The 144,179-nt window shown below is 47.6% G+C and overlaps 3 protein-coding genes and 1 long non-coding RNA gene across 5 annotated transcripts; 3 read left to right on the top strand and 1 right to left on the bottom strand.

Annotated features, from left to right (window-relative positions):
- The first annotated feature begins 3,005 nt into the window (after positions 1–3,005).
- LOC149362514 (uncharacterized) lies at positions 3,006–8,686 on the top strand. 2 transcript variants are annotated; one of them, XM_089569728.1, is made up of 6 exons: positions 3,057–3,228; positions 4,789–4,892; positions 6,024–6,086; positions 7,607–7,669; positions 7,762–7,815; positions 8,485–8,686. In XM_089569728.1, the coding sequence occupies exons 1-6, from the start codon at positions 3,150–3,152 to the stop codon at positions 8,572–8,574; spliced, it is 453 nt and encodes a 150-aa protein (XP_089425854.1). In that variant the 5' UTR covers positions 3,057–3,149; the 3' UTR covers positions 8,575–8,686. The 2 variants fall into 2 exon arrangements, with proteins under 2 accessions (XP_089425855.1, XP_089425854.1); XM_089569729.1 differs by lacking the exon at positions 7,762–7,815 and having other exon boundaries at positions 3,006–3,228.
- A 40,649-nt stretch (positions 8,687–49,335) lies between these two features.
- On the top strand, positions 49,336–116,030 carry LOC149362513 (phospholipid-transporting ATPase ABCA3-like). Its single transcript, XM_089568320.1, has 17 exons — positions 49,336–49,522; positions 50,694–50,872; positions 55,989–56,117; positions 57,469–57,586; positions 58,752–58,906; positions 61,874–62,029; positions 71,086–71,296; positions 83,920–84,172; positions 85,098–85,150; positions 88,172–88,437; positions 92,040–92,227; positions 95,134–95,294; positions 102,315–102,611; positions 107,942–108,220; positions 110,464–110,761; positions 113,130–113,313; positions 115,803–116,030. Exons 1-17 carry the CDS (start codon positions 49,336–49,338, stop codon positions 116,028–116,030), a joined length of 3,342 nt encoding a protein of 1,113 aa, XP_089424446.1.
- Positions 116,031–119,369: 3,339 nt separating this feature from the next.
- Positions 119,370–123,416, top strand: LOC149362512 (ATP-binding cassette sub-family A member 17-like). Its single transcript, XM_089569727.1, has 3 exons — positions 119,370–119,535; positions 120,254–120,467; positions 122,899–123,416. The coding sequence occupies exons 1-3, from the start codon at positions 119,456–119,458 to the stop codon at positions 123,187–123,189; spliced, it is 585 nt and encodes a 194-aa protein (XP_089425853.1). The 5' UTR covers positions 119,370–119,455; the 3' UTR covers positions 123,190–123,416.
- Positions 123,417–134,056: 10,640 nt separating this feature from the next.
- Positions 134,057–137,647, bottom strand: LOC149362511 (uncharacterized). Its single transcript, XR_016288511.1, has 3 exons — positions 137,386–137,647; positions 136,283–136,373; positions 134,057–134,195 (listed from the first exon to the last, which is right to left on the bottom strand). It is a non-coding gene; the product is annotated as an uncharacterized LOC149362511 (long non-coding RNA).
- Positions 137,648–144,179: the final 6,532 nt, after the last annotated feature.

Below are 144,179 nucleotides of genomic sequence, written 5' to 3'. Positions count from 1 at the left end.
GTTATTGAATTCTTACCCACGGTCCAGCGCTTCTTCCCGTCTTTTATTGTTGTCTTGTTTTTTTTCTTTTCTATTCTAAAGCATTGGAGCGTTTTCCATTTCGATTTTCGGAGCTGTCTGCCTGTTTCATTTGTATTTTGATCCTTGATGTTGGCATTCTACAGAATATATTCGTTATTTGTTGATACTTCTGTACAACCAACCCCTCATGTACTGCCTCTTGTTTGGGGTCTTTAAGGTACTAAAATAAATAAATAAATAAATAAACCTGTAGAACGTAGAATTGCGTAGAATAAGGCACCGGATAACACGGTGAACGTACAAAGTATGGGCCTACTTGATGCATCACAGACGAAAAAGCTTTTCATTTCTACGTCAAAATACACATCTCGCCCTATGAGAGCCCGAAAACGGACGTTCGAGGAAATGTGCAAAGAATTTTGGGGGAAGGGGAGGGAAGAGGGACTGCCCTTCCTCCTTAGGACCGACATTGTTCCCAGCGGTCTGTACAATCACTTAGTACCCACCCGTTGATTAGGCTGCTTACGCTTTGAGCAGCGTGCTTCAACATACTTTATTAATCCCTGCTCATGCCGTTGCTGCCTGAGAAAGGTTCTGATATCCGAACAGCTGCAAAACAGAAAGGTGTGTCCCACTAAAAGCCAATCCTGAGTCAATAATTTGTAATTAATATTTGATTGTTTCCATGGACGTTTAAATTGCTGATATCATAACTTTCACGTTTCGGATTTTAATGCTGTGGACGCATGCCGTTCCTAACGTGGTCACATTTGTGCAACATAACATGAAAATCGTAAAGTGCAGTTGAAAGTGTGTGTTTATTTTAAAATGAACTCGGCAATTAAACGTGTTCTCAAACGTGATAAATATCAGAAAGTGATTATGCATCCGGTTAGATATGCTCGTATTCAATTGACTAAAACGCCAGAATTGAAAGAAATGAAAGTCTTTGAAAGCAAGGCACTAAGCCAGGTCCCTCTCTCCAATTGATTAATTTGATTGCAATGCTCGCGTGTGCTACAGCTATGAATTAATTTGTTTTAACGTATTAAATGTGTTCTAATGGTTTTCAGCAAATCGTGCAGCCCAAGCATAACAGTGCTTTGTTTTCATTCTGTTGCAGAATAAGCTTCCTCTTGCTACATAAGTGCGCCAGTTCTTGCTTATACAAATAAAAACACACCAGGCAAGGCGACCGAAGCGGTGTCCGCTGCAGAAAGGGGGGAAATGACAGCATCCTAATCGTTGTTCTTCTCTCGCCAGTGAGTGATCAGCAATGTCAGCTCGAAGCCTGATGATTATTTTTCTCTAGCATTGGCCGATCATTCGAGTTGGCTAGTATCGTAAAAAGCGATAACTTCAAGTAGAACTTTTGGCTAGACTAGTTGATCAATTCGAGCATAAGGAGCACAGCGCCAATGAAGATGCCCGAAGGCGAAACGAATATGAGGCAGGAAAGTTATAACCTCGCTTTTTTGTTTTTGTTTTTTTGGGAGGAGAGGATGATCCGGGAAGTGCAGTAGACTGTTCAAAGTACTGCGAAAGAAAGTCTAGAGACCTTTGATTTGGCATGTACTGTTCGTGAGGCCTGAGAGTTTTTGCCATTCTTGCAACTATGGTAGCATGATGGCTAGCTCGCAAACAACGGTAGCCAGAAGAGCAAGAGGCGGCTTCAGTTGGCTTTTTTGGGTTCCCATTAAATGCGGCTGTCGATTGTTCAGGCACATGTAACATCTTCGTTTTTTTTCCTTTTGTTTTTTTCCCATCCCGTTGGTTCTGCCTCAGTGTAGCAATCCAAGTGCTGATCCCCCATACCTTCTTAGTATTGTTATATTCTCACGCCTATCGCAATGAGGTGGCGCAGCAAGAGCTTAAGGTACCGCAATGGAACGTGGTAAACAGCTAATACTGGCTGCTGGACTCGGCGCTTATGGTATGGTTATAGGCGCGCACAACCTTTGCTCAAGGTCATTTCACAGCAGGCTTCTTAGGCGTACCATGTCAGTTCCCGATAGCGGTCAACCAACCCAACTTCCACCTCATTCGCACTTCTACTTCTTCGTCTTCACCCGTCCGTCGAAGTATGTATTATTGTGCACGTATAGCTCCCCACACATTATGGAACGCAAATTGCAGCTTCGCGTCAGACCCAACTGTGGGGATGGTGCAGCGACCAGTCCAGTCAAGAATAGTATGTATGGGAGGTTGACTTCGCGCTCTTGCGGTAATTCGAATGGCCAAATAAATATCGTGCAAGCGTCTCTAAGAAGTCGTAAGATCTGACCCACGTAAGAAAATGTCACTAGCTCGCGCAGTCGCCTTGCAAAGGGGTCGCCCGAAGCGGCTCATTATTTTAATGGCTATTCTTCGGGCACTTGTGGGGGTAAAGACAAAAAAAAAGTCAATCTTTTTCTATTTAGGTACTTCTATCATCCATCTTTTGTGAAACAGGAATCTTCTAGAAGAAAATGGTCATTTTTAATGGGAAAAATATTTCACTGTGGGGGAAAAAATGGCCTTCAGACCAAATTCAGGACGCGCATCCCCTCTTTGAAATGCTGCGCCACCTCCTGGGTCTATCTGGAGAGAAATTTTTCCACTCCTGCTTAATGACTTACACCTCTCACAGAAGACAAATGAGCTCGAAAAATCACGCTGTCGGCGTCTATAGAAAGGACTTCAAGGACACAACCTGAAAATAAAAAAGTCAAGCGACAACTTCTAGGCTCAGCGCTTTGTGTACCTTGATGAGAACGGCCCTGGTTTTCCTGTGATGACCCGTCGGCCCCAGCTTTGGACCTATTGACAGAGCTGCCTAGAGACGGGCGCCCCGTCGACGGCCGTGAAAACTTATCCGAAAGCACATTTGTCATAAGGATAGCATGTGCACTTTATGTCTATATGCTACCCGAGGCATGCAGAGTACTATGCACGGGATCTCCACGAGCCGACTTTTGGCGGCTTCGCGTGGCGTGGTGATTAATTCCCCGGCTGTCCGCCGTACCACCTTGCTTATCGAGTGCGCAGAAGCGACCAGCATATATGGTGCAGCTAGTCGCTTCCCGACTCCAGTCTCGCAGGACACTCATTAAGACATCCACTACGACAGATCAGAGAAGACAGCAGCGATGATGCGGGCTCTGGTCACTCTACTCCTCCTGGGCACACTCGGGGTGTTCGCGGATCCGGAATGCCTCAAGCCCCAAAGTGAGCGGCTCTGCACTCTCTTCGTCTGCTAATACGAGTTACCACGGAAATTATTTTTCAGTTTCATCTGTTTTTACGACACTATGCCGTAAATGCTTTCGTAACGAGCATTATTGGATAACCACGCCCAAATATTATGGGTTCATGACGCCCAGGCCGCGCTGAAATTTAGAAAACGCTATTACACAGCTTCTGGCAGAATACTCAAGTGCAGCCACAATGCGCTTTCCCGATTAAAGATAAATTATCACAGAATTACAATTTCCCCGCCGCAGTAGCCCATCCGCTTCGGCGTTAGGTCGGTGAGCACAAGGTTGCCGGATTGAATCCATGGTTTTGAACGACCTATGGTTTTGAACAACAGCTGCAAACTTAGAACAAACTTGTGAATGGTAAAAGCCCCTGATTTCTACTCGACACTTTCGTGGCAACATAGCGGCACCTTGGGCGATTGCTTCGAGCGTCGACAAGCATTAATATGACCGACTGCAGCCGTTTGAAGACGTGCCTGACAAAGTAGTCGGGCGCTGGCTGTGAAACGAGCTACTACGTCTGCGGAGACTGCGTGGTGGGCCGCATTCGCTCAGAGTCCAGGAGCAAGTCCGCTGCGCGCTCCGGTTCTCACCTCACTAGGTCACGTGATCGAAGGCATTACAAAGTCACGTGACCTAGGTGGCAGGTGCTCCACCTGATTTTCTCGATTTTCTCGACACGCCGACGCCGTGTTTTCTGCTGAACGGGACACTTCACGTTATTGCGTTGCAATGCTCTTTATTTATTTTATTCATTTATTTTATTTAAATATACTGTCAATCCCCAGAGGGATTGTAACAGGAGAGGGTACAAGAAAAAAAATTACAATATTGGTAACAAGTAATTATACCAGAGACAGAGCGGCACAATCGACTGGTCACATTATTACAGAACGTGTTTAAGGATATGTACAAGGAATTGAAGAGGCAACACAGAATGCTTACTGTGTTTCTGAATACATATATAACAATGGTTGGTACACATTTTGTAAAATTAGGATCATAAAATACATGCAAGAAATGAAGCACCAAACACTGAAAGCAAAATGATCAATGTAATAACGACACAGATATAATAAAATAGTTTTACTCTGCATTTGGCCTCAATAGCGCTTCTTCTACAAGCTGTGTAAACTTTCCAGGCGAGCTCTGTTGTGCAATTACTGGATCAAGTTTGTTCCACTCGCGCACTGCGAGAGGAAAAAAGGAGTAGAGAAAGGCGTTGTTTTTACACGGAAAAAAGAAAGGTCACAAAAATACCCCCATTATGGTAAGCACAAGGTCAACAGATCGAGTAAAAGAGTGTGCTCCACTGTAATTCACTACGAATAACCCGTCTGGGCCATAAGGCCGTGTTGCTTTTGTCAGAGGTCATTGTGATCGCTGTTCACCGTTTCCCTGTCCTCTTTTCGTTCGCTGCATGATTTGGAACAAAATGCTGCGTACTTTGTTAGTGGTCAATCGCCAACCATACGTCAGGATGGGGTGCGAAACTTTGTGAGCTTCATAACAACGTTCTAATTTTCAGGTGAGGAAACGATGAAGAAGGCGGGCCAGGTTGCGGCGGAACTGATGAAGCAGTGCGTTCACCTGCTCGACAAGTACCCCATGCCCTTGAGCCTGATCGCCGATGTGAGAATGCAGCATTTTCCGTTCTTGACTCAGTATTAATTTCTATCTGCGGACTGGTGCTGTAGACATGAAATTCTATATAACAGCAGACACTAAATGCGAGTTGTCTACTGACAACGTATTAATTTTGATTTACAAAGACATAATTAAATGACAGCCATAAAAACGCAAATGTCGAAGTACATATTTCTACATAGTCTGAGACTTAAGAAAGAGCACAACGTATTAGTTTCGTAATATTCGAGATGGTTAACTACAACTGTCCAATATTATACGCTCTTGGTCATTTTTACCAGAGGTCCCAGGTAAGACGGGCAACGTATTCAAGAAGACTACTACATATTACAAAGGAGATATCGAGCACTCATTCTGTTAGCTTCGAGTAAGCAGAGCCATCTTTGGTTCATGAGGATACTGTTGCGTGCAGTAAAAATAATCAGTTTACAAACAGCTACAGATGTTGCATGACTTCAGAAAGAAATTGCGAAGTTTTTGTTATCTCAGATATTTAGTTAAAGTGGCTTCGCCCTCGGAGCAAGCGCACGAAATAACCAAATGACAGCTAATAGCAGTCCTGTTTTAAATAGGCTGCTCCTGGCAACGCACTGGTCGCTGACAAGGTGCTACCAGTGTTCGCTCAAACTCGGTCACCCTCAGCACGAGCAGTGAGCGTAGAGCTCACCATCGGTCGGGTATTCGGTCACTTAAGCTGTAGTGTATAAAACATGCTCAAAATAATATAACATATACGCAAAAATACCACACCTTGGCATTCAATGACATTCCAGTTGAAAGTTTTCACGCATGTCCAGCTTTTTGACTAATAATAAGTTGTTCTAAATTGATTATTGCGGTATCGTTAAGAGCAAATAAGCCTCTTCACTTGAGTACGAAAAATATTGTTTCAGGTTTGCTCCTGTAACATCTTAGATCTTTTTTTCAAAGCCTTTGTTCATGTTCCGAGCGGTATCCTGCGTTTCTGTTGAAGCCAGTTATCCAATGTTGATACGCCCATACAATACTGATTATGTTTCGACGTGCTTTAGAGTTTCTGCTATAAGCTCTGGTAACTTAATATATAGCTACCTGCAGCTTTCATTTCGCTTCGTCTCTTTTCTTCCACGTGTATAGGCCATGAAGACGCTCTGCGTAGACTACGCTGCCTGCCACGACAAACATGAATCCATGGCCAACGTAAGTGCTGGTGTAGCACTTGCGCTCTTTAATTTTTCGTTAAAGAACGCACAACAGGGGCATATTAAGGCGGTCATACCGGTTGCATAGCGTTTTGCTTATTACGTCTACAAAGTGTTTTCGACACTGAACTCTGTCCTGGAACATAAAAGAAATGAACTTGCTGCATAACTAGCAATCATATGGTGATTACAAAGAGTCCTGTTTTTCTTTATGCGTTGAGATATATAGCTTCAAGTCTTCCGCTCGTAATTACCACCTATACGCTGCATTGTCCAGACAAGTTCTTCCTAAACGCAGACGTGAGGAAAAAAAACTTTTAAGTAGCATGCTTTGTCTCTTCTTGCTATATTCGTCTCGAAATGGTTAGTATTTAAAACGTTTTAGCTGAAGAAGCGTCATGCCAAATTATCTTCCCAAGAGGGGTCAACGAGCCTCCTCTCTACTTGCTGATGATTAGCTTCATGATATTTTCCTGACGGGATATCCAACGAGCGGAAAACGCAATACTCTGTTACTGTTGTTGATTTTAGCGCATTTTGTTTTTTTATCTACTCCGACGCGGACGCTTTAACGATATTTGTTTTAACTGCCAGTTGTGACTGTGTCCTAATGGTCTTTTTTTATCATTCCTGCGCGCACCCTTTGCCCGTTGTACCCCATAATGTAACGGGTGTTTCAGCGACCGTTTTGAAATTTAAAAAAAACGCTTTCTGGGATAAAAATATGGCTATTGCGGCATAGCATTACCCAAGTTGGCAGACACCAGAAAACGGGTGAATCGTCTTAAGTAGTAAGCGGGTTGACTAATTTTTAATATTTAACTTTTTAACTAATACAGTTAGGCACCTAGTTGCAAATAGAGATTTGTAGCCGGTCGTTAGTAACAGCTATATCAGTTTTTAGAATTTCGAAAAGTCATTACCCTTGGGGCTGTGACTCGACAAAATTTGGCTTTTTCGACTAGTTACGTGTGCTGGAGGGGTTGCTTTTCTGCATGCTTTCGAAAGCACATGTATTTTCACACGATGCAGCCAAAATTTGTCGAGCAACAGCGCCAAGGGCGTTCACTTTTTTCTAAATTCTAAAAACTAATATGGTCATTACAAACGACCGAATAAAAATCTGTAATTGCAATCAGGTGCCTAACTCCACTAGTTAAAAAGATAATTATCAAGGATTAGTTAACTAACTTACTACTTAAGACGATTCATCGGTTTTCTCGTGTCCGCTAACAGTGGTAAAACTATGCCGCAAAAGGGATACCTTTACCCCAAAAAGCCTACGTTTGAAAATTTTAAAAGTGTTCGCTGAAACATCCGGTATAATGAATTGGAGCTTGCGATGACGCGACAAGCTGAGAAATATTTTTTTCGGCAAATGCATAGCTGTCAACTGCGAAAACTGAGAATGGTCAGCATTCCCTTCGTTGCACCGAATTTTTCTAAGCCAGGTTGCTCACTGTTTAGGCACTTGTCGTGCTCCTTACTGTATACTTTTCACCCTATTGTCATGCACAGAAGCCGGACGAGTACAGAAAGCTCCTCATCCAGTGCGGTCACCCACACCTCGTGAACTTCTACGTAAGAGCATTATAACTCACATCAGCGTTATTCTGATTCCTGCTCATGCAGAAATCTTTTAAGTTCACTTTAATCTGTTCTCTTTTGCACAGAAAAAGCAGCCTGAATTCAAGCACGACCCTGAAGTCGTTTCCACGGAGATCGGGGCACGTATATGCGCTTCCTATGAACAAATATATTTCTGCGGGCTCTCTCCTGACTGCAGACTAGCCGCTCGCTTTTTTTTTCTTTGATTTGTTGTTATCTTTCTCCTTTCGTTCAGCCCTTCTTTCCTCCCTCTCTCCCGTACTTAATTCATCCATTCTTTTCCTCCCCTCCTTCTCTCTTCATCTTTCTATTGTTTTCTCAACTTCTCCTTTGATTTACTTCTGTCTTTCTCCTTTTACACTGATGATTGTTCCCCGGCCTTCATTCCAAGTAAATGGCGTCGCCGTGGCTGGCGGTGTATTAGTCTCTGGTAATCATAAACCTCAGTGCTCTCCTGCTTCTAGTGGTCATGTTTCCCACGTGCGTCTGAATCATTAGAGACATGAGAGCCGAAACATGCGTGCTCTCTGGATTCTACAATCTGTTATGTTGTGCCTCCTATGGGTCTCGTAGTGGTCTCATTCACAGCGCTTGAAACCGGCATGTGGTACAGTAACCGCTGTCGTATATTTTTGTTCAGGAAAGCAGACTTGGCATTTTTCTTTGCATTATTTAAAATTTATTTTCTTTTTGTCGTCGTATGTCCGGTGCCCGGTTCCCGAAAGTGCGAATCGCGAACAGAAAGCTTCTAGTGAAATCTGAAACACAGATTTGAATTCTTTCTTCAGACCTGCATCATGGACCACATTCCCCTGACGAAGGAGATGGGCATAGCGACCTCCTACTGGATCCTTAAGATCATGGGTGCCCACGAGTGAAGCCGCCACAATGTCTGGTCGAGTGCGAATTGCGTGGACACTTCCAGCAAGCCTAGTTTGGTACATGGCTGAGAGCAGTGAATGAAATAAACTATGCAGTGATGGCGTTAAACGTTATTTGTCCATTATTCTCTGCTTAAGCGGGTTTCCCCGGCGCTGAAGCGGACCAGAATCCTTCGCCTGGCCTCAGCAGGTGAGAGAGAGAGAAAAGGTATTTACTGAAAAAGCAGAGGATTTAGCCGGCGTTTAAAAATGGCTAGCATGCTACTCTGCCTGGGGAAGGGAATTTGGGAGTTAAAGACAGGAGACCGGTGCGGAAAAGGGGAAATCAAAAAAGGGGACAGAAATAAACTACAGCCAATAATAGTGATGCCAAATACGAAATGATGAAGTGCATCCCTTAGCAAAAACTAATACGTTTGGAATATACGGAGGGCTATTTAAAATGTATTTTAAACATATTTTGTATTCATGAATGCACTAAAAATATGTAGGAAATACGTTTCTGAAATTTCATGCTTGGTATTCGAAATATATTTTTAAAATGTGCCAAAAATACCTCACTTAAAGCATACTTCGAGCACTTTTCAAATACATGAAAAAATATGCATGCAGCTTTAGCATCTTGTCAGTGTATTAAAAGTGTATTTTCGGAAATATGAAATTAATTCATCGAAAGTATACTTCAATTCTAGAAAACGGGCAGCCCTTGTAAACGTATATGTATGCAGTTTTAGCATCTTGTCAATGTATTAAAAGTGAACTTTCGTAAATATGAAATTAATTCATCCGAAATATATTTAAATCCTAACAAACGGGCAGTCCTTTTAAACGTCTTTGCACACTTCTGGCTGCCATGAACAGTCGAGTGCTCGAAATCGCGTTTCGGGAAATGGCATTTGCGTGTCGTCCATGTATTTGAAGTGTACTTCCGTAAATACGCAATTAATTCGTCCAAAGAACACTGAAATTCTAGCAAATTGGCAGTCCGCATTAGCATGTTTGCAGCGCACTACAAGCTGTCGTTGAACAATCTAATGCTCAAAATCGAGTTTCGGGACATCGCATTTTGGTGTTGGCCATCTATTTAAAGTGCACTTTCGTAAATACGAAATTAATCCGTCTGAAATATATTTAAATTCTAACAAATGGGTTGTCCGCGTAAACATATTTGCATTACAGTTCAAGCTACCGTGGAACAACCTAGGGCTCGAAATGACGTTTCAGCGAAGAGTGAAAACTTTCCCTTTCTTGTTATCATTTCGTTTATGGTAACTTCTAGCAGGAAGGTGATCACCACTTATACCCCTGCTACACGGGCGCTTCGAATGCCTTCCAGCCGAATGTCATCTAACGATGCTACACGTGTTCTGTCTAAGGGAGTGCTTGAAGATAATATTACGCCAATGAATATTAACCGCGTCAGCATGAAATTTCCCCGGGAGTGCGCCGATGAGGACGACTGCACTCATACTGTTGTTTACATCGCTTGTTTACATAACATAAAACGCAATCTGCGCTTTGGTTCTATTAAACAATCTGTTTTCTTTTTTACTGGTTGTACTCGTGATTGTTTACGCAGTGCGACAATGTGTGGGAAGCGATGATGCGATCGCACGCCTGAGAAAGCCGGGTTGTTGGCATCGCGCAGGACTGGCGCTTCTCTCTTCTTGTCCCGGCTTTCTCCGACGTGACCAGTACTTTTTTTTAAACTACTTTATCCAGAAGTATGTCTGGCGACTGTTCGCTTTAACTGAAACGGCCTAACTTGTTATCCACAAGCTAGCGACGGCGACGACTGCTGCTGGCCGTAAAGCACGGCTCGGCAGTCTGGGTCACACCGGCGATTCCCGTTCATCGTACGCGTGCCCTGCGATGTAAGCAATAGTTGATTTCAGGTCACTGGTGCCAAAACTACACCTGGTGACCATTTGCATTCGCTAAAGCTTGTGATTCGCTCTTCACAACCACCGAAATCACAGATCCCACCCTGCGAACTCGCTGGGCCTAGTCGTTGCGGAAGGGAACGGAGCCGTCGTCGATTGAAACTGATTTGGCAAGCGCTTAACGCTGGTGAGTGTTCAAGTATGCACACGTGAAATATAGCCGTTCGTTTCGCTCATTTAGAAGCGCGAGCATATACACACCGCCGCCTCATCACCGTGCTCTCGCTCAGCCGCCGACAAGGCTGACCGTCCGCCGACCGGATTCGTCGGTGTCGGCCTGAAAAACGTGTCCCTCTAGAATCATATTATAGTAAACTAGATATTTCACTATAATTACATGCTGTTGTTCAGCGTGATATATACTGTCGTCGGACTAGTGTGACCACCGTCGTCGTCGTCGTCGCTGTACACTGAAAACGAGCTCAGGCTTTCGAATGCGTTTCGAAAGTGTCGTGCAGCACCGCGGCAGTCCGTCGAGTCCGAATGTCATTCCTATTCTCGAATGTCATTCCACTCAATGTCATTCGAACATTTCCGTGTGAGAACGTGATAGCATTATACCAGCAAAAGCGCCTTGGGTACTTCTGGGTCCGAATAAGCCAGCGGAAAGGACCCCGTGTGGCAGGGCAGACCGGCTCCCTTACACGCCCATGTATCTGTTGGTTGACAGTTCGACTCCTGACCTGTGCCTGACGCAAGTTTCAACTAGCAATTCCGTTCTCAATTAATCCCAGATTCGAACGCGACCAGTAGGGTACTTCTGCGATAATTTGGCAGCCCACAGTATTTGCGCAAAAAAAGGGATCACCGTGCAAAATAGTGCGTCGCTTTCGCTGGGTATATATACGGCAAGCCAAATATTGCGCTTGTCGTAGTATTTGTTGTTTGCTGTGTCACTGTCGTCTTGGTATGCTGTGTGTAGGTATCTGCCGTTCCCATTCAATCACGTGACCTTATATTATCAGACTCCTGTTGATTAATGATAAATACCCGCGTACGATTTGTTCTCCAGTCGAAGAATTAACCCGTGTCATTGCATGGAGCCGTCCAGTAGACTTTTTTTAAGCCCGAGTAAACACATTTTTAATGTATTAAATGTATATTTTTAGTATATTTCTAATGTATATTTCTATTATATTTTTAATGCATTATAAATATGCTAAGCGGGCAAAAATGTACTTTTCACGTATTTTTAAGAACGTTTAAAATATTATTCCTAGTATACTTAGAAAGCATTCGTATTGCAGCTTAAGCATAGGGACAAAAAAATGCGAAATAAATATGAAATTAATACAATACGTTTGAAATGCATTTTTAGCACATCCTCTTTTTCGCTAAGGGATCGTCCGATATATATGATAGAACAGGCAATTATTCTCCACATACCTACTCATAAAGGAAGGAACCCTAAGACGGGCTCCCGCCGATCCAACTCGCACAAACGTAACCTGGGCTTCTGGCCATCAGGGTCTACGAGGCAATGAGGCCGCTGGTGCGGCCGCCCTGACCGCTCACACATCGGGCTCCTCAACCTAGCTCTCCTGGCTCAGAAGCTCATAAACCGATTCTGAGGCTCCGCGAAATCTTAAATCATTACTGCGAAATGCATCGCTTCTAGCCGGCACCTGCCAAGGGGCTGAGTAAGGCGGAGGGGCGAACTCTGCGGCGCCTGCAGACAGGAACACTTCTCTGTCATGCCATAGCAAAACACTTCGATCCGAACATAGATGGGCGCTGCTCGCACTGTGGAAAGATCTGCGACATCTTTCACATGGTGTGGGCATGTACTCGGAATCCTCTCCTTCCCCCTTCCTCCGCCCCCACCCAAGAGGCATGGGAGACTGCCATCCTCAACTGCTCTACTGGATTCCCAAAGGGCTCTAGTAAAGCGGGCGCGAGACGGGCCCTCGTCGTGCGGTGTCCCGGACTAAAGATACTGACCATGTAGCAGGTTCTTCTGACCCCCAAACTCTCTTTGAGCATTAAAGAAGTTTTTACCACCTAGCCACCATCCCAGCTCACTGCTTGACTTGATCATTTCAGCAAGCCTTTTTACAGCGAGAGCTGTAATATCTTCATGCTAGCCATTTAGTAGAAGCAACTTGGGGGGCAAAACAGCAGTCATGCAACAAGTCACGCGTAACGCATTTCTCTATGGACACGACTTCGACGTACCCCAAAGCTCGATTGATGTCACCCCTGACCCAAGGAGCCAGTTTTGCGCGTTTCTTTTTCTCAAAACCAACAGATTCTAAACCCTCCGTTGGTTTCAGAAAACGAAAGGCGATAACTGCCTCAATTTGTAGCTGGACACTATCGCCACTGTGCAGGACAAATGTAGTGTCTATTGACCCAGTGAGCCCATTATACTTCTTTCGCTCCCTCAAAGCTAACGGAGTGCGACTGCGAATAATTAGTGGGTATAGAGCGATGATAGGAAAACATTTAAAATTGGTTTTGAGGAAAGGAAATGACACAGTAAGTACCGTAAAGGATGGGATGACGGAGGGAGTGGAAGAAGACAGTAAGAAAGAGGTGCCGTAGTGGAGGTCTCCAGAATAATTTCGACCACTTGGGGATCTTTAACGTGCACTGACATCGCACAGCACACGGCCTGCACACACACATACACAAGGCCACAGCACACAGGAGCCACACGTGTTTCTAGTCGCCACCAATGCAAGCTGCTGAGGAGAGGATGAGTGGAGAGGGTCCACGCTAAATATCCTCAGGCGGTCGAAATTATTCCGGAGCCCTCCACTACGGGACCTCTTTCTTTCGTTCTTCTTTCACTACCATCTTCCTCTTTTCTCTTGCGGCGCTGTTCGGGTGTCCTCCGAGATGTGAGACAATTACTGCACCATTTCCTTGCGTCAAAAAGCAATTCTTCAGTTTTTCAGCTGCCATCCAGAATATGGCAGAGTGGAGCACACGTCACCATTCTGTGTGCATCTCGAGGTCTCTTGACACACCATGACTTCATTTGGTAACTCACCTTCAGAAAAAAAAATGCTTGTCAGTTTCCTAAGCTCCCTTTGTTAAGCAATATTTGCTCAACGTCACATTCTTCGCTAATAACCCGTAGTGGGCACAACCTCCAGCCGTTATGGTTATAAGGCCAACAACACCACCACGAGATATAAATCGATGTGTCTACTAATAAAGCAAATTTGACAGGCCACATTGCAAGGAGGAATCTCGGTTAATGCCGGACAAGTGTTTCAGAAATCAGAGTTGTTTTATGTAGTTCTAGATTTTTCACTGCATATTTCATAAGTAAGTACGCAGAACTCAGCACATCAGTTATTTCACGGGTCCTTAGAATAAGCTTTAGGTACATCAAAAGTAATCCCTTAAAATACAACGTAGGTACCTCTAAGACTACACTAAATACAATCGACTGCCAGTCACAAAAAACTCATATCAACTCTATGTGCTTGACTGCTCATCAAAAATGCGCGCTTGCACAGACCTACCAGTGTTTGCACAACGTCGCTATCAGAAGGTAATTAAGTAGGTAAAATGAAATATGAAAAAATGAGCGGAATTATAAAACATTCTCGAAAGCTCTCTGTTGTATCGTCTATATTGTTTCTGGTTTCACTTTAATTGGTTGTCTTTTCTTTATGTATGTGTACTTATTATTTCGTTATCAAATGTCACCTGGGTCAATATTTAATATTGGTGTCGCCGGCACATAAAGGTGTTTATCATTCCATTCGACCAGTGAGCTTCTTCTCAGTTCTTCGAGGCTTCTCTCTACCGCAGTGTCGCTTCCAATAAGCTCATTAAAGGTAGATGCGCGCTAAGGTAATCTGCTCTGCAAAGGAAGAAAAAACTCAAGCTAGGCACGCGAAGCACGTGAACTTCGAGAAGAAGAGAAGAAGTCTGGCACGTCAGGTGAGCCAGCCGCTTTTGATGTATCTCGCCGTGAAAAATGTTTATCTCTAGCATTTTCGCCCCATAACCGAGTCCGCGTCGTCTATGTGCCTCCAACGTGTACTCTGGTTCCCCCACTGCTTTCTAGTTCGCTGCCACCAGCGGTAGGAAGTATTAGCTTGGATCTTGCGCGATGTCGGGTTAAGCCTCGTAGCAGTCCTGAAGGGAAACAGCTTCGACGCCTACATATAAATGGCTTTACCTCGTCAGTGTTTGGTCCTGAAATGGACACGTACTTGTCGTTTAAGCGGCGCTGCATCGGGCGGCAGCAGTGGCTCGTAGGGAGCTAGAGGTGCGCCTCGAGCGCGGATGCATAAGAGAAAGGGTCACGCTGAAGAAGGGTCTTTACAGAGGCTTGCGTGTTCATGGTCACCTTGCAAGGCCTGGAAAATTAACGCGTACTGTGGGCCTCCGCCTCACAAACCCCAAAATAAATATCGTAAATGGCCGCCTTTTGGTAACCGCTATGCATGAGGCCCTCGCGTTTTCACTACGACGTAAGCAAATCGTGTGTGCATTGCGCTCGCATACCACGGCACCCGCAACGCGTGTTATGAATGGATCTGCAGCGCCCCAGTCAACGCACTGCTTCCTGTTCTATACGTACCGCGCGAAGCCCATAACCGCTGATGTGCACTAAGGAAACAAAAAAAAAATACAACTAGGCAACAGCCTAGTTAATCGGCTTTGGCCGGCGGCTGCGAGGGTTGCTTCGCGCTGACGACTGCTCCGAAAGTTGTAGGTGTGTCCTATACGCGTTGCCGGCGGCGCCGCTCTCTCTGCGGTGAGTTTCAGAGCCACCTATCGGCTTTTCTCTCGGCGTCGAGCACAACTGAATCAGCGGGATGAAACTTCCTATAGCTCCCAGCGGCCATGAATTACAGACGGTAGTGCCGATTCCTCCTTCAGTTTCGTTCACAACAGATTGTGTACGGAGTTAAGGCTTCAGCGGATGTTTCTTCAAATAGCCGGGACGGAAATGACTCGCGCTTTCCTCCCCCTGACTGAATATTGTCGGCGGCGAGCATCGCGAGCAAGAGCTCGACGAGTGCCCTTTACATGTGTTTCGTATAGCCTTTAAAACAGGCAAAGGTCTGCTGGTTCGGGATCTCTCTGCATTTCATTTGCATTGTCACGGGTGAAATATGGAAGCACAACCAGCTGGAGCGGCAGCAGTCAGAACGCATCTACACACACTTCGTCGTCCTGACCTTCAAAGGAGAGAGCAACGCTGATGCCACCGATACTATTCGCACAGTGCGTGTGGCAATATCCTCCTCTTCAGGATTCGGATCGTCTCGATTCGGAACTGACGCAACATAAAAGAAAGCGTGAAGAACAGAGATAAAGAACAGAACAAAAGCAGAAAAGGGGCGAACGCTTAAGCACAGCACTTAACCTGTCTGGGAAGGTTTCAGTGTGCTGACATGGGCAATGTCAGACAGCAGCACGGAGCTAAAAGTGGAGAGTGCCTTCAGGAAGGACTTCGTAATCTATGGCACATACTTGGCGGAGCGCCCTGTATGGGCCAAAATAGAGACGCAGTGGTTTTTCTTAGCGACCTCGCTGACCGATGACGCTCCACGCCCAAGCTTTTTCTCCTCGATAATATTGGAGGTCTCTGTGACGGAGGTTGTATCGCTGGGCGTCTCGACTTTGTTGCTGATGAATGCGAAGCCTGGCCAGCTGGTGAGCTTCTTTGGCAAGCTGTGCAAATTATTCAGCATCCGAGACGGAAGCGTGTGATTCATCAGGTAGGAAGAACGCATTTAACATGGTCGTCACTTCATGGCCATGATCAAGGCGGTAAGGCGTGTGGCCGGTAGTTTCCTGTATGACACTATTTTCAGCAAACGTGACAGCATGACAAAGTAGGACAGCATGCTAGTTCCTGTGGTCGACGTCTATGTACCGTCTTTGTCAAAAGTAACCAGGCTGCATGGTTTGCTTCTAGCTTGTACAGTGGAGCTTTTACAGCTTCCCTGAAGCTGAAATTGTCGTTAAAGGGAAAGACTTGGGGTCTTCTTACCTTCCAATACCTTTTGATCTTCAGGAAAGCCACAAGCGCTCCACTATACAAGCGAGAACCTAACCATGAAGCCTGGTTACTTTTGACAAAGACGGTACATAGAGAGAATATCGGTCAGTTTTTTCTTTAAGCGTTCTGTGAGTCCATTCACATGGGGATGATAGGCGGTCGTTCTGCGCTTAGTCGTGCAACTGGGCCTCAATACTTCCTGCACTAAATGTGCATTAAATGCAGTTCCACGGTCCGTGACCACAGGTGCTGGAGCGCCGTGGCGAAGAACGATGTTGTTGACAAAAAACTGAGCATCAACGTCCACTGGACAGGTGCGATGTTGAGGGGGAAAGCAAAAAGCCTAAAAAGGCTTGACAAAGGCCTGCACTCCGTTTGCAGGTGGCAGAGCTACGCAACGCCGACATGACATCAATTGTAAGCAAGTGCAGCAGTAGTGCCTAGCTGGAGGGCCTGTGTTTTGCAAGAATGCGATAAACAACCAGTGGCGACCACAATCCAGCTATGTACCACAGATGACGAAGGAAACGGCCCTAACATATCTATCCAGACTTCTTAAAGTGGGGCATTAGGCGGATCGACAAGTTGAAGCGGGCATATTTGCAGTCACGGCGTTGGCAGTCACGGTGTTTGCATTCACGACGTTGGAAGTCACGACAAGATTTCACATATACCGTCGCACTGTGGCCGCAAGCTTCGGCCAGTAGTACTTCTGGCAAATTCGGGCCAACGTGCGAGTGATGCCAAGATGCCCAGGAGATGGTTCATCGTGACTGGCGCGCAGGAATTCGGTGCGAAGAGCGACAGGTACGACGAGGAGGTACAGCCTTTGTCAAAAGTAACCAGGCTGCATGGTTTGCTTCTAGCTCGTACAGTGGAGCCCTTACAGCCTCCCTGAAGCTGAAATGGTTGTTAAAGGTAAGGATTGGGGGTCTTCTTACCTTCCAACAACTTTTAGATGTTTAGGAAAGTCACAAGGGCTCCACTATACAAGCTAGAATCAAACATGCAGCCTGGTTACTTTCGACAAAGACGGTAGGTACATTGGTTGAGAGACGACGAAGGTCTGTTTGTACAAGATGCCATTTCTGAGGGAAAACGAGGTCAGCGTACGCGAGAAACGACGAGGCGGACGTGGCGTGCGGCCTTCAAGGTATCCGATGAGCGGGCAGAACTCCAGGTCGTCTCGCTGCAATTGAGTAAGGGTTGTCCTTCTGTCAGCTCCAATGAAAGTGTCGTCGTCCAGATCAGAGTCAGCCAGGCCGGATGGTACTGGAGCATGCGAAAGACAATCGGCGTCGGTGTGTTTTTGGCCGGATTCGTAGATGACCGTGACATCGAACTCTTGGAGCCTCAAGCTACACCGGGCAAGGTGTTTGCCAACCAACAAAGCGAATAATGGTCACTCACCAGCCTGAACGGTCGGCCGTAAAAGTACGGCCGAAATATGGCGAGCGTCCACAAAACCGGGAGGCGTTCCTTTTCCGTGGTGGAATAGTTCTTTTCGGAGCATGAAAGGGTGCGGCTTGCGTAGGCGATTACTTGCTCAGCACCGTCCTGCAACTGTACGAGGACCGCGCCAAGTCCGACGTTGCTCGCATCGGTGTGAGCATCGGTGGTGGCGTCGCCGTCCTAGTGACTTCTTTGGAGCACTAATCTCTTCAAAATGAGCAATCATACTGCGCTGAGGCTCTATGGTGCTCCGATCTGAAGTTGGTAACGACAAGGTTAGTAGTCCCTTTTAAACAAGCGCAACAGCAGCAAGGGCTAAAATATTATTTTTATCTTGACTAATAAAAGGGTAATAACAGGGAAGTTGCGCACCATCCATGCGGATTGGATTTCCGCTTTGTTACTTAATTTACCAGCCGCTCGTACGGGCGATCTTCGCTGAGCTCTTCCTCTCACCAAACGCTTCACTTCCTGGCTGTAGCCTCTAGGAAGGGGGGGGGGGGGGGGGGGGGGGGTAGAACCGATTAGACCGCCCCATGTAGCCGATGACCTTTGTGGCTCCGATAGCGAGCTGCGGGCGGCATCGCTACGTTTCTCTCTGCTTCCAACCTCTCTATCCGCAACAGCATACTTACATTTTATCACCCTACTTCTACCCCTCTTTCTCCCCCATCACCGCGCCTCGATTCGTTATCTCATCTTTCTCTTCTGGTCACTTCAGCCGGTGACCTTGGACAGGCTTCGTCCACGTGGCGGCTCTGGGTGTGCTTCGTATAACGGCTCACGGTGTCAAAGTTTTGTACCATATAGGCTGAGATTCGGGTATAACAGTGTGGTTCGGAGATTTAGCGGAAAACTTTTCTTGCTAAGGGTGTGAAACCGTTGTTTGGTGATCGTAAGAGACGTTTGTGTGCTGAGGGATTCACTTTGATTTGTCGTGGTGGCGATAATAAACGCAAGCCTACTGCCTGCGCAGTTACCCAATTGCTGCTGTGCTCTATTATTCTCTTATGGGTGGCTTGGCATTTGGTCTTTTTGTTTCTAGAGGGACAGTTGAAAAAATATTTTACCCAGTTGCAGCTGTGCTCTATTATCGATAGCTCTTAGGTGACTCTTGAGAAGTTTCAAACGACGTGAGCAAGGCGCTCCTTTGAATGTGAGAGATAGAAAATTAAAAAATTACTGAATAGACTTTGGTCATTCTAAAGTGTGTAGGCGAAAGCCTTGTGGTCAACCAATTACCCGCCGCGGTGGCTCAGTGGTTACGGCGCTCGGCTGCTAACCAGAAATACGCGGGTTCGATGCCGGCCGCAGCGGCCGAATTTCGCTGGAAGCGAAATTCTAGAGACCCGTGTACTGTGCGATATCAGTGCACGTTAAAAATCGAAATTTCCGGAGCCCTTCACTACGGCGTCCCTCATAGCCTGAGTCGCTTTGGAACGTTAAACCCCAATAAACCAAACCTTGTGGTCAACCCACTGCCGCTTCCCGCATGTGCGGTTTCTATTGTCTCTGGCGACTGTGGTCGCTATTTTAAGGCGGAAGCCTTTAATGTCTCATCGTTGTAAGCAGCAGTTGTCGACAGAAATGTCACGCTTTTCAGTTGGTTACAACGGTCGTGACGTCACAGTGCGCGAATTTCAAATGGGGCCAATTGTACTTTGGCTAGTAACCATGCAACCAATTGAAGGGATAGTATAGTGATGCTCCAAGTAAGTGGGACTGAGCTTAGTTTATTGTTTAATTGCCCAATTAGTCTAATGAACTTTCCTAGTCAGGCCATATAAATAAATAAAACCGAGTCGGAAATCGGTCGAGCTCGGGAATCGAACCCCGGTCTTCGGCGTGCGAGGCGCGCACGCTACCACTCCGCCATGCCAGCTCGATGGTTTGGAGTGAACAAAGGCGCGTCTAGTGAATAAGATGTCTTCGCTCAATCTCATCCACCTCCCTTTCCTTCCGGCGAAGTTTAGGTGTCCACCGAGATATGAGAGACAGATACATTTCCTTTCCTCAAAAACCAATTTACCGACGAGCGAGGCGTAGAACCGAATGGGTGATGGCGTTCTATGGACTCCTTGGCAGCGTTGCAAGACGCTGTCGCGTTCCATTCTTAGAGGGCGCTACCAGCGCGCGTAGCGAGCGGACGCATGGGACATCGGCTCCGGCGATTTTCGACCGTGGCGGCGGACCAACGCGTTGGATCCCGACAATATTGGATTTGACAGGACCAGCAAGTCAGCCGGCACGCAGGGAGACCACTCCCAACCCGGTGGGCCGATTTGTTGACTTTTTTTTTTAGCGTTTTTCCTCCCATTCACCATAGCGCTGCGACGCAGCTTCACGGCTGAACGCCGGCGTTCGGCGGCGGGGAGGCCGCTCCAAGCCAACATGGCAAGCGCAAACCAGCAACGCGGCTACGACCCGGAAGGCATGGCATGGTCAACTGTGCCGCAGACCAGTCGGGACCAAGCCTGCAACGCTAATGTGATCCGGGCTTTTGAAAAAAGAGCCCAGAAACTCCAAGCCTGCGCGCAAGGGAAGGCCACGTCAGCCCACGGAGGCCACCATGCGCAACCCGACAAGGCATCCGATGAGCGCGCAGCCGGAGGCCCAATGCAAGTCAAAGCTGCATGGAAACCCAAGTTTCTCTGCAGATTTAGACCAGACGATGGGGTGCTAATCATCAAGCCATTAACAGCGACAAGCTTGAAGAACTTACAACACGGTGAGCTAGGCCTAGCCCTACGACAGCGAGTCGGTGAGGCCGAAGCGGACAACTTTTACTTCACAATATCCCCGGACCAAAACCTGATCATCGTGGGCACGTCGAGCATCCACGCGGCAGACAAACTGGTCGGGGACTTTGCGATACAACTCCAAGAAGGAGCAGACCTCCGTTTGCACGGGCACGTAAAACAGAGCGAAGACAACGTGGTTCACGAAGTCATCACAGTGGCCAATCTGGAAACCACCGAGTCCCTGCGAGGGAAGGTGAAAAGCTTTCACGGAGAGAGCACCATCCTGGAGATCCGAAAGTTCGGAACTTCGAACAAAGCCAGAATAACCTTCGAAGGCAAGTACAAGCCCAGAGCTGTACTGTACAACGCGCAAGGGATACCGGTAGCAACGTACCGCCGCACCATACCAGCGTGTAACCTGTGCGGCACGGTGGGACATAGGCCAGATACCTGCCCGACACCGAGACAAGAAAACTGCGGACTCTGCGGAACGCAAGCCCCGTTTGTGGAGGGGGTGCGGTCCCCTCACGTGTGCAAACCAAAATGTGCGGTGTGTGGCAGCGAACACGCCACGAACTCAAGAGACTGCACGGCGAAATTCCGCACGAACGCGCAGCAACAACCCAGCAATCAGGAGAAAAAGCGGAAAAAGAGGAAAAAAAACAAGAAGAAAAAGGGAGGAAGCGGGAATCTCCCGCCCCCTCCACCTAACAGGGAGTCGACTTCTGATCAACCCAAGCAAAAGAGGACCTGGGCCAGCATAGTCCAGAACGGGAAGCAGCAGGTGAGTGGGACCGCCTCTCCTCCTCCTCCTCCTCCCAAACCTTCCTCTCCACCCACACCCAACCCAGTAGAAACCGAGTTACGAAACCAGATAGCAGCCCTAAAAGCGCAGATCGAGGTGCTAACAAGCAAACTAGAAAGTGCGCTGGCTAAACCCCAGCCACCTCAGCAAGAGGAGGCGATGGAAAGCGACGCGGAACCTAGTCTTGAAAATAAACTAGAAGCTATTATGAGAAGGGTCCAGGAATCCATTCCCACCATAGTCTCACAACAGATAGCGAAAGCGATGACGGTTCGCAAATACGCTAACACGAGGAGACTCCAGAATCCCCGAGCCTACAGGATGCGTAGGGTGCTGAGCGAGGACGAGGAGGAAGACCACCAGGAGCAATTTCCCCTCCAGAATAACAACAATCTCCAGATACAACATGGCGAGACAAACTAAAGAGTGTCCCATAACATTAACCCAGTGGAATAGTCGAGGCTTGAAATCGAGGACTAAGAGAGCGGATCTTAGGATGCACCTGTCTACGTACGAGCATACTCCGGCAGTAGTGGCCGTACAGGAACCTGGCGGGAACGTGAGCCTCACAAACTACAAAACGTTCCAACTCGACCCCCTAACGTTCATCTTTGTGCACAAAAATTTCACTGCAAATTTGGTAGATCTGGAATTACAAACCAGCTTTTCGCACGTGATGGTGACTCTTCTGCCACTGAAGAAGGAGGATTCACCGCTACACATCCTGAACGTGTACTGCCCACCTAAAGCAAAAAACGTAACCTTCTCCACACTCCTGAGCAGAGCTATCAGGGAAGCGGGACGAGACCCGCTACTAGTAATGGGAGATTTCAACGCGCAGAGTCCCTCATGGGGCTATCATCGAGAAGACATACGAGGACGGAAGCTAGCGGAGGCGGCGTCCGCGTTAGGTCTAACCCTACACACTGACCCGGCGTGCCCCACGCGGATAGGGAACTCGGTGCAGAGGGACACGTGTCCCGACTTAACCTTCACGAAAAACGCGAGGCGAGTGGAGTGGACGAATACGGAGGAAACTCTCGGTAGTGACCACTGCCTGATCACCATAACGATCCGTACGAAACCCCTTACCAGGCCTACGGGGCACACTATGCTGCCGGACTGGACGAAATTTCGAAAGGAATACGAGGTAAGCTCCATCCAGGAGCAGGGATATCAAGCCTGGACAAAACAGCTGCTGATCAACCTGCGTTCGACGGAGACGCAGGTAAAGCTCTCAGAGGCGGTGACGGACGTGGACACCCACCTCCTCCACCTCTGGGCAGCCAGACGCAGCATGGTCAAAAGATGGCGTAGACAGAAGCATAACCGAAAGCTAAGAGCTCGGATCGCTGCAATCACTAAAGAAGCGGCGGAGTACGCGGCGCAACTCGCGGACGCGAACTGGGTAGATAGGTGCAACGCGGCCGCTAGGCAGATGTCTAGCAAAAACACGTGGCGCCTCTTCCGGGCGCTCATAGATCCAAACCAGACGCGCACCGAGACGCAGAAGCACCTGCAGAGAGCGGTACATGCATTTCAAGGAAATACGACCCAGCTCGCACTGAAGCTTCGGGACCAGTACCTGAGCACGACCCAAGATCCAAGGGGAGAAGCTTACATATACAGTGGAGCCCAAAATGCCGAGCTGGACGAACCTTTCAAAATATACGAACTCAAGGCCGCTCTAGCGAGGATGAAACGCGGGACCGCGCCAGGAAGGGACGGGATCTCGGTAAAACTCCTAGCCAATCTGCCGGACCGCGCATACGAATCCCTCCTAGAACACTTTAATTCGGTTTGGATGGGCGCAGCTCCACTTCCCACGGAGTGGAAGACGGCGCTGATAACTTTCATCCCCAAGGCGGGCAAGGCCATAGATACGGATAACCTCAGACCTATTTCTCTCACCTCGTGCGTGGGCAAACTGATGGAAGCTATGGTCAGAGATAGACTATCTGAGTACCTAGAAAACAAGCGAGTCTTCGCCGACTCGATGTACGGCTTCAGACCAAATAAATCAGCTCAGGACATCCTGCTGCAGCTCAGCAGGGAGGTACTAAACCCGATCGAACATCCGTACGGGGATAAGATAGTGCTGGCCCTAGATCTGAAGGGAGCCTTCGATAATGTGACACACGAGGCGATCCTCACACACCTATCAGAGACGGGATGCGGCAAGAACGCTTTCGAGTACATAAAACGCTTCCTCACGGACAGACAGGCCTACGTGAGGATCCAGAACGCGGAACACGGCCCCTTTCTATTAGGCACGAGAGGGACGCCACAGGGAGCGTTGCTATCCCCCCTGCTTTTCAACTTGGCAATGAAGAACCTGCCGGTCCACCTGGAGAAAGTCCCGGGTGTGCAGCACGCGCTGTACGCAGACATCTCCATTTGGACCACGCAGGGCTCTCTCGGAGAAATGGAGGCCAGCCTGCAGGAGGCGGCCACCGCGGTGAACGAGTACGCGAAAAGATGTGGCCTTCATTGCTCCCCTCAAAAATCCGAATTCGTGCACATTCGCCCCAACAAAAAATGCACAAACAAGATAGAATTGAGACTTGGATCGGAACTGATACCCGAAAGAAGAGAAATTAGAGTCCTAGGTCTTTTCATCCACCAGCGTAGGCTGGCGACGACCACGCTCGACAAACTAAAGAAGGTGGGAGATCAGGTGGGCCGAATGGTCCGCAGAGTCTCGAACAAGAAAGGGGGATTGCGAAGCAAAGACGCCTTGCGGCTGGCCAATGCCTTTGTAACAAGCAGAATCCTGTACTCGACCCCCTATCTCCGCCTCAACAAACACTGGTACTGGTCAGAACATCATCGAGGTGATAATACGCAAAATGGCGAAGAAGGCCCTCGACCTCCCGATAACCACATCTAACCTGAGACTCCAAGGTCTGGGTATGACGAACTCCTTCGATGAACTTAGAGAAGCCCACCTCACAGGTCAATACACGCGATTATCGCAGACGCCGTCGGGACGCCGCCTTTTAGCCCGTCTGCACATAGAACACACGACTCTAACCGAGGAGAGAGTAAGACTCCCTCAGGAGTGGCGTTACGCCCTGCACGTAAGACCACTCCCAATTAAGATGTCCAGGGACGACCACGAGGGTAGACGCAGGGCCAGGGCAGAGGCCTTAGCTCACCACTACGGAAGGAAACCCGGGGTATACTACGTGGACGCATCCGGCCCGCACCAAGGCGGGTGGTACACGGCGGCGGTGATCCACGAGTCCAAAACGGTGAACGGGCTCACCTTCAAAGCCCGAAACGTAACTCAAGCAGAGGAAGTCGCCATCGCATTAGCGGCAACACACTCTGATTCCAAGACAATCATAACCGACTCGCGAGGGGCGTGTCGGAACGTCCAACAGGGCTGGGTCCCGTACCTGGCCTACCGGCTACTGCAAAACAGCTCGTACGTAGGAGGTCCATCCCACCGCTTCATAGTCTGGGCTCCGGCCCACTCGGGGCTAGGAGGAAACGAGGCAGCAGATGCAGCCGCCCGCGCGCTCTCTAACCGGGCAACCTCGTCCCCCGCCTCCTCTGAAGAAGTAGCGGAAGCCACGCCGACCTACACTTACAGGGAAATAACGCAGTTATACCAAGACAGACATAAACTGTACCCCCACCCGTGTAAAGGATTAACGAGAGCGGAAGAACGCCTGTTCCTCCGCCTTGTCACGAACCCCATGATGTGCCCGGCCTCGCTAAAGCACTTTGATCCTGCCTTCTCCGGGGAGTGCCCGCACTGTGGGGAGAGGTCCTCGGACCTCTACCACATGGTGTGGGCGCGCCCCTCCAACCCTGCTTTTACTCCAAACCCAAACCCCACCCGAGAGGGCTGGGAGGCGACCCTACTCGCCTGTTGCGACCTGAAAGCCCAAAAGGCGATGGTCGAACGAGCTATGGCGGCAGCGGAAGCCACTGGGGTCCCGTACTAGGGACTCCACCTAGTGTTTGTGAGGGGAAGGGCACTAAGCCTGACTCCAGAGCAACCTCCATGTAACTCCCTCTTTTCAGAGGAAATAAACGTTTTTACCACCACCACCACCTTCCATTCTTAGGGGCGAAGCTTAACATCTTAACCACACATCAGTGACCACACTTTAGGTCAAAAAAGTGCCCCCCTGAATTTTGACGGGTGTCCACCGAGATATGCAAGACAGTTACTGCGTAATTTCCTTTCCTCAAATACAATTTTCATTTTCTTCATTACGGCTCCTCTTTATCTATCTTCTTTCACTCCCACCTCCCTTCCTCTACGGTGCGGTTCAGATGTCCACCGAGATGACAGAGAATTACTGCGCCATTTCCTTTCCTCAAAAAGCATTGCGTTCAAAGGGCAAGCCATCGCGCCGAACGGGTTATGGCGTTTCGTGAACTCCCTGGCAGCGCTACAACGCGCTGTCGCGTTCCACTCCTAAAGGCGAAGCTTATGCGTCATTAATTAGCAGTTAAGTAGTATTCAGGCATTAATCAGTAATTAACAATTAATTAGTGATTTGCCATCACTTCATGATTAGTACTCAATTATATGTGACGTCACCAGTGCCACAGAAGCATCGAAAGTGGTGCGGAAAACGCTTTCGCCTCTACGCACTTTAGACAGTCAAAGTGCCCCCTGAATTTTTTATTGTAGTGTTTGAGAGCGCAGCTCATTGGGGCCCGTTGCGCGGCGTCGCCGTCGCCATTGCGCGTTCGGCCTTTATTGTGTTCATTGGCGTTGGCGTTGACGTTTTACACTTCAATCATTTTAAGGCGGAAGCCTTTAATGCCTCAGTGTTGTAAGCAGAAGTTGTCGACAGAAATGTCACGCTTTTCAATTGGTCGAAACAGTCGTGACGTCATTGTGCGCGAATTTTGAAACGGGCCAATTGTACTCTGGCTACTAACCATGCAACCAATTAACGGGATCGTATAGTGATGCTCCAAGTTAGTGGGACTTAATAAACCAATTAGCCTAATTAACCTTTCTAGTCAGACCAGATAAATAAATGAAACTCAGTAGGAAATTGGCCGTGCTCGGGAATCGAACCCCGGTCTCCGGAATGCGAGACGATCACGCTACCACTCCGCCATGCCAGCTCGATGGTTTAGAATGAACAAAGGCGCGTCTAGTGAATACGGTGTCTTCGTTCACTCCCATCTTCCTCTCTTCCCGTTACGGCGAGGTTTAGGTGTCCACCGAGATATGAGAGACAGATACATTTCCTTTCCTCAATTTACCGACGAGCAAGGCGTAGAACCTTTCCTCAAAAAGCGTTGCATTCAAAGGGCAACGCATCGCGCCGAACGGGTGCTGGCGTTCCGTGGACTGCCTGGCAGCGCTACAACACGCTGTCGCGTAGCACTCCTAAAGGCAAATATTAAGCGTCATTAATTGGCAGTTAATTTATGCACCAACAGCATGTAAAGTGAACAATCGCGTAGCAGAATGCAGCACTCAGGCTTTCGCCTTTCACCATTTTAGCCGCCAGAGTTCCTCGCAATTTTTTAAGGAAAGGAAGTGCGCAAACTGGCTCCCTGAGTCAGTGGACGCCTGAATCTCTCTGTTGTGTTGTTAATGCGGCCGTATGAGTCGTTGCCTAGCAACCGTCGCGGTGGACACCCGAACTGCACCGTACAGGAAGGGAGGAAGTGGGAGTGAAAGAAGACAAAGAGGGGCCGTAGTGAAGACAATGAAAATTGTATTTGAGGAAAGGGAATTACGTAGTAACTGTCTCGCATATCTCGGTGGACGCCCGTCATCCGTTTGTAGAGGAAGGGAGGAAGTGGGAGTGGAATAAGAAAGAGGAAGAGGGGCCGCAATGAAGAAAATTATTTTGAGGAAAGGAAATTACGGAGGAGGTTGCGCCGCTGCACGGAGGAGAGGCGGCAGTTGGCACGATTCCAGCGCACGGACACCGCGAGCATGGACGTACACCGAGAGCAAGGACGGACACCGCGAGCATGAGCCGTTACAGGCTTTCGCCTTAAACTGAAAATCTTGGCTGCGTAACTGCTCGATAGGCATGTAAAAGGTAAAAGCGCTTATCAGAACGCAACTAGGGCTGATGTTCTTGTGACGGAAAGGCACCATGTTATGACCGGTCGCTAATTTAGTGTGTGACTATCATCCCTATAAAAAATTATGGCTGAGGCTTAGCTAAGGTTAAGCCTAGTCAGATGCGAAGCATATTGGTGGCTAGGCTTGGTAATACATGGCTTTCCTTGGTTGCATACTTGGTCATTTTAATACAACCACTAGAAGCCTTCGTCGTGGGGGAAGACAACGGCATGGCTACAGCGGAACGCCGATTAACCCCGAGACGCGCGTTGGGTGAGCGCCTGGATTGCCACGGAAGCCGCGTCTGCCTGCCCGATGGAGCGAGCGTTTCACCTACACCGAGTGTGAACGCGCGTTCGAAATGCGCGGGAATGCCGCTCGAGGACATTCCGGCGTCTGTGCGATGGCATCGTTACGACGACGTCACGGTGTCACGTGGCGTGACGGCTAGGGGTCCCAAGGCGACGGCGCGAGGTGGAGGCCGCCTCTCTCATTCGATGTCACGTGGTGTGACGTCACGGCGTCACGTGGTGTGACGTCACGGCGTCACGTGGTGTGACGTCACGTGGTGTGACGTCATGGTGTCACGTGGTGTGACGTCTAGGGGCCCCACGCCGACGGCGTGAGTGGTAGCTCTAGCAATATGCTTCGCATAAAAAATTGGCGGGGGCTTAGCTTTGGTTAAGCCTGGTAGGTTGCGAAAGGAAGAGTGCAGCGCCTCCAACAGAAGGAACGCCGTGCGCCACGTCTACAGGTCTACAGGTCACGCGTGGCTACCGTCCGCCGCTGCACGACGACTCGACTTGGTAGCCCATCTCTCACCCCGGTATTACGTCAGAGGTCATCCTAAAGGTCAAACGTGGCTACCGGCCACCGCTACGCGAAAGGCCGTTCATGAGCGTAGTATTGCTTTCGCAATAAAAATTACCGAAGACACTTTGGAAATTCTAAAGTGTGTTTGACGAAAGCCTTGTCGTCAACCCACTGCCACTTCCCCGAACCGCTTGGCGCGTAACGGGTTTCCCGCATTTGCGGTTTTGTCTGCGGTGACTGCGGTCGCTTTTTTTATTGTAGTGTTGTAGAGCGCAGCTCTCTGGCGCCCGTTTCGCGGCGCCACCGTCGCCTTCGCCCGTTCGGCGTTCATTGTGTTCATTGGAGTTGGCGTTGAGGTTTCACACTCCGATCATTTTAAGGAAAGGAAGGGCGCACACTTGCTCCCTGAGTCAGAGAGAGAGAGAGAGAAAACTTTATTTACAAAGGAATTCGGGGCACGCCCCAGGGTCCCCGCACGACCCCACTGCACTCAAGTGTTTATGTTCCTGAGGTCCATAACACTGGCAGCACGGCCTGTGGCGATGGTCTGCACGGCCGGGTCCTCCGAGTGCAGCAGGGTCTCCCAGTCCTCCCAGGTCTTGAGGTTCTCTAGGTCCCGCGGGGGAGGGTCCGCCGGGCAGAGGGAAAGGATGTGGAGGGAAGAAGCGAAGGGGTCTGGGCATAGGGCGCAAGCAGGAGTGGGGAAGGAGGGATGATAGTGGGTTAGGGTAAGGGGCGAGGGGAGAGTATGTGTTTGTAATCTGCGCCAGAGTGTTGCGTGTCTGTTATCTAGGGAGGGGTGGGGCGGGGGGTAGAGCTGGCGAGAGGCTCTGTATGCCTGGGTCAGCTCACTGAATGAGTGCATGCGATCCTTCGTGAATCCCCGATCCGAGGCCACCTGAGCCCGGTTTAAAGAACCTCGGGCTAAAAGGTTGGCGGCCTCGTTTCCGGGATTCCCGGAGTGCGCAGGCACCCATATCAGCGCTGTTGTGTAGTTGATGTGGCCGTATGAGCTGTTGCCTAGCAACCGTCGCGGAGGACACTCAAACTGCACCGTACAGGAAGGGAGGAAGTGGGAGTGAAAGAAGAAAGACAAAGAGGGGCCGTACTGAAGAAAATGAAAGTTGTATTGGAGGAAAGTAACGTCTCGCATATCTCGGTGGACACCCGTCATCCGTTTGTAGAGGAAGGGGGGCAGTGGGGGTGAAAGAAGACACAGAAAGAGGGGCCGTAATGAATAAAACGAATTTGAGGAAAGGAAATTACGGAGGAGGTTGCGCGGCTGCGCGGAGGGGAGGCTACAGTTGGCACGATTCCAGCGCATGGACGGACACCCCGGCAATGAGCCATTAAAGGTGTTCGCCTTAAAATGAATTTGAGGAAAGGAAATTACGGAGGAGGTTGCGCCGCTGCGCGGAGGAGAGGCCACAGTTCGCACGATTCCAGCGAATGGACGGACACCGCGAGCATGAGCCGTTAAAGGATTTCGCCTTAAAATGAATTTGAGGAAAGGGCACCACGGAGGAGGTCGCGCCGCTGCGCGGAGGAGAGGCCACAGTTGGCACGATTCCAGCGCATGGACGAACACCGCGAGCACGAGCCGTTAAAGGATTTCGCCTTAAAATGAATTTGAGGAAAGGGCACCACGGAGGAGGTCGCGCCGCTGCGCGGAGGAGAGGCCACAGTTGGCACGATTCCAGCGCATGGACGGACACCGCGAGCACGAGCCGTTAAAGGATTTCGCCTTAAAATGAGTTTGAGGACAGGGCACCACGCAGGAGGTCGCGCCGCTGCGCGGAGGAGAGGCCACAGTTGGCACGATTCCAGCGCATGGACGGACACCGCGAGCACGAGCCGTTAAAGGATTTCGCCTTAAAATGAATTTGAGGAAAGGGCACCACGGAGGAGGTCGCGCCGCTGCGCGGAGGAGAGGCCACAGTTGGCACGATTCCAGCGCATGGACGGACACCGCGAGCACGAGCCGTTAAAGGATTTCGCCTTAAAATGAATTTGAGGAAAGGGCACCACGGAGGAGGTCGCGCCGCTGCGCGGAGGAGAGGCCACAGTTGGCACGATTCCAGCGCATGGACGGACACCGCGAGCACGAGCCGTTAAAGGATTTCGCCTTAAAATGAGTTTGAGGACAGGGCACCACGGAGGAGGTTGCGCCGCTGCGCGGAGGAGAGGCCACAGTTGGCACGATTCCAGCGCATGGACGGACACCGCGAGCACGAGCCGTTAAAGGATTTCGCCTTAAAATGAATTTGAGGAAAGGGCACCACGGAGGAGGTCGCGCCGCTGCGCGGAGGAGAGGCCACAGTTGGCACGATTCCAGCGCATGGACGGACACCGCGAGCACGAGCCGTTAAAGGATTTCGCCTTAAAATGAGTTTGAGGAAAGGACACCACGGAGGAGGTTGCACCGCTGCGCGGAGGAGAGGCCACAGTTGGCACGATTCCAGCGCACGGATTAGCACAGCGAGCATGAGCCATTAAAGGATTTCGCTTTAAAAAAGGATTAAGTGTCTAGATACAATCTCAAGGTTCGCCCACCGTACAGCAGCCTCCTGCGCAATGTATGCGGTACAGGACGTGCGCACTCATCAGCGTTGAGGCATTGCGTTCTCTTTCATACCGTGGATGTAGGCCTCCTGTTCCTGTGCACGTGATAAGCAGTGGATGCTAACACTGTCTTTGGTTTTTCTTAAAAGCACAAACGTGGCCTCGTCAGATAATAAATGAGAATGAAGCCAATAAAAGCGAGCGAAAGTCAAACAGAAAAAATTCTGTCCTTCTGAGGAAACGAGGAAACCCGATAATTCATCCGCACAACCATGACCTTTCAAGCCTTTCGCTTGCAAGCTTTTCCCGTCATCTTGCCGAACGTCAGTGTATTCACGCTAGGGAAGTTGTTTTCTAGTTATGAAACGAGCGTGCACCGGTTATGATGAACCTGGTACATTTGGATGCGCACTTTGATCAAAATTTGCAAGATGTTTCTTTGGTTCAATTCAAGACTAAAATTGGCTAACTGGGAAGTCACATTGCCTTCGGAGTCTCGGGGTCCAGTGGTTGGCGACGGCCTTTGTACCCATTAGGGCGCGCGCTGCATACAAAACTGAGCTAGACTCAAGACAAGGAATAGCTTCTCTTTTGTTTTTTGCTGTTCGAAATAGAAAAATTGCTTTTCTTGACGAACCAAACCTTGGGAGGTTGCACGCTAGGCTGCCCGAAACGTATAAATACTTACTCGCTCCTTTAAGGGCACATAAAACAAAATTATGCTGGCCTGTACCTAAAGATTACCGCGTTAATATGACAAAGTTTACCAACATTGGAAACAAACTTTTTTAATACCTACAGAAAGCCAAAAAAAGAAAAAAAAAGGTATTTACGCCACTTCCGCATTTCGTAAGCAAAGTGTAGAGACTCCAAGAAAAATTTCGCGGATTTCTGAGGCCAGCCTACACGGCATTTCTCTTGCAAACGCTGACCACGGGGTCTTTTTTTCTGTGTTGACGTTAAAAGTTTGAATTGATTGGAAAGAGGCGGAGGGGGGGGGGGGGGGGGGGGGGAGAAAATAAAAATGTTCAAGGTTTAAAATTCAATTTTGTCAGCAACAGAGGCGTCTTTTGGCACTTAAAGATCAGGATGGCCAATCTATTGTTACTAAGACCAAAACCAGACCTAGACCCCCTGAGTGTTCCTTTGGTGATTCAACTGTTTCTTTCAATCACTGCAGCAGTGGCTGAGTGATTTGAGCGTTAGACTCGTATGCGGGAGGTACAGGGTCAGATCCCCAGTGCCGCCGACTACCCACCGGTAATACAATGGCAACAAACTTTCCTCTGGCCAAGTGCTCCGGTTCTTTTGGGAGATATGCTTTGGAAATGGGTTCTTTGACCGTACCTTTAGCAGATGAAAAAAACCTTGTGCCATTTCGCTCTTTCGCCGCAAATGCCGTTGCACCATAAATATCATCGCCGCCGTCATCATCATCAGCCTTTCAATTCCTCAAACTATATTGTCACGTAGTGGCAACTGCAGTCCGGCGAACAGGAAAACAACGAGGATGGCTTCCAAACCAAAAACTCTGTTTGGGCTGACTTGCGCCCGCAAAGAACTGGATCAGTCGGCGGTGGCGTAGCAACAAGCGTGCACTGCGGTCCTCGAACAGAATGCCGGCCGCTCTCGGCCCTGCTTTTTTTTTAAGCTGATAGCGAACTTTCGAGATAAAGCTTGTAAAATTATTAGAACACTTCGCAACAATGTAGAATCGGGTCCGCCTGGATGCGATTAAACGAGATGAATCGAGGCGCGTCTTGCATCACAAACAATGCGATAAAATGGTGTGCCGTCAGCTTTGAAGAATGAACAAACACTACAAACATTCGCGGCGATATCGTTCTAATTATGCAACTATCTCCTGTTAAATTTGCAGTGTGACATTCGAGTACTTGGGCGCAACTATTAGCCAGCGATCACAGGGCCGGAGTCATGCAGCCGCTGGAGGCGCTCGGCGTGCTGCTCAGGAAGAACCTGTGGTCGCAGCCCTTTCGGCGCCACTACCTTCGTACGGCGGCCGAGCTGGCCATCGTGCTGCTCTGCTTCGGCGTTTTGTGGGACCGCCGGCGACCTGCTCCGGGCACGCTCAGGCGCTCCACGGGCGCAGTGTTCTACAACGAGACACCGGCTATCGATGAATCCTTCATGCAGCAGGACCACATCCTCGTTTACGGACCGAGCTTGAAATACGTGCACAATCTCATGGAGGCGTTTGCGCCGGGTACGTCCCATGTGCGTTGTTTTTTGCTAGTGCACAAACGGCCGTGATTTCACTTGACCGCTGCTTACTGCAACGCTGTCAATGCTTTAAAGGCGTAGAGACATCATATTGTTGATAGTGTATTTTTGTTTCCCAATCGTGCGTACGACGTTAGTAAACATGGATCGCCACGTGAAGTACGGCTACGCTCAGTAAGCAATTGACAATTCAGTTTATTCTCCCCTACCTTTTCAGTTCGGTTCAGTCGGAGAACGTTGGTTTCGACGTCACAACTAAGTTTGAGATCACGTGAATACATCTTAAGGTGCACAAAATTTGAAATATAGTTCTTCGTTCACTCGCTGTCATTCCGGTAGTGGAGCAGTTCAAAGGAGGAGTTGGAGTGAATTAAAACGACAAAGCTGCGATTATATTGCAGCTTTTTTATGCCTCACGTGATCGCATACCTACTTGCGTGCCCACTTGTGACGAGGCATCCACAGCGAGGCTATTAAAAGCGAAACTGAACGACCGAAAGAAAGAAACTGAATTGCAAATTATTTATCGAGCGCCGCAAAATTCCACGCAACTATGTATGTTCACTAATGCCATACTCGTCATCCCGAAGCAAAAATGCACTAGGAAAAACGTTTTCTCTCCGGCCCTTTAATGAAATCAAAGGAGCCTGCTGAAGGATGCAATGTGACGAAATGAAGGAGACAAGCGCACAGTTGCCTGCACACTTCAACCTGAGTGTGAAATCTTGCTTCATCCGGCTTAAAACCCCTAACATGCGATTTATAAATAGAAACACCGAAATTTTCGACCCGAATGCTCGACTCCCTTGCAACGTCACGGCCTTGTCTCGAAAAAGTTCAACCTAATTTTGCAGGGAAAGTATTACTTGCCTCAACCGAGTTCGTTTCGGTTCATGGCTACGTCTAGAAATAGTGCCGTAAAGACGTTATTTACGTGACGTCAGCAATCTTGCTCAAGCATGATATTTTTTTTTTTTTTGAAAATAAGGCACGGAACGCAACGTTCCCAGAGCACTTGTGAAGTCTGACGACGCGCGTGCCAGCGGTGTAGGGGTTCAGAGCGAGTGTATCCAGCTGTCTCACAGCGCTCTCTCGCACTCTTTCGAGTTGACTTTGGTGGACTTTGAAGAATCGAGGATCCGGCTCGTTGCTTTCGTGCTTCATTTCTGTCTAAGAGCCCCTTTTGTAGGTGTTGCGAACAGCCCAGTAGAAACTTTTTCACTATCAGTACACTACCAGATTTTTATTTGTTGGGTACTGTCCCTCCCTTTAGGGTTTCAAAGGATACGGTGGCCGCAGCAGGCACAGGACCGGGTAAAGTGCAGACATGGGAGAAGCCTTTACCCTGCAGTGGGCATAGTCTAGCTGATGATGCTAATGTCCAATTTGAAATCGTAACTTAGAGGGATTATAAAAAGGCACAGTGGTATAGCAGCATGACAGAGTCATGCTTCATAGTGCCATTATTGCGTTGCATCGTGTTTTGCATCAATTATATAAGAGTTAAAAATTAGAACGAAGAACATGTGACCGAAATCGTGCTTACAAATTAATTATTTGTATGCTAATTTAGACGTACAAAACCGCATACATGTGACAGAGAACCAATTAATGAAAACTATTTTTTTCTTTACTGCATCGCTGCAGTAAAGAAAATGGGACATCTGATTAACTCTACCTATCCATGAGGTAGGCTCAAGGGCAAAAATAAATATTTCTCGCTGCGCGGAAATCTAGTAAGCTAGATTAATGTCCCCTATTTTGTGATTTGCACAAGCTATGCCTGGCCACTTGTGTTGTGATCTTAATCTGTGCACTTTGCATGTGGTATCTGTTCTAGGACTTTACATATTTCTCTTATTTCCTCTTATGTCTGTTCTTTCCTCAATAAGTGCTTACAAGTAAACCGATGAATATTGCTTTCCTTTTTACTTTGGAGGAATCAACTAATTTCAGTTCTGGGCACATTGCCATAAAACTGGAATATGCGCTTCATGTACACATTTTCATTGCGCGCATAAAGATCAGGGTTATAATTTTTTTTTATTCCGATAGGCGTAATTATCGTCTGCGTGAACAATTTGAGAACAAAATTTCACGTTATCTCTTCCTTCGTTATCAGTGCATGTCCAAAGCGCTGTTATTGCTGCTGAGCTTTACACAGAGTGGCTGGGGTCTTTTCCAGACCTTCGCAAAGAATCCAGCCCCAGCTTGCCGCAGAACCAATCAGAAATCTATGCATATAATATTTTGGAAAGCCACATGCAAATGCTCAATCTTCTGTTCGCAACAACCGGGTCGCTCGCAGCAACTTAACAGAAGTACCAAGGCTATGACGCAAGCGAATGCGGCGTACAGATGCTTGTATTCTTTCCTCATTTATTGTTTTTAATATACAGTCGATCGACTACTCATGTGCGATTGTACAGAACTCTGACAGCCGCTACTCCGGGCTCTTAATATTAACGCAACATTCAAAGAAATTCTTCGCTCGGTAATCTAATGTGTCTGGTTACACAACTGGTGATGCACTGATTAATCATCGATTTTTGTTCAATATGGGAGTTAGGTTAGAACAGCTGCCACCAAAATGAACAAAAGAAGGCGTCTTCGACTCCAATGCGAATTATATCTCCTACTTCTACTATCGCGTACTTCTAGGGCGTATTCCCCGCTCTCGCTGCATCAACTTGACCTTGCGGCGTAGAGAATAGTACTTGTCCGGCTACTTGCATATAGATGACGAAGGCCCGGTTAGCGAGCTACTCTGTCATTACACTGTTTAGCCGAGGTACCTGAGAACGATTTCGCTCTCGAAGACGCGCAATTTGTAGTCCCGTAACGCAGACGGCAGTGGAAGTAGACGCCCTACACAGGGTGGTATATACAGCCATTGGTGACATTTGATTATCTGGCAGGATGGTGGAAACTGTACGCGAGGTATTCTTGTGTCCAGTGCGAACCCGACTGCGTCGACCTTCTGCAGCAAGCGTGGGTTACATGCAAGTGCCCAGTTTTCTAGGCTTGAAGTAAAATTCAGAAGCTAAAGGAAACGGTAATTCGTACTCAAGCTTAAATTATTGAATGTGCGCCTAAAATAAGAACAGCAAGGTCAAGGGCATGGAGCTTTCGTTCCCGGTCATGATGATTTAGGTTGGCGGCCGGGCGAAACAAATATCGATCCCCACCAGCTCGACCATTTTTTTGTTCTCATGTGGGTTTTTTTTTCTATCGGCGTCCTCACTCCTCTCGCGACACAACAATGCATTCCTACAGAATCCTTTTTAAAGGACATTCAGGGCAAATGGAAGCTTTCCTCTGTGCCTGAGCACTGCGTTTTGATGAAAAACAGCTGACTTGCGAAAATGAAACAACAGGTATCTCCACCACCAGCCGCATTCGCAACCAAACTGAGCTGACATCGAGACAGTTTTTATGGGGCATACCCCTAAGTCTCGGCTACACTGCCACTTACTCCCAAACTGTGATCAAGAACTTTTCGATTTTGACACACGAGTTTGAATCGAGTGGCGGGAAATTTTTTTATCCAACTTTCAAAGCACTACATGCGTCTTTTGCTGGCGAACATAGACATAACGACCTTTATAATCAATTTTTACTTAAAAGGACAATTGGATGGAGTTGAGCTAAGTCTCTCGTTTAAGCTAGACAGAAAAGTAAGAATGAATCACCCACTGCGCATTTCAAAAATTTACAGAAAATGGTGACCAAGGGCGCCCCAGCTCCACGAAGAAGCGGCACCACGTGGCATCCACGCAGCAGGAAGTGGCCCTGCTCTGCGCGGAGGTGCGGCGCCAGTTCAAGGGCGACCAGCGGTCCATCGTGTGCGTCGAGTTCGACGAGAAAAGCCTGGAAACGCCGCTGCTCAACTACACAGTGCACGTGTCCACGACCAAACGGGGGGACTACTCGCCGGGAGTCAAGTTTCCCGCCTCTTTCCGCGAGCCGCCCGACGACATCGAGGCCTACGGTGTGATGCCTCTTTCTCCTGAGCGCGCGTCAATGCGCATGCGCTCGCTGAGTTCCCACGATTATTGAGAATACGGAGAGCGCCTTCAGGACGTCTTTGGCACCTTTTGTAGCAGTAGGTGCTGAGGGGACTTCGTCCACGCGCTGGCCATTAGAAAATAAATGAAGAAAACGAAAGCACGGTAGTCATTATTGAGCACTTGTAACGACCCCTTTTCAAAATGGCGCCGAAGAGAGGCGGTGGCAGGTGTTGTAGAAACGAACATGCAGGAGTCGATACAAAAGGCCCATTGCCTGCCGCGGTGACTCAGCGGTTACGGCGCTCGGCTGCTGACCCGAAAGACGCGGGTTCGATCCCGGCCGCGGAGGTCGAATTTCGATGGAGGCGAAATTCTAGTGACCCGTGTACTGTGCGATGTCAGTGCACGTTAAGTAACCCCAGGTGGTCGAAATTTCCGGAACGCTTCACTACGGTCTCCCTCATAGCCTGAGTTGCTTTGGGACCTTAAAACTCCAATAAACCAAACCAAACAAAAGGCACATTCTGATCTGGCCGATAAAATGTATTGTTAAATCTTGCGCAATATCACTGGTGTGTGTTCGCCACCATCCATTTCAATCGCTATATTAAAGCGAAAATCCTTTTGTTTTTTTAATTGTTTGGATGACTTGACTCTAGCGCAAACTGCGTCGTCTTCGTAATTTCTCGCACCTGAAACTCAAGTGTTCGCTATTCAGAGCCGTTTTGTTGTTAAAAATGGCGGAACACCCAGCGTGAACCGTCGATGTACAGAAATGTGAGGATCTGATTCGCCCAAATTGTGAAGGTTCACGGGCTGTCGCGCTACCTGCTGTGTTCGGACAAACTGCCCAGCGCTGGTAAAAAACAATAAGCACAGTTAAGATACAAAAACGTGCACTGTACTTAGTTATAATTATCTGTGAGAATGCGATAGCATAAAAACGTCGTCGGCTGCCATGAGTGACAACACATACCATGCATTACCACACACAATGCATGACCGTATGTACAATGCATCATCATATACACCTTACGAATTAACCCTTTAGAGGGTGAGACCTTCCTCTCTCTCCTTCCCTAGAAGAGGAGATATTTTCCTGCCTCCACTTCGCCCCCTGCCAACGGCGGCAGGCGGCAGGTCGCATCTGTCTTTTCCACGTTATTGGCAGGTGCTACTTGCACTTTCGAAGTGACAGTGTGACGTGTGCTCTTATTCTCTGACATAAAATCTTTGAGGGCGAACAGATGCCTGACGGCTTCGCTCATAAACGACTCCACTGTCCGTTGACCTCCGCGAAATAGACGCTCAGAAAAGCCGGGGTTGCGAAGAGGTCTTTCGTAACTAGTAGAGCCAAGGTGGCTCAGTGGTTACGGCGCTCGGGTGCTGACCCGAAAGACGCGGGTTCGATCCCGGCCGCGGTGGCCGAATTTCGATGAAGGCCAAATTCTAGAGGCCCGTGTACTGTGCGATGTCAGTGCACGTTAAAGGACCCCAGGAGGTCGAAATTTCCGGAGCCCTTCACTACGGCGTCCTTCACAGCCTGAGTTGCTTCGGGACGTTAAACCCCAATGAACCAATAAACCAAACCAAACAATGATCTTTCCAGGACAATAATGATATGCAAGTGTTCAGCAAGTTAGTGGCATCGACAATGTCCTCTGCGTATGCCCGTCTTCGAAGTGTTGTTTTTGCGAAAATTGCCGGCCCAGTGATTGCACTGGAGAAGAATGAGGAGGCGCACGGGAGTTTTAGCTTTCACTGGTTTATCCCCCGCGGAAACTTCGGACAACTTTTTCTTCTGTCTTAATTCGCCATGTCCCTATTTATTATATGTAGTATGTTCTTTGCTGACTTTCGTCAAATTAGGGGCAGGACCGAAGCAGCTTTGTGTCAGTGACAGATCAGGGTAATTGTTTCTGTGTCTTAGAGTCAGTGCTTGTCGTTGCTTTTCAGACCGAGTGCAGCAGATCATGGCGGTGGTCGAGACAAGGCACATCCAGCTTCAGCACAAACAGACCAGGGACGACAACGAGAAGCTCCTCGAGCCAATGGCCGGACGAAATGAATCTGAAAGCCTGATAGGCTTACACGGCATTAAGGGCGGCGCGCATTCGCAGAAAATGACGACGAGGCAGTCGGCGGGCGAGCCCTTATTACAGGTCCGTTTATCTATTATTCCGCACCTCGAACTCGGCTCGTACAAAATGAGTGGTCAATATAATGTTAGCGATGCTACTGAAAGATCGAGATTCTTATTACTGTAACAATGTTATGCTGGCCGGTGCGTCATGCGCTGTCGAGAAAGTAAAACTGATAAATACTTGGACGAAGCAGATATGCATGTCCATGTAACAAGGGGCCCTTCCGGCTATCAGAAATACACATAATTTTCGTACGAAGAACTAGTTGCTCCAGTACAGTAAGCAATATTTTGGTAGGTTATAAGATAATTAAAAACAGTACAAAAACGGCATCATGGTTGCTAACAATAGCGCGAAAGTTAGAGCTCGAAGAATTAAAATACTAACAGAGAAATGGTTATAAATCGGTCGTCTATTTTATCCACGCATATGATTCCCATCGTTACCAATGCTAGCACTGGCTGCTTAGCGGTAAGGTTCACCACCATGAGCGTTAAATCCGTTTGTTCTTGGAAAGGCTTTTCCAAACGATAATCACTTCGCTTCAACAGAGCAGGCGCATCAGAACAGTAGTCAGTGGTTCCATTTACAATGCCTAGCGCCCAGTCTTCGACATACGTCCTGAGGCTAGTTGGCTAATTTTTACAAAAGGCAGGACGCAGCAAGTAGGACAAGGCCATATAGCATGCTTTGCTTTCCGGTTTGTACGAAAATTTGACTTTCAGGGTACTTCTTTATTGTCCCTTTGACTTGAAATGCCTAAAAAAAAACTAGTCAAGGAACTCCTCACAAAAATCCGCATTGTCAAAGAATTTGTTTTAAAAAGAGGAACGACAATTTCTTGTGCACATTAGTATTGTTTCAAGCTTACAGACGGCAACCTAGTTGAAAAGCGTGCATGGGTCACACAAGACTACATTTTTTTGCAACCTTTCGGCAATACATGTGAAGGAGAGACAGCCTTCATTGTGCGACTAGCGCTAAATATCATTCAGATTGTAGTACACCAGCGATTATATCGTTTAATTGATCTGAACCTTTTCTGCCTTGCTGCGCTTCATTAAACTAAATATTTTGAAACAGCTATTCCTTGCCGCTGCTACTGACATTTGCCCTACAATACTTCTGTGCTGCTTTCATTCTTTCTATCCGCCGCTGTGGCTCAGAAGTTATGGTGCTCGGCTGCTGGCCCGAAGGACGCTGGTTCGATCCCGGCTGCGGCGGTCCCATATCTATGGAGGCGGAATGCTAGAACGTGCACTTCGCTATACCAGTGCACGTTAAAGAACTCGAGGTGGTCGAAATTTCCGGAACCCTTCACTATTGATTTCCTAGTAGCCTGAGTCACTTTTGGACGTTAGACCCTCCTTATCCAAACCGTCCTTCTTTTGGTCGCGACCTACATTTATTCACTCACATTAACGACACAAGTTTATGCGAGGCACCTGTGAGGTTAAAAGCATTTCAGCGCTGTGCTCGCGACTGTATGGGATTACTGCGGGGTTCGGCCCAAGAAGTAGAAAACTAGCATGGCAGAGGCGCAGCAGTGTGTATGCTACTCATGCTCACTGGTCTGCAATAAATCTGCAGCAACCAAAACACCCGCCGTTCCTGAATTGTTGGTGTCCTCGCAGGAGCCGCCTTTGCCAAGAATAACCGGGCAACGGGTTTGGGTTTTCAGTCGTATGGTGGCGTAATTTTGGCACCTCTAAAGACCAAAAGAACTCGAACTCTGAGGACGCGTTCTCTTTGTGCCTAACGCAGAAGTAACACTGAAGTAGTACCATAAGTGCTACACTACACGGCTTAGGAACGAACCCCGTTAGGTGGTAGCTATTGGCAGAGAAGGTGCATGGGAGCAGCATTGCTGTAAGGCAGGTACCGTCTTTGTCTAAAGTAACCAGGTTGCATGGTTTGCTTCTAGCTTGTATAGAGGAGCCCTTGTGGCTTTGCTAAAGATCAAAAGGTGTTGGAAAGTAAGAAGACCCCCAGTCCTTACCTTTAACGACCATTTCAGCTTCACGGAAGCTGTAAGGGCTCCACTGTACGAGCTAGAAGCAAAACATGCAGCCTGGTTGTTTTTGACGCAGACTGTACATTGAGAGACTGTTTGCTGAATTGATTGTGGCCTAAGAGAAAGAGGTGGTGTCAGCTGGTTGCTAGCATTCTTTTAACATCAATTCTAAAGCGTTAAGGCTTCCGCTCAGCTGTAAACCCGACCTCGTCGTCGTCGGCGGTGCGAGTGAGAAATAGCTATAAAACTCCCCAAACGTCACCTTGTGACGTAATCACAACCTGCCCACCGGATCGTGTGTTCCTCGGGGAGAGCAATCTGGGCCTCACAAGATCAACCGGTGGCTTTGTTTGAAACAGCAATCTGAATGTGCAGAGTCGCATCGCTTAACCGCGGCACCACTGCGACAGGAGTGGCATGCGGACTACAAGCGATCTGTGAATGTAAAGTAGAAAATGACCATTTCCCCATATATGGGCATTAAGCCATTAAGGCTCTCGCGTCATACCCTTAGACGGAGCTTAAGAGTCGCCTGCATTAATATTTCTCCGAATTCAAGCGCATGCCATGGGCCGAGAAGGATGAGCAAAGATGTAAAAATGCCAAATTCCCAGATATAAGCCAAACAAACGTGAAAGTTTCTCAAGCAGTGCCGTTTTTTATGCGAAAAACAACTGCACAACAGGGAAGATATGGTGGTGCTATTCGTTATAGAGACCTTGGTGTGACGTTGAAATGTCGACGGTATTCTTGCTGGGAAAAAAAAAGTAGGCTGCATAGCTGTGGGGCTGGACGCTCTATTTTTTCAAACGCTGACAGTCTAGGCCGGCTGACTCGCACCTGCTCAATGTAAACTGTAGGTGTATTCGGCGCAGTAGTCTCTTCGCAGCAAAGACACGTTCAAGGGCGCGGTCCCATTCTCTGTTCCACTAATAAATCCCCGAGGTGCATGCACACTGAAACTTAATAATATGAACGGTCTTTTTTTGTAGATAATTATTTCGTAGCTACTACCCTCTATTCGGTTAAACCTCCCTGCTGCCTACTTGTCGGTGGTGTGTCCGAAGTATGCAAATTCGGTTAAATTTTCTCATAAAATTAGGGCGTATCATATTCAATAAATTTTTATTATTTTTAGCGTTTAACCGTCTGGAGTAAAAACGGCTAGTTCGGCGTAAAAACAACGCTGGTGGTGGGTTGCTAGAAATAAGATATGTCATAGTGAGGGGATGGGTTCAGTGGACATTACGACAATCCTTGGAGTCATTTTTACTTCAGGAAAGTTCACACTGCATCATCCCCCACCCGCCTCGCTAAAGCACTCAACGCAGCGTACACCTAACAGAGAAAATCGAAATCCGCAAGGCAATCCCCAAGGCTCGTCAAGCTGCCCAAGGGCAGTTTTTTTCTACGACTCCTCCATTTGTATTGTTAGATGGGAAATTTCTAGTTTTATTTCGTTTCTCACAGTCTATTTTGCCAAAATATTCTATTATCAGCTCATTGAGAATAATATAATATATGGGAGGCAAGTGTGGAATGCTGAGGGTGGAATGCTGAGGGCGGAAGGCTCTATAACCATGATGAAAGGATTTAAAACGCCTTTCTTTTTTTCGGGGTCGTGGAAGGGGGGGGGGAGGGGTTAAACTTTTGTTCTGGATCTAAAGCACCTATTTAACCCTTAGACCAACTATCTCCGTTCGGAGAATCCCGAAGATATTGCCAGAGCTTGACTGCAGTTCCAAGATACTAAAACCCCACATTTTTGCCTCTATGCTACACACCGTCACCCTTCCGTCACCTGTGTACACTGTAATAGGAGTCAGTTTGGGATGTTAAACCCCCATAAACCAACCCAAACCTAAACCAAGAATTTTTAATAACAGAATGCAGCGGCCAGCATTTGGAATGAGCGTTACCATAAAAGACGACTTCGACTGGAGGATTTTCATCTTTCGCTAGTATGAGGCCTTTACTATGAGCGGTGTGAGTTATGCACCACGTCGGTTTTGTAGTACCTTTTGAGGGAGGAAGATGGGTACCGGTGCTGCTTACACATTTAGTTTGAACTTTTTAAAAGAGTACGGTGTCCACTCTGATTTTTTTCCCACCAAATTCCTGGCTCTTGGGGACAGAAGGCTGTGTCCCCGTTTCCCCTTTTTACTCTAGTAGACATGCGCCGCAAAAGGCGGCATAGTATTACGCTGGATGTTTTATCCGAAAACTTGAAATAAAATAAAAGCGATTACTAGAAATAGTGAAGCTGCAAATGCTTCAGACACGCGTGTGATAACTTGCCGCAGGTGAACGTCAACGTTCGCCGCTTCCCGCACCCGAACATGCCTGACGACGTGGACAACTACAGGGCGAGCGTGTCCTACATATTGGGCATCGCCTTCCTCCTGCCCTTCTGCATGCGTATCAAGAATATCGTCCAGGAGAAAGAGTCGGGCATGACCGTAAGCATCCACGCAAGGCACTACACAGTCAATAGACACCTTTAGCATACCGCGTACCTTGTTACCCTAACCGGATTACCGAAAGCCCGCCCGCCACCAGTGCACACACGCTGATTGGTCTAGACAGGCCCGAGCGCAGCTGCCGGGTACCTGGCTCCATCTGGCGTCCTCAAGGCGATCTTTGCATGCGCACTGACGGCGCGTGGGCTTCCAGTACTCCGGTAACGGTAACACGGTACACGTGTGCTGAAGCTGCCCAATACAGCTCCGGGGCGCTGTAGCGAGAACAAAATGCAGGAGTGTTCTTTCCGCTCACGCGCGTGTTGTCTAGGCTCAACATAAAATTCTACGGAGGAGGCGTGATGGATATTCGTCTTTGCGAACACTGATGCTATATCATATTTGGACGAAAGCAAACGCCTTTCAATTCCTTAAATAAAATCATCGAAAGCGGGTTAATGGACATGAAAGTAATGATATTAGAGGATTACAGAAGAATAGCCATCTGTGCACGCTGGTACGATGTCATTTTAAATATACCACCGCGAAAGACAAGGACTTGAAGTAGGCATATATGACAGGCGCTGATTCGCAACTTCAGTTTACTGAAGCAGTCAGATTATATAGCCACGCCAAGCAAAACTCCAAAACAACAATCACCGACCGACAAGCATGCCCTGTCCAAGATAGCCAAGATAGCAAGATAGCCCTCTCCTCCCCGATCAAGATAGCCTAACTCACTGCTCGTTAACTTGATGGACAGCTCGCTGTTACATTTGTTGCCTAGTCACACGATATGCCTAGCCTTAATGACCTCACTGATAATCTGCAAAGAATAAACTGCCCAAATGTCCGTAGCCGAAAGATAAGGGTAGCAACCTTTACAATCCTTACAATGCACAGCCAAGTCTGAAGCTTTACTTTTGTTTTCTAAAGACCTCTCATGCTCTGGTAATTTTACGGTGACACATCTGCTACTTTGGCCCCCTTATACACTTCCGCAAAAACAGGCTGGGGCTGGACAGTGAAATGCTGAAATGCCAGTAGTGTTCCCTGATGTATATAGGTGTCGCTTAATTTGAAAACTGTGACCAGATGGTATGACGTTTAAGTGGTGTTCTCGGCTTCTAACAAGTTATCAAGAGTCTAACGTTCTTAAAAATAAACCAGCAAATATGGTCGCGGAAAGAAACACGTGGCGGGCGACACATAAGAATGTGTTTGTACCCTGCAAAAGGAATGTGGCTTATCGGATACCGTTATCTTGCGGAAGGGTACACGTGGGCCAAGCTGGAAGATGTGTTAATGATCGATTACTGGAGCGCGAGAGGTCTTTCGAGAATGGTAAGGGTTCGAACTTGGTTGTGCATTTCAAAGCATGTGAAGGTTGCTGCCCTTATCTTTCGGCTATGGGTATTTTGGCAGTTCGTTCTTTGCGGATTAACCGGGAAGTCATTGAGGCTAGGCATAGCTAGCAAATACGTAGCCAATGTATCAGCGACCCGTCCATCGCTTTAGCGAGCAGTGAGCTAGGCTATCTTGGCTGGATGATTTTCAGGCCTTTCAGGAATTCAGATGTGTTGTATGCTTTTTGTTTTCATTTTTGGTTTTCTGAGGAACCGAAATGGCACAGCACTTGTCTCAAATATCGGTGGACACCCGAACCGCACCGTAAGGGAAGCGAATTAGGAAGGTTGGAGTGAAAGAAGGAGGTGGTCGCTTTTTGGTGATTATGTAGTTTTGTGGTGTTTCTTGGCAAGGCTACATAATCTCTGTTTGATTCAATTAGCATCAATTGCTAGTCAATGCTTCTCGTGTCTCCTAGTTTCAGGATGGGTGTGATGCTAAGAAGAAGAAGTTGCAGCAAGTGGCTTCGTTCGCTGGATTTACTGCGCAACTAATTTGTACACACAAGTTATCGAGTAGCATAGCGTACATTTCAGCCAGTAGTACTCTGCATATCAGTGCTCATTGTAACCGCTGCATCCCCATTCTGCTCACACTGTCGCTATAGAGTCCTGCCTCGTTAATATGGATACTTTTGTTCCCCAGAAAAAGTCTTCATAAAGTGAGTCGTCCACAATAACTAATTGTGAAGAAAAGCAAACATCAATATTGTGAAACAAAAAACGCTTTATATGTACAGACTGTTTCTGTGCATAGTGGCAAGCAGTCAAATGGACAATCTTTGATGCTCTAGGTGCATTACTATCATTGCTATTATCACTAAAATCGTGCGGTGCAGGTCGACGCACGTTTGAAGCCGCTAGTGGTCCATGAGACGCCTGATGGCATCTCTTCATGTGGTGAAGTATCTCCTGTTATGACTTTTCGCACCTCAAAAACTCTGTACCCACTCGACTGGCAGCTGGTGAATGTGGTATGCTGTGTTTTCAAAGCAGCGCATAGAGAGATTATTTTTCGTAGCCATTAATAGAATGCGAGAAATGGAAGGCGCATTCACCGGGCACCTTGCCACAATAATGCATGAAATCACCTACATGCAAAAAATATTACTACGCCATTTGCCCTTTCGCACTGCCTTTCGCTGATGTTCTGCACTAAAAATGAAAGGGCCGGGGCATCTGGCAGAAGCCCTTGGCATTTCTTTCACATCACTGTCCATATTGACGGGACCTGAATACATAGGTCCCGAGTGCTCCGTGCATTTTCACCCTAACCGTTGTCCTAACAGCGAGTTTCCATACCGAAAAACTGTACATAATTCGAATCGTCCATATTAACGGGGGTCGTATTAAAGAGGCACAATTATACTGGCAATTTTAGTACAGAAACAGCAACGCCTATTGATGTGGGCGGAAGTAGCCGTATGTCTGTGCGTTTGATAAATGTTATTCAACCTTGAGCTTGCTTCGTGACGAAAAACGAGCACTAGTACGAGAGAGACTATGCTATCATATTACGTACTTTGAAAAGATATGTATTAATTCACGTGAGTGCGTGTGTGGATAGGTATATTTTGTCTGCTTTTCCATGCCCTGGTAAACAGCAAACGAAACGCTTATGACTACCGCTGCATGTTTACCAAAAAGCGAGCCATGAATCACTCTTCGAGAACAGGCTGCCCGGGAAGGCTTTGGTTGCCAACGAGCAAATATACCGAAATCTTTCTTTCCTCCAAAAGTTTGTGAATTTCGCAGCAGATTACGTCCTCCAATGTAGTAAAACACACTGGGCCACATGTTTGTAAAATCTAAACTTAAAAGGAGTTTAAAACTAGATCTAAAAGAAATTAAATGGTACCCATAATATTGAGCACATTTTATGACTCCTTTTTTGTGGCAGGAAATAAAAACATCGATATAAAACCACACACAACCAACTGCGCTGCAGATAACTCTAGGTGGCAGCAATCGCCAGCAATAATCTTTGCTCGTTCCTGCGCGAGCAGGCTTATAACTTTGGCAACAATCAAACATTGTTTCGTGGAATAATGCTCGTACGCATCGTACAAGGCTACATTCGATACACTCCTGTCCTGTTGCGCATACGCTGTGCAGGAGCTGCAGAAGATTATGGGCTTGTCGAACACGGTGCACACGCTGGCCCATATCCTCACTGGCGTGCTGCTCACCCTTGTCGCCACCCCTATCCCCGTGGCTTGCATGACTCTGTTGCCGGGTGGTGGTGAGGCCGCCGGTCACGCCTACCTGCAGGGCGCCAGCATCACGCTTCTACTGTTCGTCTTCTTCATGTTCTCCTGGATGCTCTCCCTACACGCACTGCTCGTGGCCACCATCTTTAGCAACAGTGAGCGCCCACGCGTACCTAGCGTCATCTGTGGTAGCTAATAGTTCGGTGATGACTGCTGCTTCTTTACCCAAACCGAAGGTAGCTTCTGTGACAGGCTGCAATCCGCCTTTTTCACAAGATGTGGCACCCTCTGGGGGGTGGCCGAAAACCTGTTGAAAGCAGACGCGCGTCAGAGGGCGCTAGCGTTATCCGGTTCCACTAGGCGCCAACTCGTCCTGCGAAGTGGCAAGCGTGGCATGTGTGTGCTTAACAGGTGCCGCCACCTGTCGCTTGCGTCTGTCGTTAACATGGACTGCGCATGGGCAGTAGTAACTGATGGTTGGTTTTCAACCTGGGGAGCGGGAGCAGGAGAGGTGCGTATGCACAGAGCGGCAGTGTGGGAAAGGCGGATTGCTATTCCGCACCACTCAAGCTTATGCGCTGTAAAGTTACTGAATATTATTAGGCTCCGTGCACCATAAGGCATTTGAATAGACTTTCTCACCGTAATGCTGCACTCATCACCTAGTTCCTAATCTCGTTACTTTTATCTTTAAGAGCAATGTGAAATTAAACCATTTTGGCCTGGGCTAGAAAAAGGGGAGCATCATCAAATATCTCTGTGCAGTTGCTTGCCTTCGCCTTCCTTCATTTATTTCTTTTTGTGGAGGGTGTCTCTGTTGACAAAAAACATTTGGGCAGCGCATAGGTGCTGCATAGTCTCCAGAACTTTCGCCACGTCACTATCAGTGTTCTTTTTTCATCAGCACTGTTTTCTGGTAAGTTTGATTCATTTTACAAAGCCATAAAACAATACCACAGCTTCACAGCAAGCCCTGAAGTTTTTATATTTACTTTATACCTTGGAGAAAGTGACAATGTCGCGTTCTGTGCCACTTGGAGCCTGTTGATCAAATTTTCCTTTAAGAATGCGAAGTACTAATCCATGAGCTAACGTGGTTATTGAACTACTTGCAACGAATTTATCCTCATAATAACCCAGGGCACGTTTTTTAGTAGCGCTGCACAGTACCCAAAAACTGGCTTGCAGAAATTTGGTCCTCTTGGCAGCATTCTTGTTCACGTTCTTTTCTCTGCTTGGTTAGGTTAAACCTCGTAGGCTTTGAGTTCAAGGAGCAGAAAATAGACCTGTTCTGGCAAGGTACGATCCGACTGAAGACCCCTTCATTACAGCTCTAGCTGTTTGCATGATGTTCGCCACTTTCGCGGCGTCCGACGTCCGCACATGTTCAGAGTTGATGTAGACTGACCTTTGCGCAGATGCATCTGTGCCAATAAAAGACACAATTAGAGGTCACAAAATGCAGGAGAGTGAGAGACTAAGCGCGGGAAAGTAATAATATAATGCATTGCTTGTGTTCATCATCATCATCATTGTTAGCCTGACTGCGCCCACTGCAGGACGGGAACAGAGAGTCTACTGAGTGTGGTCATTCACAACTTCGTAGACGAAATTATTAAAGGTCATTCGATTTCGCAGAGAATACGCCTATCAGGAAGCAGAGCAGAGGCCTCTCCCACGTCTCTCCAATTAACCCTGTGCTTTACCAGCTGCGGCCACCATATCCCCGCCCCCTGCTATGCTTGCCTTCTCTTGGAATCCACTCCGTTACCGTTAAGGACCAGCGGTTATCTTGCCTCCGCATTACTTGTACTCCTCAAGCCCATTTATACCTCTTTATTTCGACCAGGATGTAGTTAACAAACACCAACTGGTGATGAGTAATTAGTGTACATGTCGTTCGCAGCCAGCATGGCGGTGATGTTCGGCGTGTTCTACTGGCTCATCCTTACCCTCGCCGTGCCGCTGATGGCCATCGACGGCGTTGAGCCGTCGCTGGCACGCTATGTGTTCACGTCCGAGTCCAGCAAGTACTTCTCGTCTTACACGCCCTGCCTCGGCACGTATTGGATCCTCAAGATGATGGGCATCGGCGTCGACTTTGACGGTGAGTTCATACTAGCCATCGGAAGCGTTCTGAGCACTGCAGCTTCAGAGGAATAAGGAACGCTTAATTAATTAAAAGTGCTGTTTGCATATCTGAACCCCTTCGGCATGCTCTGGTGCCTGCATAGTTATCGACCTTAAGACTTCCCGCGTGTTATTTCATTCTCAATTATTTGCGCCATTCCCAGTGCTTAGCTTTCAGCCATTTTTTATTCATCATTTTTATTGACATCAGCTATACTCCAAAAGCCGTAGAAAGTAGTAACCTGGCGCCGAATCGCAATGCAAGCATTCCCTTTTTGTTTCATTAGTTTTCACTTTTATCATTGGCCGTCTCCTTTCACGAAGAGCCAAAGGAACATTGATTGTTGCTTGTTGGCTTTCAACCGCGACGTCGTTGGCAGTAGCTACCAATCATAAGAGAAAAAACGGGAACCGAACCGTTGGGAAACATGGCTGCTGGCTTACATGCTGCTAATATGCATTCTCATTCTCAACAATCCCGTCCTCTTGATCGTTTTATTTGCCGGTCCCTGACCTTAAAAAGAAAAAGAGAAAAATTACGGCTGATCGCGTCACGCGAGGATGCGCCTGTTGGCCGCACGTTGCTAATACAAGTAATGAGGCAGGTTTACAAGGGAAGGTTTGGTTTTATGGTTTATTGGTGTTTAACGTCCCGAAGCAACTCGGGCTATGAGGGACGCCGTAGTGAAGGGCTCCGGAAATTTCGATCACCTGGGGTTCTTTAACGTGCACTGACATCGCACAGAACACGAGCCTCTAGAACTCCTAATTCAAGCAGATTGAGTGCACAGATATGTCCGCCAACCACATCATCATCAAAAATACCAAATAAACAAGCATCGCTTACTAGCAAGAATATCTATACTATCAAATGGTCAATAATAAGCATGTGATACATACGTTCAAGCTTTAAATGACTCTTCCTTTCATTCCTCTGGAAATCATATTCTCACTACGCACCTACGAGTAATATGACGCACCGAAATCTGATTCCACTGCAACTTGGCAGCCATTTTTACATGCCACGAATTCCATTTCCAATTTCAATGCATTTTCAAATGCCCTCAGAAGTATGCCATTGTTTCTCTGCCATTGCTGGGGACCAACAAAGGGCCTCACACAGCAAACGGCTGCTACTGCTCTTCCAGGAACTGCCGGCTGGGACCTATGCGGCACGAAGGCGTTCGGCCTGGACAGCGTCACCATCGGGTACATCGTCACCACTATGCTCGAGAGCGGCGTGCTCATGGTGTTCCTCATCTGGTACCTTTCCGTGGTGCTGCCCTGGAACAGCAAGACGCCTCGGGTCTTCTACTTCCTGCTCCAGGTGCGCCCTTCTTATGGCAGCCTCGGTTCTATATTATCCGCAGTTGCTTGTAGTACTTTCCTACGCCCAGGATATGTAATTCGCGGGACTCTGAAACCAGGCATCCGGCACTGTAAAGAATTTTTCACCCTTAAAGGGGCCCAGAAACACAATCTTAGTTAACTGGTTTGGTTTGGTTTATGAGGTTTAACCTCCCAAAGCGACTGAGGCTATGAGAGACGCCGTAGTGAAGGGTTCCGGAAATTTCGACCACCTGGGGTTCTTTAACGTGCACTGACATCGCACAGTACACGGGCCTCTAGAATTTCTCCTCCAAAGAAATTCCAGCCGCCGCGGCCGGGATCGAACCCGCGTCTTTCGGGCCAGCAGCCGAGCGCCATAACCGCTGAGCCACCGCGGCGGCGGTAACTGTTTTGCCTGTTGATTGCATACAGTAAGTTATAATGGTGCTATTAGCGTCGGTAATACCGTGTATAATCCATTTTTTAATATTTTAATGTCCTCCCAAAAACAACTTCATGGCTCTCATGGTGTCGCCACACAGTGGCGGGTTTTTAGCAGCGGATATGACATCACCTGGCGCGAGCTTGATGCTCAGAACAAAAAGTAAATATACTGCAAATTCTGTGAATAAATAGACACATTTTGCACCTGTCTGCGTTTTATATTAGATCAACAAAAACAACTTGTTTGTCTTAGATAAAAGCCCTGCAAAGCAAGTAAAATAAAAATACACCACCAGGGGCGCTCTGTCATGGAAACGACGCTGCCAGTCTCAGCAAAAACGAGTTACAGGGAGCAGGCAACTATGGAGTACAAACTTCCGCCACGTGCTCTGGCTGGCTGTTTTGATTGGTTGCGCCAGGTGCCGTCATTGGGAGAGCGAAATAGGAGTGGGAAGCCCCGCCAAAATCCAGTTGAGGGCAGCGTTTTGTTTGCTTGTATTTTGAAATTTCTCCACTGAATAACTCCCGTTCCTATGCATCGATTCCTGTAATTCTTTTTAAGTCAGCATCTGTGTGACATAAAGAACCCACCTGAAGTATAGCCTGTATCCCCCCAAGCAGTGTTTCGCAGCCCCTTTAAGGGTGCATTTCCTTGACGTTAACCCGCACCCTCGCACTCCCTCAAAAGGGAGAAAAGTATGGCTGTCGCACCCATGTGATGGGGTGTGATATTGTTGCAGTTGCACCCTTTTCCTTACTGCTTTACGGTTTGATAGCGCCTGATTGTCCTAAGGGGATACAAAGACAAGATTTCGAGGTCGTTTCAGGTGCGTAGCAAGTTTCATACCCAGGAGTTGAATGGAACATAACTTAATTTGATTTTGAATGGTGTCATACGAGCCACTCGGTATTTTGACTAGCATTGAGGGCGTCAATGTCGAAATTAATTTTACGTCACCGAAACCAGTGGTTGTTCGCAGGAATAAGCAGTACTTGCTGGCGACGCTGACATCATCAATAATGTAGTAGTCAAAGTTGGCCAGTCGGCCTTGACGTCAAAGCGCACTTCAGCGCTGGCGCCGACCCAGATCGAAAGTAACGGCATGAAATCTTTTGTGATGAATTAGTAACGCTACGCACTGATGTTCTGAACTCATTTTCTTGATTACTAGGCCCGTAAGCCTCTTTGAAGGCAAAACAAAATGAACACCCAAAAACTTTTTGCGCGCACGTTTAGAAGGAAGCTAAACAGTCCCTACGAAAAGCTGCCGTCGGCATAATTTTGCATTCAAATTACGTCAATCTTAACAACACTTATCCCACCCAATGTATATTTTACGGCATGTCTGCACTTGTTAGCGCTGAAGTCCCATTTACGAGGTGTGCATGACGTTCACGACGTGCTTTTTTGGAAGATGCGTGAAAAAGAAACAAAGTATCACCTTGAATTAGGCCAACCTTTTCCGAACACAGTAGCACAAAGCTTGCATATTCCACGTATTTATGGCACACGAACACAAGCAGCTATAAGCGCCGTTGGAATGTGTCACACAAAGCGACTGAGGCAACGAGGTTCAGTATAAAAGACACTGCGGCTGCGCGCAACATTTACTTGCCCATGACGTGCATGCTTTCTCCGCGTTTATATCTCCATGCGAGAGATACCCCAGTTGGAATCAGTGAAGCCTAGCTGTACAGCTCAAATTATTCAGTTAATTATCATATAATGACAGCGCAAATCGCAGTAATAGCTGCACACATCAAAGCTGCCCTTTAGAGGAAAGCTCAAATAGCACGGATAACATTAACACGACAAAGTTAAGGGTTCCGTTCAGCCGAAAACCAGGCGTCATCTTTGGAGGGTCGACAAAAGCAAGTGATCCGCTTGCAACCATGATCACAAGACCCTGCGACGTCATTATAACTTGTCCATTGAATTGTGAGAAAAGTTCACAAGGAGGGAGGTGGCAGTTAAATTATTTGATCGGTCGAAAGAGGTCACCTGACGGCAGGGCTCGGTTAGAGCAACCTGGATTGCACCACACCCATCGATGCCTGTGTATGAAACAGCCGCCCGCGGGGCCAGTGGCGCATCGCTTAACCGCTGCACCACTGTGCCAGGAGGGGTATGAGGACTTCCCGTGCTGTATAAATGTAAAGGAGACAATTGCTAGCTCCATATATATGGTCATGTAGCAAGAACCTAGTCGAAAGAGGAGTACTTGATCGGATCGGATCTTTAATGCTATCATATCGTACATTTAAAGGTAGGTTTAGGGTTGATGTAATAGGGATGTAAAGAGCAGCGATACGTTGCGAAGTTATACGCACAGCGGACCCGCAAGCATCACGTTTAACTGAACACCTGCAAAGTTGTTCAAAAATACCAAAAGAACCTGTAAATCCTTAGGCATCCTTGCGTCCTCAAGGAGCTCCAACCTGAACAGCACTGATCATCTATGCCAACAAAGGAAAGATAAAAACGCAGATATAAGAGGACATAAACGCATGACCCTTTCATTCTTAACCAAGCGCGGATATCACCACGCCACCCCAGCAGACTGCCCACAGCATAAAAATAAAGGCTTATAGTATATGAAGCGCATAAATTCATTGGGTACAGCACTGGTGTTTTCACCAACGTACTTACAGGGAAGCATGGTGATTTTAATATGCTTTTCCAACAAGTTTCGATAAGCTTTAAAGCATATGCACAGCAGTCCAAATCTCGTTTTCAGCCAAACAAGAAGCGCCGAACTGTCTGTACTTGAGACTCGGTATTTCACAACCGCGAATCATTGTTTACTTTTCGTTTTTTTTTTGCGCATAAGCGAGTCTCATTTCCAGTATGTGGCAGTTTCACATCAGAACCTGTTGAAAACAAAGATAGCAGCCTACATTACGTTAGCCTTTGTAACTGGCGAGCCGCGACAAAGCGTACATGACTTTTTGCCGTGATCATCGTTACACTAATTGTCTATGCTTACACAGCTACTAATTAGCATACAATCGTAAGGCATAGCTTATCAAGAAGCAAAGCAATTTCATGCTTTATGGATTGATTGCTCGCCTAACAATATTAAAGGCCTGCATTCAATTCTCCCCACCATCGGAAGGAATTTTATTTTTCTTTGATACTACGGTGACGCCATCTGGGATTTTTGAGAACACTGCTGCTGGACAACAGCGCCGGGTTTCGCAGCCGATGAGCCATATAATGCTCTCGCATTGGTAATAATTACCCTCAATTTAATCAATTATCGTCTGATTCTACTACTACCATACTACCTTACGCAGCGTGAGCTCTCAATTTCAAGTTGAAGTCATGGGCGAACTCTAGACCCTTGTTACTTGGAAGCTGTATTGCTACGGTTGTTTTTTTTTTTTTTGTTCAGGCTGTAAGACCAAAATATGTTCTTTGTACTCTTGGAAACATATCTGAGAAGCTTCCTTACCCCTTGATGCTTAGCACTTGAGTATTACGAGGCGCAGATACCGCTTTTTCGAAAATGGGTATTTACTTTTGTCTATAATAAATATGTAGGCAGGAATACTACCAGTTACTTCGCCAGGGCGAAACGCCAGAGTTGCGAAGGTGTATGTCTGCCACGTTGACCTGACTTGACCAGAGTGTACTTGGCAGCAACACAACGAATAGGGCAATAACCAGTACTGCGCATGTGCTATCTTCTGGCAATTAGTTGTCCCGTTGTCTGTGCTCATTCAAATCCGGCTTCGAAGACGCCCTGATATACCTCGTCAGTAGGGGTGTGCGAATATTCGAAATTTTCGAATGTATGTCGAATATTATATTTTTAATATTCGTATTCGATTCGAAATCCAAGTATTCGTGTTCTTCCGAATATTCGACCCAACGCGAATATTCGTATCTAGCCGAATATTCATTGTGAGCACCGGCGTTCATTTCGGTCCGCAAGCCCTATCCACAGAGACATAACAACATGGCGGCGCTCAGAGCAATGCGCATGGATGAAGGAAAATTTTTCCTTCGAATTTTTCCTTCGAGGAAGGAAAATTTTTCCTTCCTCCAAGGGTCATGCCTTAGCTGACTGCGCTGGTGAGCTTTTTTGTGGCTATACCTGCGAAGCTGCTATAGTCAGAGCTGTGCACGAAGTACCTCGAAATACGTGCTAGGTCAGTGCCAAGTGAGAGGAAATTTTCTGTGGCTGGAGGAGTCGTTTCAGCTAGAAGGGAACTACTTCTGCCTGACCATGCGGAGCAGCTGGTTTTCCTTCACGACAACCTTTTATGTTCATCCCAGCAACGCGCTTTTGTGCTTATGGCAAGCTAGCCTTAATCAATGCTGTGCACCAGCCATCCTCTCTGATATTTCCACTCTTCTAAGAATAATGTTCGAGACTTTGATACTTTTTGTGCAGCCACTCACACGTTTTGTGTTCATTTAATTATCGATAGTTGAACTGTGATGTTCTTAGGTGCTCAAATAAATGTTTTGTAGTGGTTAAATGCGTCTGTCCTTGATTATTCGATATTCGATTCGATATTCGGAATCAAGTATTCGTAATCGATTCGTATTCGAAAAATTTGATATTCGCACACCCCTACTCGTCAGCTTCCACGGAACTCTTGTTTGCCTTGCGGGTTAACTTAGTTACGTCACACCTTACGAGAGGGGACTTCTGATGCAGGTCAGCTACTGGATTCCCATGGAGCGAGACGTGAAATGTGTCAGGTCCAAGTACAAACGGATGCTCTCGCACCACGAGGAGCTGCCGCCAAAGGCGCTGGTGGTCGCCAGCGCGCGGGCAGTCACCAAGGTAAACGAAATTGGACCTCATACTGGGCATCGTGACGGAGCCCATTCGCTGATGCGGGTTTGTTTTCACTAGCCACTATGTGGGTTTTGATGCGAAATCACTACTTAACACAGTCCTAACCAATAATCTTGTGTGAAGCTCGCAGTAACTCTGGTAAGGTCGGGGTAGTTCAGAGGAGCGTTGCGCAAGCTGCTTACAGCCAGTGGGAGGAAGCTCAGGTACATGCTCAGGTAGGTGCGAAGGAGCGTCGCGCCAGCTGTTGCCAATGGGATGAAGCTCGTAAGGGGCGTCGCGCTAGCTGTGGCCAATAGAGGGAGCTCGGAGGAGCGCCGCACTACGCCGCACAATGCCGCGCCAGCTGTCTCCTATGGGAGTGAACTCGGAGGAGCGTCGTGCCATCTGCCGGCGTGTGGACAGAGAGTGTGAAGATGAAGAGTGAGAAACGCGGTTGCATACCCATGCAGATGCTAGAAAGAAGGGGTGAAGAATTAACACATGCTATCGCTCGTGTATTCGGTTCAACTACGTTAAAACCCCGCCACTTTTTCAACTGCACGTAGATCTGCAAGCTAAGTGTTCTTCAGTCAAGCCTGCGTTTCCTGTTGTGTTCGCGAACTCCGAAGTTAACTACTTGATACAGAGGAATAAAAAGTCATGCCTGTTCAGAGTAAAAAATACACGCGTTGCGCACTGTCAGTATTTTTGACAAATCCAGTCCAGCGACGGCAGAGACGCGTGTACCGTAGTGTTGCTTGCAGCATGCTATACAAAGCTGTGTCCACGTCACACTCATCCTGCTAACACAATCCTCGAGACGCCACTGCGCCCATTGGATGACGTCAGTATTCAGAGCTCCGATTATGGACACGTTGCCATTTTTTATTTTCCTATACCTGCCAAAGACAACTGACGTTGCAGTTTGGGATATTTTACAGCATTAATGATAAAACATGCACTGACGATTCTTGTATTGATAATCAGCATGCCGACAGCTAATGAAGACCGATAACGAGGAAAGTGGGGAAGTTCTCACAATCAGCATGCCGATAGCTAATGAGGACCAATAACGAGGCAAGTGAAGAAGCTTGAAGCGCCCATTATGTGTTGATACTGCCTGTCTAGAGTTTTCTGCACAGTAGCAGCGAACGTTGGCACTAATAGATGTAACTTGCTTTGCTGCTCCCACAAAAGGCTCTAAATGCATACGTCGAACATGGTTGCGAAAACCGTGATCACATGCTGCTTATGTCACACAAAATAGCGGTAATTTTGTAGGTCCTGGGACGTTCACATTCGCTCCTTGGCACAAAACGCTACCGTTCCGACTATGCTTCACTGCATCTCTTCGCAGGAATTCGACAAAATAAAAGCGCTGGACTCCGTCGACCTCAAGATCATCGACAAACAGATCACCGTTATCCTGGGACACAACGCAGCTGGAAAGACCACGATAATAGAGACCATAGCAGGTCTGTTCAGTTCAGAGCGTCAGAACACGCTGAAAAATACTTCGGAGGCCCCTAACACCATGCGTTAAAGACCCGTTTTCTTATCGCAACCTGCAGTCCTACAGTGACTATTTAGTCGGGACCCTGGCCTTTCCGCGTGACAGGCTTAAATGAAGATTTGGGAAACTTTCGTCCAGTTTTCTCCTTAATAAAAATTTACATTGTAGCTCTTTGTACCTGTGCTGATGTCTGTTCGGCAGAAAAAAAAAGATACATTGATTGGTGAGAAAACTGGATTTTAAAATTGAATGTTCTTTTCCCTCGGCTTAACTTGCTCCTGGCGTAAAACTCAAAAGCACTCCCCGATGACAGTCTGAAGTGACTGGTTTTGGATCCTAGCCTCAAAAATTCGCAATACAAACGGGCTTTACGTCGCGTTAGTTTGCTTGCGTAAACGGTGATGGCTGGCGCTATCTACAAGTAGATTTTAATCTTGAGCTTTTTCTAACTTATAAAATCTGAGTTTAGTTTTAGTTTGGTTTGGTTTGGTTTATGGGGTTTAACGTCCCAAAGCAACTAAGGCTATGAGAGACGCCGTAGTGGAAGGCTACGGAAATTTCGACCACCTGGGGTTCTTTAACGTGCACTGACATCGCACAGTACACGGGCCTCTAGAATTTCTCCTCCAAAGAAATTCAACCGCCGCGGCCGGGATCGAACCCGCGTCTTTCGGGTCAGCAGCCGAGCACCATAACCACTGAGCCACCCCTGCGGCTCGAGTTTAGTTTTGAGTTAAATTAGCGTCTTAGTACTTCGAAAGCCATCATATATAGATATAAACGAAGTTCAATTTCCTTTTAGAGCACCTTGTGGGAATTCGCTTTTAACCTCACCCGCCAAAGGCGGCGAACCACGACTCCAGCCCTCTTCCCATGGTCTGCAGCTCGCACAGCTCCGACCTCCCCCTCGGAGGGAAGCTTGGGAGATGTGCTAGCGGTAGACCACTGGAGGGGGCCGCAGACGAGGTTCGCCGCCTCCGGCCGGTGAGAGGACAAGCGAATCCCCACAGCCTTCAACTTTGCTTCATGGATATAAGGCATTGCATCGCAGTGCATTTCTCCATGGTCATGACCATGATGGAATTTTTTTGTGTTGGGCACTTCCTCCTCGTCGCCCTTTGGTGCAGGCGTGGTTCGTCCCACGAAGGGCAGCGTCCAGGTGTGCGGCTACGACGTGGTGGGCCGCCCTGCGCAGGCACGCAAGAATATTGGCTTCTGCCAGCACAGGGACGTCTTCTTCGCCGACCTCACTGTCTCCGAGCACCTCGTCTTCTTCGGCCTGGTACGACCGCTGCAGCCTTTCTGATCGGCAGACTTGTCGGTTCGATAAATAAATCTCTGCTATGAGTGAGGGTCTGGCTGCGTTGTTGCAACTATAGCGGTTCATGGGGAGAAATGTTCACTAGTAGCTGGCACTCGTCACACCGCCAATCACGATAATCCTGCCTAAGATGGGCGATGCACCTCCTGGCTGCTTGCTGTGCTAACACAAGAAGCGTTTTAATCCGTTTGCATTACAACAAGTATGGAAGAATCTCTCCCTCCTTCCCTCCGTCTGAAGCCTCGGTTGGCAGGGTAATCACCCTATTTTATTTCAAGGGAGATGAGGACAGAGAGGGAAAGTGGCGGAAGGAAGACAAAAAGAGGGTGGGGAAAGATGGGTGGCGGGCGAAGAAGTAGAGAGGGAAATCCCAGCGAGAGATAATTGGAGGGCGAAGTGGGAGACGGTGGGAAGCGACGGATGGCGGAGAGTGGAGAGCGGGACGCCATTTCACGCGGTAATTGAAAGACTGGATCATGCCATCCGCGCGAGCGGTCTTCACCCTTCAGCGGCAGCGGCTTCTCCATCCGGAGCAAACACTAATGTTAATGCATATTCTGCGGCATCAATAGCATTTATTTATTTATTTTCACAATACTGCAGACCCTCATTAAGGTCCAGGCAGAGACGGCAGAAAAATACATTCACTCAATGCAGCTGCATCGTAAAACACAGAATAATAAAATTGTCTATTGTAGCACATATACAATATAAAATAGCTCACATAGATTCTCTATACACATTTTTTTCTCTATTCTCAAAAGGTCTGAGTCTGAGCAAGCCTAATTCGGCAATTCCTTGAACGTTTTTTTTTTATTCGAATTTTCCCTATCGCTAGAGGGTCACACGATTCCTGAAGTACATCTAAGGTTTCATTTCGCACTTGGGAGCAGTGACAAGCGACTCATATATTCACACCTACCATAGCGCGTATTTCAACGAGGCTCAGATTATGAAGTCCCGCCCTCGAGCACTCTCCCCTCTCAGGTGCCAGAAAGTTACGATATGGAGGAGCGTATATGCGGGGCCTTTCTTGCATCACACATGCCGCCGAATGGGCTACGTAGCGCACAGTTCTGCTTCTGTTCTGCGGGAAAAAATAGACTGTGCCATAGCGTTCACACGCCACTGCCACCGACCAAGCGGAGCGCGAGACGTGAGGATGACGCGCCCCCTCTGGCTTGGCCCGCAGCCATCTTCCTGAGGCGCATACTAGGACTACATTGTTTAAAGCCACACTGAAACCAATTGATGTTCGAAGAGCGCTAGCTTGCGAACGGGGAGGGGACATGGTGGAAGGAGGAGAGGAGCTTCCCCGCACCTACACTAAGTACCGTAAACAAAGCCGTGAATTCCTGATGCCTGATGTTTCAAATAACTACAACAACGGTCGCACTCATCTGTACTGACTTGCCCGAAATGCTTTCAAGTTATACTTTGGAAACAGAGCCGATTAGCGTCCTCAAATCTGTATCTACCAACTTCTCTTTTTGTATCTTCCTTTGCTGTCATGCGGAGCGATGTTTGTTTTGCTTTCGAAATAGTCCATTCAGTGCTTTGCGCGAGCTACCTCTATATTCTTTTTTGTTGCTTTTATTTCCAAAGGGCAACAGTATCCCTCGAGCTAACATCTTAGTTTTACTTCTTGCGCCTGTTCTCAATGTTTTGGAAATAAATGTGTTATGAAATGAACACAGGTACTTTGTACCGACTGGTACCGACTAGTACCGACTGGCCCCAGTCGTTGTTCCTTGACAAAAAGAGTATGTACATAAATGGAGTATTTACAAGGAAGAAAACACCAGAAAATGAAATGGACGAATTATTGACATGGTGGTAAAGCAAAGTTTAGAAGTTTATTGTGGAACATTTAACTAGTCGTCTTTCAACTGTTTAGTTCTACTGCCATAATGTCCGCCTTGACTTAAAATTCTCACGCGACGAGCACATTTTCATACCTTACGCCGCTTTTAAACAAAAAATCTGTATGAACAAAAACACCCTGTATATACTGTGCAGGCTTCTAGCGATCATCTTCTTCAGCGCTACCGATATCCGTGCACTTTGGGCTTCAAGTTCCCAGAACATAGGTCATTTACTATGTTCTGAAACATAGAAAAGAATAAAAATGCTCATAAGTGGCAAGTCGTCATTTCACCAGTTATATCAATCAAAACTTCTTAAGCTATAATATCACAAAGACTATAAATTGTGAAAATTCTTACCTTGCGCTTTATCGCATTTCGTGGTTGGTGCACCTCATCTATTTGCTCAGGCTTGAAAAGAAGGCTGAGGTCTTTATTTGATTTGTTGGGCTCCTCACACTCCTTGTTCGGACAAGGACTGTTGATGAGGACACCCAATTTTCTAAAGAAATTATGCCATGTGTTTTGCGCATGATGGTCTGAGTTGTTTACGCGCCACAAGACCCAGTACAATAGAGTACAAAACGTTTCCCACACATCGACCCAATCTCAGAATTCATCTCCGAATTTTTCAAGCACTAAATGGCTTCTTCATTCAGGTGAAAGGTCGGCTGTTAAGGCCTATCCTTCGCAATGTCATGTGCATGGACTGTGTTTCAATTGTGCATCAATGTCTTCTAACTACATTATGCTGGCTGTCATTTTCCAAGAACAGCAGTGCGGCAAAAGTCGCTTAGTTCTTCTAACCTACTTATCCTCACCTTCCGTGGAAGCTAGTTTGAAGCTGCGCGTCTCTCACTATCATGCCGCCCATGATGAGTCATGCCGCATAACATATATACAGAAATATTCAGGCACCTAAACCTCAGCTCAGCGACATAGGAACATAAAGTGTAGATGTTAATTTTACGTTATGTTCAAAAGCAAGTTAACACGTAACCATGTAAGTATGGTCGTCAGTGGTTCGAAGGCCGAACCTCTACGGTCTCGATTGGGTGCGCAGCTGAAGGGCGTTCCCGCATCGCTGATTGGTCAGCGAGTGGAGGAGGTGCTGGACGACCTGTGCCTGACTGACTGCGCGCATGTCCTGCCCCACCACCTGTCCAGAGGAACGATGAAGAGGCTTACCGTGGCCATCGCCGTCGTCTCGAAACCCAGGGTACAATCCGCTCATCTTGTCTCGCAATTGTGTTTACACATGAGCGCATAATATGAGCACTCCTTTTGAAACAGGGTGGCGAGTACTACCTACCTTCTTTTGTTGATATATTCTTACTCTACACGGCTGTTAGTGACAAAGTGTTCCATGAGTTTTCTCGTCATACAGCTAAAATTTGAATGAGCTGCACTGTGTTGTCCACTCCTCTCGCACCATCCTACAGCCATCTTTCAATTCTCGCACCCTGTGCGTGAGACTATTTGTTTGCGATTACTCAACCCAAATTCTCGGGAAGGCTATGTAATACGGTCTGATCTAGTCCGGATGGATACAGCCTCCGCCTCACATTGCATATGCAACTGTTCAAGTTTTATTTCCCCTTTTTCCATTCTGTACATGAAATATGGCATTCTCTTCGTTTATTGAGTGTCTATTGCGCGTTCAAGGACAGCCTCACCAATCTAAAAAAAAATTGCTTTTGTTTCTTTTACTATATAAATTTTTTTATAATTTCATGAATCCCATTTGACAGGGCTATATATAGGAGGTATTCACATGACGTCATCCGCAAGGGGCGCTAGCTACCGGCGCGGCATTCGCCATGTTGGTGGTCTCGCGCGCGGCCGCCGCAGCCAGCGGCAGCGTTTGAATAGCTGGTGATGGGTGAAATGTGAGTGTATTTCGCGTCTCGCCGCACGTAATTTCTGTCCGACCCGTGCCGCCGCGTGACTGAGTGAATATTCCGTGAACTGTGCGAAGCAGAAAAGAGCGGGCACGCTCAGAAGGTTCTACTTTGTGAAAAGGTCGACCCCCCGTAGGAATGCGGAGGCACCGGCATGGTGTGCGACGTATACAAGACTGCTTCCGCGCGTTGAATTCACCGGTATCCAGGCCCACCTTGTGCACGGCTTAAGTTTGCTGGCAGGCCAAGGAATTAAAGGATATAAACCTATGAGAGGGTGCAATTACTTGACAAGCAGGTGAGTCCAAGAGTCGTGCTGTAGGTGCCGACGTCCGCGGTGCCGACGGCCGAAGTGCAGTTTTTGAAGAGGTGAGTAATTCGAAGGGTCTGTTCACTTAGCTGTAGCTTAACTTGTCATCTCTACCTGCTGAAAGTGACGTGTTACAACTGAATCTAGCGGAATGGCTGCACACTGCGTTGCTGCGAAAACGGTCTTGTGCATACGAAGCAGCGCTACGTAGCTACAATCAAAACTGCAAAACATTCTCGCTGTGTCTGCCGTTCGTGCTGCGAGCGCATGGCAGTATTTGTTTGGCCGTTCTGTCGGGTAAATAAGGCAGCTATGACGCTTTGCCTTTCTGCTGAAAGACCGTACGTCTGAGAAGCGTCAGCAGTTCGCGGACTACAGCTAGGCGCTTGAATTATCAATTTCCCTTATAAAAATGGTCTATAGACTTTCTATAGACTTTTTATAGACTCTATAGCCATCCTATAGACTTTTCCTTTTGTCTATAGACAGTCTATAGAAAATCTATGGACTAAAGTCTATAGCTGCTTCAATTTCCTTTTGTCTATAGACGGTCTATAGACTATCTATAGACTAAGGTCTATAGCCGCCTCAATTTCCTTTCGTCTATAGACTGTCTATAGACCCTCTATAGACTAAGGTCTATAGCTGCCTCATTTTCCTTTCGTCTATAGACTGTCTATAGACTCTCTATAGACTAAGGTCTATAGCTGCCTCAATTTCCCTTTGTCTATAGACTGTCTATAGACACTTTATAGACTAAAGTCTATAGCTGGCTCAAATTTCCTTTTGTCTATAGACTGTCTATAGACACTTTATAGACTAAAGTCTATAGCTGGCTCAATTTCCTTTTGTCTATAGACGGTCTATAGACTCCCTATAGACTGAAGTCTATAACTACCTCCATTTCCTTTCGTCTATAGACGGTCTATAGACTCGCTATAGCCTAAAGTCTATAGCCGCCTCAATTTCCTTTTGTCTATAGACTGTCTATAGACTAAAGTCTATAATTGCTTCAATTTCCTTTCGTCTATAGACGGTCTATAGACTCGCTATAGACTAAGGTCTATAGCTGCCTCAATTTCCTTTTGTCTATAGACTGTCTATAGACTAAAGTCTATAACTGCTTCAGTTTCCTTTCGTCTATAGACGGTCTATAGACTCGCTATAGACTAAGGTCTATAGCTGCCTCAATTTTCTTTTGTCTATAGACTCTCTATAGACTAAAGTCTATAACTGCTTCAATTTTCTTTCGTCTATAGACGGTCTATAGACTAAGGTCTATAGCTGCCACAATATCCTTTCGTCTATAGACGGTCTATAGACTCTCTATAGACCAAGGTCTATAGCTGCTTCAATTTCCTTTGTCTATAGACGGTCTATAGACTCTTTATAGACTACAGTCTACAACTACCTCAATTTCCTTTCGTCTATAGACTGTCCACTATAGATAGTCTACTGCCTATAGACCAGTCTATAACAATCGTAATTTTATGTAACAATGTTCGATACACTGACTTTCGACTAAGTCCAGAACAATGTCAATTCATTTTTGCACTGCATGTTGAGGGGACCTGCATCTAGTGACCGCAACTATGTCGGGAGTCGCCCACCACCTTCGCTATTACGGGAATTAAAAAGTATTGCGTGAGGCCATTACAACACCCTCCTGTATATTGCTTTCAGGAGCATTGACAAGCTCCTTTTCGTTATACCGTCACATATATTGTCAATACAGTTAGATATTAATGCTAACAAGTAAGCCGAGGAAAGGCAGCCGTTCTTGAAGTAAGCCCGCAAACTGTACTACATCGAACGAATACGCTGTCCCTTAAAGGAATCGCTCTACACAATTCCATTCCATCTTTCGATCGTTACTGTCCAACGCGCTGAAATCAGAACCATTTCATCAAAGGTTCTACATTTCTCTTTTAAACGTACTGAAAATAAAGGGGGAAATACGGGTGTGAGAATTCAAGGAAGCGCCCATGCCTTAGAAACACTTTAGATTAATCTCAAAGAGCCTGGTCTTCTGTGCGATTAACATCTGCCATTTCTACCTTTGCAGTTTGTATTCACGTGAATAAGTGCTGCAACGCAACAATCACAAAGCCAGTATTTTTTCGTTCCTACCCTTGCACCTGTTGCTTCGGAGCCGATGACACGCTGATGTGGCGCATATCAGTTTTCTAAAGACGAACACATGCAAAAAAGACGTTATGCTATGCAACCTTATAATTATTATTTGAGAATTGTACAACATACTATTCGGTGGGAGATGCGGCGCGTATACCGACAAGAAGTTAGATTTCGGTTCTGTTTTCACGAAAACAATAAGATTTTTAGAGGGTAAGCGAAGAATTTAAGCTTATAAACCAATTGCCTTCTGTGGTCTTGGATATCAGATCAAGCTGCACACGGCAAGAGTGCGAGCGATAAAGATACGACCGTGAAATGGGTTTCAGTTTCACGTTTTACCCATTTTACCGCGAGACGGCGGAAAATCATTCGGGCTGCAAACAACCCTGTGCGTGGCTGCATCAATGACGTTGGTGTGTTTTTCGCGGATTACGTTTTCTTCAAAATCCAGCTTCATCGTCCGCTTACGGTAAGTCTACACGTTTATATTTTATTAACTTGGTCTCCTAAACCACTCTAAGCAGAGCTGTGTGTGCAGAACAGATTATGTGCGCAGTTACAAACGTCCTATCTTCGTTTCTAAGGCGGAAGCCATCGGGTTCTCGACTAATGCCGCTTATCTCTGTCCCGCTGTCTTTACTAACGCGCGGAAAGGCAGTCTGTGCGATGCCCTTGATGATAAGCCGCTCCTCGCGAGCTGTCTACTAGATTTTTCGTGTTTCAAGGTAGATGCGCGGCCAGAAATGTCGTTTAGCCTGTGAATGACGGCCGAAATGGAACTGTGTGTTAGTTAGCGCCGTGTGAGCTCAATTCACTTTGCACCTCCGAAAACGTGCTTACATACAGTCTCGTTCAGTGGTGGATTACATTTATTTTCTTATCTTTGTGTTATCGCCTCTCTGAACCGTGGAGTGCTGTTCTTTTTGAGGTGTGCATTGCTTGCTACGTATGGACGCTCGCTCGGTGCGCGTCGTGGACGCCGACGTTTCAGCAAAGGTGTCTTGTAACGCTATAGACTGGAGCGCGAGACGTTTGTCAAAGTTGTATTCAAGCGGCGCTGGAGGAATGCTTATAGTGTGATGGGTGAATAAAATTCGTTGCCGGCGCGAATGGCCGTCGTGCTCAAACACCGCGAAGAACCCACGAGCGCCATCCCATCTCCCCTTCGTTGCACACGTATGGATTCGTCCGTGTCTGTCATCAGAGCCGTTGGCCGCCGCCGCTGGCTTGCGGGCACTTCATTTTGAAAGCTGGGTAAAGGTCGGCTCGACAAGAGGTGGCTTACATTTCGTTCCGAGTGGTTCGTTCATGAATCCCGCTCACGCGTGCACAGATTTCTAGAATACCATTTGCGCGAGAGGCAAAGTATGTGTTTCTGATTTCAGACTGCTACGTTACGAAAGCGCCGATGTGACTCGCCGCTTATTTGCGCCTAAAATTAAATTAAGCTCTCGTGTTATTATAGCTGCGCCTGTTGAAGGCGTTAATTGTTTCATTGAAATACTTCCTACTTTGAGCACGTTCAATGCTTTCGCTGATTTTTCTAGCAGCGTTGGGCTAGGCTGCCTCCATGCAAGAAACACACCTCTTTACTGCGCTGTTGGAGCTGCACTTGAAGGAAAAACTAAGTGAATTTCAAGCGGTATTTTATCGTGACAGTAATTTGCTGTCTCAACCTCGCGACTGCTTTTGAAACGGCGCAGCTGCAGCCTCTGTGTGCTGTATTAGTTTTCTGAAAAATGAGCGCGGCATGGAAGCGCTGCAACCCGCTTGTTTCTAAGAGCGCGCGCACATGTACGAGTATGCTGTTCCATCTCTGTGCTTCAAGTTATAGGCGCAAATCTGTGGTGAACTGGTTGCTTCTGCCTGCTGGTTTTGTATGCTTGTGCTCGTTTGAGTATCGGCTTACGTATACACTCGGCCAAATCTTTAACTGGCTTTGGTGTTGGATCGCTAAATTCACCGGTGCCTGTTGGCTACACTGCTGGCATATTCATGTTGTAATTTGATGCGTGAGATGGCATTTCATAGTTTCTTTTTGTTAATATAATGTTTGAGTGGAGTACTTGCATGTTTAGATCAATGTTATCAAATATTCATCGTCTGCCGCTTCGAAGAGCCGAAACAAGCGGAATACGCAGCAATGGTTATGGTGGCGCATTTGCACTAATCTGGGTAAACGGCTTGTCCGCCATGAAAGGAGTGGTACTTTACCCAGAGGATGAGGCCATATGGACAATATCCATTGCTGCGTAGGCCGCTTCTTTCAGCTGTTCGTAGTGGCAGACGAATGTTTCTGATAACGTTGATCTAAACACGCAAGTACTGCACTCAAACATTATATGAACAAAAAGGAACCACGAAATGACATTTCACTCGTTAAATTACAGCATGAATATGCCAGCAGTGTAGCCGAAAGGCACCTTTTTTACAAGGTGCATTTAGCGATGCAACACCCGAGCCAGTTAAAAATTTGGCCGGGTGTACCAGGCTTAATTCACGCAGGGTATTCTGAAGCGCTTCTTCTATAGCGGTTATAAGAATAAATGCTGCAATATTCTCCTTTTTGGATCCCTCTGTAAGATGCACTGAATCTGTATTTTATGGAGGTGGCATTCTTAACAGCTCCTTGCGAGTCAATGCAGATATGTGGCACAATTGTTCGAAGTCTTCTGTTACAAATAGTGTAAAAGGATTGCCATAAAGAGATCAGTATTGGCTCTAACATTATTGCCATACAGAAATCAATATCAGTACTGGATTCAGAGTAGAGTGCTCCAGGGATTAGGGGTCTTTGTTACAATGTTTTCTGACACTTATAATCTGTCGTGTATTTATTGAAATGATTGAGCCGGCGTGATAGCTCAGTGGCTATCATGTTCGTATGGTGACCTGAAAGATGCAGGTTCGATTCCGGCCTAGGCGGTCGCATTTTAATAGAGGCAACATGCTAAAGGCCTGTGTACTCTGCACAGGTGACCGAAATTATTCCCCAGCCTTTCACTTTAGCGTCTCGTAGCCTGTGTCGCCTTGGTCTTTGAACCCCATAAAACCAAACCAAAAGATCAAGATTGCCTTTCTAGAATGCATAGCCAGGATATGCCTTGCATTTATAAAGCACATGTGTAGAGATGGAATGGGAATTTTTTTTTCAGTTCCTCTTATATTATTTTTTTTCCTTTGTGCTGTACAGGTGAACATGCCCGGATGATTTACTGCAGACAACAGGCCACAAGAATGCTTCTGAGGAAACTAGCCGGACTGTTACTTTCAACTTTTATGTTACTGTGGTGCATTCTTATGGTGCATGTATTGCATATTCTCAGCCTGGATAGCTTGGAAATAAAGTAAATTTGTAAGTATATTGATTGTTTCATGTGTGAACTTTGTCTGGTGACCTTTTTCAACGGTTGTAGACTGTCTGTCTATAGGCAGTCTATAGATAATGGTCTACTAATAGTTTAGTAGACAGAGGTCTATAGACAAAGGTCTATAGCACTGCCAGGCCACACACCTATGGAATGTCTATAGACAGTCTATAGACATATGTCTACTGGACCAGTAGACTTTTGTCTGTAGACTGTCTATAGAAAGTAATCTACAGGAAGTCGATGGCCATAAGTCTATAGGTCGTCTATAGTCCGTCTATAGACAAGTGTCTATAGACGGTCTATAGAGAGCTCTATAGGAAATGTATGACCATAAGTCTATAGATCGTCTATAGACTGTCTATAGACCTGTGTCTATAGACTACCTATAGACCTATAGACTTTCAGTAGACATTTGTCTATAGACTGTCTATAGACAAAAGTCTACTAAAAGTGTATGGCCATAAATCTATAGACTGTCTATAGACCAGTCTAAAGGATTTGTCTATAGACAGTCTATAGACTTCATAGACTAAAGTCTATAGACAGTCTATGGACTGTCTATAGAAATTTTCATAAGGGTTCTGCGGTGGCAGTTCTGGAATTTCGGTAGTTAATCGTGCTGTTTATCCACGATGTGCCCTGCATGACTAGCTGACAGTTATCAACTGATATTAAAAGCTGCAAGTCGTGTACGTTCTTGCGTGCAGCGCAGCCAGCCAGTTTTGCTGCCGAGTTGAGGCAGCTCGGTTATATCACGGCGCAGAAGAATTCTGCTGCAAACTTCATGCACAATACGCGCTTCACAAAGATAAGTGGTCGTTGACGCATTCAACAACGTACAAATATGTTACGGATCACTAACAGTTCAGGCCGGGTACCTCACGGCGCACCGTGACACTGCGCGAGCTGGCCTGAAACGACCGCAAACATGGCGCGCCTGCCGCGACGACGCTCGCGCCGTCTGGTAGCGCGGCCTCAGTGAATACCTCCTATAGCCGCAGCTCTTTCATTTTTTCTGTTGGAGTGAAACATTGCGTCTGCATCTTTTACGCACCGTTCGAGTCCTTTTTTTCTGCATCCTAATCTACACTAAGGTCGTAACTGTGCATAGTTAAAGTGGATTCCTCGTATTGTAAGCATCCAAAGCTGAAAGCGATGTAGAAGCCAGAAGGAGAACAACGACACGTTTCTTTCTCTTCTTGTCCACCTTCTTTTCCTCAGATTCTTTGCGATGTAAAATAATTACATATCAGCAATTGCACTTAGTGATTCGTTGAGAATTTTTTTCTGTAATGAAAGATTTTTGCTTACAAATACCAGGCCTTATACCCGCGACTATTTTTATTCTATAAATCTCAGCCGTCATTCAAAACACATTAATCTGGTTATAAAAATGCATTTTCCATGTCCCCTTGTATTTTGCCTTTAAGCTTTGTCATGGACTCCTAATATAAAACTTCCAACCTCCCTTTGGTTTACCTTTAACCTTCAAATGAGCCCTTCCGCATGCACTTTTTGTACCTGAAGTGGTTGCCTTTCCCGCCGTGTCCTGTCAGGGGTTTATTGCGTTCCATGAAAAAATAGGTACAAGGCAATGACAAATCGCTTCTTTTTCTTGCATTAGGTTGAAAACAATGCATCGTAGTTGCTATTGGTTGCCACTTAAATTGCGTTCTAATGGCATGCAGTGTGGCTGTAGCGTAGGCAATCACCTCGAACACCATTGCTGGTCATCTCGTAACGGTCCCCTTTAACTGGCCCCTCAGAAAATACCTCTCCGCATTCTCGAGCTGAATTAGGTGCGTGCATCTTTCAGCTTTCAGTAAGAGGCGGAACAGGCTGCCAGTATGAGACCGATCATGTCGCCTTGCAAACTAGCAATGTTTGCGCATTATGAGCAATTAAACGACTAAAGGTGCGAAACTGATTTGTTTACTCCTGCGAAGTAAAATAAAGCAGGACGTTGAGATCAGACGACTAAAGCAAGATTTTATGTCCCATCTCGCACCCTCTGGCTAAGCTTTGCAGTTCAGAAAACTGTATGACATGGCACCGAGCTAAAGCTCCAAGCGTGTATCATAGCTACCACTGCTTGAAATACCGGAAGCAGTGACTTTGCATGAGCGTTTTCCACAAAGTAAGACACACTAAACGATGCAGGATGTAAAGATGAAGATTTATCTTTAACGGTGCAAGAGTATCTTGTCTAAAAAGCGACATTGCTTATGTGTTCGTTTTTCACGAAGTTCAGTAAAAGAGGAATTTACCTAAGCAAGTCAGGCCACCGAGGCCGAACACCAGGCCAGGGTCAGAGCTTGTAACGCCTAATATGTTTTGCATAGCCGAAGGCATTGGAAGTCGAATCCCGTTGTCCCCTACATTTGAGGGAGATGCTCAACCTCCGTGCGACCGCTGTGGTCCAACTAGGCAGAACGAGGTGCTGATCGTCCGGCGTAACATTTTTCGCGCTTTTCGCTTGGATGAAACCTTGAGAAGTCGCGAAGAGTCGCACTTCAATGCCGGAATAATAGATAGGCCAAGGGCGGCGTATACGCAGTTGATCCTGATGGACGAACCGTCAACGGGAATTGACCCGGAGAACCGCGGCGAGATCTGGGACCTGCTGCTGGACCTTCGCCAGTCGTGCGCCCTGGTGCTAACCACGCACGACATGCAAGAGGCTGACGTTCTCGCCGACCGTCTCGTGATGATCGCGTACGGCCGCGTGCTTTGCTCCGGGTCGCCGGCTTTCCTCAGGAGGAACTTCGGTACGGACGTCTTACTCCGTTGCCGTGTTCAATTCCATAACTAGCCCAATGGCCCCCTGTGTTTAAGCTCATTTTGACAGCCACTCATGGAACCTGGAGTCAAGTTTCACAGGTTCTTTATCTTCCTTCTTTGCACCAGGGGCGCCCCGCCAGAGGCGGTTTCTTTAACTGAAGACTGAAGCGTTCCTTCGCACCAGGGGTGCCCCGTCAGAGACGCTCTCGTGATTAGTAGAGACGCAGGGATAAAAAAGGCAATAACTGAAGATTTATATACAAATATTTACAGAATATACAAGTTAGACACAACGGCAAAAAGAGACAAACAACCAAACGGCGGAACTGGCTAATACTAGGGGAGGCCCCTACTCGGCGTAGCCGAAGATGCGTTGTATCTCACCTTAGCACAGAACCCCCGCTTCCGGCTCCGGGGCCCGGTTTTAAAGCCCTAAAGGCCCGGCCCGCATTTCGTAGCTTCCAATCATGTTGTGCTCTTAACATGATTGGTTCTTCAAGGGCATGGCCAGCCCTCCGGCTTCAACAAGGTAAACCACTCACTCTACCACTAAATAACAATAAAAACAAACACAAATACACGTTCGTGCCAGCACGTGCGCGAAACGGTACCGCGGGGCAGGGAACACCCGTAGTTCCCGGCGCGTTCGCGAGCGGCCGCGTTCCAAGGAAGGAGACGCTTCGCTTTGAGCGCTCCCAGCCGCGTTCCGATGGCCCCGCGTACACTAATGATCCCTTACACGCCCTTCCCAAGATTCTACAAAGGGCTCAAATGGCGCTTTTAGAATTACAAACAAAAGGGATCGGTGTCTGACACGAAACTACCCTTCGGGTGACATAACATAAACAAAACGTACACATTCAAATGCGCGTTTCACACCTGTAAATCCAGCGCATTCACCGAAGTCCAAGCTGTCGCGCTGCGACCAGTTGCACCAACAAAACCAAAAACAAAAAAATGTACACGGGCACCAACACAACATTAAGAAAATGCACACTTAAATACACACAGCGGCATGTCTGCCGTGCGCCGTACACAGCGTCCAAGTTGGTGCGTTGCCCCCAGTTCACCACCTCCAAGTGGACACCCTCGTCCTGCTCGCGAACGAGCACACACACACACACAGACACTCGCAACTTGAGCGTTCAGTAGCACTAGCACGACGTCCGTAAGTGGCCACGTGAGCCTCCTTAGTCGCACCGAGCGTCCCTGTGTGCGTTTCGAGCCACCACGCGTCTCAATCGATACGATCAACGCCCAATGGCTACTACGCTCATTAGGCCGGTGCCACAGCGGGGCAAGAATTCAAAAATTGCTGCCCTCCAGGATCAAAAACAACGTCCTGATCCTCGATGGGTCCAAATCTCTGACCACACGACGCACCTGAGGGCCTGCTCTCTCTGGCGCGCCGGTACCAACTGCGTGCTGCGTAAGGAGCATAGCCCTTGCCCCGTCTAACCATACCAATGCGGCCATTCCCGCTACGCTTGATTTGGCGACCTGCACCACGGAACGCAATGTTCCACGTACCGACTTTCAACATGAAAGCCGCGCACCTGCCTCCTGGCACTTCGCCTCGCTTAAAGCCATTTGCCTCGTTCCTGCTCGAGCAAACACTGACGTTGCCGTTCTCTGCTTGATAGGCATTTGCCGGCTTAGTGGCATCGTCTAACTCCGAGGCTCCATGAGCTCCCTCGCAGTCACTTGACCCGAGCTTGCCTTGCGGCAAGTCGCCACTCATTTCCGGGTCCTCAAATGACCTGGCCGGACACACACCGGGTGCGTTCGACAACTGCGCGGCGCTCTGCCCGGTCGGCCCAGCGGGCCCACCTCCGCTCTCTGCCTCGTATCTAGGGCTGTTGTCACCAGGAACGCTACGGGGGACTTCATGCCCTATGGCCGACACAGTGTGTGTTTGCAGCAACGCCAGATTTTCACCGGTTACTAGCTCCGTGTCGGAGGTCACAATCTTAGTCATAGAGCCTGCAGGAATTACATCACTCTCCTGCTTGGTTTCGGACAACTTGGTCTCGACTGGCCCTAGACCATCAGAATTGGGCTGCTCTTTTTCTTTGCTAGCCGCCCGCAGTGGCGAAGCTGTGATCCCTTCAGAAATCTCGTTTTCGCTCTCTGCGGCATTTCCCAACAAAGAGGCGTCCGCGCATATCGGCTCATTACCTACAGCGACCTGGCTGCTCTTTCCTCCACCTGTGCTTGAGCAGCATAAGTCTTTGTCTTCCAGCACAGGCGGCCTCACCTCTCGGGACTCGGAGCAGTTCTCCCTGGCTGATTCACTGGCTCTTCTGCTCTCCTTGATCTTAGAGATCTCGAGCTCTACCTGCTGGCGTCTTGCTTCTATAACCTTCAAGACATACTTTACATCCCGAGGATCTTCCTCGCGAAGCACCGCCTTTCTACCATTTACTTTCAAGAGTTGAGCCTGAAGGTCCCCTAAGCGCGCCTTCACTAACTCAACCTGGTACCTCACATCGAGTGAGGGCCGGCATGGATAACTCTCCATACCGCCGTCTGCACCCCTCAACTGTCCTACCGGCTCGAACACATGCACAGGGACGTGAACAATGCGACGAAGGAAACTCACAGTTTCGATGCGTCGATCCGCATTGCCAGCTCCTTGGCGTCGCAGTCCACCGCCACTTTCACCGGACGCTGCGATGAGCTATCGCACGCCGCTGGTCCTGTGCACGTTGTCGTCACTTGCTGCGACCCGCCAGTGACTGTCGAGTTCTCGACGCGCTGCTTCCCTTCACCGGACGCAGTCTCGCGTCGCTGGACTACTGCCGTGGTCCTTGCATACTTGCCGCCGTCTCTCTGCAGGTCCGTTCTCGAACGCTGCTGTTGCCTGATCGTCACCTTTCTCCCTGTCTTCAATCTTGTTCCTGCACCGTCTTCCGATGGCCGCAGGATCCTGTCGACTGCGCCAGTAAAGTTTCACAGGTTCTTTATCTTCCTTCTTTGCACCAGGGGTGCCCCGCCAGAGGCGGTTTCTTTAACTGAAGACTGAAGCGTTCCTTCGCGCCAGGGGTGCCCCGTCAGAGACGCTCTCGTGATTAGTAGAGACGCAGGGATAAAAAAGGCAATAACTGAAGATTTATATACAAATATTTACAGAATATACAAGTTAGACACAACGGCAAAAAGAGGCAAACAACCAAACGGCGGAACTGGCTAATACTAGGGGAGGCCCCTACTCGGCGTAGCCGAAGATGCGTTGCATCTCACCTTAGCACAGAACCCCCGCTTCCGGCTCCGGGGCCCGGTTTTAAAGCCCTAAAGGCCCGGCCCGCATTTCGTAGCTTCCAATCATGTTGTGCTCTTAACATGATTGGTTCTTCAAGGGCATGGCCAGCCCTCCGGCTTCAACAAGGTAAACCACTCTCTCTACCACTAAATAACAATAAAAACAAACACAAATACACGTTCGTGCCAGCACGTGCGCGAAACGGTACCGCGGGGCGGGGAACACCCGTAGTTCCCGGCGCGTTCGCGAGCGGCCGCGTTCCAAGGAAGGAGACGCTTCGCTCTGAGCGCTCCCAGCCGCGTTCCGATGGCCCCGCGTACACTAATGATCCCTTACACCTGGTTTGAGCTGCTGCCATGATTTTGTGTCGGCTGTGAACTCAACACGCGATTAACAGACACAAACACCAGTAACGTGGCACACATGAGAGCCGGCTACGAAGTAAAATTTTATTTCAGAGCAAGGCGTTTAATGCGGCAAAAGGAATGGTTGGAAAACGCGGTATAGGTTCGCGGTCGCATTTAATCGCTGTAGTCACGTCAAACATAACCTGAAATTTTATTTTGGGTTAATACCATTAATACAAAGCTTGGAATTCCTCAGCGGGCAACATCCGTTCATTATCATTATAGAAGAATTCTTACTAGCCTGTTCCTAATGCTATACAACTGCTTTAACCTCTTTGTATTGTTGTCTCTTTTTATTCACCACACTCCCGCAATATCCTCGCGGATTCCACGTAATGTGAAAAGTGCTGCTGCTGCGCGATCGCCGGGAATCGGTGTAGTCACGTCAAAGTCGAAAATATTAAAAAAGAAAAGAGCAAACCGAGACGAAAAAATTAAATTGAAACCAGCATTCTAGACAATCATGCCATAAAAGTAATAGGTAAAAACTATTAAATCTTGGCCAAAGGTTGCGGGCCAAATCAATAAAACCCAGGAGAAAACATGGTAAATTTAATACATAAGAGACCAAAGTACATACGGCCGAAGAAAACAGAAAGGAAAATACTTCAGGGGATAAAAACAGGCCATAAAGGGGCTGGGTGCAAGCTAATAAACAAGAAACCAGTGATTCAAACACCATGAACAGGCAGGTAGAAAAGACTATGCATTGGCCGCCGCACTCTGGAGTTCCAGCTCGTTCTGATGCGCTTATACATTGATCATCGGCACGATGAATCTCGAGTGGTTCTATGATTTGCCTGGATTACCTATCTCGTTCTTTGCCACTAATGACGCAGCTGATATTGAACAGTGTGTAACTACCTCGTCTCTGCCACTAATGACGCAATTGAAAATCAACAGTGCAACTCTGACTTCTGCTTGTTTGTCTCTGTTCCTCGAGCTTTTACTTTTCCGGAGCCCTTCACTACGACGTCCCTCATAGCCTGAGTCGCTTTGGGACTTTAGATCACTATAAACCATAAACCTTTTTCCTTTTGTTACGCGGTTTCCTATTAGCCCGGCACCTCGTATTTGGTCTACATCTTAAATCGGTGCACGGGCGCAGTTATCTTGAGTACGCAATACACACATTTTCCTTGCAATACGTGCTGCTGCTGCTAATTTATAGGCACCAAAACATTGACTGCCTTGTTTAATTACCACTAATACAATTAATTAGCTTAGTGCAGTGCAGATGCTGCCATTATAACCAGCCAGTGTTCTAAAAGAGCTGCTGTTATCTCAAAGGTGTTTTGCAACACATTTTGCTGCAATGCGGGTTTTTCTTCGAGTGAATTATCGATGACGCAGTGATACAGATGCAGAAAGAACCACAGAAATGTGTGCATATGAACAGTAGTTAGTCAATTAAGATATTTCAAAATACTAGCAAACAAAATAATGTCTCGAACTAGGTTTTCTTAGGTCTTCTATTTGCCATTCCACTCCCGAAAGGCGTGAATTTAGGTGGCCAATCGAAGCAGCCCGCGCACCGCCTCGCCCATGCAAGTTGCAGAAGTAGACGCCTGATTGCCATTTTCGGTGGCTCGTTTTTTCACAAGCTGACGTCGTTCTTTGCATTTTCAGGACAGCGCTGTGAGCGGATCGGTGGTAGGGACGCTTCCCTGTCGCGTTCATGGCGCTCCGTTGATTTTTCAGCGTAGAAAGAGAGACTGTGCAAAGCAGCAACGGCCTGCTCGATGACTTCTTTTCATGATTGTTTGTGATGCGAGAACAGGCGTTGTTTTTCTTCTCACGAAGGTTGTACGCAAAAGAGTAAGAGCTACGAGAGCGAGGAGCAGGTTTCTATAACTAAGTTGTTTTAACGCTTTGCAAGTCGTCCACACTGGTCCGGACGCTGTCGCTTCACGCTCTCAGCTCCCACTCCACTGCGAACGAGTTGGGAGTTACGGGCGACGCGCTTTTTGAGGGACTCGAAACATGTAGCAGGATGTTTGTAAGTAAGGCAAACCAATCGAACACAGTGATTGATGGCGCTTCTACAGGTGTACTTTGCCTCAGTGTATTTGCGATGGTCTTTGCGCGGCACATTCCTTCTGTTAAGCTTATGTCAAATGCAACATCATAATTTACTATAATCTAAGTAATTTACCAAATGTGTGCTAATACTACCAGTATTTCTCCAGTCACTGTGCTCAGCTACTGCCAAACCACTTCCGCTGTGGAGCGAGTCCATCACTGCACGGAACTTGGTCTGTTTTATGGTTTATGGGTTTTAAGGTCCCTGTAAGGGATCGGTAGTGTGCGTGGGGTCATCGGAACGCGGCTGGAGGCGCTCAAAGCGAAGCGTCTCCTATTTGGAACGCGGCCGCTCGCGAACGCGCCGGGAAGTACGGGTGTCCCCCCCCCCGCCCCACGGTACCGATTCGCGCACGTGCTGGCACAAATGTGTATTTGTTTTTACTTTAATTTTGCAATGGAAAGGGCGTTTTGCCCTACGGAAGCTGGAGGGCTGGCCATGCTCTCGGTAAACCAATCGTGTGAGCAGTGTAACATGATTGGGTGTTACCAAATGTGGGCCGGGCCTTTAGGTCTTTAAAACCGGGCCCCGGGGCCGGAAGTGGGGTTCTGCGCTAAGGTGAGATGCTACGCATCGTCGGCTACGCCGAGTAGGGGCCTCCCCTAGTGTTAGCCAGTTCCACCCCTTTTGTTTGTCTTTTTGCCGTTGTATCTAACTTGTATATTCTGTAAATATTTGTATATAAATCTTCAGTTATTGCCTTTTTTTATCCCTGCATCTCAACTCATCGTAAGACCGTCCCTGACGGGGCACCCCTGGTGCGAAGAAATAAGCTTCAGTCTTCGAGTTAAACCAACCGTCTCTGGCGGGGCACCTCTGGCGCAAAGAAGAAGAAGAAGAACCTGTGAAACTTTACTGGCGCAGTCGACAGGATCCTGCGGCCATCGGAAGACGGCGCAGGAAGAAGATTGAAGGCAGGGAGAAAGGCGACGATCAGGCAACAGCAGCGTTCGAGAAAGGACCTGCGGAGAGACGGCGGTAAGGATGCAAGGACCACGGCAGTAGTCCAGCGACGCGGGACTGCATACGGTCCAGAAAAGCAGCGCGTCGATAACTTGACGGTCACCGGCAGCGGACCAGCGGCGTGCGACAGCTCATCGCAGCGTCCGGGGAAAGTGGTGCTGGACTCCGACGCCAAGGAACTGGCAATGCGGATCGACGCATCGAAACTGTGAGTTTCCTTCGTCGCATTGTTCACGTCCCTGTTCATGTGTTCGAGCCGGTAGGACAGTTGAGGGGTAGAGACGGAGGTATGCAGAGTTATCCATGCCGGCCCTCACTCGATGTGAGGTACCAGGTTGAGTTAGCGAAGGCGCGCTTAGCGGACCTTCAGGCTCAACTTGCGAAAGTAAATGGCGGAAAGGCGCTGCTTCGCGAGGAAGAACCTCGGGATGTTAAGTATGTCTTGAAGGTAATAGAATCAAGACGCCAGCAGGTAGAGCTCGAGATCTCTAAGATCAAGGAGAGTAGAAGAGCCAGTGAATCAGCCAGGGAGAACTGCTCCGAGTCCCGAGAGGTGAGGCCGCCTGTGCTGGAAGACAAAGTAGTAGTAGTAGTAGTAAAAGACTTTTAATCAACCATAATTTACAGGCCGAGCATTTCGACCGCCTGGGCGACCAGAAGCCGCTGTTCTTCTTCCCCTTCAGCGCCAAGCCAGTCGAGCCAGGTGGTGATGGATAGAGAGGGTGGGGGGAAGGAACCCGACTGCTGAGCAGCCGGGCAATAGAATAGGCAATGGGCCAGGTCCGCATAGATACAGGGGCAGTTGGGACAGGAAGGGTCCGATCGATAGCGATAGAGGAAGAGGCGGGACGGGGTGATAACTGCATTCATCTGAATGTGCCGAAGAAGGCGAGACTCCGGCACCGTGAGTGATGGATGAGGGGGAGGGTAAAGGCGTTTGTCGAGGCGGAGCTCAAGGTAGACCTCTTTTATGGTGCGGCGAAGGGTGAGTCTCCCACCGTCCTCCGAGGGCTTGGGCCAGGGGATCAACGGTGCCCGGAAAAGTGTGTCGCGGGCGAGCTGATGGGCCAGCTCATTGCCGTCAATCCCTGAATGCCCAGGGACCCAGCGGAGGAAAACGATGGAAGGCTGCAGTGCGGAGACCGCTCGTTCGACCTCCTGTTGGAGAGAAGGGGTCAGGGTGCGTTTCTGTATGTGGTGTATAGCGGCTTGTGAGTCCGAATAGACTGTGTACTCTTGGAGAGAGGGAAGGAGGGAAAATGACTGGAGGGCATGCGCAATGGCGAGGACCTCGAGGGACAATGCGTCTGGAGGGTGTAGATACGGCCCGCTGGTGTGGGTTTCAGGAGCAGGGAGGTGTGGATGGTACAGGGCGTAGCCGCAGGAACCTCGAGGAGCCACGAAGGAGGCATCCGTGTAAGCTACACCCTGGGTATCAAAGAGAGGGGAATGGTGCTGTGCGGCCGCATGACGACGTCCGGCGTGCAGGACGGGGGACATGTTGGTCGGGAGGGGAAGGATACGAAGATTGGGGGCGGGGGTGGGAATAGGAGAGGTAAACGGGGAGATTGGAATGGGCGAGATACCCGCTTGAGTCAATAACCACTGACCCTGACGGGTAAGGGAAAGCCGGGCAAGCTGCGAGTCACGATGGAGACTGAGAAGAGAACGAAGAGGATGGAAGAGGCCTGTGGCAAAGAGCTTAGTGGTAGAGGTAGTGATAGGAAGGTTGAGAGCTGCCTTGTAGAGGCCCACAAGAGCAGTCTCGAGAGCGTTAAGTTGAGTCTGAGTGAAGGAAGCGTAGGGTGCAAAGTACAAGACCTTGTTGAGGGCCAGCGCGTGGGCAACTCGGCACGCGTGAGCCTCGTGGAGACCTGAGCGTCGAGTGACCACGCGCCGCAGGAGGTGAGTTACAGAGTGGCAGGTGGTGACAGCGCGGTGAAGGGATTGCACATTCTTAGCCGCATGCAAAGGGAAGCCAAGAACTTTGCACTGTGTGACGACAGGAATGGGAGAGCCAGAAAGGTGGAGAGAGACGAAGTGGTTGTGTGAGCGCTGGTAGGAGGAATGGCTGAGAAGGAGAAGCTCGGATTTCTCAGGAGCAGGAGAGAGGCCAGCGGTGGTGAGAAAGTAGTCGATGAGATCTAGGCCACGTTGCAGGGTGTCCTGTACGTGACCGGGAGAGCCAGATGAACACCAGAGAGTGATGTCATCGGCGTAAAATATATGATGCAGGTCGGGAATTTCAGCTAGCTGGGAGGCGAGAGGGGCCATAGCAAGATTGAAAAGGGTAGGAGAGAGAACCGCACCTTGAGGAGTGCCTCGGGTGAGGTTGTGGGGGTCGGACAGATAGGTGTCGACTCGAAAGCGAGCGACACGTTTAGAGAGGAATGAGCGGATATAACAGTACATGCGGGAGCCACAGTCTAGGGAGGCGAGTTGGGAAAGGATGTGGTCGTGGCAAACACCGTCGAAGGCTTTGCGAACATCGACGGTCACAAGTGCGTGAATTTGAGTGGGGGTAGGTGACAGAAACGTGTGCTGGAGAACCAGAAACATGTCCTGTGCACAGACGTGGCGTCGGAAGCCGATGAGAGAATGAGGGAAGAACTCCCTCGTCTCGAGAAAATTAGAGAGGCGAGTCAGGGCCATTCGCTCAAGGGTCTTACCAACACATGATGTCAGGGAGATTGGGCGGAGGTTAGAGAGAGAGGGAGGCTTGCCCGGCTTTGGAATCATAGAAATGAGGGAGGAGGTCCAGGAGCTGGGCAGGCAGCCGCTGTCCCATGCATCATTGTAGGTTTTAAGGAGGAATTCTTTGGCGCAGTCAGGAAGGTTGCGAAGTGTGGTGTATGTAATGGCATCCTCACCGGGAGCCGAGCGTGTAGCATTAGCAGCCAGAGCCGATTCGAGCTCCCGGAGAGTGAAGGATTGGTCCAGATCGGGGTTAGGTCCACCGCAGTACACCGGGTAGGAGGGTGCCAGAGGGGGCGGGAGATAGAGAGAGGCGAGCTGATCAAAAACATCGGAGGGAGTTCCTTGAGTGAGGGCTTTAGCTAGAGTGGGAGCAAGGGCAGGCTTAGTGCCAAGGAGGGATTTGAAGAGAGACCATGTGGATCGCGAGTGCAATGCAGAGTCAAGACGGTCACAAAGAGCACTCCAACGAGAGTGCTCGAGGGAGGCGCAGTGGGCGACGATCTCGGCCCGCAAAGCAGTGATCCGGGAGGAAAGTTGGGCATTGTGTGGTTGGGAGCGAAAGGAGCGTTGAAGACGTTTATTATGCTTATTATGCTTATTAGGATTATGCTTGTCATGCACAGGTCAGGAAAACAGCAGTGAGGACGCTGAAAGCAATCAGCCGGCATGCGGGAAAGCATCTTTGTTAGGAAAGGCCGCCAAAGGTTCAGCAAGTGAAAACGGGATTCCTGAAAGACGCGGAAATATCACATCTTTTGCGCCACTGCGGGCGGCTAGCAAAGAACAGGAGCAGCCCAATTCTCATGATCTAAAGCCAATCGAGACCAAGGTGTCCGATAACAAACAGGACAGCGGTGGAATTCCTGCAGGCTCTATGACTAAGATTGTGACCTCTGACACGGAGCTAGTAACAGGTGAAAATATGGCGTTGCTGGAACGGCACAATGTGTCGGTCATAGGGCATGAAGGGCCTCGTAGCCTTATTGATAGCAATAGCCTTTCATCCGAGGCTGAGAGCGGAGGTGGGCATGCTGGGCCGACCCGGCAGAGCGCCGCGCAGTTGTCGAACGCACCCAATGTATGTCCGATCAAGTCATCAGAGGACAGGGAAATGTGTGGCGACTTGCCAGAAGGCGAATTCAGGACTAATGACTGCGAGGGGGCTCATGCAGCTTCAAACAATGCCACGAAGCCGGCGAGCACCGATCAAGCACGGAGCGGCAATTTAAAGGTTTGCCCATACAGTAAAGGTGAAAATGGCTGAAAGCGAGGCGAAGTAGCAGGAGGCGAGGGCGTGGCTTTCAAATTGAAAGTCGGTGCGAGGAACAGTACGTTCCGGGCTGCAGTACGTCAAATTAGATGTAGCAAAGCCGGCCGCACTGTTACAGTTGGACTGGGCAAGGGATATGTTCCTTACGCAGCACGCGGTCCTTACTGGCGCGCCGACGAGAGCTTGCCCTTAGGGGAGTCGCATGGTCCAGTTTTGGACCTATAGAAGATCAGGACGTTTTCGATCCTGGAGGGCAGCAACTTTTTAGTTATCGCCCCGCTGTGGCACCAGCTTAACGAGCCGAGTGGCAGCTAGGCACTGATCGTGTCGATTGAGACACGTGTTGGCTCGAACGCACACAGGGACACTCGGTGCGACTAAGGAGGCTCACGTGGCCGCTTACGGACCCCATATAAGTGCCAATGAACGCTCCTGTTGCGAGTGTGTGTGTGCATGTGTGCTTATTCGCGAGAACGAGTGGGTGCATGCAGGTGCAACTGGTCGCAGCGCGACAACTTGGACTTCAGTAAAGGCGCTGTATTTGATTGTGTGAAACGCGTACTTGAATGTGTGCATTTCGCTTGTTTTGTTGGTGCGCGTGTGCATTTTGCGTCAGGTTTTGTTTGCCTGTGATGACACGATATGTGACTGCTGTAGGTACGTCGCCCTCGCGGCGATTTCATGAGTTGGACCGATCCCTTGTTGCTGTAATTCTAAAAGCGGCATTTGAGCCCTTTGTAGAATCTTGGGAAGGGCGTGTAAGGGATCGGTAGTGTGCGCGGGGTCATCGGAACGCGGCTGGAGGCGCTCAAAGCGAAGCGTCTCCTATTTGGAACGCGGCCGCTCGCGAACGCGCCGGGAAGTACGGGTGTCCCCCCCGCCCCACGGTACCGATTCGCGCACGTGCTGGCACGAATGTGTATTTGTTTTTACTTTAATTTTGCAATGGAAAGGGCGTTTTGCCCTACAGAAGCTGGAGGGCTGGCCATACTCTCGGTAAACCAATCGTGTGAGCAGTGTAACATGATTGGGTGTTACCAAATGTGGGCCGGGCCTTTAGGTCTTTAAAACCGGGCCCCGGAGCTGGAAGCGGTGTTCTGCGCTAAGGTGAGATGCTACGCATCTTCGGCTACGCAGAGTAGGGGCCTCCCCTTGTATTAGCCAGTTCCGCCTATTGGGTGTTTGTCTTTTTGCCGTTGTATCTAACTTGTACATCCTGTAAATATCTGTATATAAATTTTCAGTTATTCCCTTTTTATCCCTGCATCTCAACTCACCACAAGACCGTCTCTGACGGGGCACCCCTGGTGCGAAGAAATAAGCTTGTCTTCGAGTTACCAACCGTCTCTGGCGGGGAACCTCTGGTGCAAAGAAGAAGAAGAAGAACCTGTGAAACTTTACTGTCCCAAAGCAACTCAGGCTGTGAGGGACGCCGTAGTGAAGGGCTCTGGAAATTTTGGCCACCTGGCGTTCTTAACGTGCACTGACAACGTACGCAGTACACGGGCCTCTAGCATTTCGCCTCCATCAAAATGAGACCGCCGCGGCCGGAATCGAACCCGCGTCTTTCGGGTCAGCTGCCGAGCGCCATAACCGCTCAGCCACCGCGGTGGCTTGGTTTCTCAGCATAATGAATCAAAATCTATTTTCTGTCCGACCCTGAAAGACACCCAAAGCAACAAACAAGAAAAACACATGTGCACAGATTGTGTTTTGGGGTGCATTTAAAATATTTGGAGGGGCAATATTTTTGAGAAAAGTGGCCGCCTTATCCAGAGATTTATGTGCTCTTAGTTTCCTTCGAAATGTTCGTGAGTGAGCGCTTGCTAGGTGTTAAGTACAGTCGTGGCTATGTAAAGCCTGACAGGAGTTTGATGATCCGTCTCGCCGTTTCACTGCTTATGCCCGGTGCTGGGCCACCTGAACAGGCCCCGGCTACCAGCTGTCCATCAGCAAGAGCCCGGAGCCTTTCGACAGGACTGCGGTAATGAACGTCATCAAGGACACGGCGCCTGCAGCGATGATGAAGGAAGAGCGCGAAGACGAAGTGGACATAGACCTCAACGTGGTGGGCACGGAGGGCTTCGAAGCAATGTTCGCCAAGCTCGAGCGGGGTTCCCGGGCGATGGGCATCAGCACTATCTCCGTCATGGCCACCAGCATGGAAGAGCTCTTCCTGAGGTACGCTCGACCTTCACATTAGAGCATTGAGAGAAAGAAAAAAGTTTGCCTTTTACAGCGAAGGCTGCTAAGCTTTTCGTTTTCGAGTTCGCGGCGTTGGCGTTGTATCACTAGGAGTGTGTGAGGAGGAAAGAGCAGAGAGAGAAAACACGTACGGTGTGTCACGCCGATTCGTCGGAACAGACTCGCCATTGGTGACGTCATAGAGAGAGAGAGAACAGTGCAGCTCGTGACGTTGTTTGGTTTTCCTCCTCACCTGTTTCCCTTTTGCATCTGTCACGCCTGGCGCCCGCGTTATATTGATGTATCAGTGAGCGCGTGATACCGCAATAAAGAAAAAAATGACCGTGCGTGACACATGAATAATTTACGGCCCCGTCAGAAGCCTCTAACACACCGATTCTTATCAGCTTTTCGCTTCCAACCAAACTCTCGCTGAACTTAGTACTGCCACAAAGGTAAACGACCGGTAAATATTTATACATCAAGCACGCCTTGCATTTGAAAGTTTTGTGACATTTATTCGTTTTCTAAATTAAGGACAATAATTCATGCCACGCAATTCATACTCAAATAGTGCACGCAGACAGCAGGCGTGATTAATGGGTAGAGATTACAAATAATATGCACGAACGGGTGTTCTCCATGTCACACATGTATGACCACACATGTATGACATTTAATTGTAAGCAGATATCTTGCTTATCCGCGTGCCTATCGTAAGCACTCGCTAAGAGGTGAAAGGCGTTGCTTCACGGAGGAACTGTTCATTACAGTCCACAAAATGTCATAAAAGTCGCGACGAGCCATTGGGCAGCTATTCAAAATATAGATTCAAGTTTTCTGGCCCTTAGGAGGTCGCAGCTTATATTTTCAAGCACTGTATGACTGCAACCACTGTTCTTTCTTTTCCGCCATGTCACAGGATCAACCTTCAAGAGCTTTCTGTGAAGGAGAAGTACGCCTTCGAAAACGAAGGTCAGGATCTTCACTTTCGTTTATTTTCTCGTGCAACTACCCTGACAGAAAATTTGTACACAGCAAGGAGTGATGCGAGGTTACCTGCATGCAGTTCAGCCTTTTTGGAGTAACAAACACTGGGGACAAAAAGCTGAGGTACCGACGCATCATAATGGCTCTGACCTTGTTGGCTCAGAACACTGTTTAACCTATGAGTGTGACGGGGCAGTTCTTCTGGTGTAATGCTTGAATTTTGGTATCCTTTTACCAATATAAGAGTTTATTATTAGCTTGTATTTTTTATTGATTGATTTTTGTTCTCAAGCCCTGAAGCATTATAAAGGGAAGCAGTTTATAAATATAAATAGGTTGTGTACAGGGTGGGTAGGGTCTTATTTATATAATTCTAGCTGTTAATTGATGATGGCAGCCGTAAGTCAGGGAACAAAGATCCAGTTCTTTGCTGTCTGTGGATTGTGATACAGGAGCACATTGATGGTTAATGCTGCCGCCATACTTTCACCACACATAACGATATTTTTTCATATATTTCTTTTTAATGTTTTCAATTCAATGAGAATTTGCGCCATGTTCAAAATATCTGGTGCTATCTTCTATTTTTCAATAGTGCTCATACAGAGGTGAGCCTGCTAGAGTGCACGAAATGTCCACTGCGAAGCAAACAAATCAAAATTTTTGAGCAGGTACTGGGTTTCAAAAACAGTGCCTGCACTCAAGTAAAACCAAGTGATGAAAACCTAATCATCAAGCTCCTAAGTCAGCGACTGTGCGAATCTCAGTGTTCCGCAGCACACAGCCCTAGCTCTCCAAACAAGCCTGCTCTTCTATGAACAGCGTTTGCCAATGGCATTAAGTCCAGGGGGAATTTGCTTCTGGGCCATGCAGCGCCACTTATTATTCATCGCCAGCGTTTCAAATCTCTGACGTCCTCGCCCGTTCGAAGGGATTAACATCCATGCACGGATGCTACAACATCCCAACTACACGGCTTAAAAAAAAACCCTGTGCTCTTTAGTAATGGCAGCGCCTGTCATACGTAGGAATTCTGTTAAACCAAAATTTTTCCGAGGACTCTATAGAATCCGCACGGAGTGACACTAAAAGCGTTTTGTGCTTAAACAGGTTAATTTTCTAAACGACCACTTCACTAATGACAGTACTGAAAAGTTTGCGCAAGTACCCGTAATTGTATGAATCTCCGCCAGAAAAACATTGAATAAATTTTTGCACGTTCTTCATATCCGACAAAAAAAGTCGAGCGCCTTAATACGTGACAGGACTCTTGAAAGCCTTGTTTCGAAATACTGCACACATATCTGTCTCGTTTTTGTCGCGAAATACAGGTCATACTATTATATCAAGACAGTGGGAGACAAAATAGTGGAAAGGCAGGGTGGTTATTCGTCTGCTAACCAACACATGGGGAGGGAGATGAAGTCAGCGAAAGAGAAAAATAAGAGTAATGGAAGATCACTACGGAACGAGTTCATGAGGGGCATTACTCCTTGAGAACACTGGACGAACACAGACTCCTTTGGTTTAGTTTGGTTAACGGAATTTCACGTCCCAAACCGACTCAGGCTATTAGGGGCGCCGTAGTGAAGGGCTGCGGAAATTTCTACCACCTGGGGTTCTTTAACGCGCACCGACATCGCACAGTACACGGGCCTCTTGCCTTTCGCCTCCATCGAAATGCGACCACCGTGGCCGGGACCAAACCCGCGTCTTTCGAGTCAGCAGCTGAGCATCATAACCGCTAAGTCACCGCGGTGGCTCCCGTATCCTTCAAGCATTTGAAGAAAACCTAAAGTAATAACCACTATACCTCAGTAGCTTAGGCGCCATGTGGATAACAGCTGTTTCAAATCATTTTTTCATAAGTTTAACAGTCCGCCCCTGACATTCTGCTGGCACACGGCCATGCAACGAGTGATAAAACGCAAAACTCCTCTGCCTGTTCGTGCTTTTGTACAGGAAATATTAAAGGGGCCCAGAAACACAATCTTAGTTAACTGTTTTGCCTGTTGATTGCATACAGTGAGTTATAATGGTGCTATTAGCGTCGGTAATACCGCGTACATTCCGTTTTTTAATATTTTAATGTCCTCCCAAAAACAACTTCATGGCTCTCATGGTGTCGCCACATAGTGGCGGGTTTTTAGCAGCGGATATGACATCACCTGGCGCGAGCTTGATGATAGGACAAACATTAAATATGCTGCAAATTGTGTGAATAAATAGAGACACATTTTGTCACCTGTCTGCGTTTTATATTAGATCAACAAAAACAATTTGTTTGTCTTAGATAAAAGCCCTGCAAAGCAAGTAAAATAAAAATACACCACCAGGGGCGCTCTGGCATGGAAACAACGCTGCCAGTCTGACAGAGAGCCGGCAACCATGGAGTACAAACTTCCGCGACGTGCTCTGGCTGGCTGTTTTGATTGGTTGCGCCAGGTGCCGTCATTGGGAGAGCGAAATAGGAGTGGGAAGCCCCGCCAAAATCGAGTTGAGGGCAGCGTTTTGTTTGCTTGTATTTTGAAATTTCTTCACTGAATACCTCCCGTTCCTGTGCACCGATTCCTGTAATTCTTTTTAAGTCAGCATCTGTGTGACATAAAGAACCCACCTGAAGTATAGCGGTATTCCCCCAGGCAGTGTTTCGCAGCCCCTTTAAGTGTCATGCGGCCTTCTTACCTGGCCCATCAACGCTCGCATCTGACACGGTGACAACACAAAGCGAACACGTCATGACCAAATACTAATGCGCATGTTTTAGGAGAAAACAAAAGGTGTATTAACTCACCCTTGAACCACACAGTAAATAAGTGGCAAGGGCAGAAGCAAAAGCACGCAGAGAAAGTGCTACTATATGGTGCTGTGGGGCTCGGATCAGTTTCCACCAACTAAGTTCTCTAATATGCAACTTCGCACAGCACACCATCATGCTTGCATTTTCCCGTAGTCGAAATGCGGCCGCTGCGGCGAACATTTGACCCCACAAACTGGTGCTCGCAGAGCGCGACGTGGAGACTGCCAGCTCGCCGGTGGTCAACGAGAGCGGTCTGTGGCGCACGCTGGTGGCGCTGGTCACCAAGCGAGCCTTATGTCTGTCGCGGAGTTGGGCCACGATGGCCTTGCTCTGGGCCGCGCCGTTGGCCGTCTTCTGGGCGCTGCTGCTCTTCGAGAAGTCAGCCATGGGCGCCGCCACGCCGCTCTTCACCGACCGCCTTACGGTGCCCGTGACGCTGGCGAGCGCAGGACTCGACGACCAAGTGCCCGAAGTGAGCGGACCACTTGTGCCCGGGAACATACGTTGTCCTCCTCTCTTCTTCTCTCTCTAATTATTTGCAGCTGTTTCTTCTACGTTCTTCCTATCAGTCTTTAACGGCAAGAGCTATACACGCATCGCCATCGCCGTCCTAGTACACTGCATTTGAAAACCGTGAGACGTAAGAAGCTGGGGACATCGGAAGCACTATGCGGGCGCTCAGCAAAATGTGTCATCGAGGGGCATAATTATAGCTGTTGGGCGTGGGGCAGCTTACAGTCGCCGAGTCGTTTCTTCGAGCCCAGGAGAGAGCGCGTCTAGATAGGCTAGGCGTTTCCTTAACGATGGCAGCTGGCGTGCTTTTATATCCTACTGAAAATGTAGCTAGATTAGCCTGCTTGGGCATGGGCAGATGCAACTAATGCGTTCGAGACGCTGTGGACGTCATTGCCACTGTTCGAAATTCGGGAGTACTTCTCAGAGTCTGCTCTAATACCTGAAATCACTGCAGTGCGAGTTACAGGGAAGTTCCCATGACATTATGATCACTTAGGCAACACCTCCCTGTCATCACCGAACGGATAGTTCGTTTTTCAACCCGCACGGCTGATCGCAACAAAGGAAACAACAACGTGGATTGCCCGCGGTGTACATGGTGGGGACCACTATGCGCGTTCATTTGCTATAGCTGCCAACCGCTTTAACTTTGCGACTATTCATTCTCAACCTTTCACTCTGTCTCTCTCTCTCTCTCTCTCTCCCTTTCTTCTCTACCATGTCAACGGCAATCTCTTTTGCTATACAACTGCCTGGATATTCGTCAAGTTGTCTTATCTGTTATCTCGACTACATCGCTGCCCACAGGCTTTCGCGTGCGCAGTTTCATCGTCTGCCTGACACTCTGCCTTACTGTCTGTTTGTATGATGAGACTTGCACCGCACCATATTTTTGACTTGAGGTACCGCTTTATTCGACCCCTCAGAAGCTCTTAAATTGAGTTACTTCAGCCGTAGCTTGATAGTAAATTATATCTGCAACCTACGTGAAACGCACGTTACGTATAGCATAGTAACGTAGCATTTCTTGCCCCTGCGCCGGCTAGAATCTCCTCCGCAGATGCTGCTACATCGGGTCGTCTTTACATAGTTCATTTTTTGGCGTCCCTCATAGCCTCAGTTGCTTTGGGACGTTAAGCCCCAATAATAAAAAATAGTTTATTTTGTTGCTCATACATAATATGTTGGCAGCTGTATGTGCCTGTGGAGGTCGGGAGAGCACGCGAGAAGCTTCTGCAGTTCTTGCTGACCTTAAGTTTAGATTCCTCCCTCCTTCAGCGATGCGCACAAAACCCATGGGCTAATTTACAGCCGCAACAACCATAACTATAAGTTAACCACGCAAAGTCGCACATCACAGAAATAGCACTGGCTCTAAATGGCAAATGTTCGCCCTTTGAACTTCCAGACAGAGACTTCTCTAAAGTACTGTGCGATGTCAGTGCGCGTTAAAGAACCCCAGGTGGTCGAAATTACACGGAGCCCTCCACTACGGCGTCTCTAACATCCTGAGTCGCTTTAGGACATTAAACCTAATAAACAAAAAAATTACCGACGATTACGTTACTTCCTAATGCGAAATTTGAGCGCAGCAAATAAGCTGTTTCACCTTTTCGATAGATTGAGGCAAAGAAATCGAGCAACACATGTATGCGCTATCACAGAACTTTTTTTTATTTTTCACACGTATTCCTTTAACAAAGACTCCACTAACAGTTCTTGGCAGTCATGAAGGAAGCTTTGTTGTCGGAGAAATAGACTGATATATGTTCGACTTGGTACACCAATGCTTGATTCTCAAAGACGAGATCTATACAAGTGCCTCGCGAGGTTGTCACAGCCGTGGGACGCGTTACGAGCGAGAGGAACGGGATGTTCTCCCGCATAAGTGTTAGGAAATTGCTGTTTGTCTTTATGTAAACCTTAAAGTCCCCCACTACTAACATCGGTGTGGATCGATGGACGGTTAATGCGAGTTGCAGGAAGTGCACGACGTCTTTCGTGAGTGCGGTAGGGGCGAAGTAGGCAGCTACTACCAGCAAGCCGTTGGGCAACTTTGCGGCGCACAGTTCGCCAACTTCATGTGACGTGCCAAACATTTCGACTGGTATTGCAGAGAGACCTGTGCGCAAGTAGATAGCGACTCCCGCCGCTCTGTTGTGGTCTCTGTGAGCACCACAGCAGTATAGGAAATCTATGATTTCGAGAGGCTCTTCGGGATCCATCCAGGTTTCAGCAAAGCAAAGTACAGAGGAATGGCGCAGAATGTGATCGTGGTGTACGTCCTTGGCATGTGCGGCAAGGGAGCGTACGTTAAGAATGTGGTTGTGAATGATGAATCAAGTGCTGCCAGCGAATGACGCGTCCATTGGCTGTCTGCGTGTGTTACAGATGTGTGGTTAACATGTTAAGCTTCGCCTGTAAGAGTGGAACGCGACAGCGTCTTGCAACGCTGCCAGGGAGTCCACAGAACGCCATCGCCAATTCAGCTGTACGCCTTGCTGGACGGTAAATTTATTTTTTGAGGAAAGGAAATGTATCTCTCTCGCATATCGGGGTGGACACCTGCACCTCGCCGTAAGGGAAAGAGAGAAGATGGGAGTGAACGAAGACGCCGTATTAGCTAGACGCGCCTTTGTTCATTCCAAACCATTCAGCTGGCATTACGGAGTGGCTAGCGCGCTCGTATCGCACTCCGGAGACCCTGGTTCGATTCCCCAACTCGACCAATTTCGTTCTCGGTTTTATTGATTTATGCGGTCTAACTAGAAAGGTTAATTAGGCTATTTCATGTTTATATTATTGTATTTCTATCCATCGTGTTCTGTCATTAACCTGTCAATTGTTGGAACTGTCTAGGATGTTCGACACAATGTATATGAAACGAGCAACGTCTTACTGAGTGGGGAAGTGTGTGGTGGTGGAGGGAACGCGGCTTCGTACTTATCTGTTTTTTTCAGCAGCGTGTTCTTCCGCGGACGCTGTTGTCGCTGCGGCGCGCGTCTTTCTTTTCTTTTCTTCTGACCTCTTCATTCTCCTCTATATTAATTAGGCTAATTGATTAATTAAGCAATTAACTAAACTCAGTCCAACTTAGTTGCAGCATCACTATACGATCCCTTTGATTGGTTGCATGGTTACTAGCCAAAGTACAATTGGCCCCATTTGAAATTCGCGCACTGTGACGTCACGAGCATTTCGACCAATTGAAAAGCGTGACATTGGGGGCGAAGCTGGTTACGAGGCCGACGACGACGCGAAACCCAGGAACGGACGCCAAAGAGCTGCGCTCTAAAACCTAAACCTTTCCTGCGGCAAATAATGCATGCGATTCCCGCCGCTTTCACCTACTACCGAAAGCCAGTAGTTACTTCTAGAAATGGACCGGGAGTAAGAGCTATCGGCTGTGAGACCTTCATGGTCATGTTAACCCGAGCCACCTGGTCATTAGGTTACAACTGTGCCTGTGACTTCTAATGAGCCTGTACCGACAGGTCAGCCCCAATCCCGGTAATGTGTCAGTACGTGTTTCACGCGCCTGCATCCTCGGGTGTGCAGGTGTTTGTGCAGTTCCATCCCGAGCAGGCCATACCGGCGGCCGCGTACCGCGGTCTGGTGGAGAACCAGGGCGCCACGGTCACCACTTTCCTGGACGCCAAGGAGCGGCTACGCTGGCTGGCCGAGCAGGACTTCATCGCGTATGCCCAGCGGCATCTGGTGGGAGCTGTGTTCGCCGAGAACGGATCGTAGGTGTCGGCCGACGGCGCTCAAGTGGAAAGTAATCGAAACCAACCTATACTGTGCGGTTTCCCAGAGTATACATTCAGATCGATGTGTGGGCCCTTTGTATACTTGGGTGACCACACAGGGAGAGCAGAAGCATCTTAACTGTTTTTAGTTAAGACCCTATATGTTCTTCGAAGCACTGAATTCATTAAGCAAACAATTTTCTCGTCGTGGAAACTATATGCACTGAATTTAATTTGAGAATGATTTCTTATTCAAAACCAATGATGCTACACTGCCATTAACACGTAGTATATTGCGAAAGGATAAAGGACCAAATGTGCTTCACCTCCCTACACCTCTAAATCACAGTTCAGTGCATAGCACAGTGTTTTCACTCTTTTAATTTAACATACGTGTGTTTATTTATCGGTCTTGATCATTAAAAAAAAAGTTTTAAAGGTTGTCGCAGACTCTGAGGCTCTGGTTGGGTTACTGACGGGATGTCAGGCGCTGAACAGACAATTTATTCCCACCCAATTTTCCGTAATACTGGCATGTCGTGACTAAAGAAAAAGCCCTAAATATTTATACCGCATTGCTAGTTAGCTGGCTAGCTAGCATTTCCAAGCAAGACGATAAGATTTTGACGTATTCACCGCGTTTATGGCATTATACGGGGAGCCACAACAACACAACTCTGGACTCCTTTTTCCACCACAAGTTTCACCGCGACAAGCAGGCCGCGTTGGCTTGATGCCCTTTCGATGAAATAGCGTTGCCAAACCGCAAGGAAAAGACTATTGCTTTCGAAAAATAAAAAACTAGAAAATGCACGCGCAAGAGTGGCTGAAATATGCAGGATTCCCTTTCTGCCCCTCATAAATAATTTGAGTCTTGATGAGCTGCACGCAATCCTTGGCGTCACCCTTGCTTCCACGGTTGCCCAAGCGATTTAATGAATTGTGTTTTTCACTCGTGAACCAGTTTCTCTTAGGATGCTACTGACCGCGATGTTTCCAGGCATTTATTTCTTCAAGCTAGACAGCCGTACCCGTATATGAGGCTGTACAATTTCAGATTGAAGCGCAAAGAAGGAAGACAGCTGAAAGGACAGCCAAGCAGCAGGAAGCTAATAAAGTGAAAGAAGCACAAGCACGTTCAGACTGACTTGAAGACGGGGACAAAATCCTTCACCTTGAAAGAAGTATCTTAATATTTGCGATCATATGTGCTTGTAGTTTCTAAACTTAAATAGCCGCCGCGGTGGCTCAGTGGTTATGGTGCTCGGCTGCTGACCCAAAAGACGCGGGTTCGAACCCGGCCGCGGCGGTTCAATTTCATTGGAGGAGAAATTCTAGAGGTCCGTGTACTGTGCGATGTCAGTGCACGTTAACGAACCCCAGGTGATCGAAATTTCCGGAGCCCTCCACTACGGCGTCTCTCATAGCCTTAGTCTATTTGGGACTTAAAACCCCATAAACCAACCAACCATCTAAACTTAAATCCAGATATGCAAAAGAACACATGCGGACGGGCCTCAAATGTTTTGGAGAGCCTATTTTTCGTAACAAGAATTTTGCACGAAAACATTTCTTGAGTGTGAGTAGGGGTGTACGAAACCTGATTAGAATAAGCAGCGAGTACCCACATAAACTGTTATGAGTAATCTGCCCTGCCTCATTAAGTTTCCGAACTTGAGCTCTTCAGATGGCACGCGCAGTCACAACGCACAGCCACAGCAAAGACATGCCCCGACAGCACCGATACTCAAAGTAATCCAGCCGTCGCTATTTCACGTGACATCGAGAAATCTCGCATCACAATTAACAAACTATACTGGCGGCTAGCTGACACGTTCGTTTCCATTTTATACACGCCTCCATGGTGAGATTAGTACCGTTTTCCTACCATGCATCTGCACCAATAACCCGACATTCCCGCTCAAATTTATTTATATTTTGTTTCTTGTTCATGTCAGCACTAACAAAGGCAATACGCTGATGTTCAGCACAAAGAATGTTTTTCGTTGTCAGCATTTGCAAGTAGTCGACATGCGCAAGCATCTAACGCGGCCTGCAATGGTATCTGAATTACTACCACGTTCGGCTTTTGAACGCCAATTCGTTGAGCTTGATTACGGTATCATTTCGGCGGAGGCAAGAAATGACAGAGAATTTTCGACTAAATTTTATAAACGTGCGAAAGCAGAATTTCATGAACGATAACGACGACGATCAGGACAGAGAATTCCCTGTCTTTGTGTCTTCGCGCCGCAAATCTAAGTTCACGAAGACGACCATGCGCAATGCACAGCGCGAGAGTGTGTTGCAGTTTAACATGAAGCGTGAAAGGCTGCCGCAATAGCCTAGTCAATAAAGCAAAAAAAAAGCGGCAATAGCCTAGTGCACTCGTGCACTAGCCAGCGAAGCTGATTTCTTCGCGCCCCAGCAGGTTCGTATCCTAGTGGCGGTAATGTTTGTTTGATTTATTTTATACATTTTCTCGCTTTGTACGAAACCACAAACATGGCAAGATACTTGGCACAAACACATAAATATATATCGCGAGATCTTGCTGAGGGTTTACCCATCGGAATAGTACTTTCGCACTAAGATGTGCTACACACAACCGTGTGCACTTACGTCGGTACTAATCGCAAAGTCACAGGTTGCGAAGGCTAACCACGAGCTCTCCACTACGGCATGGCCCTATCCCACAATGTTAATTAAGCCGCATAATAATCTATAGCCTCCTAGCCGCGCAGACTCATAGCCCCACAGTCGCATATACTAATAGCCTGAGTCGCTTTGGGACGCTATACCCCATAAACCAAACCAAAAATTCATCAGCCACCAGTCCTTAACGTAGCCTAAGGTCTCACTACGTTTGCTGGTACATACATGCGCGCGCATTTTCGACACAGCGTGGAAGCCTGGTACAACCAGTACCTGCGGGGCGGCAAGGCGATCGCCATGACTCTGGTGCACACGGCCCTGCTGCGGAACATTGCCGAGGGTAGCGAGGAAGTGGCTCCGGGATTCGGACCCACCGCGCAGATCTCCGTCCCGGAGACCGCAAAGGAAGGTGTGTGTGCCCTTGGACTTGTTTACTAAGGAAAATACTTTTACTACCCGTATTAACGATTCAATGCTGGTTGTCACAGGCCCGAGTAACCTAATCGCCTCCTTGAAGACGTGCATGTAGATGTACCAGGCGTTTCAGGGTAGTTGATAACTGATTTTCAAAAATAGGTTTTTTTGAAGTAAAGAGAAACATTCTGCGGTACAGTAATACCAATGTTGGCGGACGTCAAAAAACAGGCGAGTCATTTTAACTAGTAAAGTGGTTAGCTAAATTCTAATAGTGAACTCTTTAACTATTCCCGATACGTACCTAAATGCAATTACAGAACCGTAGCCGGCCGTTATTAATAGCCGCATCAGTTTTCAGAATTTCTAAGACACGGTTACCATTGCTGCTGTGGCTCGACAAAATTTGGCTTTTTCCACTGGTTACGTGCACTGAAGGCGTTGCTTTGCCTGCATGTTTTTCCGGAGCGCATGCATTTTGGCACGATGCAGCCATATTTTATCGAGCCGCAGAGGCGATTGTAATCGCGCTTTGGGAATTCTAAAAGCTAATACGGCTATTACGAACGGCCGGTTACAAATCTTTAATTGCAGTCAGGTGCTCATCGCTATTAGTTAACTATTAGAATTTGGTTATTCACTTTACTAGTGAACATATGATTCACCTGCTTTCTGACGTCCGCCAACATTGGTATTACGATGCTGCCAAAAGTCTTCCTTTACCTCAAAAAACCTATTTTTAAAAATCAGTTATCACATTCCCTGAAATACCTGGTATAGCGCAAAAGTGAAGACAAAATCGTTGGTGTGATTGGTGATCACACTGGTGCGCGTCGCTTCTTCAGCGATATTACTTCCATGGTCCTAAATATAATTAACAAGTTTCATCATGTTGACAGCAAGAGTGACCCCATAAAATTTGCCAAATATCAACGTAGAAACTGGCACCCACTAATGTTGGTACCTGCTTATATACCCATCAATTTGGACGCACCTACAACATGTCCGCGCTGAAGTAAGAGAGAAAGTACGACGACCAACGCTGACTGTGCACTGTAGTGCCAGGCAGTTATGGCAATTCTTGACTGTTTTTTTCATCTATAAAACGAGCAATGACGAAAATAGCCCAGATTGGAAAAGCGCCTCGACACAAAAAGAACTGGCACGTGAGCTGCACAAACCCGACTTTCATTTCAATTTCTCAGCCGCGATTTGTGACCCTTTCTCTGGATTTTGTTCAAGCATCGAAAAGGATAGAGGAAAAAAATTGGCTGTGGCTTAGCTAAGGTTAAGCCTGGATATCTCGAAACGAAAAGCTGCGGCGAGGCGGAGGAGGAGCCGAGCGTGTAGTGAATACGGTGCTGTCTTAGAAGGTTGCTTTAGAGACATGTCCTGTGGCGTGCATTCCTCCCGGGTGTACACCAAGATATGAGAGACAGGCATTTGCTTTCCTTAAAAGCTATTTTCATTTCATTTCATTTTCCTTAAGGCACTTACGGCGCGATCTCATGGCAGACACCGTTGTCCGAGGGTTCACGAACCGGAGGGCGGGTTTGCCGGTGGAACCCTTCAGCACGCCAGAATCTTACGGGGAGGCAATGAAGGCGTTGTTGGGAGCGCGCAAGAAGTACTCGGCTCCGGCGGATATCCTCGACAGAGAGCAGGCCACCACGCTCAGACGACTACAAACAGACACTTACCCAAGCAGAGCCATGTATCACAAAATGTGGCCGAACAGATACGCGAAAGAGTGCGTGTGGTGTGGGGGCTACGCCACAACGTACCACGCCACCTGGGGCTGCGAAAAAAGCCCTTTACTACCAAAGGTAAATAGCCCTAGTCTAGAGCAGTGGGAGGCCCTCCTGGCTGACTCCGACCCGAGCACACAGCTCATGCTGGTGACAAGGGCCAAGGCAGCGGCGGAGGCCAACGGGATCCTGGACTAGGGAAGACCGACCACTGTAGCTCCACATCTATCTATCCCCATCCCCCTACTCCCTAACTCTTCCTTTTGAAAAAAAAAATAAATGTTTTTACTACTACTACGGCGCGATTCTGGCATCCACCGAGATATGAGAGAGGCAGGAGTCGTTTCCTGTCCTTAAAACCAATTTTCTTTTCATTTTCCTTCCCTTACGGCGCGGTTCGGGTGTCCACCGAGATATGAGAGGTTCCTCAAGCACGGCTTGTCTTTTCTTTATTCTTTATGTCAGTGCACGTTAAAGAACCCCAGGTGGTCGAAATTTCCGGAGTCCTTTACTACGGCGTCTCTCATAGCCTGAGTTGCACTGGGACGTTTAACTCCAATAAACCAATCTTTTCTTTATTTTTTTATTTTTGCAGCGTGTGGCGTAACTCCTTTGAGGCGTACACCAAGATATAAGAGACAGGCATTTCCTTTCCTTAAAACCAATTTTCATTTCATTTCACTTTCCTTAAGGCCCTTACGACGCGGTTCAAGGTATCCACCCAGATATGAGAGAGACAGGCGTCGTTTCCTTTCCTTCAAACCAATTTTCTTTTCATTTTCCTTCCCTTACGGCGCGGTTCGGGTGTCCACCGTGACGTCACGCAGTTCACGTATGCGCACCTGTGGCTTTTATGCGAAGCATACTACTTTAGCTACCACTTCAGCCCTTCACCGTGGTTATGCGCCTCCAAATCACGTGATACATGACGTCACACCACGTGACACGATGACGTCACGACAGTGGAGAAACGGGGGCCCACCTCGCGCCGTCGCTGTGGTTGTGCGCCTCCAAATCACGTGATACATGACGTCACACCACGTGACACGATGACGTCACGACAGTGCAGAAACGGGGGCCCACCTCGCTCCGTCGCTGTGGTTGTGCGCCTCCAAATTACGCGACACGATGATGCTTCGCATTCTCCAGGCTTAACCAAGTTAAGCCTCAGCCATTTTTTTTCTGATAACGGGGCCCACGCTAGCCTCGGTGTTGACTAGCCTAGTGAAGCTTTTCGCTTCAAAATTACCGAAATCGGTCTTGAGGAAATAAATGAAAGACGCAGTAACTCTCCCACTACTCGGTGGACACCTCAATGGCGCCGCTGGGAAAAGGATGGTGGCAGTGAAGGAGGAGAGAAAGAGGCGCCTTCATAAGGATGAGGAGGAAACAAGAGAAGTAGATGAGAAGGGGAGAGGGGGGACGATGAAGCGCAAGGAGCAGTGGTTAGAGTCGACTTCAGCCAGTTGCGTCTTTGCGCGTCGGGCTTGGAACCGTTGTTGTTGTTGTTGCGACTGAGGGAAGAATGAAAAGGAAAGTGCACGGGCCTGCCAACTGGCTCCAGCCGAGCCACCACCGCTGCCACGTGCAGATAGAGGAGAGTTCAAGGATAAGAGGAAAGAGAAAAAGAAAAGAAAAGACGCGCGTCGCAGCAACAACGGCGTCCGCCGAAGCGGACGCTGGCTGTCAAAACTGATATGCGGCCGTAGCCGCGCTTCGTCACCACCTCCCGGCTTGGAACTGGTAACCGCACGCGACATACTGCATTTATCGACAAATAATATCCCTACTCAGCTGTGCTGTCCATTGTCATTAACAAGAATCGCAATCCTTGGCACTTTTTCTGTGAGATGCGGGCGACAAGAATTCTAGTCTCGTTGCGCTCTACATAATGAGAAATTAGTGCGGCCGAATCGCCAGAAGGCATTAGATGCCCACCCTGCTACGAATTAGTATGCCTTCGGCAGTTGAAAACATCGTGAGATGCCTACTTCAATGAGCAGACTAAAATACTCAACTACTAATTATGATCAAAAGCTTGAATATTCTACACTCCTCCTTTCGACTTCCCTCCCCCTCCTTGAGCAGATAAGGGAAGGGAAAAGAGGGGCTCGTTATGACATTCATGACGGAAGCCAACAGTCAGCGAAACCAAGGAGCATAGGGGAGTTTTTTTTATTGTTGGCGTTCGTCAATCGGAGACTTAAAAGGGTAGCTATTGAAAAATACTTATTAGAAAGCGCAAGATAAAACAACCACATGCAGGCGGTCGGACCGAACCCGTGGCCTCCGAATTTGGCGTCCGGTGCTCTACCAACTGAGCTACGGTGACGGCTGTCCAATCTTCTGCTTTCGGGGGTATTTATGTGGTTCGTAACCGAACCTTGAGTGTGTTCATAAGCGCCACCCTCGTATACAGCGGCGGACGTAGTGCATCCTTTGTTACCGCGGGCGTCAGGTGAAACGTGATCAAACGGTGAGGGCAGAGCTTTGCGAGAACCCTCTTATGCCTCCTATGGCGTCAAAGCTGACAGAATCAAGGTCCTCGGTAACTACGGACCAAACAAGAGAACTGAAAAGAGGGGCTCGTTATGACATACATGACTAAAGCCAACAGTCAACGAAATCAAGGTGCATAAATGATTTTTTTCCATTTCGTGGTGTTCGTCAATGGAAGATTAATGAAGTATTTATTTTAAAGATTATTGACTACAAAGCAGAAAAAAAACACATGCCGCTGGTGTGATCCGAATCCATGATCCCCCTCTTAGTTTACCAAATTAATAAGCCACCATGTTATTATTATCTAAGGTGAGCAGTGATTCTGGCGTTATGGCCTTCTTTGAGGCCCTAAAATATTGTGCTTCATGGCCGCAATATCCATGGTTCCATGTCTTATTCACTGCTCCCCTTTGTTATTATTGCATGAACACGCAATGTAAAGCATGCACAAAAGCCATATTATGATTTATGCGTCGGTATACTTTCATGCAATTCTCTCCGGAGACTAGCTGCGCAAACGCGCAATATAACAAAAATCCTCGCCTGCAAAACGCAAGAAATTTAAAACTTCCTGGTTTCACACAGTGACCGCCACAATTGGCTGTGTGCATCAGGTGCTTTTCTACAGCAACAATAAAAAAAACTGCTGCTGCATGTCATTGTCATCGCTGAAGTTTTCTTTCTGGTAAACACGAATCAGTATTTGCTGACAACAAAGTTTTGTGCCTACCGGCGTTGATATCTTACATGAATGGACGGTGTTATGCTGGGATACGTTCAGGTTGTTTTTTCGTCTGCTATTATAAGACCCGTAAGCGCTAAGAAGTGTACGCTGCGACAAGGTGGCGCTACCACCTCGATATAGTATCACCGCTTGCTCAACTCCGGATCATTTTTTTTTTCGTTCATTGCCTACCAACATTACATATTCTACTCGTCATCTGCTTTCTCTCTCCCATGAGCAAGCAGCAATATGAAAACTACGCTGAGGGATCACCCGAGTGCAGCCAATGACAGCAGGAGATGTGCCCTGATATATGGTTCAGAGAGATGCTGTCGATGGAACTTGGGACGGGCTTTTCAGAGGTAATTTGCAGAGCAGGATTTCAGAGATGTTGCTCAGACGTGCATGTGAGGGCTGCTGTTATAGAAAATACCATAATGAGAAATAGTAAATGCACTGTATTGCATTATTCGGCGAGGGCGAGGATGTCCTAGCGATTCCTGTCATATATGCCGAAGGTCGGTGTCGTGGCTACGCTGTTGCCCTCTTCACGCATGTTGTACTTTGACCTCGGTGTAATCACGCATTTGTCCTGCACTTGTTCCTTCGTGTGAGCGATAGATAACGCTGTGCGTCCGTCCTTGTTCTCATGTCGCCACATCAATTCTGCTCTCCTGAATCGGCGGTTCCAGCACGCCACTGTCGGTTTTTGGACGGCGCTCGAAATGCGCATGGTTGCTTATCTGGGAAAACTGTAAAGCGACTAGAGTTGCCATATTCCCATAGAGCAGCAACGAAGAAAGAGCGGAAAGTAAATGTACTTTTGTATGTGGAGCATTTCAGTGCATTAGCACTTAAGCCCGCACTCACCCATTTCCCGTTGTCTGAAGCCTCTGTCAGGTCGCCCACCTGCACACCGAGTGGTGAGCAACCTGCCAGCAAGCTTTATAGCTAACTATGCAAAGTGCTTTTGCACTTCAGCCCACAATCGGCGATTTCGGCGATATTTGTCTAAAGCCTGCTTTACCTTCAAGCAACCTAGGCGGGCCTACTAGGACACATGACCTTGGTACGTCGTCATAATCTGTTCACCCGATTGTGAGCAAGCTACCCACCTTGGCAGGAAGCAGAGAAATGAATTATCAGTCGCGAAAGGTTGCTCGGCAACCTGGGTCTCACAAGCCCCACCGGTAGCAGCACCTGCTGTTTGCCAAGGCAGTGGCGCATCGCTTCACCTATGCACCACTGCGCCAAGAGTGGTATGAGGACTTCACTGCAAGTAGGGAAACTTGAAAACCGAGACTCAACCTGTAACCGAATGAAAAGCGAAGTGGTAGCCCACCTAATTCGCATTTTGCTTAACCACGCTAAATGGGTCATCATTTCTAGCTTTCTTTTTGTCTTACCGCGCATGCGCAGATAGTTGGAGCGTAGGGACTTGCAGGCAGGGGGTCGGACGCCGTGTTTCATCGAGGCGTCACACCAACAGCTAGCACTCCGAAAAAAACTCGCACAAAGTACGTTTCGGGCTCGGGAACGAAGGCGACAGAACATCTTTTAGTGTCGTTGTATCATCAATTGTTCAGTTGCGAGAGTGGCTACGCTCTTAGCACCGACTGCATTCTGGATTGTATCAGCCAGCACATTCCCACGTATTCACAAAAGGCTTCACGGAAAACCTTCTCGAATACTAGTCAACCACTCGTTGGCCTCCGCATGAAACTCATAGATTTGAATCGTGTTACGTACGCGTCAGTATTTTTACCATTTTTACACTGAGCCCAAAACGGCGTATACTGGGAACCTACAGGCGCGCCTTTCTTGTATTCCCTGTGTTTCTTCCGGTGCAGCCAGTAGTATGATATGCCTGAGCGAGCACAATCCAGAACCGTCACGTCAATCAATACCTTAAATCAGCTGGTGGCCCGCGAAACCTGGCAGCGCCAGAAAATTTAGAATCGTCACATCAATTAGCTATTGTCAAACGACAGAGTCACGCAAATGCAATCCCTCTTACGCCGTGTGCACGTCACCACTACAGGTACCCTGGCGAGCTTCCAGCGTTCCGTGGAAGAGCTCTCGTCGACGTCCGTGATGATGCTCGAGGCCCGAGCCCTTTTCCTGCCCCTGGCCGCGGGTCTGTTGGTGGGCGCGTACGCGCTCTTCCCAACTGCCGAGCGCGTCTGCCGCGCCAAGGACCTACAGCTGATGACGGGCATGTCTGGGCGCGTCTTCTGGATGGCTAACTTCCTGTTCGACCTGCACACGTACCTCGTCCTCTGGGCGGTGCTTGGGCTGCTTTACTCCGCCTACTACACGGTCGCCACTGTGACGTCATGTGAGTCTGGACATGCGAAGCGCACTCGAGGGGCCTTAATGTGTGACAGCAGAATTCGCTTGCAACCCAGCAGCGAGTCAGGTGTGACCTATAGCCGAAAGTGGCTCCCGAAGAACTCCCCTATTGCTGGATGCATAGGGTACAGTTGCAGCCTTAGCTAAGGCACATTTCACCACAGTCGCCATCTTGAGAGAATGTGCCCCGCCTATTGAAATAGCGTCTTTTTGGGCACAAACATCCGGCTACTAGTTGTCGTCCATGCACTGTAGACATCAGTCTTTAAGGTACTGAGCCCAAAATTAGAAGTAGAAGCACTAGCGTTCATTCTTTGGCGTCAGAATTTCGAATATTAGATTTCAACAGGGTGAAAACACACCGTTTTCCAGACCAGCAAGGACACTTTGAAGGAACAATGTCAACGGTTCAGCGTCTCGAGCAGCTTTTACTGCGATTTCCTTTTTGCTTCTTCACTGTAGTGTCCGACATGCTGTACCCCTATGCATTTTCTCCTTATCCTATCACAACAAATGGTCCTATCAGAAACATTAAAGCACTGAAGGTCTCGTGGCCATGTCTTCTGATGTCCCGAAAAGTCGTAATTCATCTCCGGAAGTGCACCTTTCCAGCTCCACTGGGCACGCCTTTTGATACGCGAGACGTGCCGCCCAGTCCGAGTATGATGGACGCGTACATAACTTCTGTGCTCCATTAAACGTCCAATTTTTTGTTGTAATAAAATGAAGGAGCGTCCTAGGCGACGAAAACGAGCCCAGCGCTGTTCATAGCCGTGTGCCAAGTCAACAGCATATATCTTTTGTTTTGAAAAGACGGTGAATTAATTAACACTAATTATCAAACTTTTCAAATATTATCTTCTGGAAGCAAGCGTCTATTCGGAAGTTGTGACTCGTATTGAGAAACAGCAGAATTAAAAGTTGACAGCAAGGTACCGCTTACGCACATCTTTCTATCGGCTTAAGAAGCAAGCTCGCCAAATGTGAAACCTACTGCGTGATAGCTCTGACTCTAAAGAGCCCCAAGAGGAGCTATTTCAGAACAAAATCTGCTTAACATCGGAGAACTCTCCTCACGCGGTTTTTTGTTTGCAACCGCAAAATGTGCGCCAGCAACTGCTAATCCATCGACTGGCTTCCTTTTCGGGTCGGTAAAAAAATTACTTAAATGGCACTTGTAAACATTTCGCTCTGCTGGCTTTTAAGACGACATGCAACTTCCGAATTTTTCCGAAAACAGTATTTTAAAACACAGCTAATTAGTGTTTGCTAATTAACTATCTTTGCAGTAAGAAAATAATGCTGTCCACATGGTGCTCAACAGCCCTCTGTTGATTTCACTCGCCTAGAACACTCAACCTTCTTTAAAAACTTCGATACATTAATTTAGCTGCCACGCCCGCTGTATATGCACTTTCAATAAGCAATATGTGAAACGGTTGTTGGTGTCCTAGAACATCATAAATTTCTGTATTGCCCGTATTTGCCCCATCAGAGAGAAGCTATCGCCTCCCACGATGTAAGAAAAAACATCACAAATTTATGTATTGTCCGTATTTTCCCCATCAGAGAAAAGCTATCGTCTCCAACGATGTAAAAAAGTGGAATAGCTTGTCCTCTAAGGACTCCGAATAGGGACTACAACAGCTAAAAAAAGCTCACCGGCTGTTCTTTCGGAAGTTTGCACTGCTCAATTGAAAGCTCCAGAAATCTATCTGAACTTCTGTTGTGCCCTAAAATCTTACAATGTGCCAGTTACCTTGCGAAAAATTAAAATAGCGCGATTGGACGTTTAAATCCTGAAGCTAATTCTCATCTTTCTTTTTCCGGTGCCGACCAACAATTGCTCACTTCGTTATCTTTGTGTTTGCTTAATCCATCTCCTCTTTTCCTAGCTTTTATATTCTTACATAGGCTCTTAAAGGCGTGAGCATTTGTACAGAATACCACATAAAATAGTCGACAGTTGGTACTATACTAGCAGGCTGTACAGCAAGTTTTCAAGCTTCTTACCTGCATGCTCAATCATCTCCGCAAAGCTTCATATTCGCTGCAGTTCACCCTCCTGCTTTTAAGGTAAATTCAAATCAAAGGTTTTATTCATCTCCTAAACAGCAAAATGGTGATTTTAACAATGCTTGAAAACAGAACAGTGACGAGCTAAAAAGTGCAGGCAACGACAAAAGCGCTGAAATAAACGGCAACTCAAATTTATAATAACACAAAAAAGATGCAAGAATCCAACGCTCCAGCCTTATTGCCTCCCCTGTTGGAACAAGGTTCGACGACGAGAGTGACAGCCTTACCTGCCAGTCATCGCAGTAGGGTGTAATCTTTTTCCAACCTGCCTCCCAGTGGCGATGGTGGCGGCAGTGCTGGCGTTCTCTGTCGTGGCCCTCCCCATCGCCTACAGTGTGTCGCTGTTCGCCAGGACGCAGCCCGGAGCCTTTTCTTCACTCGCTCTCAGCTTCACTATCATAGGTGAGCGCTAGCGCCGTGCATTACTTCACAACTGCTGCAGCTTCAATCTCAATAGGTAAGTATACAACTAAATATTTAGGCCATCATTACGCTTCTCGTTATGCGATTTTTGAGCACAGCGCATCTGCTGCGCTGCTAGAACCATAGTCAGCGGCATTCACAACACGTAGTGCAGAAGAGAGGCAGCCGTGGGTTTCGACTTGGGAAGCGCACACAGCGTTTTGCCGCCGATGAGCCTCGCCTCGGAAGAACGACCATAGCGCTTACAGCGCGCGCTACTCTGACGTCATCTTTTGCGAGTGATGCATGCCTTATTGGTAATGTCATCGGCGAACAGACAACGGTGCGCGCTAGTCTGGTGCCGCGTGTCACCACCGTACAACCTGCCTTCACGCTACCACCGTACCATCCCCCGCCGGTTTGCTTCTCGTGCACTCTTCGTTATCGCCGTCTTTCATCCTCCGCTGCGCTCCGCTCTCGCTTATGCCAAGGCACTCCGCTAAACCTGGGAACTGGCGCTTGAGAGATGTGCTCCGAGACCTGTGATATCTTCCACATGGTGTGGGCATGTACTCAAAATCCCCACCTCCCCCCTTCCCCTACCCCTTCCAGAGAGGCATGGGAGACTGCCCTCCTCAACTGCTCCTCGCTTGAGTCCCAAAGGGCTCTGGTGAAACGGGCGAGAGACGGGGCCTCGTCGTGCGGTGTCCCGGACTAGGGACGCCGACCATGTAGCGGGGCCACTCTGTGGCTCACAAACTCTTTTTCCCAAAATAAAAGTTTTCACCACCACCACCGAAAGCGAATGCGACAAATACGGCTGAATTACAACTCCAGCACCGCAAAAGGAAGAAGACCTTTATTTCCCGCCTTTGAATTTCACAAAATGGCTCAGAAAATGTTCACCTGGCGGACTACATAGCCCTCCACTACGGCGTCCCTCATAGCCTGAGTCGCTTTGGGACATTAAACCCCCATAAACCATAAACCATAAAATCTTGTATTCCTTTCAGACGCATATGTCGTGTATGTTCTCGTCGCTGCCTTTTATGGTGCTGCAGTCAGTGACTGCGAGGGGCAGATTCTGTCATTGTATAAACTGAATCAGCAGTCCAACCGTCACCCAGCACATGGGCTTCTATGGACCCGTTTGTGCAGTCCATGCCGTTTACCAAGAGAAAGGCCACGCGATGCTCTAAATATGCGAGCCACGCGCATCGTGGTCAGCCAACACCTTCTCTATTGGGATTGGAGTAAACTTTATTTGTGCCTGCAGTTGGGCGCTCGCGCGCCCCGACGAGGGCCTACGTCGTCTACGAGGCTGCCGTTACTCGGCGCGGGTCTCCGCTCGCCGTTGCCGGCGCGCTGGGTCCCTGCCTTTCGAGCGCCCCGAGGACCTGCTGGACGGCCCATAGCTGTTGGTCATGGTCGTTGCTCTTCGCTGCTGCCTCCAGCCGCTGCGGGATTGTTCCTGATCTTGCTTCTTTTGGATTTCTGATGCAGTCCCACAAGATGTGCGTCTGATCTGCCGGCTCCCTCCGGCAGACTCTACACGTATCGGTCGGGTAGGTCTCGGGGTACATGCGATGCATCAGTCCCGGGCTTGGTAGCGATCCGGTCTGGAGCTGTCTCAGTAGTACCGCCTCCGCTCGACTCAGCCTCGGGTGCGGGGGTGGGAGGGTCCTGCGAGCCAGGCGGTAGGCCTTCGTGATTTCGCTGTAGTCGGTCATGCGGTCCTTGGCTCCGAACCACGTCGGACGGTGTGTTGCCGGGGCGCGGTTGGTTAGCGCTCGCGCCGCTGCGTGTGCCGTCTCATTGTGGTTCGCACTGCGTTCCGACGCGTCGCCCGCGTGCGCCGGAAACCACTTGATTCGTACTCTTCTGTCTTGCAGTTTAGTCGCTCGTAGTACGCGCTCGGCCTCCCTGCAGACTTGGCCTTTGGCGAAGTTTCGCACCGCCTGTCTCGAGTCACTCAGCACCGTGTAGCAGTCTGCGTCGGCGATGGCCAGGGCGATGGCCACCTCCTCCGCTTGTTCCGCTCCGGCGCCTCTCACGCTCGCTGCCGTCCTCGTGGCGCCGGTCGACGCCTCTATGACGACCGCTGCGAAGGCGTTCCGTTGGTATTCGGCCGCGTCCACGTACCGCGCGTGCTCGTCGTTGGCGTGCAGGTCGATGAGAGCCTTGGCCCTCGCCGCTCTTCTTTCCTTGTTAAACTCGGGGTTCATATTGATGGCTAGGCTTGGTATTACATGGCTTTCACCTACACCGAGAGTGAACGCGCGTTCGAAATGCGCGAGAATGCCGCTCGAGGACATTCCGGTGTCTGGGCGATGGCATCTTCTCCCTCTCCCAGCGCGTGACGTCATGTGTCACGTGGTATGTCACGTGGTGTGTCGTCACTGTACCACGTGGTCTGCACGGCGTGCAACCACAGCGACGGCGCGAGGTGGACCCTCATCTTCCTCTGTCGTGACGTCATGTGTCACGTGGTATGTCACGTGGTGTGACGTCACTGTACCACGTGGTGTGCACGGCGCGTAACCACGGCGAAGGGCTGTAGTGTACCTCTAGTAATATGCTTTGCATAAAAAGTGCACGAAAACAATTTTGCCTGCCACGGCAGTTGCTATCTAAAGGCGCATCTCCATGGAACCATCAGCCAGCCTGCCAGGGGGGCAGGGTGGGTGGACCGCCTATCCAGTGTGCGGAACGCACTCAACGCTACAAACGCCAAGCCGCATATAGTTGCCCGATAGGCCATAGCTTTCACTCTGTAACAAGGATCAGCAAGCAGTAGTATAACCGCACTATTTTTTCTTTGTTCTTCCTTGGCAGGCACCGCGCTCATGTGGAACATTACCATACTGACCGCATTGAGACGGAGCGGGGGTGACGACCTGACCGTGCCCGAGGCGTACGATTTCATCCTGGCGCTGGTGCCGGCGTTCGCCTTCCCGCGTTCTTTGACCAAGGCGCTGCAACTGGACCGCGAGAACCAGGACTGCACGATGCGCCGCAACACGCTGCTAGGCGACCGCACGCTGCTGTCGCACTTGTGCAGCCGGGACGCCTCGTATCGCTTCCTGGGGCCCGGCATCTACCACTGCTGCCAGAGTACGTCCATTGCATGCTGCCTTTGCCTTCGGCCCTGGAAGTTGAACTGAAGTTGACTTCTATCGATACGATATCGCGTTCTGACAGCAGACTCAACGATGACGCTTTCACTGTAAATAGAGCTTGTATTAGCTATAAAAGATCAAAAAACGAACTACAGGTGTCGCCACAACCAGTCGTTTCCGCCAGCAAATAGCCCCTGTTCCCTGAGACTAATCCTACACATCCATTAACTTCAAAAAATGAGATCATGGACTCCTTTTCAATCTTTATATCAGGAATTATATCAGGAATATACTATTAATTATTTGTACCGGCATTTTTGTTTGCGTTTCTTTTGCGTTTGCCACTTTCAGTGTGTCTTTGATACTTGTCTGTTTTTGTAACTTTGATGTATAACTAGCCGTCATCTTGCTGTTTGCCAACAACCTCGTCAAGCTCTCCGAGCTTTTAGTCCCGTACTCCTCCTTCTCAAAGGAAATAAAGGTGATTGATTGATTGAATTCAAATCAATTTAGGAAAATTTTTTTTTTTCATTTTAAAGTTATCGCGACCGATCGAAGTGGTTTTAATAGAAGTTTTATATACGATGAACCTCAAAAACACAGCGAAGCCGCCCGCTGCGCTTTAAGCTCAGTTGGTCGTAGTGGATCTGCTTGTGAGTGAACTAGATACTTGTATCGCGCACAAAATTCTCATTCCTTCTGCAAGGCACTCTTTCATGGAAAATTTAGATCCACACAGCGAAGTGCTACCTACTGATGAAGCTGTCGATAGCACGCTGCAAATTAGTGCAGAATTAAGAAGCAGCTAGAGAACTCTCGAGGGGCTGACTACAGTATACGGGGACGCAATGCACAAGGATGTCGAGCAACTCTTGCTATTGCTATTTAAACAAAACAAACTTCTCGACGCCACTAACTTGGGCTAACAGCGGCCGCTCATTCTTAGTTTAGTACATAACGGAGTTCAGGACTCGCCTGAGCTCATTTTCCGCACACATGAAACCAATGCATGATGCCTATAGAAGCGGCACATTATTACAGCAAAGCATAATGACGGCCAGTGGTAAATCGGGCGCCTATTTCTGTTTCGGACGTCCGAATCGTGCTCCGGGCAAGAACACTCAAATACTGTCACTATTCCTTTAAGGTAATAAATGATTAAGAATGGAAATTCGCAGCAACCCCAGTTCATAGTGAACATTGAACAGCAGCATGGAATAGTATGGTATGGTATGGTATGGTATGGTATGGTATGGTATGGTATGGTATGGTATGGTATGGTATGGTATGGTATGGTATGGTATGGTATGGTATGGTATGGTATGGTATGGTATGGTATGGTGAAGGTGTGGCATGGTATGTTATGTTATGTACGTATGGCAATATGCAGTGTGTATGTATCGTATGGTTTTAGGTTTGGTTTATGGGGGTTTAACGCCCCGAAGCAACTAAGGCGATGAGGGACGCCGTAGTGAAGGGCTCCGGAAATTTCGATCACCTGGGATTCTTTAACGTGCACTGACATCGCACAGCACACGGGCCTCTAGAATTTCGCTTTCATCGAAATTCGGCCGCCGCGGCTGGGATCGAACCCGCGTCTTTCGGGTCAGCAGCCGAGCACCGTGACCACTGAGACACCGCGGTGGGGCCCGTATGGTTTTAGTATGGTATAGTATGGTATGGTATGGCATGATATGTATATATGTAGTGTGCATGTATGGTGTGGTATGGTAAAGCATGACATGGTATGGTATGGTATGGTATGGTATGGTATGGTATGGTATGGTATGGTATGGTATGGTATGGTATGGTATGGTATGGTATAGTATGGTATGGTATGGTATGGTATGGTATGGTATGGTATGGTATGGTAATAGTATGGTATGGTATGGTGTGTGGGGTCTAATGTTCAAAGCCTGCACATGGGCTCTCATATCAGATATATCGCAACTCTTCTCAAGCAGTGGAAGGCCCCGGATCAATTTCAACTACCTCTTTAACGTGCTCCCGCGTTTTATAACAGAAAGGCGTTTGTGCATGTCACCTCCGCCGAAATGTGGCCGCCGTGGTCAACATTAGATCACAAAACTTAATGTCCAACAGCCTAAAGTCATAACCACTCGGCAACAGCGGCAACCCCTTTCAGCAGTAAGAGAGTATTCGTTATGCTTGCTCGCGCCCCATGTGCCTCCCCACGAATAGACTTCGGCGTGAATGTTGTTCTCGCCCTTTTCACAGAGGAGCTGTCCAACAGCACAGACTGGGAGACCCTGAGTCCGTTCGGCCTCCACAGCGGCGGCATCCTGCTCGAGCTACTGACCATGACAGTGGAAGGGGCCGCCCTCTTCGCGTTGATCGGCTTCATGGACTCGGGCCACTTCCTGCGACTGCCGGCGCAACCAGCGACGCTGGAGCACGGGCCCGAGTCCACGGCCGCGGACGACGAGGTGCGCCAGGAGCGCAGGCTGGCCGACAACGAGGCCGCACGGGGCCAGTTCGCCTCCGTCGCCATGGCATCCAGGGGCCTGGAGAAAAAGTTAGTGACCACGCACTGCACGCAACGCCGAATACGCGAAACTACGTTGCACGCGCTCTCATAGTATCCTTACTGCACCTTGAAGCCCCGATTGCGAAACACATTTTATGACTATTCGATTATTTCATTGCACACTTTCCAACAGCCCCATACAGTCATCAGATCTCTTACAGCTGTCCTCTTTAAGCGGTTCAGGCACCGGTCCTTACTTACATTCAGAGGAAACATTTTTAATGTAACAGTACGTTCCCCGCCCCAAGCAAAGTAATTCTTAAGCTTCTAATCTTTTCCATCAACGGCTAGTTTTTATATTACTGCACCTAATTTCGTACAAAGTGCTACAGTGATTGGAACCCGCAACACTGAAACACCAAGACATGTGAAATAAACACACGAGGAATCGTGCAATTGCTTTGTTACACGAGGATTCACATGACACTTAAAATTCAATAAATTGCTCGTTATTAGACTGGTCGTTGAATATGCACGCATGAAAATGGCGGAGGAGGTGCTCCCAGGCGGCTTCGTTGCGCAGCAACCGAAGCATCCTCTTGAAAACCCAAAAAAAAATTAAACAACCCTTTTCGCGACATGATCCTCAAATCACATGAACACTGAAACGCTAAATATAGCATATTGTGCACAAATATTCCGAGTTCGCCATGTACACTACTGTATATACATGACGCCTTAAAGGGTTGAAGGGGATGGTTACCGAACCATAATACACTCGAAAACCAGCCCCCAACGATTCGCAACCCTCCATAACATAACTTGAATTAGCCTCGCGAGCGATACCGCGCTACACAGATGAATGTTTGAAAATAAAGGGCTAAGCCCAAACACAAACCGTAATTGTTTTTACCACACTGAAAAAACATTATTGGAATTTCACCTGTGCATTATAGGCATGAAAATGCATCATCCCTGAATTTTGTAGCGAAAGCTACACTAGTCTAGCAGAAGCGCATTTCGCGGTGCCTGCCAAAGGCCTCTACTGCGCATGCGCCGTTACCAAGGCAGCCAGTACCATGGCAGCCATGGCGCCCCAGCCGCTGCGCCGCACTTTGCAAGAGCAGAGTCGAGCTGCGCAGCTGGGATATAAGCAGGGAGCGATGCACTCGCTCCCCAGACTCGCACCATGGTAGAAAGAGAACAGCCATCGTCGTCACGGCAGCAGCACAGGCTGCGTGAAATTGTCTCGCGATCCGGAAATCATGCATGTTTCAAGGCAGGCCGGCAGCATGAAAACGAGGCGAGAAACGCTAAGCGGGCGGCCGATACGCCCGAAGAACGAGAGGAACGTCTCGCGAAGAGATGCCGCCAAGCTGCTGACCGACAAAGATGGTGTGTCGCCACCGAAATGTCAGTAGACGAAACTGTTTTCGCTACGTATATCCTGGCGCAACTTAACCTAACCACTGCCAATTTTTTTGTCAAAATCAGCACGGCTGCTCAAAAGTAGGACCTTTCAGCCCCGCCATCTCCAAGGAGTCACGTTGTGTCAGAAACTCGTCGGAGCCACGTATGTGTAAGGGGGTTACGGTGATGTCTAAGGGATTTATTGGGTCAAGAGAACTTACAGTGTGATGACGTCAGTTTCCTGCGAAGAGCGAACTTGAGGTCTCCGTTTTTCCGGTCACAACAACTCGCGCCGTAAAAAAATTCACAAGATAGTCGCTGATTTCTAAAGGGAACGATCCAGATTTAGCAGGCTTGGTATAGTGAAGTAATGAATACGTATTTTAGTCGAGTTGTTCTAAGGTAGAAGTAACGGCTTTGTGATCTCTAAAACGCATTGCAATGTGTTGCACATCTTTAATTAAAACTCTGCTTTTAAAGACGTGGTTGAGACTTTTTACTGGATGTCGTTAGCTGAACGCCCATGGCTCGATTTTTTGCCCGTTGTCTTAGCCCTGCGTATCTCGTTCAAAAATTATGTCATTACTGCTTTGAGGTCGGTTGCGAGTGGTAATATTAGTGGGTGTGGAAGGTAATTGATGAATCGGCGTTGTTTGCCTGAATGCTAAACGCTTACACCAGAAGCATTGGACAATACCTGTTGGAGAGCAAGATCTGAACGATACAACCTCGTAAACGATGGCGTAGTATTTGTCGCATCTGCTTCATATACCGAAGATGCGGGGCTTGTAGATGGGAGGCGATTTTTTACCGGTGGGTGCCCGACGGTGGACTTGGAGCGTATTCGCCAACGGCACAGAACTGAATAAAGAGCTCAAAAACAGCTAATGCTCTAAAAGGACGATAGGCTCCTTCCTCGGGTACTCCAGTTCCTGCAGCGCCTTCTACATATATCTACTCACGCTGGACATGTCGCGAAGGTGTGGCGTACCCTCTCTGCGCGCAGGTACGGATCGACGCAGGCGGTGCAGAGCCTGTCGTTGGCTCTGCGCTCCAGCGAGTGCCTGGGCTTGCTGGGTCCCAACGGTGCGGGCAAGACGACCGGCTTCGAGATGCTCACCGCTCTGCTGACGCCTACCAGCGGAGAGGCCTACTCCCGCGAACTCCGCATGTCTCAGAACCCAAGACTGGTACGCTACTCTGACTGCTAGCACGAGGCATACAATTGAGCGTGTATTACAGCCAGCAACGCTTCCTGGGTTACAGATTAGCAGAGGGATCACCTGCTGGGTGTGTCATGCTTGGGAAGCGGCGCCGCATCACACGTGCGGGCAGGATAGCCAAGCGGGCTCTGCATGGTTTTTCTGCCGGAGCGCCTCGTATTAAAGGTGCACTGAAGAGGATTCTGAACATGTCTTTTTGCCGCGGGAACTCGATCCACACATTCCTAGCATTCTTAGAAACTGCTACTTATTGCCCTGTGTGGCCGATTTCCCCAATTGAAACGAATTAACGTCCGGCTCCCGCCTTTTTTTTTTTTAATTCTGCCTCGTACGGTGGGCGGAGTCGACCAACGCGAGGAGCGCCTTTCACCCAGTCCCGTGGAGGCTTTGCTTTCGCTTTATTTTGTTTTTTAGGTTTCCATGAATAAATAGTTTCATTCGCAGATAATATAGCCGCAAAATAAGCCCGCAGAAATAAAAATAAGCGCGGACTATTTGCTACTACGGACTACTACGTATTACTCCGCCGATGGCAGAGCGGCAAGCCGCCGCGGGACTGGGTGAAAGGCGCTCCACGCGTTGGTCGACTCCGCCCATCGTACGAGGCAGAATTCAAAAAAGAAAGGCGGGAGCCGGACGTTAATTCGATTTAATTGGGGAAATCGGCCACACAGGGTAGTAAATCGCAGTTTCTAAGAAAGCTCGGAACGTGTAGGTCGAGTTCCCGCGGCAAAAAGACAAGTTCAGATTCCTCTTCAGTGCACCTTTAAGCGGAGATTTGTGCTGTATTAGTGAGTGGTATGCGGGGAGGGGTTGAAGAGCGAGCGGATTTTTGCAGTGCAGCTTGCGCAGTACAGAAGTTCGTATGACTAGGCCGCTTCAAGCAGGGCAAAATACTTCGGAGCTTATTCGCTTCCTTGAACCTTTCACCGATCTCACCTTTTTTGGAGCGGGAAACCTCTGTACAAGGGACACTTGTCTAATCGAGACTACTCCACTTCTTGACTCAGGAGGTCAGAATACGTCAAAACAAAATATTTTTCCGTCACACCTGCAGTCCTAGCGAAAAATCACCAGACACTTTTCACGTCCCTCATTGGGAAAATATCACACCGATAACGCCCCCCCCCCCCCCCCCCCCCAATTCCAGAGAGGGTTCAGTAACGAGGTTAGCCAATTGCACAACTCGAACTGCGCATCCTCGATATCTGACCACAGTGTACCCTTAAACCGCAAGCACACCAACCATTAAGGGCACAAAATGCTTCCCGAAGCCTTTCTGTGGGAAAGTAGGCATGTAAGCAAGTATCAAAGGAAAATCATTGAAAAATACTATTCTAGTTTAATTTTAAGCTGCGTGCAACCGAGCGCAGTTCCCTTTAGCAATCTTTCGCCAGCGGCATTAGGAAGATGAGCGATAAAAGATTCATAGTTATGCTTCTCACAGCCTGCGCCCCTCCAACTGACGTGGTAGCTAAAACATGTGGCTGCGGACAGCGTGTGCGGAATAAACTAGGCATTCCTGTTTTTCGACGGTATCAACATGTTGACGTGAGCCCGACTTGCAGAAATCGAAACCGGACTAGCACGCATACGTCGTGTTATTGCATTTTTTAGGAGCATTAGTAAAAAAAATACATAGCGTTTCTAAATCAAAGACGCAGCACGCAATGTTTAGAACGGATACAATCCCACTAATAAACTATGCATCTCCCTCTTAAGGCCTGTTGTCTCCTGTATGGAGACATTGACCTATATTGACCAGCTCATTCAGATATTTCCGAGTGGAAGACCATCACGTGTACAGGCGATCCAGTTTACAACAGAGAAAACCCTCAATGCAGCTGCCGCTTCGAAAGTGCCAGGGCTGCATGGGTCACTTGTACATCCTAAGCAGCGGGGTCCCGCGATGATTCCAAGCCTTTCCCCGCTGTTCTCCTCGACAGAACCCACTTTGCTTCAGGTCATTCAGCGCCGCTGATGAACTTGGTTGCCGGTGGCTCTCAAGAGAGCAATCCCACTCATTAGGTGGAAAAAGGGTGGATCGCATATTACAAACACCACAGTTACCTACTTTAGGGACCTCAAGTTTTTTATTACCTCATGACCCAAAGGTCAGCGTCTCTTCCACTGTTTGAGCCCCCATATCTGCGATATTCTGCGCACTAAATCTCCTTGGTAGATAATTTGCAGCATAAGATTACCGCGCTAACAATACTAAAGGACAATAGGATGCGGCACTCTTTCCTCCATTACGCGAAAGACTGCAGTTTTCAAAGGTAGTCGCTCCTCCATTATGCGAAAGACTATAAAGGCTTCAAGACAGTTGTCGGCCTGGTCATTTGCCTTCTTAATTCAGATAGCGAAACTCAAACGCCTCCAGCCGTCCACAAACACTCTTGGTCGCGATTTTGCTTCTTCCGGATGACGAGTCTCTGGTGCCTGGCATCGCGCAGTGGCAGTCCGGCGTGGGCTACTGTCCCCAGTCGGACGGTCTGCTGGAGCAGCTGACGGCCATGGAGTTCCTGCGGCTCATGGCCGGCCTGCGCGGTGTGCCCGTCTCCACCATGGACCTGATCGTGCGCAGTCTGCTGAGAGTCGTCGGCATCGGCGAGGACAAGGCTATCCAGCCGTGCAGCTCTTATAGGCAAGCAGCTGATTCCGCCGCTGCGACCACACAATAATAATTTCAACAGCGCATGCTACACACGGACACAGGACGAGGAAACACACACACGAGCGCTGTGAGCTCTGTTGAAGTACGACCACACACACAGACGAATATTTCTTTCTGGGGTCAAATGATTGGGAAAAGGGTCTCGAGTTGTGTTGGCGGGCCAGTGATTTGTTCCGCTGTAAAACAACCCTAAATCCACCTCGTGTGGTAAAAGGCCACTTGTGGCCCTTTTACTAACCGAAGCGGTGGTTTTGTTGAAGAGCATCCGCCTCGCATTCGTGAGGTACTGGGTTCGATCCCCAGTGCCACCGGACTACCGGTTTTCTAATGAGTACAATTTTCCCCTGCCTGCTGCTCGGGTTTCCTGCGGTGCATTTACTTGGGGTTGGGCATGTTGATTTTGTTTTCTTTTTTTATATTCATTTTCCTTTCAGGGTGCATAGTACATTATATAGGGGAAGAGCAAATTTCCGGAGCCCTCCACTACGGCGTCTCTCATAGCCTTAGTCGCTTTGGGACGTTAAACCCCATACACCAACCAACCAATACAAAACAAAAAGCCACATCGTACAAAAGATTCAACTAATACTACAAAATACAGAACGCAAATAAGGAAACAATTGAAGCGGAGATGAAAGGCACACAAGAAAATAATACATACAGATTGTAATGGTCCCGGAAGTGTTACATAGCAGCGAAAGTGGAAAAAGAAACACAAAAATATAGTGCATAATTCACATCATGCATAAGATGCCAGTGGTTACAATATAATGTTGTTATAATATACTATATTATGTTATTTATATATTGTATAATATATTAATAACATACTAATACTATATTACTATAAAGCTATAGCGAAATAACACCTAAACTAGGCTGGCAGCCATTCGTCTTGGCGGGAACTTTGCATTCCTTTTCAATGACTTCGGCTTCTTCAGCGTCCGCCGTACTTTCAGTGAAGCAGCATTTCAAGTTTTTCCATCCTCCCTAATCAAAAATTAATGCTTAGCTACGGAATGCCGTAGAGTCCGACCCATCTAGTGGAGTTGCTTCTGTACGATGCAGTAGTGGTCCGTGCAAGATACGTAGCGTCTTCCAGGTAATATTGCGGCAAGGAGCTCGAAAAAACTAAGATCGAAGGAAAATGTCACACAAACAGCGAAAACTCACAATTTAAATTTATTGCTCGAAATGCGTAATCTAAATCCAGTTAGATAAACAAAAGAAAACAAGAGAGTTGTCGTCAGAGGTATTTATTCGTTTATTGCTGAAACAGCTAGGATCAGATTTTTCTCCTCAACGTGCACCTTTTTTTTTTGGTCAATGCTATGCAAGACTTACTCAGAAAATCAGTCCCACACTTAACATTGCAAGCTGCAACGCTCTCCAACTTTACAGAGAGCCGAAACAAAACTTTTGTAATCCGGAAGGTACAGTCATGAGAAGTTTGAAAGGCAACAAATTTTTTGCGCAAAATTGCAATTTTTTTTCTTATTTGTCCGGTAAATTTGAAAATGACTTTTGGATATCATACGCCAAGAAGAATACTAGTTAGAAAACAGAACAGTCCGTGCATTTCGCACATAATTATGGGGCAATCAGTAAATGAATGTTCGAACTTTGTTCCCTCTAATATTGCGCGCGCATGTAAATTTTGTGCAATTTTTACAATGGACCGCCGATTGCGCTCTCGGGTCTGCTCTTTGAGAGAATTCGCGTGTTTTTTTGTCGCACATTTAAATATCTGCCCCACGCAAACAGTTACAAAAAATATGTAACTCGTATACCACCAAGCAGCTGGGTCCGGTTTCTAAATAAGCTTAATTAAGAAATTGTCCTTATTTGCAACCTATTCGGTTCATCTTTCACAGCATCGGCAATACCTGAAGGCTATGTAGTTAACAGTGATTACTTTAACGCGTGTTGACCGCAGTGCAGAACTCAGGGCCCAGTGATGGAAATAGAGATCAGTCCTGGCTGCGACTGCATACAACCTTTTCGCGTAGCTCAAAAGGATTGCTACAACAGCCCTTCACGCATCCTGGACTTCGTCTAATTTTTATGCACGCAATCAAGCACTTCGACGACTTCAAGCTACGCCAGACCCCTGAAGATCTAGTGGCCCTCGTGTGTATGAAATAACGACGTCGCATAGCAAGAAAACATGGCCCTCATGGCCCCATCACAGTTGATGTTTAAACTGGTGCCACATTTCCATGGTCGTATAAAGCAGACAGTTATGCCACGTATGGACACGAACAGCTCGCGTCGCCCTATCTAACGTGCTTGTCGCATAGAAACCTTCTATATCTATTGTAACTGATTTATATTGTAATTTCAATTGATTTTAAAGAAGGCTCTGTCCCTGTAAGCTTTTTCCACCCCCTCCTGTCGGCGCCGCAAGCGAGTGGAAAACATACACGATGCCATGCAATGTTTCGCGTGTTTAGGAATTCATGCGGCGTAATGATGCACTGTTTCTACCTCTCTTGAATGCAGTTCATTCACCTCTATCTCGCGTAAACAACGCAGTTGTGGCATGTCATCTTTCGCGCTATAACAAGAGCCACAAAGGAAGGTCAGGGGTTGAAGTAAATACAAAAGGTTGCTCTACATAATCCTGCTAGCCGGTTCTGTGTGAGTGCGCTAATACAAAAAAAAAGAAGAACGAATACTTTGGCGCCCAAACCCGTGATTCTGCTCACTACGATACAAAAGTTACTCAGCGGGCTTTGCCTTACGGGATGCAACGTCTTTTATTCAGGGGCCCCTCACAAATCCTCCGTTGTTCTTGTTCTTTCAGGCAGCGCCCGTGGCGAGAACTGTGTAAAGAAGGACGGCCGAGTAATAAACAAGCGATTCCAAATTTTGTTTATTCGTCGCTTCTTTCATCCCCAACTTCTTTTTTTGAACCGCTTGCAGTCAAAGAGGCGCAACGTTTCGAGCAGCCCCCACAGTTGCTGCTTTATAGATAAGATAGATAGATAAGAAGTTTATTTAGACAGGTACAAGTGTCTGGGAGAATGGCGAAAAGGCAGTGAGATGCCTCACAAAGCGCCATTCCCCCCATCCCCCCAACTCCCAGAAGTTGACACTTGTTCAGACAATGCAGTACGAGCACCGGTACAGCACACAGAGAAAGCTTCTAACACAATTTTAACATCTTATTTAAAGAACGCATTGTACAAGTGAAAAAGCATTCTGAAAAAAAAAGCAAACTTCTTTAACATTTTTATTGTATTCTGCTCCATGTACTGTAAGGCCAGACGCAAGAAGTGATACGTATTTGAACCACCCTCTAACTGCTCGTCGCTCTGCTCCCATGACCCAAACAGTAGTGGCGACAAGCGCAAGCTGTCCGTGGCGGCGGCCATCCTGGGCCTGCCCAAGCTGGTGTTCCTGGACGAGCCGGTGGCAGGCGTGGACATCATGGCGCGCAGGAAGATCTTCCAGGCGCTCCACGCCATCCTCTGCAAGGGATTCTCCTCCATCGTGCTCTCGTCCAACTGGTAGGCATTCTCGGACCGATGCCAATCTTCAGGGTTCGCAACAAAACAAATGCAAATTTTTCTTGCAAATTTGAAATTACTTCCATTGCCGTCTTGCTCTTTTCATATTTCTTCGCTGGAACATGTTTTGTTTGTTCCAAGTAATTGTGCTCTTTTCTTAAACGTCCGGATACTTAAGCACCCTTTTTGTGAGGAGTGCTTCTGCCGCGGTTGTTTTCTCCTGGTGTTCTCGTGCACGTTTTAATTCGCTGCTGTTTAGACTACACTACTTTGCAGCGTAGCAAAGTGTATTGTCATGCTCCTGTTCATTCTTCCTTCGTCTACGACTTCTAGCCCTTCACCTACCCGTGCTCTCACGCTCACCTACTCAGCGTGAGCGCTCTATCCTCGTGCTCACACTTGAAACACGAACTTACTTATAATGGAGTATAAAGGAGTAAACAGTCCTCTAGCGCACTGCCTTTTATAAAAGGTAGTTCCCTAAAGGATACCTTACTTCCTTTTTACTACTTACTGTTGATAGTGGAATTCACTCTCATAAACACATGGGCAGTTTTCAATTATAGCCAAGCAAGCTCTGTGTCTGGCATCTAAAACGAGTTGGCGAAAATTTCCACTGAGAGCGAAAAAAACTAAGCTGTAATTTTTAATGAGGAACGATGCCACGTAACGTTATACAGCTCCGCTTATCGACGTTCCCCCGCTCCGTATCGTGCAGCATGGACGTGTGCGAGGCGAACTGCAGCCGCGTGGGTATCCTGGTGTCCGGCCTGCTGCAGTGCCTGGGCACCGTCCCTCAGCTGCTGGACCGATTCGGCCGCGGCTTCACCCTGCAGGTCAAGTGCGTCGCCAAGGACTCGCGAATCGCCGCTGCTCTGGAGGACACCGTGGTCAAGCTATTCCCGGGCATCGTGCTCACCGACGTTCACCCGGTATACGCCCTTCTTGGTGTCTTCAGACAGGGATCGTATGTTGTAGCGCAGCATCGAACTCTTCCTTATTTTTTTTACTATAGTATAGCGTAGTTATTCCGAGTGTTTCACCGAAGTTCTGCAATTTTTTTAGATTAATGTTTTTGGGTTAGAAGACCGCTTTTTTTAGGCGTAGCATTGCCAGCGGGGTAGCGCGTCAGAATTAGGCTCAGATGCGCTAAATAGTACTTTGCCTAACTAATACTGAGTAAACTCTTCAACTATTAGTGTTAGTCTCTATTTACTGCGAGGCGTATAGCCCACTTTATAAGCAACATTAATGTCACTCTCAAGAATTTCGAAAACCAAGTTATCGTCAGCGATTTGGTCCAACAAATTTTGCCTACATCGCGTCAAAACACATGGGAGCACTTTTGAAAAGCTTGCAGGCGAAGCTACCCCTCCAACGCACGTACCACGTCGAAAGAGCCAAAACTTGCTGAGCCGCAGCACCGAGGGTAACGCCGTCTTCTAAATTCTAGGCACAAATATATATATTACTTACGCTGGGCTAAACGCCTCTCGATTATTGAGGAGGCTAGCAGTGCTAGTTAAAGAGTTAACTTTTCAATATTATAGTTATGCAGCCTAATAGCTAGCACGCCTTAGCTGTATCCTGATGTGCTACACTGCTGGCAATGCTATACCGAAAAAGGCGCTTCTCTAACTGTAAAAAAGAAAAGCAAACTTGAGCAGAACATCTTAGGTGAAAAACGCGGTATGTATTAATGTATATTTAACAGGCGGACGGCATAGTGGAAAGTTCACGATTCTTCAACAATGTTGCGCAAATACCCGTAGTGCGTGGCCACCACCCTCGGATGAAAAGCACCAGCTTTCCATGCTGTTAACATTACTGCCGTCATCTGGAAGATTTTGAAGGCGCTGATCCAAAGCAGACGTGATTATTCAATCTTGACCGGAACGCACCATATTTACCATCCAAGTTGACGAAGGCGACATTGTTTGCGCCAGCCAAGTAAACACACGATTGTTCCTGTCCATATTTCCAAGGATCTCGCCCTTGTATCCAGTTCTCGCAGAAGCTGCGTAAAATGTGAGATGCCGCCTGAGCTATGCTGGGCTACAAGCCTGGTAGGCTAAGCCAAAAGCAGCGGATCATTATGATAGTCGAGATTCAACAAGGATTAAGTGGGAAAGAGACACCTTAACTGAACCGGTGCCTAGTTTGGAAAAAAATTGTTTACGCACAAGAATTCAAGTTCTCTTTGTCTGGTAGAGCAGGTATCCACTATGCGTTCAATCCGAGACGCACAAGATATGACCCTCTTCATCAGTTTCCCAATTTCAAGAACACAGGCGAGAATGCACGCGGTTGTTTCTCCGCTCGTGAAGTTGGTCGGTTCCAGCTAATTCGAAATGCCATGATGTAATAAGTTTTCCAAGGGGACTCTTTACGAGGTATTGCGCAAGAATTTTGGCCGTGACCTTGTTGTTCAGCAGGACACCTCGAGGGCTCTTCTACCCTCGTGAAAAATTTGTTTAAGAAGAGGACTGTGGACTTTGGAGCATCCGAGCCAGCCTTCTGATCTTAAGTTGAGCAGCTCTTGCAGCGTCGAAGATAAATTCGACTGGCTGCTCTAAGAGAGGGAAAACGTAGACCAGATGGTCATCGACAGCTCGTAGGACTTCATGCCTCGCCACTGTCGAGCAGTTATCGACCCAAAGGGCTTCCCTATGAGGTACTGCCTGTATTCAAACTGTTACGAAGGCCTGTTCGTGTAATGAATTCCTTATTTCTTGATAAAAACACAATATTACCGAAACCACTAGAAGCAGCTGAAAGCAGTTTGTCAATAAATATGGTATCGCAATAAATTCTGTCTTAAGGTGGAAAGTATTCATTCCTGTCATGTAAAAAGGCTTATCTTTTCTCCCATATAGTTCATATTCAAATGGAAGTGGAGTAAAAAACGTTGCAGGCGAAAAACTGAAATACATCTTTTTGCCCTCTACTGTGTTGGCAAAGAAATGTTCAGAAATATGTTCAGGTGTCGTATAGACAGTAAACATGGATTATCCTCCAAGGGAGCGAAACTGGGGTAAGCAGTCCTTTAGCCCCAGTCCCATTTAGTGGCAGGGTGTGCCGCCCAAGTTATGGCTTACATTTCGATCCCTAAATACATGGAATGCTTACCATTGGCAACAGGGCAGCATAGCCTCCCTTTAATTAGGGGTACGCTAGAGGATGCCTTGTGTTCTTCTTACTCCTTTTTAGTGTAATTCGCGTTTAGAGTGTAGGTCCTACATTAGGTACCTAACAGTACCTAACAATATGTTATGTTTTCGCGCTGAAATTTCATCGGTTTATTACATCTTCCCATGGCTCTAAATTTTATTTGTTTTTTTTCGCATCGTCCCACTCAAACAGGGCCTCTTCCGGTTTACCATGAGCGAGATGCTTCAGTGGAGCGTGCTGTTTGCGCGCGTCAACCAGCTGCACAGGCAGTTCCAGCTCGAATACGTGAATGTGTCCAGCACGGCCCTCGAGGAGGTCTTCATCGACTTCATCCGCAAGGCGCGAGCTCCAACGGAACCGCTCCCACCCACCGATCAGGCGGCCAAGGCCGGGTCTCCGGCTCAGCGCCCCGTCATGTCCGCGCTCGCGAAGCAGACCGTTAAAAGCGTCTCTACAGCGCCGACCCTGGCAAAGAAAGCTTAGAACTTTGCAAAGGGTGCCATTTGTTGCGCTCTTGCCCTTTCTGCGTTATTTGTGCGCGTGTACATATTATGTACCAATTTGTCAATGGCAAGGCATTAATACCGTCGCCGTGTGCATGATAGACTTCAGGCCAGGAGCGACAACGGTGTTGTTTCTTCAGGACAATGTGCTTTGTTTCGTGTCCATTCGTGGCCATCGCTCCTTCTTTTTTCTGCATGTACGCTTGCACAAACTCGGAAGAAAATGAGAAAGTGATGCTGAGTGCTTCGTGCGCAACCATCGCGTGGAGGATACCAGGAATGCTGTTCGCTCAAGAAACTCTTGTGGCCGTTACATGGATGAATGTATCAGTGTTTCACTAGTCGGGCTTCTCGAAGCGTCTATTTAAGTAACTCTTGGAAATCCACAGGGCCATCCCGAGAAAGACTACATTTGAACCTCCGTTCCACGCATGGCAGCTCCGGCATTCATCTATTTATGCTGTCGGCTTGTCGTACAAAGTGCTTAAATAGATTTTGAGGATAAATTCTCTAAGATGTGTAGCTGTACGTTTCATTTGTGCGCTTGAAAGAAGGCGCACCTTTGTTGACAACGAGCTTGTGAATGGTAACGAGCATTGACGACGCGTTTGTTACAGTTTAGCCTGGTGTAGTCTGCAAGGAGGCAGTGACGGTTTTGTTATCTAATCGTTTCTTGAAAGCTCATTTTTCTGCCCTTAATTCACCTTTGGCGGCAAGGAAAGCTTGCGAACGCGAGCACGACGACGAGGGGGGTGTCACCATGTGTACAGACCAGATGTTCAGACTCAACGTACGTTTGTGGCACTAAAATTGGCATCTGAAACGTAATTTATGTATTTAAAAAGCCAAAAATGCGCTTTACGAATGTTGCGAAAATACATGTATTTTTGTACGCTAAAATTACAGGCGATAAATGCGATTGATGCTGCATAGCATGGTTTAGCATTGCTGTTTCTCCCGGACGGAGCCGCCGCTGTCGCTGACATGTTCAGACCGTGCCAATGGGGTGACGGGATCTAGTATGTCAATCCCCATGGTAGCCCCGCACCGCTCTCCCGATCCAATCAAGCTACCAGTGGGACAAGTCTTACCCCCTCTCCAATCAACCCCCTCCAACACCCGTCGTCTCCCACCCTCTTAATCTTTCCTCTTCAAAGTGCAGAGGGTTTTTTTTTTTTTGCCACCTGCCAGCCGAGCCATAGAGACTGGCGTGCGGATTGACAGATTTTTTTGTAACATGAGCGTTACACACACAATGGCTTCCACAATGGCTGCCACCACATTTAGCAGGAACGTGGAGAAGATGTGTGTGCGAATGTTGGCTCCTGCTTTCGCTGGGCAATCATCACAGTAGACAAGCTCAACTAAACCGATCGCGAATGCAAGGGTCACACGCTGTTTAGAATGAAATGCTAGCGACAACTGCTTGCGGCAGCACTATCGAATCATGAATGTAACCTATTCTAACAAACGTTAATGAAACAAAGTTAAGAAGTGCTTGGGACTGGGCTAGTTGAAACATCTTCTCATAAATGCTGCGCTGCTTAGTTGTACACGGACAAACGCTGAGGTTAAGCGCAATAACCTTAACCTCAGCGTTTGTCCAGTTTCTTTGTCCGTGTACAACTAAGCATTGCAGCATTTATGAGAAGAGTTAAAGAAACTATTTAAGCCTTAATCTATTGTTCATAACCTAGAAAACAAAACTAGGGGACACTCCAGCTCCGCCTTAAGGGTATTACACGACAGCGTTCATGGGCTAATGCCCATGTCTGCCCATCTTCTTGGCTTAGACCCCTGGGGGACCTCACAGCACTCCTGGAGCAGCGGTGAGGCGATGCACCACTGATGCGATGGCAGGTGCTGCCAGCGGTGAGGCTTGTGCGACTAAGGTTGCTCTTCCCGCGCAACGCCTCGCGACCAATCATTATTTTAATTGCCACCTGACACAATGGCCAGTCGGCATTACAATCGGATGGGAAGGTTGTGTAAGATGACAAGGTCACGAGACCTAGGTGGAACACCTTCCATCTGGCAGGTGGCCTTTCTGGGGATTTTGCGTGCTTTTTCCCTCGCGGCCAACGACGCCGACAACGCCGGCTTTTCTGGGACACAAAGCCCCTGACCATATCGCGTCAATAATAATAATAATCAGCCTGACCACGCCCACTGCAGGGCAAATGCCTGTCCCATGTATCTCCAATTAACCCTGTCCTTCGCCAGCTGCGGGCACCGTATCCCCGCAAATTTCTTAATCTCACCCGCCCACCTAACTTATTGCCGGCCCCTGCTACGCTTGTCTTCTCTTCAAATCCACGCCGTGATCCTTAAGGATCGGCGGTTATCTTGCCTTCGCATTACATGCCCTGTCCAAGCCCATTTCTTCCCCTTGGTTTCGACTAGGAAGTTATTAATGCGCGTTTGTTCCCTCACCCACTCCGCTCGCTTCCGATCTCTTAACGTTACACTTACCATTTTTTCTTGCTGCGTTGCCCTTAAGTTGAACCCTTTTCTTTATCCTCCAGTTTCTGCCCTATAGGTGAGTACCGTAAGATACAGTTGTTGTATACTTTTCTCTTCAGGGATATTGCCACGAATGTTTGTTGTGTTTGTTCATTCTTCAAAGCTGCCGGCACGCCGCTTTATCGCTTTGTTTCTGATGCAAGACACGCCTAGATTTATCTCGATTGATCGCATCCAGGCCGAGCCGACTTTACGTTGTTCGAGAGCGTTCTAGTAACTTCACAAGCTTTATCTCGAAAGTTCGATATCACCTTTAAAAACAGCACGGCCGAGAGCGACGGGCATTCTGTTCGACGATCGCCGAGCACGCTTATTGCTACGTCGCTGCCTTGTGATTAAGTTCTTTGCGGGCGCAAGTCAGCCCAAATAAAGTTTCGTTTAGAAGCGATTCTCGCTGTTTTCCTGTTCGCCGGACTGCAGTCACAACTACGTGACATTATTGTTAAACTGCCTTTCATGATCTGAGAGAAACTGCCATTAGCTCTCCATTCCATTCTTATTATTCTAGTTATCTTTCTGCCATGATCCGGATCGTCGGTCACTACCTGCCCTAAGTGGTCATATTCCCTTACTACTTCCAGCATCTGGCTAGCAATTGTGAACTGCTGTTCTCTTGCGATACTGTTGAACATGAGTTTTGTTTTCTCCGTGTTCATTTTTAGACCCAGACCTCTGCTCTGCCTTTCTAACTCATTGATCATGCATTGCAGTTCATCTCCTGACTGACTTGGAAAGGCAATATCAGTGAATCGTAGATTACTTAGGTACTCTCCATTAACTCTTATCCCCAACTGTTCCCAATCCAGGCCTCAGAATACCTCCTTTAAACAGGCGGTAAATAGCATTGGCGAGATCGTGTCTCGCTGCCTGACGCTCTTCCTTATTAGAATTTTAATGCTGAGTTTATGGAGGACTATGATAGCTGTACTGTCGTTGTGGCGATCTTCCAGCATTTTCACATGACTCTTCTACACCCTGATTCCGAAATGCCTGCATGACTTCTGAGGTTCAAACTGAGTCAAGTTCTATAAATATTGTTATGCTATAGCTATTAATATCATAGTAACATTCTAATGTGCGCGTTAATACGCTATAGACATTACCACAATATTACTATAAGCTTTCGGTGGTATAGAGATCACGTGTGTGGAATTGTAGTACCAGTGTTGGCGGGCGCCGAAAACAGGCGAGTCTTGTTCACTAGTAAGCTGGTTTACTAATGTCTAACAGTTCACCTTTCAACTGCATTTAGGTGCCCGGTTGAAATTATAGATTTGTAGGTGACCGTTAGCTAATAATTATTTTACTGCTCAGAATTTAGAAGCTGCGACTGGCTTCGTCTTTGCGGCTCAGCAAATTTCAACCTACACGGCCGCATTGAAACATTGTGCTTCTTTGGACCGCGCTCTGCAATGCCCGACAGTTGACGTCACTCCAAGGGGCACGTGTGACTTCGCGGTCGCTCTCCCGTCTGCATTGCAGCAACGAGATTCGCAGTGCTGCATTGCGGACGGGAAAAAGGTCACGTGGGATTTGCGCCACGAAGTGACGTCAACAGGGTATCATTGCAAAAAATGTTGAATCTAAGAGCCGAATGTAACCGCGTACCCGGAATTCTAAACAACGATAAGGTTACTACTGAGGTTTAGCTGCAAATCTCTACCAGTGTACTAGTATAACTAGTCACCAGGACTGGCCTGTTTCATGATGAGTGCGAAACTATACGGCTGAATAATTTTCGTCCACAATTGGCTTTGCAGATATTTCGCAGCGGTGATACGGCCCCTTCACATTTTCTACCTAGTCGAAAAATGTCACATTTTCAGTCCTCACAATAATTTTTGTAGTATTTTTGGCCGTGAACCAGAAGTAAAACTGGAAATTTTAGTAGTTAATACAGAAACGTACTTCAGTACTGTAGAAAAATCTGTCGTTAGGACAAAACATTCTATACTTCCGGCGCAAATCTGTTGTTTCTTTTCGACTTAGTTGCTATCGTGGAACGCACAAGCGAAAGCGTATTTTATGTTCCATGCTATGTTCCATGCCCTGCTCCTTTCACAGAGATCTAGAAGCCAGACGCACGCTACTCTTTCAGCATTATTCATACATCAGTCTTTAACGACGTTAGTTATTTCAAAAAGAAATTTCTAAGAATATTGTGAGGTGCCGATGTCGTTCGGTTAAATCTTTATTAGTAAATTTTATTCATTAGTTGGTGTACCAGATCGCTGAGGGGTTTTCATTCCGCTCTACATTCTGGCTGACGTGATCGGATGAAACCTCTCATTTGGCATAAAAATGATAAATAAGCGTTTATAGAGAGGAGGGAAAGTAGTGCGGATGATGAAAACAGACAGAAAGTAACTTACTACGGACTCAAACCTGCATCTGAAGCGCCATCTGGTAGACTCGACACCGGCCTCATGATGTATCTGCTTCTAACACGTATAGGTGGCGCAACTAATCTGCACCTGATGGATGTAGGCTCCGTGTTGCACACCCATAAATTGTTACATAACGTTACAAACGTGAAGCGTATGAAAAGAAAACATAGGGCTATTTTATCTGAATACTACTGGCGAAGGACACCCCCTTCCCCTTTCCACCCTATTTTTGCTGATTCATGTTACGTAAGCTAAGGGAGAACTGAAAGAAAGGTTTGCTATACACCGGGGACGTTAGAGAGCAAACACATTCAGTAAGCAGGCCTCGGCACGTTTAGCTTATTCGGTTAAATCTGTTCATTGTACCGCTTTAAGAGTCATACCCTGCGATTACCTCTATTTAAGTTATGCAAGCTGCTTAAAAGTCATTTAAACTTTCTGTGCCGCGTACCATATCACTTGCCAATTCGAGGAACGCTTACTGCCACCAAATGATTTCGCATTGCTTGCACCATTCTTTCAGCAATGTATGCACGAAGAAACATTTACACTTCTACTTTTCCCATCCACAGCCAAATACCTAAATGCCGTGGGTCGATCCGCCATCGCACATCGGGCCATCAGACGCACTCCAGCTCTGGCGAACTTTTCTTTCCTACTTCAAGGAAGATGAAGGGCCAGGCCATCACTTCGCGGAGCCGACCTCGGGACGACACTACCTCGAGGAAGAAGCGGACACCGGTCCCCCACCCGCACTCCGACCTTCAGCCCCACCCCCATCCTCACCCCCACCCTTAACCACTACCCCACCCCAACCTCCATGAAGCACCTTAGTTCTGCCGCAAGGTATCGGCCTACTAAATGCAGAAATAAAGACGTTAAAAAAAATGCCGCTTTTTGTTCCTGTCTTACGGGCACCGCTGCCTTGAAAGAAACCGGACTGTTGTTATTGCACGCTATCTGGCATTGTTTGCCTTATTTCTTTTTGCGCCCCCTTTTTTTTATGACGGCTCTCATTCATTACGCAAGTTATTCTCGACTGACAAGTATATTTTCTTGCTAAATCCTGAGTAATGTACGCGTGGTCATTTAAAGTAAATAAAGCAATAGTTTAGGTAATAGTGTGCTGAGGGAATCATCTCAGAAAGCACCAATGTTACCCTCAAGTTTGTTTAAATAGCTCCGCATGCTTCCCTCCCTAAATGCACCAACCGTTTTTTATTTATTGTTCCCATGCCTTCGAAGCCATGAAAATCCGAGGCCTCTCCTTGCTGCAGTTTAACAGCGGCTTCCCGGTTTTGAGCTGTACGGAGACGAAGGCATGGCATTGCCCGACGGTGTCTCCATGTTTTCTCAAGACAGACATTTTTTTTTGTCTTTTTTTATCGCACGCGCTTCGCTCTAGTTTGTCGCCGACAAACGCCGATAAGACGAACCGGTTAGGGTGCGCTATCGCGCCCTTGATCTCTGCTCAGAAAAGCGGAAGTAAACAAAGTCTGCCCGTAGATTGCGACAGACGCAGAAAACGTGAACTGCCTGTAGTGAATGGCACGCGCCCAGAATAACCACTGCGGCGATTGAAGGTGGCAAAAAATTTGCCTTCCACCGACTGTCCCGTTTCGCGGTAGCTCAGTCGAGAAATCTCGAGAGGAGTGCGTCGATCGTGGCCGTTTCTGAGAAGTCTTGGAGGACGTAAAACTTGTTTCCAACTATCAGCAACTCTCCGCGAATCTCTGCAAGCGACAGGCTTACAGCGTCGGTGTGGAAGGGTAGCTTTTATCGTTCGCGCTCGGAAAAGAGAGAAGCAGCCAAATCCCGAGATGATGCTTTCTCGTCCTTTCCAATCGCGACAAGCCTTTCGTAAGGATTAATAATTCGTGGGATTTTACAACACGCCGAGTTTAATGAAAAAAAAATATAAAAGCAAAGGGATAAAATTTGTCGCTTTTCGCGGGTCTAAATTGGTGCGAAAGTGAAAACCTGCAATGGACTTAGAATTTTTTTTTCTGCCTGTCGTTGACCGACAGTTTGAATTTCTGGGGCAGTATCTGTTTTCCTGTCGGTAGGTGGTTTTATAGTGGGAGCGGTTTCCTGGACACCTTTGGTCAGCGATCACGGTCAGGGTTGCCAGATGGCTCCGACCTCAGGTAGCCAAATTGGCCTCTGTAGTAGCCCAAACGTAGCCAAAAGCGAAATTTTTGTGTAGCCCAAAAGTAGCCAAAAATATTTGTTTTTGTGACGACATTTCTTAAGGATATTAAATTAATTTTCGGCAGGAATATTTACATCTTAGATTTCCTTCCCGCACATGACGTCTGAGGGGGTGCGAACGGCGTGTTCTTTCCGTTGTTACGTTTCGCATCCGTCATGCGCGCTAACCAGTGCGGCTAACCAGGTGCGCTAACCAGGTCCTAAAGATGGGGCCGCAGTTCCACTTTGCAGGCGCGGCAGTAGGCCATATCACCTGAGGCGGGTTACGACAGATTCTGCACGCGGAAAAGAACGGAAATGTTCGCGCGCAGATTAGACACATCGACAGTGAAAATACCTTACTGTATACTTACGCAGCCTCACATTTCAATTTTATGCTTTAAGACAAAGGTTCTCACTGAGAGCGTCACCTCAAAGCATCTAGCATGCGCCTTCTTGAAGCTACATTCTACGATATGCATGAGCTCAGAATAAATCAAGGATATATGTCATTAGATGATAAGCTATGTCGATTTTATCTTCAGTCTAACAGCACATTCAGAATAATGAGAAAAACATATTACCCTTGAATTCCAGCTCATTTTTTCATTTATTTTTGTAGTTCCGGATGTACATCGCCCACTTGCCCATTCTGAAAGTTCTCATAGCGATGGATCTAATCCCATGTCATGCCACTAACTTCCACCGCCTTCGTTAGTTACAGTGGGTTCCTCGCCGCGCCGAAGGATGGCTCCATGGCTCCGCTTGAGTGCACGCACATTACGCAACGGACACGGCGCTCTCGCGTCGCTCGCAATGAACCTCGAGGGCTGCACGTGTGCCGCTTGAGGCTGCAGAAAAAGCGTAGGCTCTTGCGAGTGGCGCGCTTGCTGTGTCCACCACGAGAATAGGAGGGAACAGAAAAAGAAGTTATTAATGCGTAATCATTACTTGCCTCATGCGTATCTTGAGCAGAATGTGTCCACAGAACCAGAACAAACAATACAAGAAAAGGAGATGCCTGGCGGTGAATTTCCAACCAGCCACCTACCGCAGCCGAAGCGAACGCCCAAACCACTAGGCCACGTCTACGGTTAACATGTGAGGATCACGAAACCACTCAACAGAAGCGAAACAGCAGCATTTAATGCTTACGCATTCGCACCACGTAGGGAGACTTAAGTTTTCTTAGTGTTTTCCCTCTATTCTGGTACCATGGTCACCCGTGGTGCACCGTCAATGGGAGAACGCTCTCATGTGCAGATGGCAACAGTCTATGTTCGGTGGCGTTAGTTAGCGGATTAAGTGGAATCCGTGAAGTGTTTCCGGGGGGCAATTTTCACTTAGTGTCCACTCTTTATAAAAGAAATCCAAAGGCCATGATGCTTGACCACCTGAAAAACATAAGTTTTCTCGAACACAGCGTTTACAAATTGTCATTTTGTAGCAGACGCGCTCAATTTCTTTAACCTGCTATAGCCTGCATTTTGATTCCAGCATGCCTTTTATTTATGTCGCTGTATAATTGTAACAGAGCACATTATAACTACTTTAACTTTTTTTTTCACGCATGAAAAAGATGTAGCCCAAAAGTAGCCACATAGCCAAAACGAAATTTCTGACGCCAACTCGGACAAAAAGTAGCCCAATTTGGCTATTAATAGCCCAATCTGGCAACCCTGATCACGGTAGCCCTTCTATGGGGTTAGAGGAGGTGTACCTCGTGACCTGTTACCACGTGACAAGCCTCAGCACCCCCCTCGAGCTTCGCGCTTCGTGCAACCGTTGTAGTCACAGGGTGTGACGCGCTCTCTAAAGACGCCACCAAACGCTTCTAAACGTCTCTGTGACCCTCTGTGCCCGTCCGTATAGGGTAATTAGGCACGAGCCAGACACGGTACCAGTGTCAGAGCGAGTGGAAAACGGAACAGTCCCGTAAAGGAAGCATTAAGGGGTTAAAAGGGGCAGTGATTTTTTGAGAAAAAAAATGACAACATTGACGCATGAACTCGCTGATTTTCGCGACTCCTGCAGCATATCGTAAGCGCAGTAAACTTTTCAGGTGTTAATAAATAAAGCTTCTAAAATAACGAGAGTGCTAGGCAATTCGAGCGCCTTTGAACTTCGTGACCGTGAGCTTAGAAGACAGCCTGCAAATTTCGGCCTTTAGTCATCAAGTCACTCATAAATATATCCGTTGGAGTTTTTCTCCGAGGTTGGTAATAACCTCAATTCAGGCCTCACTGCATTTAACAAATTAAGAAGGGCAAGCATGTAGCAGTTATGCATCGATTACGAATAACTGCGTTTCCGAATAGGCTGAGTAGCTTTTTGCGCCAAGGGAATCCACTTCAGCAGTGCGATTCCTCTTCCAGCTTTCAGGTGAAAGGTGTCTAGATCGAAATAAAAATAATTGCGACTTTAATGGTTACCTAGGAGTGAAAAAATGAAAAAGGTTAGCAGTTATTCCTTTTATACATCCCCTCTCGCACCGCCTAAAAAATACGAATTTCAAGCAGGCTATGATGGTACTTTCTTAGTCGAATAAAAAGTTAGCGAGGATTTTCGCTACCTTCAATACGCAACGATCCCACGATTTCGCAAAGCTCCTTAGAGGATCTAATAAATGTTACGTATATAAAGTTTTCCTGCACACACTTTTCGCAGCCGCATCGAAATACGACATACATATAGGCGCCTCGGCACGAGGTTAAGTCAACATCATAGTTTTCTTCAAGGCTCCTTTGCTTATTGCTCTCAGAAAAGGGACTGGATAAGCGACTGAGGACTAAGGCACTTAGTGAACATGACATGATTTATGAGGGCCGGATTGTCAGAGGAACTGCCGATGCCAACAGCATTAAAGAATTACGGAACCCTTCTACGCTAGGAAATATTGAACACTGAAGTGCAGGTGTCACCAAAATAGATCGTTTTCACCGGCCAACTGATGACGTCATTTTTTTAATACGCTACGCCAAACCGTCCTCGACCCCGCAATTGACCACGGAGTCTTTTCCATCACTGATGGCACAATTTTGAACTGAGCTATATGGGGAAAAATAGTTCCAATTTTAAATGTAACTTCCTCGATTCTAAATCTAATTTGCCTTCTTTTCTTGGAATCCACTCCGTTACCCTTAAGGATCAGCGGTTATCTTGTCTTCCCATTACATGCCCTGTCCAAGACAATTTCTTCCTCTTGATTTCGACTAGGATGTCATTAATCCGCGTTTGTTCCCTCACCCACTCAGCCTGCTTCCGGTCTCTTAACATTACACCTATAATTTTCTTTCCATAGCTCCCTGCGTTGTCCTTAAGTTAGGCTGAACCCTCTTTGTTAGCCTCCACGTTTCTGCCCCATAGGTGAGTACAGGTAAGATACAGCTATTGTCTTTAGGGATATTCGTAAACTGTCATTCACGATCTGAGAGAACCTGCCTTGTCTTTTTTGCGCTATGCTTTTACCCTTGTAATAGAACCAACAAGCCCAAGCGTCTACCTTTCTATTATATCTTACTGATCCTGACGGAGCAGTAAGCTTTTTTTTTCTCCGTAGGGCTTTTGTTGCACACGCATGGAGTACTGGTGTCGAAAGAGACGAGACGTGTCTGTAGTTGAGGGCACACAGAATAACCCAGACCACGTTAAAAATCCTGTCCCACCTCTCTCGATTCTCCTTACTTTTCACTTCACAAATCCGCGGTTCGGGGAAAGGGGGCGGGGCAACAAATGCATGCCAGGTCACAAGGCTTTCATGCGGATTATTTATTGACTCGCCATGTGAAAACGGCTACAGGTTATCATTTCTTCAGCTGGAAGACCCTCTTTGCCCACAAAGGTGTACCGCATTCTTTCCGGGGGTGGCTTCTTGTCAGCTTTTCATCTGCGATAAAAGTCACAAAGACAATAGCGTCACGTTCAATAACCTGCATGCAATGTGAATCTTCATAGAATGCTTTAAACTCCATATTTGTGCACTATATGCTCTATATATTCGCACAGATTTCGAGGTGAACATGGATGAGTTGAAATAACAACAGCTACCAGTAATCCGCACCTTAGGTTTGAAGGCAAGGAAACACCTGTGTGCATATTTTCTGACCAATAAATTCTAGGGCCAACATTGTTTTGCGTGTCTCCAAGTGCTAACTATCACCCGTGGCATCAGGGCTAACCGCTAACGCGAAGAACTAGTCGCCGACACCGGAATCAATGTCGGGTCTCACCATGGTAAAGTAGCCACATTGATTCATCGCAAAAATTATGAGAAAATGCAGCTCGTGGTTCTAGGTGTTTAACCATCAGCCACACACTGAGAAGCAGCATGTTTCGGCCACGTGACATCAGTGGAAGGCCCACTATGATGCTCAAAATGCGCTTTGCATCTACTGATGAAAAGCGAAAAGCCACCAACGTGGCTAGTAAGGAGTGGAAAAAAAGAGAAAAGAACACATGGAGCATTTGAACTACATCGTAAGGTGTATATGACCGTGACATATGTTGGATTCGCCACGTAAATTTCGGAGAAACGGCCTCAACTTGAGCATCATTTTTCTCGTGACATTTCTGCTATATTAAACCTGTCGCCAGGTAATTGCCGTAGAATTCACCATGAACTTAACGCTATATCTGTTTCGTCAGCTATTGCTCGAACAGCGAATGCAGGTATATTTAAAGTGCACACATCAGAAAGAAGGTGAATAGGCCCAATGCCTGACCAGGGCCTTCCTCCCTATAATACGAGTGTTTCACTGGGAAGAAGATTCTTAAGCAAAAAAAGCAACTGAGCAGATGGCTCAACGCCTGACATAAAACTTCAAGCAAATATATATGTAATTTAAGGCATAAAGCGGGGCTAGTCGGTGTTTAGATGGAGAAGACACAGTAGTAGCTCAAAATGACGTGGACGAAAGTAGAGAAGACGACTTAAGCTCTAGACGCAGTCACAGCGATTAGATTAATGAGGTTGACAGGAAGATTGACACATAAAGATGGATAGAAGACGAGGCCCAATGTGCTAGAAAGTAGGCATTTATGGAAGAACGCTTGGCTGGCTGGCTTTCTGCTTTAAATGCTTTGCTTTCTAGTACATTGGCCATTGTCTTCCTGCCACCTTTATGCGTAAATCTTCCTCTTAACCTCATCAATCTAATCGCTGTGACGACGTCTAGAGCTTCTGCTGTCGTCTTCCGTTTGTCCCTGTTATTTAGATCAACTACTATGTCATCTGTAAATAAATATGGTTGAATACAAAGAAAAATGCCCAACACAAGCTAATGTAAGCTAACATGTCCTCGAAAAGAAAATCTCTCAAGCGACGCAATATGTATTTACTTCTTACAATGCCAAATATAAATTTACATAAGATAACACGATATTAGCCCGATGACGCAAGTAGCACTTCAATCATTTCTCGTTTCTACGCTTGTAAATTTCTACACTCGCCCTTGTGACGCGCAATGTCCTTGTTCAAATTCAAAACGGCAGCCATGAGGTGCCGGTGGGTTCTCAAGTCGTAACTAAATTTGCTTTTGGTGCGCTATTCCAACGTATCCATGGTTATGAGGATCCTCTGTGAGTGGGATAAAGAGCGGTTGATTATGAATAACGCAGTATGTCTCAAGTGCTAACCCAAGAGCCTCTAGTTTTGGCCACCCTGGTGTAGTACTTGGCCGCAACCCTCTATGAACAAACCAGTTAATCCTCGGCTGACACGGTTAATTGGAGGGACACTGTAGAGGCCTTTGCCCTGCAGTGGGCGTAGTCAGGCTGATGATGATCATCATCATCAAATAGCTCCGATTCCGATGTGTACATTCTCAGTTAACTTAATAATTGAGTGAGCTTAGTAGTAGCAAGATATGGCCTCCTGCTTTTACTAACCATCTTTCCCTTCTGAATTTCCCCCCGTTTTTAGGGTGGCTGATACTTTTTCTAAGGCATTCGCTTCATTGCCAGATGTACACGTACCGTTGTGGATTCTCTGTCTACTTCTTGCACTGTCCGCAGCCGCACTTGCCCGTGCCGCACTGGCAGGACGACGTGCAACGACAGTTGGGATCTGCGAAGGAAAGAAAAGAAGGTGCACTGAAGTCGTTCTTACAAGCAGGAACGTCAGCGATCTATTGTGACGCGTGTGTCCAGTATTATATAGGAAATGCAATGAGAAAGTCAAATTAACTGCACTTGACATCATAGGTTAATTGTTGAAACCTTCTAGTCCTGTAGAAGCCGAAGATGGAGCTCTCTACTAGTCATTGTATTTGCATTATCCTAGAAGTGTGTGATGAGAGGCTAGTTGGTAAGGCATTCTGAAGGCATAAAACTACGCAGGAGACAGGACACAGAAAAGATGCAGAGGACGAGCGTAGACTAACAACTGATTTACTGGACGAAACGACCATCCTTCAAGAGCAACGCATGCACAACCAAACTTAACGCCAAAAGCAAAAGTATCCTATCTTATCAACCCAAAAAGTCAAGTTCTTTCTGATCGGGGCGGATGCCTAAACAAGCAATTTCTTGAGCTAAACCCCTCAGCATACGAAAATGAAAGCCAACTTCTAAGGGGCCAACGAGAACTTTTGAAGTTAGAAGTGTCATTGGATATGGACTGAGCACATCAGTTATTGTATTTGAAAACGGTTATTTAGAATGGTCCAGCGCAGTTTAAAAGTTTTAGAGGTAAATCTTGCTCGCTTAGTAGTCCATTGCTGCAGCGTATGCGAACTGGACATATCTCTCACCAAAGGAGGAGACTTGGAATGCTGTAAAACACGCTGTTTTAACTTTCGTTCAAGTTTTCTTCACTGTTGCGATCTATTCTTCAAACTTAAATGTTCTACGAAAACTATTCTGCCGTAAAAACAAAACTGTGAAATTCAGCTTAAATCAAACTACTTCAGCCGAACTAGTAAAGTAGCCGGTGAATGAGAGCACTCTTCCGATGGTAGAAATACAAGCACGAGGACGAGAACGCCGAAAGAGCTCTCCTGCTTTATAAGCATGAAAAGTACGAGCGCCAGTGAATTTATATAAAGCAAGAGAGAATAGTTAAGCTACGTCAGCCTCACCTCCGCACTTGCAAGGTCCGTCCATGGCTCCTCTCAAAATTCTGCACCGTGCCGAGCTGCTCTTCTGGGAGGAGTGTAGGCGTTCGTGCTACGAGTACGGCGGGCAGGCCTTTTATACCCCGAAAGGAGGCTTTGCTCTGCGAGAGAAGAGGTGGCGCCTTGGTTGCGGTGTGCAAACCCAGCCCTGATTGGTTTTTTCCACCGTGCGCCGTCTACCCGCTGCTGTCGTCTGCTTCGCGCCACGGGTGTCGTCTGCTCGCGCCCACCCGTACCGCGTAAAGCCGAACCGCCTCGGCTGACGCGCTGTTTCCCGTTCAAATGAAACCGCAACTGCAAGCAGAAAAAAATAACAGAGTGGCCATCAAAATGCAGCGGAGTAAATAAACACCGACGGTCGAAGAGGTTGGCTTCTTGGAAAGCGACCATCCTACGCGGGGCAGGTTTGTTAGTGGCGCTAGAGGCTACTACTTTTTTGTTTTCTCAATTCCCGTGTTTGCTTTTCTCAGTGACCTAGAGAAGTGAGGCAAGAAAGCGTAATAAAAGGCGCATTAAGGTTATATAGTACATGACGGATAGCGCCCCTTAAGTGACACTACGCGGAGTTCGCCGACACTCTATATAGGCGCCCGTCGGCACAAGTCGGCGGGGAGCCTTTCGCCGGCGAGTCATTACCGTGTTTACGCGCCTGCAAGCTTCTAGATTTGGGCCTGAAGCTCGCCGCACAATGCCATCATACTTCTAGGCTTTTCGTAAGAAAAGTTGTAAGCATACAGGCCGATGATCGTTTCTTGTCTTTAATACCATCTACCGCGATGCTTCCCGACCATATCCAAGCGAGTGGCGACATGCATAAAGGAACGGGTCAGTGGAAATTCGATGTCGAAATTAATGTACGCGAGAAAGCATACCCAGAGATTCTGGACAAGTCCGTTTTCCTGACGGAAAGTTGTTTATGGAAGCGATTTTTACTCATTCGTAAGATTTCATCACAGCAATCGACATATCCGCATGTCCCTCCTAGGAACGCTTGTAGTTTTCTGTTATTCAGTGTCAAAAATGCACCTCATTATTATTATCTGGCAATTTTAGCTACTAAGTGCGAGCGCAGAACAAAGTTCGAAAGGTAGATTTTGTCCCGCGTCGGAACATGACGCAATATCCATCAATATACTCATCCCACAGTAATACACATTTCCATCGTACTTATTGCCACAAACCCGCCCCATTGGTTTTCTATCGCAGTCATATATACTCGGTGCGGGAAGACAACTTTAAAAGGAGGATTTCGCTAGGCGTCGGAACATTAGACCAATCCCATCAATATGTTCATTGCAATATCTTACAAGATCCACAGCCGTCTCACAATTAAATGCGATGTCCAAGAAAGCTGGACTTGGAGTACCAGTGAGCGGGTTGGGTCATGACTGTGTCTAAGCATGCGTGTGTGTGCGTGTGTGGGCGTGCGTTTGCATGCTGTGTGTGCGTGCGCGCCTGTGTGCGTGTGTTGTGGGTACGCATGGCTGTATGGGTGGCGGTGTTTGTGCTGAAATGGCTGCGCTTGTGAGGCTTGGTTGACTGGGTTTGCACTTCTGTGCAGGTGAGAGAAGAGTGTGTGGGCATCCGTGTGTTCGCGTGTAATTGCATGATGATCTGCGTGTGAATCTGTGTCGTTATGGATGTGATCTCGCTTGGTAAACATGCACGCGGTGTTCTCGCCTTGTCTTGTGCACAATATGCTTTGCACAATGCGTTATTTTTCATGACTCTCTGATGTCATTTGCAGCCATGTGGGTTAAAATACGACATACCATTAATTCGAGTGGCGCACCTCGCTTTTTCATGCAAGAGAGGGGGCTGCAAGGAGAGAGAGGAGCTCTACACCACTCCTACACTTCAGCGTTTTTAACTTAAGGCAGGACCTGTTAACTGGTATATATTATAACGTTGTTCTAATTCCTGTAAACTTGTGCGCTTACATTTCAGCATTTGATAGGTTATGCCAGTCTCCTCCAGAGGTTCGGAGTTCAGGGCTCTTAACAGTCTCCAAGTAATGTCTTCACATGTGGCTGTCCACAATTTACCGGCTGTGCTCGAGAGCTGCACGGTCACTGGCGTATTCAACATCTACAAAAACCAACGAATGGGAGCATCCTAAAGACCATTGGCTGTAAACAGTCCATGTAGAGAAAGCGCCATAATGAAAAAAGGATTCTTTCCCAATGGCACCAACCATCGTGTACCAGATATAGCTTTATTGAGACGACCAGGAAAAAAAAGAAAAGCATGTTAAAGAGCTCAGCACTAAAAAAAAAAAAGAAGTAAAAGCCGCAAAACGAGTGTCGAAGGCGAAGGGTTACAGGCGCATTACCTACTGATCGCCATATTTATTACGCTTGTGTTGCAAACTGAACGATGATGAAACAGAGAAAAGAAAGGAACATTATCACCTTGAAATCCAGGCGCTTGACGCCTCAGAGAAGGAAATATTTAAGATATTTTCTTGCTACTCAGAACGCCCAGTTTCGCTGCACTAAAGGTTAATATACCCCCTTCCCCCCTGTGTTGTCTGCTGTTCTAGATGTCTCGATTCGACGCCATTCGTAACGCTCACTAACATGTTGCGTTCAACGTGCTGTCATGCAAGCGAAATTCAATACCGTGCTGAGTCGGCCTTTTTTCGGTCCTCTGTCACCGGTGTTCCTTCGTCCACTTTATATTAGTGACGAAGTACCTTATTTCCACCTACATCGAGCGAAAATCGAGGGAAGAGGAATAAAAGGGGTTACCAATTGGTGATACTATCGAAACTGCCTCTAAGCAACAAGCAGTACATTCATTGCCGTCCCTGAACGAGAAGCACAGGAGGTATCTGGCCCGCTTGTAGGTTTTATTATTTCGCTCTGTCTCAACCAACCTGTCACGTCTCGTCATATGACGACTTGTTTCCTTCCATTTTAATGTCGCAAACACACAGACAGACCCACTTTCATGTTTCTGCTTCTGGCAATATATTTTCGATCGACAAACACATGCACTACCTGAGCCCAACGTTCACTTTCAGCTGGAGCAACATCGCTGGAAGTAAGCTGCAAAATATTGCGCGATGTCAAAAACGTCCGAGAAATTTTCGTTTCCGAGCTGCCTGAGCAAGACCCGTTAAATTGGATACACCAGCCTGCAACACCAGGATTCCTGCCTGAGACGCGTGATGATTCACAGCCTTTGCGGATACGGCATCCCGGAAACTTTTGGTGCCGATAAGACAACGGCCGGAAAACGTCATGCATGACGTCAAGACGCGGTGACTACATGCTAGAAGCTATGCGAGGAGCAGTACCAGTAGCAATAGGGGACGAAAAAGGGAAGTTAGAAGGCCAGGTGAAGCTGAAAACACGCGGTGTTCGCTCACTTCTCTCCTCGTCAAGCAAATTTGTTTTAAAATCTGCCCGCTACATCGTGAGTGGTTTTAGTACTTTACTATTTTTAGCTGCAGTACTTGTACATAAAACTTCCAGTGCAGCTGTACAAATTATATATTTTTCCGTCGACACCAGAGGGCGAGCAAAAAGAGCACACATCGTGCAGCCCTGATTTCCCACCAAGCGTGCAACAGAGAAGGGCCACACATACATGTTAACAAAAAGCATGAACACTAGAACAGAAACCTGCAAGTGAAATAGAACCGTCCTACCCATTAACGACACCTGCAATTGTCACTACTGTCCATGTCAGTAACGACCCTACTCGTATTTAGTAACGTCCTTCGTCATTCGAAATCTACCACTATCACTATAACTAACCATCACTGTCACTAATTATCCCTGTCACTAACTACCGCTCTTTCGTGTAGTGACTTCGCTTCATTCCCTGGTAAAACCCCCTACTATCGTATGGTCTACTGCTGAGGGCATGCGAGACCATGGTGGAGTCATAAGTATTGGTACCACTTTTCTTCGTCAATGCCGCCGGGCTTTTTTCCTGACGAGCCATATGATAATTTCGCATTAAAATGCTGAGCCATAAAACGCTCGTAATTTGTCCTTTTTTTTCTCTTTCTTGCTTCATTTCATTTGTGAAATCCACGGTATCAGCATCTATCCTGAGACAATAAACTAGGAGCTGCAAGTTAGGAACCACGTTAGATAAGTGTAAGTAAGAGCTTCTATTTTGTTTGTTCATTCGTTTGTCTGTCTGTTTTTGTTTGTTTGTTTGTTTGTTTGTTTGTTTGTTTGTTTGTTTGTTTGTTTGTTTGTTTGTTTGTTTGTTTGTTTGTTTGCACTACCAATTCCTGCACTGTATTAGTGCACTGCATGCTCTGTATTAGATTTTATTAACCAGCACATCAAGAACATGCTAGATAATATTGTATAACCAGGAGCCATCCAATTCTGTAGAACCGATTACTTTGCTGCTCCTTACATTGTTTTCTAACTCTTTATGTAACCACTCCTCTCTATAATGCCTCTGGCCCTTAGGGTACACGAAATAAATAAATAAATAAAATAAATCCTTCCTGCCCTACTCTTCCCCACCCATTTTTTTTTTTTGGCGCTGTACTAATGAATTCAAGAAATCAGAAAGCTTCTCTTTGCCACTGGCTACATTTTGTTTAATTTTTTTCCAATCGCTGTGGCGGCACCCCTCAAATACATTCAGGCTTAGATGGATTGCAATGTGGTTGCAGGTGAAAAGCAAACGAAGAACCGGTTGGAGGACACAAGGCAAAGCGCTAGCGCAGCAGTCCGTGTGTTTTATTTTATTTATTTTTCATTGTGTTGTACTCGCCAGAAGCCATGTCGTACTGTTCGAAACATAGCCATCACTCAAACTGCTTCTTGAAGGAAACGCACCGAATGATTTAAATGCAATAATTTGATATCATAACTGCACAAAAAAGATTATGCTAAGGTTTCGGACAAAAAACTGCAGGCACGCACCTAGTGTGGTCCCGAAAATCTGTAACAGCGGCTGGAACGGCAGGTGTAAATAAAATTGAAGAAAACAGTTTTGACTGCTGACTTATGCATCGATGAAGCGATAACCAAGCGCAAAACTAATTAACCATAGATTACGTTTGCAAGCGCATAAATTAAAGTTTCTCCAAAAACTCACACGGGGCCGGCATCTCTAAGTCAGCCGTTCATTTTACCTTGGATATAGAACTGATGAAGCAGGAATACACGCGCACCCGTTGGTTGAATACACAGGACAGCGGATTGTCGCCCAACGATTGCTTTTCTTTTTTTTTCTTTTGCAGGCAGTGTGCTTCGAGCCATAGCGCTCTGTTTTGATCTCTTCGTTATGCTTCCGCGTCGCTCCAGCAAACTGTGATTCCATAACTACCATCCATGCCGCAGCTTTCACAACGAACAAGTGTTAACATGAGCCGTAGAAACAATGCATATCCAATTACATGCCCCTTCTCCAACGCACCGGCGGGTTTCGCACGCAAAACTGGCGCGCTAAGGTATGCGAGTTGTGACCGCGCAAAAGCGGTACCCGCGTGCCCGCCCCGAAACGAACTTAACGTTAGCAGCGGCGCCGTCACCACAAGAGAGGCGGTCGTGGGCGTCGGGAGGACGGCGCCCGTGCTGGGCAGCCACGCCGTTGTGCGGTCGTCACCGGCGAAGGGGGTGGTGACGTCACAGCCAGAGTTGATGCGTGCTGTGTTGTCCCCGTGACCGTGCGTTTTTCACACGCGGCGCCCTTGGAATCGGGAGAGCGTCGGCCCGTTGAGGGATGGAGAATTAAGTCGACGGTTGCAGAAAAAGGTCAATCCTGGCTCTAATACGACGCTCTTACGCTCTGCAGGCACTAGTCGCACATTTTCAAGCTAGAAGTCAATGAAGCGAAGCTGACTGCTAAGTACTTAGTTCTTTTTTGTGTTATGGCGTATATACAACAAAGCCATGGTTGCGCGAAAATAACCTTTAAATCTATAAACTCCTTAAAATGGGTGCTACAAATATTTGTGGCGTACAGAAAGCTAAAAACAAGTGGTGAACAATGTGTTGCTCCAAGCTTTGTATTGGACAAAGTTAGCGCGATGCATAAGTACAAGATGTTTCTTCAACTGTTCTGCAACATGGAAAAATAGGATAAACCGTATTCTCAAGAATATGGCTAAGAGTGTCATCTATTCAATACCCCATAAACAGCAAAGTGTATTCCTTTCTTCAGGTCTGCCTTCCTTTGACATTGTGTTCAAACAAGTCACTGTACTCAGATATTTCTGGAACTCTGAATTTCGGTTCCACAACGTTAAACCAATCCCATTAAGAAAAGTTTCTCGATATATTGTCCCTGCAGTGCGAACTCATTTTGGTATGTCTATGAGGTCATATTATATCCCATGTATATTCAATGAGATGCCTGATAATGTTTTCAACTTGAACACTCGCAGACAGTTACGTGATGCTATTGCCGAGCTTGAACAGCTCTAGTGCATATGTTTTTAATGTAGTACACAAAACAATGAATTGATTTGGTAACACAGGTTGTTGCTGCTGCCGGACGGCGCCCTACAAGCCCAATTGAGGCTTTGGCGCGTCCGCGTCTTGTATTGTTTCTTTGGTGTGAATAAAGTATTTATTATTATTATTATAATTAGTTTAGTTGCGCCAGAAGTCCACTCAAGATTCTGAGTTGGAGAGCATAACCAAATTTTAGACGAGATTAAGGGTGGGGGGACTCTCCGCTAAGCCCCGAGCTTCTTGCCAAAGGCAATCGTGTGTGAAAAGAAAGAGAAGGAGAGCAGTTTCAAGAAATACTTTGGTCGTGACAGGTCTCCTTTC

Source organism: Amblyomma mixtum, chromosome 2 (assembly GCF_055824585.1).
Source record: "Amblyomma mixtum isolate Tamu chromosome 2, ASM5582458v1, whole genome shotgun sequence".
Classification (NCBI taxonomy): Eukaryota; Metazoa; Arthropoda; class Arachnida; order Ixodida; family Ixodidae; genus Amblyomma; species Amblyomma mixtum.
Note: the sequence above shows the minus strand (reverse complement) of the source record. Positions and strands in the feature narration are given on the sequence as shown.

Bases quoted from the DNA above. Each gene is read 5' to 3' on its own strand.
- LOC149362513 (XM_089568320.1), top strand. From the start codon at position 49,336: ATGTTCGGCGTGTTCTACTGGCTCATCCTTACCCTCGCCGTGCCGCTG. The intron at 88,438-92,039 runs GTGAGCGGACCA...TCGGGTGTGCAG, and splicing joins TCGACGACCAAGTGCCCGAA to GTGTTTGTGCAGTTCCATCC. The intron at 110,762-113,129 runs GTTAGTGACCAC...CTCTGCGCGCAG, and splicing joins TCCAGGGGCCTGGAGAAAAA to GTACGGATCGACGCAGGCGG.
- LOC149362514 (XM_089569728.1), top strand. From the start codon at position 3,150: ATGATGCGGGCTCTGGTCACTCTACTCCTCCTGGGCACACTCGGGGTG. The intron at 3,229-4,788 runs GTGAGCGGCTCT...TCTAATTTTCAG, and splicing joins GGAATGCCTCAAGCCCCAAA to GTGAGGAAACGATGAAGAAG. The intron at 4,893-6,023 runs GTGAGAATGCAG...CCACGTGTATAG, and splicing joins CCTTGAGCCTGATCGCCGAT to GCCATGAAGACGCTCTGCGT.
- LOC149362512 (XM_089569727.1), top strand. From the start codon at position 119,456: ATGGCGCGCAGGAAGATCTTCCAGGCGCTCCACGCCATCCTCTGCAAG. The intron at 119,536-120,253 runs GTAGGCATTCTC...CGTATCGTGCAG, and splicing joins ATCGTGCTCTCGTCCAACTG to CATGGACGTGTGCGAGGCGA. The intron at 120,468-122,898 runs GTATACGCCCTT...CCACTCAAACAG, and splicing joins TGCTCACCGACGTTCACCCG to GGCCTCTTCCGGTTTACCAT.